General features: G+C 42.7%; 4 protein-coding genes across 9 annotated transcripts; 2 read left to right on the top strand and 2 right to left on the bottom strand.

The window, feature by feature from the left end:
* Nucleotides 1-34,828: 34,828 nt before the first annotated feature.
* Nucleotides 34,829-35,872, top strand: XCR1 (X-C motif chemokine receptor 1; the record flags this gene model as incomplete). Its single annotated transcript, XM_084621892.1, has 1 exon — nt 34,829-35,872. The coding sequence occupies one exon, from the start codon at nt 34,829-34,831 to the stop codon at nt 35,870-35,872; it is 1,044 nt and encodes a 347-aa protein (XP_084478018.1).
* Nucleotides 35,873-42,693: 6,821 nt separating this feature from the next.
* FYCO1 (FYVE and coiled-coil domain autophagy adaptor 1) lies at nt 42,694-128,400 on the top strand. 6 transcript variants are annotated; one of them, XM_084619998.1, is made up of 19 exons: nt 42,694-42,721; nt 50,938-51,092; nt 55,556-55,660; nt 64,570-64,676; nt 67,491-67,616; nt 71,855-71,961; nt 73,383-73,526; nt 74,765-74,858; nt 76,270-78,900; nt 80,885-80,977; nt 81,772-81,890; nt 84,245-84,412; nt 87,603-87,752; nt 88,415-88,620; nt 89,230-89,374; nt 117,932-118,027; nt 119,975-120,185; nt 122,701-122,810; nt 123,965-128,400. In XM_084619998.1, the coding sequence occupies exons 3-19, from the start codon at nt 55,603-55,605 to the stop codon at nt 124,038-124,040; spliced, it is 4,641 nt and encodes a 1,546-aa protein (XP_084476124.1). In that variant the 5' UTR covers nt 42,694-42,721; nt 50,938-51,092; nt 55,556-55,602; the 3' UTR covers nt 124,041-128,400. The 6 variants fall into 6 exon arrangements, with proteins under 6 accessions (XP_084476124.1, XP_084476126.1, XP_084476121.1 ...); XM_084620000.1 differs by having other exon boundaries at nt 55,475-55,660; nt 89,284-89,374; XM_084619995.1 differs by having other exon boundaries at nt 55,475-55,660.
* CXCR6 (C-X-C motif chemokine receptor 6) lies at nt 97,156-98,187 on the bottom strand (the record flags this gene model as incomplete). The annotated part of the gene is made up of 1 exon (XM_084620001.1): nt 97,156-98,187. One exon carries the CDS (start codon nt 98,185-98,187, stop codon nt 97,156-97,158), a length of 1,032 nt encoding a protein of 343 aa, XP_084476127.1.
* A 4,985-nt stretch (nt 128,401-133,385) lies between the features above and the next one.
* On the bottom strand, nt 133,386-139,184 carry LOC311516715 (C-C chemokine receptor type 9-like). Its single transcript, XM_084621064.1, has 3 exons — nt 138,901-139,184; nt 136,209-136,269; nt 133,386-135,503 (listed from the first exon to the last, which is right to left on the bottom strand). Exons 2-3 carry the CDS (start codon nt 136,224-136,226, stop codon nt 134,292-134,294), a joined length of 1,230 nt encoding a protein of 409 aa, XP_084477190.1. The 5' UTR covers nt 136,227-136,269; nt 138,901-139,184; the 3' UTR covers nt 133,386-134,291.
* Between the last annotated feature and the right edge of the window lie 4,995 nt (nt 139,185-144,179).

Here is a 144,179-nt window from a genome sequence, read left to right as displayed (position 1 = left end):
AACTCCGACCGGCAGAAGGGTTACAATATTGTACAAAATAGTGCAATAAAAGAACGTTCAGGTTGCAAAATCCAGAGCTCAAAAATTAGGAAATGCCAGTGTTATGGTTGCTTGTGCAACCTAAATTCAGCCCTGCTGTGCATATGCATTCTTAATTACATGATCGCATATTATTTTTTCCACAGGACTCCTGCCATGTCCAGTGCACAGAGTAGGCATGCTCTGGGAATGAATCAGGGTTGTGTAGTGAAGGAGGGTGTTGTCTGTAGGACCCCACCTCATTTGATGCAGAAGTGGGAAGGCATGCAGTGAATGAAGCAGAGGACTGCAGGAAGAGAAAGGAGAGTCTCATGGTTAAGCTTGTTGAATGCTGCTCTGGAGAACTGGTTTCTATCCCTGTGTCTGTCATAGAGTTGCTATAGGATGCTAAACAACATAACATAAGAATGGCCCTACTGGGTCAGGCCAAAGGTCCATCTAGCCCATTATCCTGTTTTCCGACAGTGGCCAGTGCCAGGTGCCCCAGAGGGAATGGACAGAACAGGTAATCATCATCAAGTGATCCATCCCCTGTCGCCCATTCCCAGCTTCTGGTAAACAAGCCACTTTAACAAAAATTTCACAGATGGCCACTAATTGTGAGTTCTGCCCAGCTTGAGTCTCTGAGGTCCAATTTGCAGAAGTACTGAACAGTCACTGGAACTGAAGTCAGTGGTAGCTTAGTTTAGAATGTACTAAAGTACTCTGGGGAAAAAAATCGGGTCCTCAGTCTCACACATGGGGCATCCACAATAAGTGGGTACTTTTTATCTTAACCTCTGTGTGCCTGGGCTCTACATCCATAAACTGGGGCTAATGCCATCCCCTTACCTCACAAGGGTTTTGTGAAAAGAAATTAATAAATGTTTAGATATGACCATGATGAACACCATAGAAAAGCCCAGGAGGCAATTAATAATTCTGTCTTCAGAGCAGGGTTTAAATAGTTTGCAATGGGGCCAGACACTGAACAACGAGGCGAAAACATGATATTGCATAGCTGCTCATTAAGTAAGCATCATCCATCCTGGGCACCGAATGAGGCACAGGGCCTCAGGAATAAAAATAGTATGTGACCATGTCACTAAAGCAGGGCTTGAGTCAGGCCCGAACACGCCAGAAAACCGATCTGGCACTTTTTTGGGGGAGGTGGGGCAAAAAGTGCTATCACTGAAGTATTTCCAATACTGCCATGTGGGGGATAGCTTCGGAGGTACTGCGAATGCTGGAGTGGATTCCCTTTTAATTTAGGACTGGAGCACTGAATTAAAGATTGTATCGTAATGCATACTCACAAAGGGGGTGAATTAAAGTTGCACAAACAATCTTAATTCTGGTATTTCTTAAACTTTGAGTGCTGGACTTTGCAACCTTAATGTTGTATTAACATGGCTTGTGTGTAATATGTGTGTATGTTGCCCTCGGAGCTGAATGAGAGTTGTTCAATGTGGGTCTTAGGCCCTAGCCTGCTCAGAGCTAAGAATTAATTATGATTTGCCAGTGTTACACAGGGGCCTGTGCTTTTGGACTATGAGGATGAGCGTTCTCTTTCCGCTGTACCATTGTGAGAGGCTCATATATGCAGCATAATATTGACCAGAGATCCTAGTTTTCCAGGATAAAAAACCCCAAAATTCTCAGATAAAAAAACGATAAAAATCTGTGTTTTTTCACAATTAAAATGAAAACTGAATTCCCTAGCAATAGTGTATATATAGGTATCAGTTGAACACAATGTTTTACTGATATACAGTAGTACTCTGTTTATCTGTGCCTCCATTATCTGGCTGTCCATATTAACCAAACCACCAGCTGCCTAGGGCTGAAGTGGTGAGGCTTGGGCTGACAGCCCTGGGTGGCTGGGGTTCAGGCTGTCAGCTCTGGATAGGTTTTCTTAACACTATTGCTACAGCAGATGTACCCAAAACATCTTCAGCTACTAGAGACAAAGTCATGGAAAATTTTGGCAGTGACTGTGTTAAAGTTTTTAATCCCAGTAGCCCCAAGATATTTGAACTTGATAGCTGTCCAGGAGCAGACTGTTTAGAATAAAACTATTAGGGCTGTCAAGCGATTAAAAAAATTAATCGCTGTTAATTGCACTGTTAAGCAATAATAGAATACCATTTATTTAAATATTTTGGATGTTTTCTACATTTTAAAATGTATTGATCTCAATTACAACACCAAACACAAAGTGTACAGTGATCACTTTATATTTATTTTTATCACAAATATTTGTGCTGTAAAAAACAAAAGAAATAGTATTTTTCAATTCAGTCTCTTTATCATGAACGTTGAATGAACAAATGTAGAATTATGTACAAAAAATAACTGCATTCAAAAATAAAACAATGTAAAATTTAGAACCTACAAGTCCATTCAGTACTCTTTCTTGTTCAGCCAATCACTAGACAAACAAGTTTGTTTACATTTGCAGGAGATAAAGCTGCCTGCTTCTTGTTCACAATGTCACCTGAAAATGAGAACAGATGTTTGCATGGCACTATTGTAGCCAGCGTTGCAAGATATTTACGTGCCAGATGTGCTAAAGATTCATATGTCCCTTCCTCTTCAACCACCATGTCAGAGGACATGCATCCATGCTGATGATGGGTTCTGCTCGATAACGATCCAAAGCAGTGTAGACCGACGCATGTTCCCTTTCATCATCTGAGTGAGATGCCACCAGCAAAAGGTCGATTTTATTTTTCTGTAGTTTCCATATTGGAACGTTGCTCTTTTAAGACTTCTGGAAGCATGCTCCACACCTCGTCCCTCTCAGATTTTGGAAGGCACTTCAGATTTTTAAACCTTGGGTCCAGTGCTGTAGCTATCTTTTAAAATTTCCCATTGGCACCTTCTCTGTGTTTTGTCAAATCTGCAGTGAAAGTGTTCTTAAAATGAACATGTGGTGGGTCATCATCTGAGACAGCTATAATATGAAATACATGGCAGAATGCAGGTAAAACAGAGCAGGAGATATACTCTCCAAAGGAGTTCAGTCACAAATTTAATGCATTATTTTTTTTTAAATGAGCGTCATCAGCAAGGACGCATATTCTCTGGAGTGGTGGCCGAAGCATGAAGGGGCATACAAATATTTAGCATATCTGGCATGTAAATACCTTGCAATGCCTGCTACGAAAGTTCCATGTGAACATCTGTTCTCACTTTCAGGTGACATTGTAAATAAGAAGCAGGCAGCATTATATCCCGTAAACATAAACAAATTTGTTTGTCTGAGCAATTGGCTGAATAAGAAGTAGGACGGAGTGGACTTGTGGTCTCTAAAGTTTTACTTCGTTTTGTTTTTGAGTGCAGTTATGTAACAAAACAAAATCTATATTTGTAAGTTGCAGTTTCATGATAAAGAGACTGCATTATGGTACTTGTATGAAGTGAATTGAAAAATAAGATTTCTTTTGTTTACAAATATTTGCTCTGTAAAAATGATAATCAAAAATAATATAAAGTGAGCACTGAACATTTTGTATTCTGTGTTGTAATTTCAATCAACATATTTGAAAATGTAGAAAAACATCCAAAAATATTTAATAAATTTCAATTGGTATTCTATTGTTTAACAGTGTGACTAATATGGTGATTAATTTTTTTTAGTTAATCACTTGAGTTAACTGCGATTAATCAGCAGCCCTAAACAATATTCATACCTCTGGAGCAACCCCATGATATCTTAATGACCGCTTTCCGTGAAGTTCAGACTAAGTGTTTGAGAGAAAAATCACACTGACTAGTCAAAATTCAGAAACTAAGTTCAGAACAGAAACATTTTATAGTAAAACCCAGCCCTTGTCAACCTGAGGGACCATTCCCATGTGATTCTAAGACAAAGAGATGCTTTTCAGCATCTTATTATGAAACCGTGAACGAAGCCATAAGAAGCATGTCGTAGACCAGCGAGGCCGCGGTCGCTGCCTGCTCTGCCTGCTCCACCAGCAGCAGCCCCCACGGGGAGCCGCCGGCGGCCTGCGACAGCAACACGCTCTTCTCCGACAGGCAGCGCATGGCCTCGCCCGCGCCCCCGCCCAGCCACACCCACTTCAGGGCACAGCTGGGCCCGGGGGAGGCGGCGGCGGTGCTGGCGACCTTCATGCTGGGCTGGGAGTGGGAGGGGAATCCGGCGGCGGCAGGACCCTGCGAGGAGCACTGCTACAGACTAGGGACGAAATGGCTCGGCAACAGTTCTGGAGAAAAGGACCTAGGGGTTACAGTGGACGAGAAGCTGGATATGAGTCAGCAGTGTGCCCTTGTTGCCAAGAAGGCCAATGGCATTTTGGAATGTATAGGTAGGGGCATAGCGAGCAGATCGAGGGACGTGATCGTTCCCCTCTATTCGTCACTGGTGAGGCCTCATCTGAAGTACTGTGTCCAGTTTTGAGCCCCACACTACAAGAAGGATGTGGAAAAATTGGAAAGAGGCCAGCTGAGGGCAACAAAAATGATTAGGGGACTGGAACACATGACTTATGAGGAGAGGCTGAGTGAACTGGGATTGTTTAGTCTGCGGAAGAGAAGAATGAGGGGGGATTTGATAGCTGCTTTCGACTACCTGAAAGGGGGTTCCAAAGAGGATGGACCCAGACTGTTCTCAGTGGTAGCTGATGACAGAACAAGGAGTAATGGTCTCAAGTTGCAGTGGGGGAGGTTTTGCTTGGATATTAGGAAAAATGTTTTCACTAGGAGGGTGGTGAAACACTGGAATGTGTTACCTAGGGAGGTGGTGGAATCTCCTTCCTTAGATATTTTTAAGGTCAGGCTTGACAAAGCCTTGGCTAGGATGATTTAGTTGGGGATTGGTCCTGCTTTGAGCAGGGGGTTGGACTAGATGACCTCCTGAGGTCCCTTCCAACCCTGATAGTCTATGATTCTGTGGACCTCATTTTCAGAGGGGCCTGGCACACCCAGCTCCTGCTAACTTCTGTTGGAGTTGTGAAGTTGTCAGCAGCTCTGACAATCAGGGCCTGTGGCTTTGTTGCTCAATATTCTGGGTGAACTCAATATTCATTCCAGCATATTTATGTTTAGGAGCTAGTGTTCTATCAAGTGTGTCCCTCCCCATGAAAAGGAGCAGCTACTCTAGGTGTCACTTGTGGGAAGCTCTTTGGCAGAGCATTAGTAATAGCAATAATAGTTATTCCAGTTCAAGAACTGTCAAGGTATGTTTGTGAAAGATTATAATTTACAGAGGCTCACTCATAAGGGACTGAACGTAGGAATTTTGAGACCTGCCCTGGAGGCAGGGCGATTGAGAACAAAGGATAGCTGTGTAGAACAGTTCACCACGCACACTCTCTAGTTTGTTAATAAAAGTTTTATTCCTTTCTCATTCACTCGTGTGTTGATTAATGAACCCCAAAGTCGTTACATGGTACCAGAAGTGCCAAATGAGAAAGAGACTGCATTCATTTTGAGGTTAACTCCCATGCTTGCAACTGAAAACAGGGCAAAGGGGACCACATGCAGCAGCAAACAAAGATGAAAAAAGGTTTTTATACTTATTTTATGAGCACGATAGTAGTCTGACACGCTTAAGAAAGGAAGAAAGCTTTGGAAAGAAATGGCTGTGTTACAACCCCCATCCAGTCTGCAATTGTCAGGCAATGTTGCAGAGAACTGGAAAAAATCTGAACCTAGATTTGAATTATATTTAATGGTGATACGGGAAGAAAAGAAAAATGATAAAGTGAAATCATCAATGTTTTTGCTTCTTGTGCGGGACGAAACATTGGACATTTATAACAACTTTAAATGTGAAAAAGGTGAAAGCATGAAGATAAGTAAAATACTGATCAAATCTGAGGAACACTGCATGCCAGAAAAGAATGAGACCTCTGAGAGAGACAAATGTTTTGCATGTAAAAATCTGATGACACCATAGAGCAATATGTCACAGAATCAAGACTATTCAGTGAGACCTGTGACTTTGATGAGTTGACAGAGTCTCTGGGCAGAGATAGAATCATTTGTGGCATTAATCCATTGTCTTTAGGTGACAGACTGCTCTGTGAAGCCGATTTAACTTTAGAAAAAGCTCTCCAGATACACAGGACAGCAGAAACTCAGAAAGCACAAGCCAAAGAGCTGAATTCACCAGAAGGGGTTATCCACATACTAAGTACAAAGGTCAGTTCAAAACATGGAATCACCTGCTATCAAATCAACTGCTGGGAGGGCCTGGGCACAGATGGAAAGTGTGGATTGCAGCATGGCCCCAAACAGTGTTTTGCCTTTGGGAAGCTCTGTCATAAACATCAAAAAAATAATAATTTTGCAAAATACTGCTGCTCCCAAATGTGGAAAAGTCAAGTGCATGCAGATGAAGACAACCTGGTTGAGGAGTTTTATGTAGAGATGCTGGAATAAAGCAAGCTGATGAGAGGGACTGGATATTGCCAATGAAAGTGAATGAAACAATAATTCTACTCAAACTGGACACAGGTTAATATTCTATCTGAACAAGATTATGACAGACTGTAAATAAGGCCAAAACGGAGACCAAAACATAAAAGTAACTGGTTATTCTGGAACAAATATACCAGTGAATGGGAGTTGCATTGCTAGTATCAGATATAAAAACACCATCGACAGGCTCCTGTTCATTGTAGGACCAAAGGAGGTGACACCAATTTTAGGTTTGGCCACCTGTGAAAAACTCGATCTGGTAAAATGGGTGCTGTCATAAAAATAAAGAGAAGGGTAACCACCTTCCTGTATACAGTGCTATAAAATCCCTCCTGGCCAGAGGCAGAACCATTTCACCTGTAAAGGGTAAAGAAGCTAAGATAACCACACTGGCACCTGACCAAAATGATCAATGAGGAGACAAGATACTTTCAAAGCTGGAGGGGGCAGGGGAACAAAGGGTCTGTCTGTCTTTTGCCGGGAACAGATCAGGAATGCAGCCTTACAACTGTTAGTTAGTAAGTAATCTAGCTAGAAATGCATTAGATTTCCTTTTGTTTAAGGGCTGGTAAAATAAGCTGTGCTGAATGGAATGCAGATTCCTGTTTTTCTGTCTTTTTGTAACTTAAGATTTTGCCTAGAGGGATTCTCTATGTTTTGAATCTGATTACCCTGTAAGGTATTTACCATCCTGATTTTACAGAGGTGATTCTTTTACCTTTTCTTAAATTAAAATTCTTCTTTTAAGAACCTGATTGATTTTTCCATTGTTCTTAAGATCCAAGGGTTTGGGTCTGTGTTCACCTGTACAAATTGGTGAGGATTTTTATCAAGCCTTCCCCAGGAAAGGGGGTGAAGGGCTTGGGGGGATATAAACTTGAAATTAAAGCAGTGGCTTTCAGGAAACTCCTAGAAAATAAAAATGAATGGTACTAGGATGCAGAATGGAAGGAATCATGAGAAGGTTTGAAACAACAGCTGATGCAAGAGCCAATGCTGAAGTTCTATGCAGCAGGCAGGCCTATTAACGTTTCAGCAGATGCTTCACAGTCCGGGGTCGGTAGAGTGATTTTACAGAAATAGGTGATTTTTGCAATCGGTGGCATAGGCATTGTCAAGTTTCCTTTCCCACTCTGAACTCTAGGGTACAGATGTGGGGACCTACATGAAAGACCCCCTAAGCTTATTTTTACCAGCTTAGGTTAAAAACTTCCCCAAGGTACAAACTTTGCCTTGTCCTTGAACCATATGCTGCCACCACCAAGCGTGTTAAACAAAGAACAGGGAAAGAGCCCACTTGGAGACGTCTTCCCCCAAAATATCCCCCCAAGCCCTACACCCCCTTTCCTGGGGAAGGCTTGATAAAAATCCTCACCAATTTGTACAGGTGAACACAGTCCCAAACCCTTGGATCTTAAGAACAATGGAAAAAATCAATCAGGTTCTTAAAAGAAGAATTTTAATTAAAGAAAAGGTATAAGAATCACCTCTGTAAAATCAGGATGGTAAATACCTTACAAGGGTAATCAGATTCAAAACATAGAGAATCCCTCTAGGCAAAACCTTAAGTTACAAAAAGACGGAAAAACAGGAATCTACATTCCATTCAGCACAGCTTATTTTACCAGCCCTTAAACAAAAGGAAATCTAACACATTTCTAGCTAGATTACTTACTAACTAACAGTTGTAAGGCTGCATTCCTGATCTGTTCCCAGCAAAAGCATCACACAGACAGATAGACCCTTTGTTCCCCCGCCCCCTCCAGCTTTGAAAGTATCTTGTCTCCTCATTGATCATTTTGGTCAGGTGCCAGTGTGGTTATCTTAGCTTCTTAACCCTTTACAGGTGAAAGGGTTTTGCCTCTGGCCAGGAGGGATTTTATAGCACTGTATACAGAAAGGTGGTTACCCTTCCCTTTATTTTTATGACAGGCATCCAAATCACTGACTGATGCAAAAACCAGATATGCACAAACTGAGAAGGAGCTTTTAAAAATATTGTTTTCCTGTGACAGATTCAGCCAATATCTTTATGGCCAGACAGTGGATGTTGAAACAGACTACAAGCTCCAATAGCATTATTTGGCAAACCACTAAATGACTGTATCATCAGGGTTCAAAGAATGGTGATAAAGCTGCAGAAGTATGATTTGGTTGTGACCTATGTGGCTAGTAAATTCATGTTTAGTGTGGATGTACTTTCTAGAGCAGTGACTCCCTCTACAAAACCAGAGAAGACCTCACAAATAGATACGCAAACCTATGCAAATCTGATTGTTAAGTCGATTCCCGTCACTAACAAAAAACTGCAACAAATAAGAAGGGAAATGGAGAAAGACAAATCATTGGGGATCGTTAAAGAAATGATAATTAAAGTGTGGCCTGAAGAAATAAGCAGTTGCTGACCAAACATAAGTCCCACATGACATTCTGATTAATTAAGCTGGAGAAATGCAGGCTTGGTGGAACTACCGTTAAGTGGATATGTGATTCGTTAAACAACCACAAACACAGCTTTCAGAGTGGTAGCTGTGTTAGTCTGTATCAGCAAAAACAACGAGGAGTCCTTGTGGCACCTTAGAGACTAACAAATTTATTAGGGCATAAGCTTTCGTGGGCTAAAACCCACTTCATCGGATGCAAACAAACAAAGAGTAACTATTAATGGAATGATGTCAAATTGGAGGGAGGTCTCAAGTGGGGTTCCACACGGATCTGTTCTGGCTCCAGTTCTGTTCAACATCTTTATTAATGACCTGGATGTTGAAAGAGAGAGCATACTGATCACATTTGCTAATGACACAAAGCTGGGGTGGGGGAGGGAGGTGCGGCGGTTTCCAACACTTTGGAAGATAGAGCTAAAATTCAGAGGGATCTTGATAAATTGGAGAACTCAGCTTTTGACAACAAAATGAAATTCAACAAAGACAAGCATAAGGTGCTACACTTAGGGAAGAAAAAATGCACAAGTACAGAATGGGGGAATAACTGGCTTGGCATCAGCACTGCTGAGAAGGATCTGGGAGTTGTGGTGGATCACAACCTCAACATGAGGTTGCAATTCAAGGCAATTCAATGCTGTTGCAAAAAAAGGCAAATTCAATTTTAGGTTGCATTAACAGAGGCATAGCAGGTAAGTCATGGGAGGTGATAGTATCACTGTACTCAGCGCTGGTTAGGCCTCAGCTGGAGCACTGTGTCCAGTTTTGGTTACCAGCGTGTAGAAAGGATGTAGAGAAACTGGAAAGGATCCAGAGGTGAGCGACAAAGATGATCAAAGGGATGGAATGCAAACCATATGAGAAAAGGGTGAAGAAATTGGGTATGTTTAGTTTGGAAAAGTGGAAGTTAAGGGAGGACATGATAGCAATCTTCAAATACTTGAAAGGCTGCTGTAAAAAAGAAAAATTGTTTTCTCTTGCCACAGAGTGTAGGACAAGGGGCAATGGGTTCAAACTACAGCATAGCAGATTTAGATTAAATCTCAGGAAAAACTTCCTAACTGTAAGAACAGTAGGACAATGGAACAGACTCCCTAGGGAGGTTGTGAAAGCTCCTTCAGTGGAGGCTCTAAAAAGGAGGCTGGATAGCCATCTGTCTACTCTTGGGTGGTTTAGACACAACAAATCCGGCATCTTGGCAGGGGGGTTAGACTAGATAACGCTTGTGGTCCCTTCTAATCCTATGATTCTATGACTCTATGACCTGCTAACATGCCTGGACAAGGGGTATTTGATTGTATCTCTAGGTATATGGATTGTAGTTTATGGAAATGTACTATTTGGGTTGAGAATCTGATATATGTGTTATTAGATATCTGGTAGCTGTTTATAGATGTATATAAGAACTAATTGATATTTTTAGGAGGGAAGATGTAGAGATATGTTTGTGAAAGTTTATAATTTAGAAAGGCTCCTTCATAAGGGACAGTATTATGAATTCTGACAATATTATGAATATAGGGATATGGACATGGCCTAGAAGCAGGTGGGTAGAGAGCAAAGGTTAGCTATGCACAGGAATTCACCAAAGATGCTCTCTAGTTTGTTAGTGTAAGCAGGGTCTGAATGAGCTCTCTCCTGACATCTATTGATGAGCTGGGGGAAAAGACTTCAGGAAGAGACCATGTTTGCATAGACATGCCTACTCTGCCTAGGTATGCGACAGGATGGAGCTGCTTTGCCAAATGATCACTTTTGGCTGGTAGTGTTTTACAAATCACTTTAGCATTGAATGCCAAATTAATGAAATGTTGTTATCTTTATTATATGAGTAAAGGGCAGCAGAACTGTACTTGCCTGCCTGAATGAAGGGGGTCACCCTCAACTGAGCTGCACTCGCTAAGCAGGGGTAGGAATTCCAAATCTCAGTGAAAGAAAAGCGGGTGGGGGTAGATGTTTCTACCTGGTGGTGTAGTGACTGCCTAAAGAGTTCTAGATGCTGTTTAATCTTTTCTCCAAACAGAGATAATTAGACTCAGCTGACAGGCATTGTTTCTGATTAGTGATTACCAGAAATGAATGCTAATAAGCAGGTCTAGGGGCCATGCCTTAGACCTGGCAGAAGGCTAGTGGTGAAAGGAAAGCTAATGTAGAGGCTGTACGGGCAGTGAGGCTCCCTGCTATGCAATGAAATCCCTAAGAGCTGGGTTAAGTGGTGGAATGTCAGAAGGTGTCATCACAGAATTAGCACTAAGTGTCCAACTGCAGCAGCAGAGAAAAGCAGTAGATGCAGCAACAAACAGCCAGTCAAAGAGGCCCACAGTAACCCCAGAGGCATTTCTCAACACACACCCCCCCCATTTCTGGGGTGGGAGGTGAACCCCTGTGAACAATCCTCTGAACTGTGGGTCTTCACTAACCAAGGAGAGCCAACTGTGATGCAGTGGAGGGAGATGGGACTGATGTATTAAAGGTACTTTCATTTGTTGGACTGTCCCATCACAAGGTGGGAAAGTGAGGCAAAGGACACTGCCCAACGCACTGTGGGGTCAGGTTTTGCTTAAGGTTGAGTGCTTTTGAATGTGATTGTGGTGTTTTCCACAAATTAATCCTTGGTTCCCTTTTCCTTGTATTAAAAGGAATTTTATACACAGAATCAGTGCTTGTGAGAGGGGAAGTACTACTTTCCAGATTACTGGCTGGGGACTTGAGCCAGTTCTGTTTTGTGTGGTTAAGAGGAACCCCTAGATATTGAACCCAGCCTTTGTTGTTGCCAATTGCCCCTGCAGAAGGGTGACATTACTAAAAATGTTATTCCTTTCTCATTCACTAGTTTGTTGTTTAACGAACTCCAAGATCATTGCAAGTGTGTATGCCACCTGCTGCTGTTACATGGTGTGCAAACTACCTAGGCTCACTCTGCTGGCTGACTTACATGGAAGGTCTTGGCTTTGCTTAACTAAAGCGCCAGTGTTGGGCCGTGGACAGGTAGCTGAGGGGACAGTCGTTCTCAGTCTTTTTTCATTTGTGGACTCCTTTGGAAATATATTGTCTGTATATGTAGTATATGAATTCTATTAATTCAGTTTTCAGTCTAAGTCTTTCACGGACCCCTTAGACAATGTCTGCAGACCCCTAGGGGTCTGCAGACCACAGGTTGAGAACTACTGTTTTAGAAGACTGACAGAGGAGTTTGTGGGTTATCTCCAAGAACTGGGGCTGCAAAAGCACTCAATTAGATCAGTCTATTCGTGTCTTTCGATGGTGGTGTGGCTTCTGCAGTAAGCTGGTATTACAGTGATATAACATCAGGGGTAGCTGAAGGAATGACATGAGGACACGTTATATAAAAACCCAACACACTTTAGTGCTGCCAGAGCCCTCATCATGCAGCACCTAGAACGGGCACCACCTGTCACAAGAACACTGGGCTTCAACTGCCATTTCCCACAGCCTCTCTCTCCAACCACACCCACCTACACCTTGGATTTCAGCAGCAGGAGGAGAGCAAGCCCGTTACATATGTATTTAGTTACACTGCAGTGTCTCTGTAACCCTTACTTCCCATTTCTCTCCCTCTCCCCTACCCTTGCTGTGATAAGTCTAACTTAGGCCATCATCCTGCAAATACCTATGCCCATGAGTAGTCCCATTGACTTCAATACCTGCCCCAGTCCTCTGCATCTCCCTTCCATGCCCTCCTATCGCCAGCCCTGCCCACTTCTCTGTCCTCTGAGCCTTTCCATGTCCCCTCTATGATCCCAACCTCCTCCCCTTCCATGCTCTCCTGTCTCATGCACCCTTTCAGTGCATCCAACTGATATGCTCCACCCATCCTCTGACCTGTGACTCGCTCCGTTTTCTCCTGTGCCCTTATTCCATGACTCACCAAAGATTCAGCCCCCTCCCACCAGGGGTGTAGCAAGGCCACTGAGAGCCCTGCTGCAAGAATAAGTTAGGGGCCCCCTTTCTGATTCAAACATCTAAAATTTTCCTTACCTTTGCTGCCTTGAAAAATCAGAACATAGTCTGCATCTTGTGTTAGCCATTTTATCCATTAGTATGCAATCTTCACACAGAAAAGTTCTATATACACATTTATAGAATATTTAACTAAAATCTTTGGTTTCTAGACTTTTGGTCATCAAAACAGATCAGTTGTTTTTGATGTGCCAACTCTTCTTGCTTGTTCATTTTCCATTCAAATACTTCTGAGGGTATTCTGTGCCAAAAAATTAAAAAAATTTGCACCAGATATTTTAAAATTTTGCAAATTTTATTTGTCAAATGTGGAGGCTCCAGCATGGCACTGGGGAGCACAGGCCACTGGCTGCACGAAGGTGGGAGATTACTGTGCAGCTTTCCACCCCCCCACCCCCCGGGACACAGATTCAGCGATGAGGTTGCACCCATCCCTGACACAGCACAAGGACAGGGTCTTCCCCAGAAACACCCCAGGGCTCTGTCCCTCTGTACCAGGTGTGGGCAGGCAGGCTTAGGAAGGCAGGATCCAAATGTGGAGGGGCTTAGTGTGGGGAGATCCAGGTGTGGGTTGAGAGGGTTCTGTGTGGGGCAATCTGGGTGTGGGTGGCTTAGTGGGGGATCCAGGTGCAGGGGGGATTTGGGTGCACAGGGGCTTGTGGGGTTCTGGGTGCAACAGTAATAGGACTCTGCAGGGGGTCCAGGTGAATGTGGTTGGGACTCAGTGGTGTGGGGGATGGGGATAGAGCTCAGCAGGGGGATCTGGGTGTGGGGGTTCCAGATGCTGGGGGAGTGGAGCTCAGTGGGGTGGGGATCCATGTACAGCTGGTTGGGGCTCAGTGGGGTGGGAATCTGGGTGCGGGTGGCTTGTTGAGATAGTTCAGGTGCAGGGGGAGTGGGGCTCATGGAGGGGGGGTTCTGAGTGTGGGGGGTGAGGCTTGGCTGGAAGATTTGGGTATGAGGGGGTCTGGATGCACGGGAGTTGGGCAGATGGGGAGCAGCTCCCTGTACAGGGATCCCTCCCCCTGCAGCTGAGGAGTGATGAGTGCAAGAAGTGGGGGAGGGGTTTTCAGAGCTTCCTGCAGCTGGGGCAGAAATCTGGGGATGGGTCTGATCCAACCCTGGATGCCACATAGGGGAAGAGGAAATCCTGTCCTCCCCAGCCAAGCTGGGACTAACAGCTGAGCCCAGCGCAAGGGTAGGAGCCACCAGCCGGGTCTTCCCCAGTCCCACCTCCTGCCCCACTGTGATTTACCTTTCTGACAGCTGCCTTGGGCGCCCGAAAGATACTGCTGGACAGAGTCACTCTTGTGGCTTCCCTTTGCTTCCACATCAGAAAGTCCTATTTCTGTGGGGAAGCAAAGAAATCTGCGGGGGACACAAATTTTGCACATGTACAGTGGTGCAGAATTCCCCCAGGACTAGTCTGGATAACCTTATTACTTGCTTCATTCACAGTTTCATAATAAGATGCTGAAAAATGTCTGTCTTGGAGTCACATGGGTATGGTCCCTTAGGTTGACAAGGGCTGGGTTTTACAATGAAATGTTTCTGATTTGAACTTAGTTTCTGAACTCGGGATTAAAAACATTTCAGCACAGTCACTGCCAAATTTTCCCATGACTTTGTCTCTGGTAGCTGAAGATGTTTTGGGCATATCCTCTGTTGTGATAGCATCAAGAAAACCATCAGTTTTCGGCAGCTTTGCAATTGGCTTGTTAGTCTCCTTTGAGTTTCTTGCACATAGCAGCTCCACTCAGTTGTTTAGACATTTTTAAACAGTACATAAATTTCTAGCAATACAAACAAATATAAATGACCCAGCATTTATATGTCAATCCATAAACTAAGTAGCAAGGCATATCCAACACATACATGTATTTAGTCAGAAAACCAAAGTGCTTGAGTCACCATTGTCTGAATCCAGTTTCAAGTTGATGCAATTCTATTGGAATTCAATGAATGGGGTTAGACTGCTGTAAAAAGAAAGTAATGCAATGGGGAATCGAGCCCCAAATCTTTATATCTGAACCCACAATTTTGCCCATGGAAAAACTTGCAATTTGAGCACAAACAGGATTTGCTTTGGATTCACCAGTCATGTGGTTGGGCACCAAATACAAACAAATGTTGTCACAAATATACAGACAATGTTGCATTGGAGCTAGAGTGCACCAGTGAATCTAGTCTAGTTAGGAGAAACACTTTCTAACAGAGTAAAAAGAGATTAATTCTGATCTGGGACCTCTCCACATCTGCCTCCTGCAAGCCTCCCCTGGCTCCCTCCACCAGGTCCAGGGACCCACTCCCCATCAACCCTCCCTACCCCCTGCATCCTTCCCCGGCCTCCTCTTCCTCCACCCCCTGGGGCTGGGGACCCTCTCAACCCTTTCCCTGGAGCCACTTAGCTCAACCACAACAGGACCTGGGCACTCCCATCAGGCCCCCCCACACTTTGCTCCCTCAACTCATCCCAGCCCACACCCCCTACCTGGCTCCCAGCAACCTCTGCACCTGCCAGTCCACCCCCTTTCTGGATGAGCTACTCGCTATTGAAGCAGCAGCCCCAGTGCGAGTCCAAGGTGGCAGCCGGGACAGGGGCCTGGGGCTGCCTGGGTAGCAGGGCCAATGGGGGTGGGCACCAACATGTAGCCGTGCAGATTGCTGTGCTTGTGACCAAAGCCTGGCAGTGCCACTCGGCGTAGCCCCAAGCCACTCAGTGCCTCAGCAGCAGCTGTGATCTTACCCATGCCAGGGAGGGAGTGCTTACCCTGAAGCCTGGCAGGGGACCACTTTCTGATCCTCTGAGCCCTGGCTGGCTATAGGTAGACTGTGGTGTAACTACAACAGTAGAGCAGCCTCTGCTAGTTGAGCCCCCATAACATCATGGACCTAGAGTTACCACCTGGCCGGTATTTGAACAGGCTGGCTGGTTTTTTTTATGGATTTGCTAGTTGCCAGAAAATTAATTTAATCTGCAGGGGTTTTTTACATGGATCTAAAGCTTGTTGTATAATTACAGTTGTTTTTGCAAACTATTTTGGCTTCATTGGGAAGGACTTCCTCTTTGAAGAGTCTGCTGTAAGGGCTTTACTGAACCACTGTCCACAGAGCATTGCGCGCCTACTTGGTGAGTAAAGCAACAATTCTATCATGAGGTCTGCATTTGTGGGCCTGTATGCTTGGATGGAGCCCAAGTGAAATCATTGGAGCTATATAAAGTCACAGACCTGTACAGGCCTTATTGCTGGATAAAGGCCTAGAGAAATCTGACATTCTGAAATAATGGTTCCAAAATCTTGTTGAACTATGAATGAAAATATCTTATGATCTGTTATAGGAGACTGTGGTTACCAATCACATCATTTTATCAGGAACTTCTGATTGTTGAGGAAGTGGTGGTTGAGGCTGTACAACAAAGAGAGTAAGTGTTCTTGTTCTACAGAAATGGTAGAATGTTCTGATATAAATTACTAGCCAAGTTACTAATGCAAACAAGGCCTTGAATAGTATTGATGTTTAACAGCACTGATTTGGTTTTAACCCCTCAACTTAACTTATAGGCAGTTGAAAAAGAAGTACTTAGTTCTGGAAATGTCCAAGGCAAATCAAACTCTTCAATTCTGCCTTCAATTTAAAATGTAGAATCTTCATGCATTAGTGTATAACTGTATTTCCAGAGTCTCATTTGAAACATCCTCTGGTTATAAAGCAACTAGTTTTGAAGGTGTCAAGGTTCCTCCCCCACTCTGAACTCTAGGGTACAGATGTGGGGACCTGCATGAAAAACCTCCTAAGCTTATCTTTACCAGCTTAGGTCAAAACTTCCCCAAGGTACAAAATATTCCACCCGTTGTCCTTGGACTGGCCGCTACCACCACCAAACTAATACTGGTTACTGGGGAAGAGCTGTTTGGACGCGTCCTTCCCCCCAAAATACTTCCCAAAACCTTGCACCCCACTTCCTGGACAAGGTTTGGTAAAAAGCCTCACCAATTTGCCTAGGTGACTCCAGACCCTTGGATCTTAAGAACAATGAACAATCCTCCCAACACTTGCACCCCCCCTTTCCTGGGGAATGTTGGATAAAAAGCCTCACCAATTTGCATAGGTGACCACAGACCCAAACCCTTGGATCTGAGAACAATGAAAAAGCATTCAGTTTTTTACAAGAAGACTTTTAATAAAAAATAGAAGTAAACGGAAATAAAGAAATCCCCCCTGTAAAATCAGGATGGTAGATATCTTACAGGGTAATTAGATTCAAAAACATAGAGAACCCCTCTAGGCAAAACCTTAAGTTACAAAAAGGATACACAGACAGAAATAGTTATTCTATTCAGCACAATTCTTTTCTCAGCCATTTAAAGAAATCATAATCTAACACATGCCTAGCTAGATTACTTACTAAAAGTTCTAAGACTCCATTCCTGGTCTATCCCTGGTAAAGACCAGCATATAGACAGACACAGACCCTTTGTTTCTCTCCCTCCTCCCAGCTTTTGAAAGTATCTTGTCTCCTCATTGGTCATTTTGGTCAGGTGCCAGCGAGGTTACCTTTAGCTTCTTAACCCTTTACAGGTGAGAGGAGCTTTCCCCTGGCCAGGAGGGATTTCAAAGGGGTTTACCCTTCCCTTTATATTTATGACAGAAGGGTTCCATCCACTTGTTGGACCCTAAAATCAGGTCATTCTGATTCCTGTTCTGCTTCTCTGCCTCCTCTTCAAATCCAAAATTACTTTCAACAGCTGGAGAAGGAAGGCAATACTTTATATAGTCTGAAAGCCATTGGGAATCTTGGCCTCTGGATGGAGTAGGGCATTGGTTTGCGGGTGTCTACCAGACTGGACAGTCTTTTTGTTTGTATTTTTTTTTAATTTGGTTTGCTAGCATGATCTCTTCTGCTATATTTATTGTTAATTGTTGACTATGTGGATCCTCTTGGTGGTCCCAAAAATTAAATGAAAGATGACAGACAGTAAGCTCTCTAGAGCAGCACCTCTAAAGCCCTGTGTGCACAACATGGCACAGCATAAATGGGGACTATGATTTGCAGAGGCCCACCTTAAAAGTCAACAGTTGCCACACACTGGCCTCTGTGATACCATCCTGGCACCAGGAAGGCTGAGCTCATGTTAAGGCACTGGACTGTGACTTGGGAGGTCTCCATTCAATTCAAGACCCATAGAGTTCTCTGTGGCCTTGGGCAAATCACTTAATCTTTCTGCTTCGGTTCCCCGTCTGTAAAATGGGGATAATGTTTCCTTTGCCTTGTCTACTTTGATTGCAAGCTCTTCAGGGCAGTGGCCTTCGTTTAAGTATTTGTATGGCACTCAGTGCAATGGCTCTCTGATCTTGGTAGGGGCCTTAGGCATTAGTATAGTACAAATAATGTAAATCAGGAATAACTCCAGGGAAGCCAATGGAGTTGCAGTGCTATCAAATAGGTGTGAGAATAACTGAAGCTACTGTCCATAAAGTATTACAGAATACAATGTTAAGTAGCTACAATGTAAGGAAAGTGTACAGTCCTGGCTCTCACTCTTTTGAGATACTGTAAACAGAGAAAATGCAAAGGGAAACTAAAATGACACAGGGATTAGAAAGAAACATTTTAAATACATTTTTACTATTTTCCTACATCTTTTCCTTCCTCCCACTAGGTCTACATTCAGCCTTTTATTTTTTGAAGACATGGCACAGCTAAGCTGGTGGATTTCACCTCTTTGTGCTTCCTCCATTTTGAGGTTACAGCCTTCCTAGTTTCCTAGGACAGAGCATCAGCACTTGTTAATAAGGGGAGAGGGCCAAATTCTAATTAGGCATAATTACACTGAGTGCCACTTATTTGAAAAAAGAGGAGAGAAACTGATATAAACCCACACAGATGGCTATGTAGGAGCCGCACTGTTATTGGTTGGGAAAACGTAAATGATCAAAATATGCTATTTTCAGTGATGCAGTTCATAACTGCCCCTTGCAGCATTTGTTCTCTGTCTTCAGGAAGAGCTTTATTTCTGATTTTTTCCTGCCACTGCCTCCCCTTCCTCCCCAAAGACCACCACCTGGGCAGTAATCTGGAGACACTACTCCAATGTGTAACTTCCGACATGCTACTGGGTTTTGTTGCCCTTGACTCACTGGCTGCATCAGCTCATAATTTTCAAGTAGTCTACCCCTCTTGCAAAATAACACATGAAGTAGAAACTGTGGCAATCCTAGTGTAGCCCGGGCTCAGGTGTCTCTACCACCATATCATCTAAACCAGCTCAGAGAGAGTCTATGGGACGCTGTGGTAAAAACCCTGGCAGCTGGTTCACGCTAGCACTTTTGCCATATTGTCTCCTTGGTTCCTCTAGAGGAACCATCACATGGTTTCTCATTGCTTAAATCCATGGGTGTTCATGGAGTTCTGTTGAAATGCACTACCAACAGCATCTTCTTCTTGATGATCTTCTCAAGACCAAAAACTTCTGATGCTTAACAGGTATCTTGTGGTTGTATAATAAGCTTTACTGATAAGCCTGAATTTCATTAAACTTAAAATGGGGGAGAGTTCTGAATTACCTTTCTCTAAAGGTAAAAAAAAATTGTGTCTGGAACATTCTTATTTAATGGCTTTAAGAATGTGTGAAAGTACACAAGAATGAGTTTACCTTACAAATTGACTTATTTAATGGAAGGTTTGTATAACTTCTAGAGGTAGTGATTTTTTTGAATGTGTAAAGTATTTGGTGAGCCCTCTGAGAAAGAGTCCTACCTTGCAATATTTTGTAAGGTATTAAATATTTTGCAATATTTTGCAAGGTACCTATATTTCATTTCTTCTGAAAGTACATTGGCACAATAGTTTATAGGCCTTTGTGTTACTTTTAAAGCACAGAAAACCTGCAGAAGTTGATTTGTTCAGTTCACGTTGCCAAAAAAATAAGTCTATAACTAAAATTGTTTCTTTTATGGTTTAATAGCACAGCATCTTTGAAAACGATGGGCAATTAAGGAGACATATTACTGCTGCCCCTTTGGCCTAATCAGTCAGCTACCACTCAGGGCCTTGCAGGGTTTTTTCCATTATGAAAAAATCAATGAGTCACATTCTTGTTTATTTATAAGAATGTACCTAGTCCTGTTTCCCTGAACCCAGTAGAAACAAACAGGCAGTTTCCTTGCTCAGAAAGCTCACTGGTGACGCAGACGTGGGGATATGCGCTCAAGAAACTCTGTCCTTTTGCTTCTTCTCAGGGTCACACTCACCACCTCTCCTTGCAACTTTTTGCCACTAATGCAGGTGTGCTGCACAGCTACTACCCTAGCACCTGCCTTTACCCTCAGCCCACACAGCTTAGCTCTGAGCTGCCACGTGCCTTATAGCCTTCTGGGGGAATGTCTACACTGCAGCTGGGAACAAGCCTCCCAGCCTGGGTTAGACAGACTTATGCTAGCATTCTAAAAATAACTGTGTGGACATTGCAGCACTGGCAGCAGCTCGGGTTAGCCACCTGAGCTCACACCCAGGGGCTAGCAGGTGCATGGAGCATAGCTCAGTGGTAGCACATTTGACTACAGTTCAAGTGGTCCCTGGTTCAAATTCAGGTACTCCCTTTGGAGCTGTATTAATGAAAATATAGTTTCAGAGGTTAGACTACATGACCCTTGCAGTCCCTATGATTCAAAGCCCTGCTAACACAAATCTCTCCTCCAGGTTGGGAGTCTTGCTTCCAGCTGCAGTGTAGACATAGTCAGTTACAAAAAGAGTCTCAATTGCTCCTTCCATGGAGTCTGAAAGAGTGCTTGCCACACTCCTTGACTTTAATGAGGTCCATGATTGTCTTTGGCGCAAAGACTCATCTGAGGATAGCCATCAACACCTTAAAAATGGAACAGTACCACCTATCATGATCTCATCAAAATGTGCAGTATCCTCTACCAGCCTTAAAAGCTGGCTACAGCATTAGTCAGCATCAGGTAAACAGGTACATTACCATATGCAGTTTACTGCCCAACACAACATGATCTATCAATGGATCCATGATGACACTGCAATTTAGAAGCAAAATGCAACAATGGCTGTGCCCCAAATGGCTTCTTCGGTGCGGGAAGGTCCTTCACCACTCTTCAGGATAGGTTTGTAGAATGCAGGCTCATTCTGTTGATTCCAGAGAAGGAGCCTAGGCAAGATGAGCTGTGTGATGGCAGATCAAGTGTGACATGGGAATGCTTTACAGATGTCACTAGTTCCATGCTGCTTTTTGTACCCTGAAGTAAAGGTGTGTGGAGGAGAACAATAAATAATATACTCACAGAAAAACAAAACTCTAAATTCTGGATTCATTTTTTAAGTCCAGAAAGGGGAAGCTGTTATGAAACAGGACCAAAACACCCTGAAGTGTTTTTCACCTTCAGAAAAGAGAAGCCAGGGGTTGGAAAAAAACACCATACCAAATCTTCTTCCTCATTACAACAAATGTCATCTTATCCCCAATTTTGCCCTTTCAATATCTTTGCTAACAAACCTGTCGTACTGAATGGTTGCTATAGTAACATTGTGCTGACAAGACAGTAGCTAGGACTGCAAAGTTACATTCATTCTAAGATCCTTACCCTCCAAAGACCTAAGAATGTGTCACAGGGTGATACTGGCCTTTTAAGAGGAAGTAGGGCTAGTGCACCTGTGCCTCGTTAGCGGTCTCCAAATTGCTTTAAAGAAGGGCACCTGTGCCTAGAGGTGAGAGAGTCCTGATGAGAGGGAGCTTGGGTGATTTAGACAAGGGGCAGCAGACATGGGGCTTTCTCTGCTTGTCTGGTGACAGAGGGACTTCTTGAGTCAGAGCTCCCAGGGTATGTCTAGATTGTAATTAAAAACCCTTGGGCTTACAGAGCTTGGGCTAAAGGGCATTTAATTGTGGTGTAGATGCCCAGGCTTGGGCTGGAGTCTGGACTTCAGCACCCAGCAATGTGGGAGGGTCCCTGAACTCAGGCTCCAGCCTGAGCCAGAATATCTACACCACAATTAAACAGCCCTTGTGCCTGAGCCCTGGAAGTCTGAGTCAGCTGTCATGAGCCAGATGTGGGTGTTTAACTGCAGTGTAGACATACCTCCTCCAGCTGTCTCTTCTCTGGAGGTATCTAATGAAGGCTGTAAGGAGCATAGAGAGGAGGAATTACCAGGAAGGCAGTGGAGGGGCTGGCCTGCTGACCTTCCTGAGCCAGCAAGCTATGGCAAGAGAGGTCTGAAGGCTGAATGAAGTAGAGGGAGACGCCTGCTTGCTCTCAGAGATGGAGAGCTGAAGCTGGGGGGCCAGAAAGGGCTGAAGGCTTGGAGAAAGATGCGGTGAGGGTCACTGGGGTGGCCCTGGAGAGCTGGACTATGGTGATGTAGTGTTGGGACTATGCTTGTGGGAGTTGGTTGCGTGGGACTTATTGTAATACATTATCTCTGTGAGGGCTATATTTATATTCAGAGACTGTTTGGACTTTTACTGGGGACTCTGGTGAAGGGGAAATCAAGGCAGGCACACCAGTCTTGCTGCAACCTGCTGGCAGAGCCACTCCAGTTGGGGGTGACCTATGACAATGTGATTAACTCTACACACTGGAAGTGTGTGACCCTCTCCTCTTTGATTTTCATGGGACTACTCACAGTGCCTGGTTAAGCACACATGTATGCTGCAGAAGCAGGATCTAGGCCACCATTTCCACTTCTACCTCCCTGCAGCTGAATTGCTACAGGGCTAATGGTAGAGCTGGGCAAAATTTTGTTTACATGAACTTGCATTTTTAGGCCAAGCAAAACATTTTGTGATGATTTCAGCAAACTGTTTTGGTGGGGAGAGAAAGGTTGGAGATGTCAAAATGGTTCACTTTGACATCTTTGAAACAAAACATTTGAATTCTTCAGTCTACATTCACAAAGCAACTTAGGTGCCTACAGCCATTCACAAGAGGTGATGGGGATGCCCCCTTATGGCCTACAGCCCAATGGTTACAGTACTCACCTGGCATATGGGAGACCTAGGAGCAGGGACTTGAGCCAAGGTCACCCACATCCCTGGTGAGTGCTCTCACCACCAGGTTATTGGCTATTCTGGTTGGGGGGTGTCTGTGAATCTCTCCTGTAGAAGCTGTTTTGCTTTGTTTTGGGAATGACACCGATGGTGCCTTGTGAATCTAGCTCTTTTTCCCCAAATGTTTCATTTGATTCGAAGGGCTGGTCTACTTGGAGACTTAGCGCATGGCAAGCCAGGTTGTGAACGAACAGCGCACTAGCCTAGCCACGTGGCCAGCTGCTGCGCAACAGGCAAATGTGCTGTCCATTCACACCCTGGCTTACCACGCAGTTCGTCTCCTTGTAGACATGCCCTACATTTAATTTTTTATCATTTACCAGAAATTTTGAAAAATGTTGGTGACATGAAACAACGTTTGTTTGTTTTTTTTGGCACTGCCAGTGATCTGAAAAATCAGTTACTTGCCCAACACAAGTGGGTAAAAAGCTATAGTGTTGGCAAAGCAACGGAACACAACTAAGCTCCTACATTAAACTGGTGACCTATGGGTGATGTGTTCACAAATGAACCCCATTCAACAGCAGATTTTGCTTTAAGAGGCAGGGTAAGATTCAAGAGCACCTGAGGTTCTTAAACCTGTGAAATGTTGATTAGAGGGAGCTGAAGTCCAACTAACTTCTTGTGTGACTCTGGCTCTTGAATGATGGCCTTTTCTGAAAATGTTACCTACACTCAGATTCTGCTATTATGTACAAAATCTTTTTCATATAAAGAGCTGTTTCAGATCAGCAATGCAGATGACAGCTTGCAGATTTGAAACTGTATTGTCCTCTGTATGCTTTCACATCTTCACTAGTGGTTTTTATCTTTACCCAATTCCTTTAAGAGGCTTTGTACTGACTACTTGCAGTGTTGTAGCTATGTTGGTCCCAGAATATTATTCTATTGTATTTATATGTTGGTCCCAGACAGACAAGGAGGGTGAGGTAATGTCTTTAATTGGACCAACTTCTGTTGGTGAGAGAGACAAGCTTTCTAACTTATACAGAGCTCTTCTTTGGGTCTGCGAAAGGTTCTTAGAGGGTCACAGCTAAACACAAGGTGGAACAGATTGTTTAGTCTAAGGAATTAACATGTTGCAAGAGACCATTCAAGGTTAAGTGGGCAGTTAACAACTCTGTAGTCATAGGACAAAGGAGGGTTAGTGGGTGATAGATCGTTGTAATGCGCCATAAATCCAGTATCTTTATTCAGGCCATGACCTTTAGCGTCTAGCAAAGTTATGGATTTAAGCTTCCCAGGCTCATCTCTTGAAGATGTTGTGCAAATTTCCTTTGAGGACGAGGACTGAGAAGTCAGATACAGAGTGATCATTTTTTTTGAAAAGTGCTCACCCATGAGGCATATGGTGTGTTTCTTATAATTTTTCTATGTAAGTTCATTTGAGAGTGCAATGATTGTTTCATTTCACCCACATTGAGGCATATGGTGCAACTATTTAGTCTTAACATCTTATGCTAAACAATCAGCACCACCTTGTATTTAGCTGTGACAACTCTGAGTATGTTTCCTAGATCTCAAGAAGAGCTCTGTGTAGCTTGAAAGCTTGTCTCTCTCATGACGGAAGTTGGTCCAATAAAACATATTACCTCAGTCTCTTGGTACTGACTGAACTTCAGACTAGTTATAGCTTTTTTTTTTTAATCATGATGTTTTTATTAAATTGATGTGCTTTTCAGATGCTCTTCTGAGCGGAGACTAAACCTTTGTTTGCCTCTAAACTTTGAGTTTTTCACTTCAATAGCCATCCAACAACAACAAAAAAGCAGAACACTTGACAGATATTAAAGTCTGCAGGTATGTCTCTGAAGTAGGTAAGTGTTAACCTTATTTTACACATGGGGGGTGGGAGCGGGGCAGGGATTGAGGCATGGAGAAGTTGTTACACTTCCAAAGGTATTTAGACACCTGAAGATGCAGATAAGGACCTAGGCCCTTTTTTAAAAAAAAAAAAAAAAAAAAATCCACTAGGTGCCTAACTCCCATTTACATCAAACAATTTGGGGTTGGTAAATCTACGTGGGCGGTGGTCATCATGCAGGTGTGCAAGACAAATAAGCATATTCTCCTGCACAGGCTTGTCATGCTGGGCAACGTCCAGGAAATAACAGATGGATTTGGTGACAAGGGCTCCTAATTGTGATGGGGTGATAAATGGGGGACACATCTTGATTCTGGCTGTTCATTCCTCCTGCCTTGTTTCTGAATATGTAAAAAGAAAGGGGTACTTCTTCTTGGTTCTCCATGCATGTATTCAGTGGATAACTTACTGACACTATTGTTGGCCAGCCGGGGAAATTCCATGATGCTTGTATCTGTAGGAATACAGGACTTTTTGGTAAGTTGAAAGTAAGGACATTTTCCTGAGGTGCCCTATTGACATTAATGGGGTTGCAAATAGGGTTGCAATGCCGGTTGTGATTCCCCCCCCCCTTCCCCAGGGACCCAGTCTGCCCTTTGCTTTCTCTGCTAATGAAGCCATATTCCTGGCACCTGGACAGAAGTGAGGAAAGATTTAACTATTGCCTGAGCAGATGCAGGATGGTTGTGGAGCGTGCATTTGGAAGACTGAAGGGTGGGTGGAGATTTCTGATGACAAGCTCGATCTCAGTGATGGAGATATTCCGTGGTTGCATGCTATGTATTGTATATCATCTGACAGGCCAAGGGGAAATGCTACTGGCTGGGTAGCAGGACGAAGTTAGGCAGGCACTGTAGTGCTTCAGTGTAGACACTATCTCTGCCAACAGGAGGGATTCTCCTATCAGCATAGGTAATCCACCTCCCTGAGAGGCTGGATCGATTGAAGAATTCTTCAGTCAACTTAGCGCTGTCTACACAGGGACTTAAGTTGGCTTAAGTATGCTGCTTGGGGGTGGGGAGGGTTGGAATTTTCACACCTCTGTCTAAAACAGTTAAGTCAACCTAATTTTCTACTCTTTCTCTCCTCCGTGCATACACCCCTGCCAGAGCTGTCCCTTTGGTCTGGCTAATTGGGGTGACTGCTCTGGGCCCCATGCTTCAGTGCACATGTGTTGTGCAGGGGACACTAGGCTGGCCCAGGACGGTGAGGGTAGGGTTGCCTGGGGGGCTAGGCCAGCCCAGGGGATGGGGTTAGGGGTTTGAGGGGCCAGGCCGGCGCGGGGAAGGAGGGGCTGACACCAGCAGCGGGGATCAGTTCTGCACTCACTGGCAGGAAATGCGTGTTGTTTCTTTTTCTTGCTCGCCTGCCACTGCACCAGCTGCCAGCATCCTAGCGCCGCTGGAACACGCCAGTGCCAGGCTGACCTCATCCATTGCCCTTCTGCCCCAGGGGCCCCTTACAGGCTGATTTGTCCAAGGCCCTGCACCCTGTTAGGGATGGCCCTGATTCCTGCCATTCCTGAGTCTTGTGGGCTCTGGGCTGAATGGTCTGGACCAGTTTAGAAAACACGTCTTCCCTTGCCAGTTTCCTCCTTATCATGCTGAGTTAGTCAGCCTGTGTAGAAGGGATGTGCCTCCAGGATACCCCAACCAAGGTCAAGGATAGACTGAGTCATTGTTAGGTGTTTGTGTAGGGAATAACTGCTATAATTCTGTTTTCCCATCTTGGTCCTTTCTTTGTTTTAAAGGCTTACAGTGACCATTGTTTCCTGGTACAGCATATATTCACCATGCTGTATGCTTAACCCCTTTAGCCATAAGGGTGGGGGTTGGGAGTGGAGGGCGGGGGTGACTTTCAGGGTGGTATAGTAGAGATTGCTAAATTCTAGGCAGCCATGATCCTTGAGGATATATCCCTTTATGAGTGTCTCAAGGGCCACAGCAGGGTGCTGCTGGAGAGGGTGGGTGGTCAACCAGAGCCCTACACTACCAGATGCTTCACAGGTATGATCCACCAATCAGTTCGTACAAAGTGGCATGGGAAGGTGCCCTACTGTGGTGGGAAAAACAAGGCAGCTCTGCCTAGAAACGTTTGGGCAAAGATTAAATGCTATTTGCTGGAAAAGGCCTATGAAACAGTACCACAAGAGTGCAGAGCTGTGCGTGCTAATGCCTTCTCCACGAGCAGCCAAGGGTTCCTGCATCTGACCATTAGGGATGCGAGCCGAGTCATGAGTTTACCACATACGGCTGCTTCTTTCCTGACTCTAACCCCAGTTTGCAAGTAATGCATTCTTGCTTTTTGGGTCTCAGAAAGCTGCATGAAATCATTCACAACACAAGTGCTGTAGAAGAACGTATTGGGAATGTGGGCTGGAATCCGTGCAAGAGTTTAGCTTCTGTTTCGCAGAACTATGTATTTAGGAATGCTTCTTAGCTGGTTTCTGGCTTTTTGGGGTACTGCCGCTTGATGCTTTTTAAAATAAAGGGGCTAGTCCCTGGAAGCAGTCGACTGCCATTTTGAGAAGTGGGTGATGTTTCAGGGGCCCTAGGGTAAACAAACAAAATGACCTGCATTAATGTGCCAGTCCTACTAAGTGACACCTATCTGAGTCCCCTTCCTTAGTGATGAATTGGCTTTGTGGGTCCAGCTCGGTCTGTCTGGCAGGGTCTGTAGATCTGTCTGGCAGAGGCTGTGGGTCTGTTAGTCAGTCTGGCAGAGTCCATGTCCCTGCTATCAGTCATCTCCTCCTCAGTTGCCATTTCAAGCGGGAGTACCCATTGTTCTTGGCAGGAAGTTATGGGTCCTGTCTCAGTATGACATAGAGCTGTTTATAATGTGGATGGTCCTGGGAGCAGCATCAGCCTTGGGGCTGTTCTCGGTCTTCTGGACACTTTCTACAGCTCCTTCCCCTGTGTCTGGCATTGGCCCATGTCTCTGTACCCCAGAGACAAGGGTAGATTGCTAGGTCAAAGTGCCTTGGTTTGGTTTGCACAAAGACACCAGATTCCGTGTCATTTAATTACATGAAGTTTTATATTTATTCTCTTCCTAACCTGAGATAATACTATCTAATACATATGTATGTTTCTGCTTAGAGGCTAAGTTTCTAATGCATAATCTCAAAATAAAGACTGGAGCACACATTTAAGTACTCAGGTTGACCTCATACCAGCTTTACCACCCAAATAACTCCACTGACCTCAAGGTTGTGACTCCTGATTTACAGTAGTGTAGTTAAGAAGAGAATTAGGTCACAACTTTATTTCTGGAGGAGTTTTGTTTTTTTGTCTTTTTTCCAGAAGATGTTAGTTAAGCATGCACCTGAAGGCTAAGGCATGCAAAACTGCATGTGCACAATTAGAATTATTCTTAGTTCTTTTAGCTAGGTAAAATTACTCTCATGAAAATAATTCTAAGCATTGCATTTGAAGTCTCCCCTATGCACAGCCCTCTCCGCTGAATAAGTGGCTGATGCTAAGGGCTTGTCTGAAGTAAAAAGCTGTACCATTTTAGCTATTCCTGTATAGTGAAAGAAGCACCGCCCCCTTGATGTATAAGCAGCTATACATCTGTAAGGAATCTTTATACCAATATAACTGTGTTCACACCAGTGGGTTGTACTGGTATAATTCTTTCGGGTTTAAAAAAAAAATAACACCCTACCCAATATAGCGGTACTGGCACAAAATCTGTGTGCAGACTTGGCCTAAGTCGTGGAGATCTGAATATGAATTTTCTTAGGCCTTGTCTACATCGGAACTTGCACTGGTGTAACCAAATAATTGAAAAAAAAACCCCAAAAACCCACTTTTAAATGAGTGTAGTTTTATGTGTAGATTATTTACAGGGCATATTGCCTCCAGTCTAGACCATCTGTCTATGGTCAGGTGACATGGATGAGAAGAGATTAAAACATTTATCAAACTGCAAGAGCAGTTACAGGGTGATGAAGATAAACAATCAAATGAAAGGTATGAAACAGCTACCACTAGACTGTACATTGTATGCATCTCTTGTACTAGATAAAGAAAAAGTCTATTGTGTTATTTCATGTGTACATCCAAGCAACTTTTCCTTTCATTACTAATAACTTATTTGGTCACTTATTTTTACTACAAAACAAAACTCCAACATAAAGCAGCGCATATATGTCTGCAGGCAAGAGAGGGGGCCAAGTAGAGAATGGGGAAAGGAGGACAAGCCACAAAACAAAAGCACTTAACACCTTTATGTCAGGGGATCTCAAAAATGCTTTACAAATGAATGTCTACACTTTCAAACTTACAGCAGCACAGCTGTACAATGGTTCATGTAGCCACGTTATGCCAATGGGAGAGAGCTCTCCCATCACCATAATAAAACCAGCCCAACAAGTGGTGGTAGCTATGTTGGCAAGAAAGCATCTCCCACGAACATAGCACCATGCACACAAGCACTTATGCTGGCAAAACTTATGTCGCTCAGGGGTGGGTTTTTTCACGCCTCTGAGTGACACAAATGTTGCCAACATAAGTGCTATTGTAGACTAAGCCTCCCAGAATCTCTGAGGTATTACAGATGGAGAACATGAGGCACAGAAGAGTGATTTACACAAAAGTTGTTTCATACATGCTGTCACTGGTAGAGATGAGAACAGAACCCAGGAGTCCTGATGCTCATCCCTCTGCCTTAAATAGTAGACTGCCTCTCCTATGTATAATACTATTAGACTGGGTGGGATTTTGAGCCTCTTTTCTGAGCACTAGATATGGGTGGAAAGTGGGTTCTTTGCTGAAAATTTTGACTTTTTGACCAAAACTCCTTTCTGGTTTTTGGTCAAAAAAACTGAAAAGTCCTGTCTCCTCCCTCTGACTCCCTAAATGAAAAGTTTAAAAGGAAAGCAGACGCTTTCTGTGAAAACTTTAATGTAATCAAAAACAAAGTTTGGGTTTTGACAGAAACATTTCAGCCAGCCCTACTGAGTACAAGTATCCTCACATAAGTGTTCACTTTCACAATCATTATTTAGGATTGAGTTGCCAAACTAATACGTGTCCCTGCATATACTTGTAACTCCACTGGCTTAAATGAGTTTACAGCAGCTGTTCATTTGCTCCTGAAGGCTTTCAAACAAACAAACACAAAAAACCCACACAGCAGGCAGTCTAAAGGCTGTTTAAAATCTAAAAATGCCTATAATTGTGTCTTGTAAGTGGATGGTGCCTTTTATACAACCACATTATTATTACATATCATTGTGCATTGTACTGCAAATCTTTACATGTAAATTAATCAACATCTTTAACACATAGTTCGTGTAGTTTTGACATTATGAATGAAACCGCTAGAAGAAAATGCAGGGTTTATTTTAAAACATCTTCATATATTAGTGAAAGTCCTATTTCCTCATTTGTGACATAACCAGAAGGTATCTTGAAGGAAAAAAGAAGTTCAGAGCATAACAATATAACCACTGAGAACAGCAAATATAGGAAAAAGCAGAAGTTTTTTTTTAATTAACAGCTGAAGCTAATGTTACCACCTGTGTACAATTAAAACAATATTCCTAAATGTGCAACCATGGTAGGAATTATTCTAACTAGAACAATGTATTTTATTCTCTTCATACGTGCCCTAATGGCAAAAATTAGGGAAATTTCTACCTTTGGATCCAAATTCGGTTTGGTTATATGGGTAAGTAAAATCCTGAGTAATTTCACTGCTAATAGTGGTGTTAGCTGCATTTATCTGGTGACTGAAACATCAGGGCCAAATGCATGTTAATTACCCCCAGCGTTTGCCTGCCCCATATGCATTTTAATTGATACCCCAGGCACAGTAGTGTGTTCTTACGAAGAAAGAGCAAAGTGAAGGAAGACTTGGGGTTTGATCCTGGGAGTCTCGCATTGAATGTAAAGCAAGGAGGACTGAAAATCTGACCCTTGAAGGTATTTAGGTACCTAAGGATGCAATAGGCACCTTGTGGGATTTTCAGAAGTGCCTAGGTGCCTAACTACCATTTTATTAAGTAGCAAGTACCTGTGCCTCTAACCAAAGATTGCCTTTCAGAAGGAAAGTGAGAAGCTGGTTTGTGATGTCTTGGGTTTTCAGTGCTGCTTGCTTGATGTTTGTGAGGATAGAGCAGGAAACAAGTTAGTTTTCATCAAGCACTATTTCTTGTGAATTATTTGGTCACAGGTTTATGATCTGCTGTAAGGCTTTATTTAAATGTTTTTACAATGATATTGTGTCTGTCTTCTCTCTGAAGTCCCCAGGCCCATCCCAGTCATCACCTAGTTTATTTTCCAATTCCTATTTCTGTGTATGCCAGGGGTGCACAAGTTTTTGGGTGTCTCTTAGAGGGAGCCGAGAAGCCTTGTTGATATCCTAATGAGGGTGAAGTAGTTTGCTCCTCCAGAACTGCTAACCAGAATCCAAGGTAGGGAGTTCTGAGGAAGCTTAGGAGCTACTCTGGAGAGCTGATACTTTTTGGGTTTGTATATTTTAGTTTATTGCTTGTAAAACAGCATAGCAGGAGAACGGCTAGAGGCTATTGCCAACCTTGTGTCAATTTGGGTTTCAGGCCCTCCTGAAATGGCTAGTATGTCAGCAGTATGCCCAGAAAGCAGGCCAACAGCAGTTTCAGCAGGCCCAGATAACAGCACAACAGCAGCAAGAGCAGTTCCAGAAGCTATTATTTCAGGGGCACATCACCATGGACTAGGTGGCTACTTCAAGCAACAGTTCCAGCTCCACCCTGTCTAGGTCCAGAGGCCCATCTCATCAAGTTTGAGTGAGTGGCTACCATAGCCCAGTGGGTGTCACGACCAGGTCTTGGGTGGTCAATCAGACCTAGTGGTCTGAGTGGGAGTCGGGCCAATTCGGGTACCAGAAGATCAGAGTCTGAGACAGGTCAGAGGGCAAACCAGGAGTCAGGCATCGGCAGGCAGGCAGGGCCAGGTAGTGGGAAGTCCGAGCCTCAGACAGGCCAGAGGGTAAATCAAGAGTCAGGTTTGGGCAGGGCTGCAGGGTCAGAAGTTGGAGTCTGGGATCTCTCATGCTCAGGGTCTGAAGCAAAGCAGACTGAATTGTTGCTCATACAACTAAGTACTAGTGCCAGCCAATCAGTGGGCTGTGAGGAGCTGCCACTCAAGTCCTGCTGCGTGGTACTTCCTGCTGGTCCCAGCTTCACAAGGTCCTCTGGCAGGATTCTAGCATAACCTTCCTGGGGTGATGTGGAGGGGTCAGTGGTCTAACACCCCCTAGGATTCCCACTTCTAGTCCTGCAGGTTCTTACAGGGGGTCACTGAGCCATGGGCCCCCTGAGTGGTGAGACCAATGCTGCCAACAGGGAATATGCCAATGACTGCTGGTATTATTGTTTAGGGCATACCCTGAGAGTTACTGGTACAAATTCCTCTCAGAACTGTGACCTCCCAACACCAGCAAATAGGTCAGTGTCTGAGGTGTGCATCGGGGCAGAATTTTGCCCTTTAATTTTAGGTCTTAATCAAAATCAGGAGTTGTAAGTTTCAAACATTCATCTTTCATGTATTTATTGACTTCCATTTCATTTGAATGATACCAGTAAAAGATCCCAGTTTCATAACCATTTAAAAAGAAAAATCACCTTGCCCTTCCTATAAATCAGTGTAGCAGAAAAACAAATGGTGGCATCACTCACAGAGGCAAGCAGGAATAAAAGTGGTCATTTATAACAGATGTCTCAATTTTTGGATGCCCCACTTGAAAAGTCATAGACTTGATATTCAGAAATGCCAGTCACCTGCTGTTCCCGTTGACTCAACTAAAGCTCTGGGTATTTAACACTTCTGGAAGAATCAGGCCGTAGGTATCCTAAGTTGGGTTCACCAGAACTGAAGCATACAAAATCAGAGGCCACTTTTGAGAAGTTGGTCTTAAAGCAATAAACTCTGGGCCAATTCCTACAGGTTGCCTTCTGAAGTCAATGGTCATAAGAGCTTCTTTTAAACATCAGCACAGAGGAAGTCATTGGCAGTACACAAGTTTTACTGGTTGTACATGCTCCATGTTCTTGAGCACCATCCACTAGCACTTTGTCTCGTAACTATTTACATATACACAGCCATAGAGCACTCCTGCAACAAATAGAACTACTTGTGTAAATAAGAAAAGCCCATAAATGATCCAGGAGATTTTTTCCTTCAGATTTGCATTATTGTAAAAGTGGCAGATGGTGAGTCAAAGGGAACAACACAAGGAAGGACTCAATGGGGAAAAGATGGTTCTCAGTGGTAGCAGATGACAGAACAAGGAGTAATGGTCTCAAGTTGCAGTGGGGGAGGTTTAGATTGGATATTAGGAAAAACATTTTCACTAGGAGGGTGGTGAAACACTGGAATGCGTTACCTAGGGAGGTGGTGGAATCTCCTTCCTTAGAAGTTTTTAAGGTCAGGCTTGACAAAGCCCTGGCTGGGATGATTTAGTTGGGGATCGGCCCTGCTTTGAGCAGGGGGTTGGACTAGATGACCTCCTGAGGTCCCTTCCAATCCTGATATTCTATGAAAAGTTCAGGAAAGGAAGGTAGAGAAGAGGGAAATAAAGAAACATCATGAGTCTGCTTCTGCTCCTATTGAAATCAGTGACTAAATTTCTGTTAACTTCAATGGGAGCTGGATCAACACCTTTATATATTTTAGAATCACCTTTGTCTGGCTTGTCCTAGTCTGTCCCTCCACAAACACAAGTTGACGCTACACCATTCTGTTTTGTTGTGAGCACGTTCTTTCCATTTCTAGCCAAAGAGTTTTGTCATGGGATCGGCCCAGCGCGTTTTTGGTCTGCCCCGTGGTCGCTTGTGGTCTCTGGGGATCCAGTCACTGATGCAGGTTGTCCACCTATTGTCTTGCCTGCAGACTACATGACCCGCCCAGCTCCGCTTTGCGTCGTACATCACCTGCACTACATCATTCACCTATGTACGCCTTCTGATCTCCTCATTCGGTATGTGATCACAGAGCGATATCTTACACATTTGCCTTTCCATTGCTCTCTGGGTGACAGCAAATTTTTCTTCCTCTGCTTTCGTTGTTGACCAGCTTTCTGCTCTGTATATCATTGCTGGCAGAACAGTGGAGTTAAACAGTGCTTTCCTTTTCTTCATGGGCAGTTCATCATCCGTTAGAGACATCTTTATTTTGTTGAAACTTGCCCACCCTGCCTTTCGCCTCCTACAGCATTCCCCTTTGAATGAGTTGTCTCTGCTCAGCTGCTGACCCAGGTAAATATATTTTTCAACCTCCTCGACTTCTTTCCCGTTTACAGTGATGATTCCTTCTGCACAATGCTCATTCTGCATCCACTTTGTCTTCGTGTTCACTTCCAACCCAATATTATGCGAAAGTGTTTGCAGTTGCTACAGTTTGTTCTCTTTTAGAATACTAATTTGAAAAATCCTCTCATTACTAATGTTAATCTATTTGTATTTTTTATCTATTTCTATACTGGCATTGGAAGTTTGCCTGGTTTTATAAGTTTTCTGCAGAATTGAATCGTGAAACAGGATCACATGTTGGGTAAATATCTTTTCAGAACAGTGTAAAAACTGGATGGGTTCTGAAGTCTTGATAACTGTCCTTAAATATAGATACATCAGTGTGCACACAACTCTAGCTGGAATTATCCCAGGTAAAATATTCAGTTGTTGGCAGCTATAATGTGCAAACTGATTAACTTGCTTTTGAGACTTTTTGAATTTAAACTAATTAAGAAATGCAAAAATTGAAGTCTGTGCCTAATGTTCTATTAATGCAAAATTCCATTTGTGACCATATTCCAGCTCCTCAGGGTAAAGATGTAAAATTTAAATCACGCCCCCACAGTAAAACGGAAGAAATTTCACTACTCCATTTGTGGCATGCACAGAAACTTAAAGGCTTAGATAAGAGAAGACCCTACTGGTCACAGAAAATATCATAAAAAGTCTGGTTCTTTGTGGGGGTTTCTACCAGTTGCTGTGACAGTGCCATTTGGGTTTACACATCCAAATGGGTGAATCTGACTATTACTTAAACTCGTCTTCAGACGACTATGAAGAGTATGGGAACTTCAGTTATTTTAACAACTCTAGTAATGTGTGTGAAATGGATGACCTCCACACATTTGGTGCCCATCTCACCACCATTCTGTACTCGCTGGCTTTTGTTCTTAGCCTGCTAGGAAATAGTTTGGTGTTATGGATCCTAATGAAGTATGAAAACCTTGCGTCTTTAACAAACATCTTCATCATGAACCTTTGCATCTCTGACCTGGTCTTCTCTTGCGTGCTGCCCTTCTGGATCGTGTATCATTTGCATGGATGGATTTTTGGTGATTTCCTCTGCAAGGCTGTGAATACCGTTTTCTCCATCAGCTACTACAGTGGTATTATTTTTTTGACCATAATGACTATTCTCCGGTACTTGGCAGTGGTGAACCCCTTGTCAGCCTTGAGTACTCAGACACGCCAGTGTGGCATTCAGGTGAGCTTGGCCATTTGGGGTGCTAGCATGTTAGTTGTGGTTCCTGAGATGATATTCACCCAAGTGCAAATTGATCTGGATGATTTCAGGACCTGTGATTACACTGACTTACATTGGAAAAGGGTAGACATTTATCAGCGAAATGTCTTCTTTCTCTTTTCCTTTGTTGTTATTGTATTTTGTTACGTCAAGATACTACAAATTCTGCTCAGAACAAGATCTCACAGGAAGCACAGAACTGTGAGACTCATCTTTACCATTGTGGCAGCTTTTTTCCTGAGTTGGGCACCTTATAATATACTCTGTTTCCTGCAAACTTTGCCAGCTCATTACATCTTTCTGAACTGTGAGATCCAAAAGAACATTGCATATGCCTTCTACATCAGCCGCAAAATTGCCTTTTCCCACTGCTGCCTTAACCCTGTGCTCTATGTATTTGTTGGGGTCAAATTCAGAAGACATTTGATGCACCTGTGCAATTACCTCTGCCCATTCAACAATGGGAAAATCTCCAGCCCCAGGATTTATTCTCATGGCAAATTCCACTATGAAGATAATTCCATTTACTGAAGGCTGCTCTGCAGTGCTAAGCATGAGTGAAATATTTAGATTTTAAAGCCATTAACAATAGTTGATTTTTAGAGACATTCATTTGAAAGACTCACATATTTATTCTTTGGAATATTTGAGATGTGGAAAACTAATAGAAAATGTATTTCCATGGGGAGGGGGTAACATCACCTCTAGGCTTTTCTAGATAAGGGGCCAAATTCTGCTCTCACTTACATTCCTGCAATTCCATCATATCCAGTAGCATTGAAGCAGAGTAAATGAGAGCAGAACTCACCCAATGTCTCTATCTGGGATTAAGCCAGGTCTTATTAGTTTGACAGTAGCTACATAACTCAGAATACCTGATGTTTTCAAGGTAAACTTCTCACTGCTGCTGTGTACAAAGCTATTAATGTTATAAGATTAACACAAACCCATTTTCTGATCCTCAGTAGGAAGTTTTGGTGGTTGATGCGTGGTAGAAGGAATTAAGTTAATGAGTGTGTTAATACTTTCTTAATTCTTGTAAAGTCACAGCACAGAGTGAAGAATGAGCCTGCTTCATTTCTTGTTTTGATAGTGATATCTCAATAGATATTGTTTCCTTTATTTGTAAAATAAATGTTTTTTCTTTAGAAAGCTATAACAGTAGGTCTTAATGTAAATGCTTGTTTTGCAGTTCCAGCTGGTATTTAAAATACTTCATCTATGTACAGAAGTGTTTGAATCTCTGAAAAGCAGGCCCAGTCAAAATTAGGCATGCACATATCTTTGAGTATACCAGCTTATGCATACAAATATGAGATGTGCCTGTGCAACTCAGGTAGATGCCTAGCTCGGCTAGACGAAGATGCAATTACCCATTTGTGCAAATAGCTGATTGGTGTGTGAGCTTTTTGGTATTTACATGCAGCATTTAGGCATGTGCAAACCCTTGCATGCACACAGCTTTGACAATCTAGCTCTTAAGGTGTGAGACTCCTCGACTTTAAGGCCAGGAGGCACCATCATGATCATCTAGTCTGACTTCCTGCAACAATCCATTTTAAATGCAATATATTTTAAAATTGTTGTTAGTTCCATTGGCTTATTTCTATTATGTATTTTCAATACAAAACTATATATTATTGCAATGGGATTTATTGAGATGTTGAACACATAAGTCAAGAAGTATTAACTAAAGATTTTCATGAGAACTGACACTCTGCCACATTTTCAACCTGTATTTTTCCTCCAAGCCATGTGTGTTGCATCTGTTGCCTACTCATAACATAACTGCATTACAGATGCTCTGGAAACCAGTGCTTGCAATTTCTTAACCTTGGTGTAGAATCTCAAACATAACATTGCATTTATGTAGCTCTTTGCAATGGACCCTGAATTAGTTCTTGATTCCATTTGGTAACCCCCTTTCCTAAGCAACCACTTTACAGCATTCCTATGTGGTCCTCACTACAATTTAGTCTGATCTGTAGTTAAAGTTGACCTTTAGTAGGCGCAAGTGGTGTTTTTGGGGTGGTTTTAAGAGAAGTTTCACTGTACCTTTTTAGTCTGAGCCTGAATTCAGCTACCAGAACTAAATTCTCAATCAGGTTACTCTGGAGAAATCCATCCATCCCATTAAACATGAGTGAGTTTACCCTTTCAGTACAGCTAACACTTTTGGGATAAGCCTTTTCATTGTCTTTAGCTGAGGTATCTTGGCTTGGGGTGAAGGATTCCAGCCAAAGAGACTCCTCAAAAGACCACTGAAATTAAGAAGATTCTTTCCACTGACTTCAATAGACTTAAAATCAGGGCAAAAATGCCTTCAGCTATGCAGATGAAGACCACCCAAAGGAAAATGGATCTGATTCAGGAATAATTCCATTGACTTCAACAAAGCTACACCTGAGTAAACAAGAGAAAATTAAGGCCCTTGTCTGCATCATTCAAAGGATACTGAAAACTTAACTATGACAGGTGCTATGAGGCACCCTCTATAATTCTTGTTTTGGTTTTATTTCATATTCTGTATGAGGCCAGGCAATATAATAAAGGGATAAGATTAACCATGTGAATTTGTTTTTTGGTTTGGTTTTTTGTTTTTGTTTTTTAACTTTAAACAGTTTAGTTAAATTAGTTTGATTTTTAACTTTGTGTTTTGGTTAGGATATCTGTATTTCTGAAAATGGAGTATGTAAAGAAAATTGAATTTTACTAATGCAGAATAACATGTAACATTTGGTATTTTCTGTTTTCGATTAATTCCTATTAAAACTGTACCTGAAGTATTTGCAATTTGTCATGTGATTGTGAGCTCTCTTGGGAAGGAACTGTCTTCTTTACTTGTCTGTACAGTGCCTACCGCACTGGGGCCCTGATCTGTAACTGGGTTCTTAAGCACTACTGTAATATAAAATATCTAGCTCTTTTATATAACAGTGTTTACACCCACAGATCTCAAAGTGCTTTACGGGGAGGTTAATATCATTACCCCCATTTTACAGATGCGGGGGGGGGGGGGGGATCAAGGTACGGCGAGGAGTAGTGATTTGCCCAAGGTCACCCATGGATTAATGACAGACCCAGGATTAGAACCCAGCTCTCCTGAATCCCAGTCCAGTATTTCATCTACTAGGCTACACTGTCTTTCTATACATACATTTATTATCCAAAACAAGAATGTGGACTATAAACCACTGTACATAGTGTAGCTTCCTAATGCTCTTAATCTTCATTTTGCAAAATATAGTACAGTGCTAAGGTTTGAGGCCCGCTCATTCTCTATTTGCCGTCAGTGGCAGTGTTGCTACTGACTTCAGTGGGAGCAAGATTAGGCCCATTGTATATATTCAGGGGTCAGTTTTCAAACTTGAAATGTGGACAATCCAGGCACCAAATAAAACAGAAGCATTTAGGGATGATGAGTGTGGATGCTGTGCAAGAAACCTTAGATTGTTTCATATCCTGTGTTTTTATATATCTGTCTTTTGTGATGATGTCTAGTATGCTGTTGAGTTACCTTACAGGGACATGATCCAGAAGTTGATTCATGTGTAGAACTTTGGCTGCAGCAGGGTTCCACAGTTGGAGGCCTTGTTCTGTATCTGGCACGGTATCTTTGCCTGAAAAGTAACATAAGTAGAACTGATCAGGAATTTTTCAATGAAGCTTTGCCAGAAAATATTGGTTTGTTAAAACCAAAATCATCTGTGGGAAAGGAAAGGTTGGTGTTGACTAATTTCCCATTTTGAAAAAGCTTTGGAGAAAAGAATTTTGAAAGGTTTGGTTCTGTCATTTACTAAATGAAAAGTTCAGGGGTTTTTTTTGGTTTTGCAGCCATATTTTTGGTTTTTAAAAATGTAAAAAAAAAAAAGTTGAAATTGAAACAAGGTTTTTAAAATGATCAAAATGAAACATTTCAACTGACCTGATGCACTTTTTTTCCCAAATTTTCAGTAAATGAAAATTCTTGAGATTTTGACTTTTCATCCTGATTCAGGAGGGGGATGTTTTGCAAAATTTTTGCAAGATCGGAAAACTGGGACTCCATAATACAGTGCTCAGCTGTTTGAAATCAAAACCAAAATTGTTAAAATCAGGAATAACAATGCACATCACACCCCACCCCCAACCTTGAATTTTTCCTCTCTTCCACTTATTTAAAAATAAGTACTTTCGTTGCCTCATAAGAAATTTTTCTTACATATCGACTGTTGAAGAAATAGAGCCTGGTGTTAAGTGGTCTCAGAACTCCCATTGACCGTTGCTGAATTAGGTTCAAAATATCTGAAAATGAATATATTCTGATAGGTGCCGCCTGAAGGATCACAGCACGTGCAAGAGGCAAAACAGAAGAGCGTACTGTGGTGTATTGAAAACAGTGTTAAAATTATAAGATATCACTTTAAGTGTGTCAGGAGTTTCCTCATGCTTGCAGGCTAGGGGCACTGCAGGCAAACATGCTATCCCAGGCCTTGAGTAATCAGTTTGCAGCCAGCCAGCCTAGAGCAAGGTGGGTTGAGTTGTGGCTCTGTGCTTTTGGGAGCAGCCTGCTTTTGTCTTTCTCTGTTTTGGGGTTCTTGTGTGTTAGGGTTCTGAATTTTAAGAAATAGTGTTGCGTTGCAACATTTCAGAAAGATATAAACATAAAATACTCCATCTCCTCTGTGTGTATGCTGTAAACATAATACACATGAGAAACAGACCCTAGAATACTATATAGATAAGGGGAAGAGCTTTGTATAAGCTCAAAAGCTTGTCTCTCAGCAGCACAAGTTGGTCCAATAAAAGATTTAATTACCACACACTCCTTGTATCTCTAATATAGATTAGCTCTCAGTTAAAGTGAGAACAGCCCATATGAAGTACTAGAGGGGATTTTGTATTACATATAAAGAATAGCTACATATGAAAATAGGAGGAACATGGATGTAGTGATACCTGAGAGTTCTGCCACTGATACTCAAGTAATCTGGAGAGTAGCATAAGGGTAAAAAGGATCTTCATTGGTTCTTTGTGAAAATAGGAGAAAGCAGTTCTTAAGGCAAATGCCATATAAATCTACAGAGGAAAAATGCCCCTTTGAAAATGCTCTCACTCCCATGCTGGGGCCATTGGAAACTTTCCCTATGCCTTTGCTAGCTAGGTGTTTTCATAAAAAAATTTTTTTTTAATTTAAAAATTTTCTGTTTTAAAACCAGAGGGTTGATATATTTTTCTGCAGAAATGTCTACGTCGTCCAAGTGCCATTTTCCACCAAAAAAGTTTCAACAGTAATTTTTCGACCAGCTCTATTCACCCTCTATTCTGACAATGATTCTGAAGTAACAAATTCAGCATCAGTATTGCCTTTGTTGTCGGACCAAATTAGAGGAGTTGTTGAGTTCAGAGGATGAAATTCACTCCTGTGCAGCACAAGACCTATGCATCACTTCCCTCCCCTTAAACCTTCAAAATAGGGCTTACGTAGGACTTAAGTAATATATAGAACTTGTGCTACCCCTCTACACAGAGCTGAATGTCATTGATACAGAACAAATGCAAATAACTTTGGTAATTAGCAAAAAGAAAAGGAGTACTTGTGGCACCTTAGAGACTAACCAATTTATTAGAGCATAAGCTTTCGTGAGCTACAGCTCACTTCAAGTGAGCTGTAGCTCACGAAAGCTTATGCTCTAATAAATTGGTTAGTCTCTAAGGTGCCACAAGTACTCCTTTTCTTTTTGCGAATACAGACTAACACGGCGGTTACTCTGAAACCTTTGGTAATTAGCAAAGTCAAGGCCAAAACTTTTCAGTCCTACTCTGACCAAACTTCCTTTAACTTCAATGGGAGTGGCACCTGATTTAGGAAGTGACATTTTTGGTTATTGATACTGTAAGAGAAATTATGAAAAACCCATTAAAAAGTGGATTTTTAAATTTCTACCTACAGTTCAAAGCACAATGGGGCAATGATCTCAGCTGGGATCTCTATGAGCTCCAGTGATACAAAGAAAAACTAATAATTGCTATTTGAAAGCCCCCTTTCAACCTTTCCAGGCACTTGCTAAGTGTAAGTTTCAGTATAAAGCTGCTGCTTCTTTACATATCTGATTGAATATCAATTCAATCAGATATTTCAGTCACACATGAGTCATTTGGTGAGGAAACCATAATCAAAAATCTTATTTTTCTAAGCAAATATATGCACTTTCTTAATGTGTGAGGCAATTTACTTCAACGCATTTCACTTAACATTCAGTGATGTATGCCACTGTGTAAAAAGCCTGTATTACAAAAATACCTTTTACTTCTCTGTGGTAAGCGAACTCAGCTGCCTCCATTAAGCAACAAGGCAAGTTAAAGGCCTTTCAGAGTCTGTTCTGTCCTCTGGAATGGGAAAAAAAAGGTATGCATTTACTCAATACCATTTTCTTGGGATAAAAATAATCTTCAATCCAGCATGGGGAAGAAGTCTAATACTCAAGACTTATTAAACTATTAACGCATAAGAAATGTCAAACTAGTTCATTTCACTTTTTGATTTTGACTTTTATAGAGTGTCCCTTGATAGATTTTTTTTTTTTTTTTAAGGCCAGAAGGGACTATTCGATCATGTCTATCATGACTGTCATTTTTGCTCACCTTGTTTTATATATTACATCAGTAGCATTTTCTCATCCTCTCTCTGCAGGCACTGCAGCTATGAACTTTGTGGCAGAGACCATCTTCTTGTTGTGTTTGTACCATGCTAAACATAAAGGGGCCCTGGTCCATGACCACGGTTTCTAGGCACCATGGTAATACTACTGATAATAATTAATAATGATATGACATTTAACAGGAATGAGAAGGGACAGAGACATGGAGCCCATAACAGCTGGCTGGAAAGAAGACAATTCTTGACTCTCAGAGGCCCTGTGATCCGGCCAACAGAGCACAGATTGTGGTGTTGGGAGTCCTTGGAGCTAATCCCAACTTTGCCACAGACCTGCTGTGTGAGAAGTCACTTCACCTCTTTGTGCCTGAGATTCCACATCTGTAAAATGGGGGGGAAGGAATGGTGTTCACCCCATTTACAAAGTGCTTCCAGAGCTGCAGATAAAAAGTACTGTATCAGATAAGAGGTAGGGATTATCACTATTGTTAAAAAACAAAACACAACAAGGAGTCCGGTGGCACCTTAAAGACCAACAGATGTATTTGGGCATAAGCGTGTGTGGGTAAAAAAAAAAACCCTGCTTCAGATGCATGGAGTGAAAATTACCATTGTTGTTACTCCGTGCAATTAAAGGGTTAAAGAGGGACAAGGGACTCATGGGAGATGTAGGCCAGAGGAATCATGGGAGTTGTAGTGAAACCTCCTCAGTGTATTCCAATGTAATGGCTGCCCAGGCGGAGGTAATGTACTTTCTCCCCTCTGTGGACTATACTTATTTTCCCCTGTGTAAACAGAGTGCCCCCCCCCCCGCACGCGGGTAGTGGCCTGGCTGGGGGGCGCGAGGCAGGGCCTGGCAGGAGAGGGGCTGGCAGGGCCAGGCAGGCTCAGTTCTGCAGGTTACGTTCTGTGGGACAGGAGCAGTCACTGCATTCTGTTTTGACTTTGTCACTTGGCTGCTGGGGGGCTCTTTCCGACGTGCTGTGTGTGTGTGTGTTGCTGTTGCCTTGTGTAGGCAGACACCCCTCCCCACCCCCTGGAGTGCACATGCCGGAGCCCCTGTGTGTGAAGGGCATGCCTTCAATTCCGCAAAACTTTGCCCCTCTGCCGCCCGCTCTGCAACTTCCCAAACACTCTCTCCCGGCCCTGTCGGTTTCACTGCTCCCTTCAGCGCCCTGCTCTCTCTCTCTCTTCTCCCTCCCCGCTCCTCCCCACTTGTGACTCTCACAAGTTGGCAAGGGTGTGAGACTGTTTCCCAGCAAGTTTCCAGCGTGTGGTGTAACAGGTAGATTCCTCCCTCCGTAGCCAGCCAACAACAAACAGCTGGGGGAGCAGCTGACAGTCGTTTTTCATGCCGGGTTTAAACCTTTTCAGGAAGCAGAATAAACGCCACCCAGGCCATTAGCATGCAATATGCGGGATGCTACGTCAAAGCTCTCAAGCTTTCTTTCCCCTGCCTTCCTCCCGTCATCATTCTTCTGTCACTACCAACTCTCCTTTGCTGCCGCTTCTGTCTCCCTCTCGGTCCCCTTGTTCACACGGAGGTGTCTTGCTCTCTTTCCGTCCCGGTGTGAGGCGTTCTCTGTAGTAGTCCAGTATTGTAACCGATATTTGGATTGGAAGATCTTTACGGCAGGGAAGTGTTTTTACATGCCTGTGAAATGCTATAGACATCAGAAATAATAACAATGTCTCTCTTTCTCCCGAATAGAATTGTGAAAAAGTTCTGTGTTTCTCCAAAGTGTAAACTTGTCTTTGATTGTTCATAATCTTCTCATTAGAGGAGAGTTCTGCAAATTTTCTGGAGGAGCAATGTTGTTTGGACATTTTGTAGAAAATGTGCACACGAATCCTCCCCTCCCCCCCCCCCCGACTTATGAAATGCTGACCTAAATATTCACAGAAGTCCTTGTGTAGGCAAATCTACTGCTGACAGTGAGGATTTTGTCTGCACAAAGCCAGCCTGGTCTCGCTCCAGAATGTCTGAGGATTTAGGTGCAGCACTCCCACTATTGTTTACCCTGTTGCACATACCTGTTAGACAGGTATAAAGCTATCACTTTTGTTTATGAAATTATGATCTGTTTTTATTGGCATGCACTTTGCATTCTTCTTGACTAGAGAGACTCTGTTCTGGCCAGCCGGCATGTGGTGGAGTAATGCTGCATATAAGAAAAGGAGAAAGGGCTGGTGAATCCATTGCACTTTTCTCCTCTCACACTGTTTTAACAGGCTTGTAACTCCATTGACTGTCTTCGAGTTACTCCTTTCAAACTGGTATAAATCTGGAATATCAGGCCCTATGTTTCTTATTCAGGAGCACAAAGAGTGGATACTTGAGTTCTTCAACTCTGATCCCACCCATCAGTTCACCACCACAGATTGTGATTAACTTTCAGTGCACAAAAATTGAATTTATGTTGTCCATATAACATCACAGGTCCTGGTGAATTGTACTGTAGGCGTGTTTTTTAGTTCTGCATGTACATAAATGGAATATGCAGCAGAGAAGATAAACTCTCTTGAAGGGGGCATTTATAGTTTAACAGATTTAAGAACAATGTTTAATTACACAAATGTATTACTGTGTACCAGATGTCCTTCTTGCAGTTTTCCAGAGATCCTTAAAGGGGCACCTTCACTTAAAAAAAATCATAGTTCTGTTATGAAAAAAAATTATTTACTGTTGTTAAATAAGATTCCTATGACTGAAAAAAGATTAGAGAAAAAATATATTTCAAATGTTTCAGTTGGTTTACTTTGTGAAATCAACCATAGACTCAGTGCTGTCAAATGCATATTTTCCTCCAGTCAGTTAGCCATGAAACCTGAATCTTATTTATACAGAAGCCCCTTTATAAACCATTCTGACAGTGTAAAGTGGCCTTAAAGTGGGTGTAATACATCTACATTGCCTGAGAGGTGTATAAAGAGGCCTTAATGTAAATGGGAATCTGGCCCATAGTGTAAAGTCTTACTTGCATACAGAAGTATATTCAGGATCAGGGCCTACCACAGCAACTCAGGAGAGGAGTCTATTAAAAATGCAAGCAAATGTGATGGTAAAACTCCAGGGCAAGGTAGTACCTAAAACTACTTGTAACTTGAGTAATTTTTTTTATTAGATTTTTTAAGCTGACAGTATCTTTTTAAGGGGACATTGTTGGGTAAAATTTTATGACCCTCCTAGCCTTTATCAACTAATACTCCTTAGTTGATTAAAATGGAGAGAATTTTTCAAATCCAGTGTAATTTTCACTATTATTTACTTTTTACATTTCTCCTTTCTTGGACAATGAAAATAGACTAGTTCTCGCAGTTCCACTTTTGTTAGTAGTCAATTTTTATTTTTAGGGTCTCGTGCACTAACTCACCTGTTTTAGGCTGCAAAACCTGCAGATGAATAATTTAAATCACCACATTTTTTTCAAAATATAACAAAAAAAGGAATAGCAAAACTCAGGACAGGGCGGGGGGGGGGGTGTTTGAAGTGGGATGTAGTCCACAAAAGCTTATGCTCTAATAAATTTGTTAATCTCTAAGGTGCCACAAGTACTCCTGTTCTTTTTGTGGATACAGACTAACACGGCTGCTACTCTGAAATCTAAAATTTGGTTGCTAAATGAGGGTCTCTAATATGATTTGTTCAGCTGGAACAGTGTTTGCAAGCTTTTGCTGCACCCACAATCTTATCTTGCGTCTTATAGTCTTTGATTTAATCTTTTCAGCCATTGCTATATGCTGTGGTTGCCATCTGTCTAATCTAAGGTACTTATAGAATGCCAGTCACCGCAGTGTATAAGCACCATGGTAACATCACTTATTGCTGCAAAGTGCAAGGGATATGCAATGCCATGCTGCAGCGGCAGCAACCGAGCCTGCTTAGTTTACCAAAAGCAACTTCCCTTTTGACAGCTGACAAACTGGATCAGTATCACATTGAACAACAGGATCAGGCTGGCTTAATACAGGCTTCTATTATGTATGTGTCTGTCTGTTCAAAAAGGATCGTGCTTGTAGAGATCCCATACCCAAATTGCTTTTTAAAGTTCTTAATTTTGCAACCCAAACAAACAAAATGGAGGGCCAAAACAGGCCCGCTACAGTAAAACAGGGTACTGTAGTAGAACTCAGTCAGTACTTCCTGAGGCATCACCTCAAACCGATGGAGCTGTGGAGAGGTGAAAGAAGAACATGAGGGGTGCTCATCCCCTAGCTCTTGCGATGGCATGGTTCACTCAGTGGGAACAGTTCTGGTTTTCTCTGCATATCTGTCCGTTCTTGATTTAATTCAATTGCCTTCTACCTGCCCCACTCATACTCTGCAGTGGTTTCCACATGCAGGGTCCAAATCTGTGATATTTTCACTATCGTTTGGTACTGATTCCATTGGGAGTTTTGTATAGAGTAAGGGCGAGGGCCCATAATGTCCTGCCCGCTGCCATAATCCTGGTGGTATAGGTGATATAAAGCTGCATGCTGACATTTCTAAGAACTCATCTGCCAATATTTGAAAACTGTAAATAGGGATACGCCCACCCCCTTTTAGTACCACTGAAATTCACTGGATCACAAGAGATTTTCGGTGGACAGCATGTGGACAGAGGATATATTTGGGTAAAAAACATAATAAGGACAGTTCTCCTAAATAGAGGCAATGGTTATTAATATTTATTAGCACTTATGTTGTATTAAAATATCCAAAAGTACGTGAGGTTCCTCACACAAGAGAATAGGCCCAAAATCTCAAAAGTGACTAATGATTTTGGGTGTCTCCATTTTTTTGAAGCCCTACTTTACACACTTAAAAGGGGCCTGATTTTTCAGTAGGTGATGAGGACCCGCCCTCTAGAAATCAGTCCCCTTTAATCATAAAATACCAGGGTTGGAAGGGACCTCAGGAGGTCATCTAGTCCAACCCCCTGCTCAAAGAAGGACCAATCCCCAATTTTTGCCCCAGATCCCTAAATGGCCCCTTCAAGGATTGAACTCACAAACCTGGGTTTAGCAGGCCAATGCTCAAACCGCTGAGCTATCCCTCCCCCAGGTTGTTTCAGGTTGGGCACCCCAAATCACTAGGCACTTTAAAAATGTAGGCTGTATACTTTATCTTTCTAGTTAGTTATCTTTATTGCCTCCATCACTAGAATAGCTCCAGGGACGTGGTTCCTGCATTGGGGTATATCTACACAGCAGCTGGGATGTGTGATTCCCAGCACGGGTAGATAGACACATGCTAGCTCTGCTCAAGCTAGTGTGCTAAAAATAGTTATGTGGCTGCAGTGGTATGGGCAGTGGCTCTGGCTGTCTGCTTGACCCTCTGGATATATACTCAGGTGACTAGCCTGAGCCTCCGTCTGTGTTGCTGTGGCTACACTGCTATTTTTAGGTGCTAGCTCGAGCAGAGCTAGCATGTGCACTTCCACTTGTGCAGGGAATCGCACCTCCTTTGGGAGCTTGCAAGCTGATTTCAGACATGACTCGATGAAGGAGGTATCAGAACACATGCCGGAAGAAAAGGGAGGAAGAGCAGGTTTTCCAGCAATGAGATTACATAGTTACTCAGCAAAGGTTTGCGCACATGGAAGTATAAAGAGAAAATCATTCAATTTTTTGTAGGTAAATGTCTTTGACTTGACATGCAGGTAGAGGTGGGTCTGAAGGAGGGATGAGGAGAAGGAAAGGGCCTTGCGCAGCAGCAGCTCTGGAAGGCTTCTATGCAAAGGGGGTGGTGCAGAAAAAGGTGTAGAGACGGTGGTTAGAGAAGTGGATGAATAAGGTGTTGAGGTTACATCATTGGGAGAGTAACAGGGGTGGCATCTCAGAAGAGACAAGGTCAGATAAGTATGCTAAGAGTGATATCACTGTATTTTCTTTCAGCAAAAGAGCCCTCTTCTCTTTTAACTGACTACTTCCTCAAGTGTGCAATCTCTCTCATAGTGATATCTCCTATGAAACAGTGCTCTCCTTGTGAGATAAGCACATGTCCATCTTTGCCTCCCCGTTTGCGTGAAATGGTCATTACACCTCAGCATTGTTGGTGCGAAGAGCATTACGGGCAAAACACTGCACCCCCAAATCATGGCAGCATCCTTCTAGTGCATCAACTCTGTTCTGTTTGTTTTTTGATGGGAGAGCTTTTAACCTGCATCTTCGTTTGAGTGTCCGGCCTGTTTGTTCCAGTGTTGCTGAGTAAAAATGGGTTCATTTTTTTTTCTATGCTTCACATGCCCTTCCTGCCACTTCACTCCCCCACTGAGTGTTAAAAAATTGTCTTATAACAGACTACATCCCACCTAATTCTTGTTGAATCAGTTGTACTTTACCTTTTGTTTAAAAACAAAAAATCCTCAACTTACGTGGGAAAAAAAACCCCAGTCTTCTGTGCAGGCACGTTAGGTAGTTTACATACATTTTTATATTGGAGCATTTAAAATGGAAAAATGTATACTGTGGATGGATGCATGGTTAGATATTATGCAAAATCTCATTGATCTTGCTGAGACACAGCACTCATGCTGGAGTAGATCCATTCGTGTGGTATCAGGGAGACTGAAGTGTTCTCCTACTGGTTTTTTAATTAGTTATAATTCCTGATGTCAGGTTTATGTCCATTTATTCTTTTGGGTAGAGACTGTCCGGTTTGGCCAATCTCTCTGGTCACTCAATAACGGACTTAAAAGTGGCAATTCTTCAACAGCAAAAATTCACAAACAGACTCCAACGAGAAACTGCAGAATTAATTTGCGAACTGGACACCATCAAATTAGGCCTGAATAAAGACTGGGAGTGGATGGGACATTACAAAAACTAATTTCCTCCTACTGTTACTCACACCTTCTTGTCAACTGTTTAAAATGGGCCGTCCTCATTACCACTACAAAAGTAATTTTTCCTCTCTTGGTATTCTACTGTTAATTGTCTCATTAGCACTGACCCCCCCCACCATGGTCTGGCAACTCCCATCTTTTCATGTACTCTGTATATATACCTTCTACTGTGTTTTCCACTCCAAGCATCTGATGAAGTGGGTTTTAACCCACGAAAGCTTATGCCTAAATACATGTGTTAGTCTCTAAGGTGCCACAAGGACTCCTCATTGTTTATACTATATCATGTAATTGTGTGGTTTTCTTATTCTGCAAAGTGTCTGCTCTCCCTAGAATGCAAGATCCTGGCCAATAGAATAGATGTAAAGTGTTCTAAGGTATTACCTTACTATTCCTCTACCAAGATTTTATATAACAATTATACTTTTGCATACTTCATCTGGTTACCATGTGTTGATATCCTTTGGCAGGGGTGGGCAACCTGAGCCTGAGAAGGAGCCAGAATTTACCAATGTACATTGCCAAAGAGCCACAGTAATATGTCAGCAGCTCCCCCACCCCTGTTCCCAGCGCCTCTCGCCCATCGGCAGCCCCGCCGATCAGTGCCTCCTGCTCCCTCCCAATCAGCTGTTTCGTGGCGTGCAGGGGAGGGGGAGGGGGAGGAGCGAGGGCATAGCAGGCTCACGGGAGGGGGCGGGAAGGGGTGAAGTGGGGGCGGGGCCTGGGGCAGAGCAGGGGGTTGAGCAGTGAGCACCCCCAAGCACACTGGAAAGTTGGCGTCTGTAGCTCCAGCCCCGGAGTCGGTGCCTGTACAAGGAGCCGCATATTAACTTCTGAAGAGCCGTGAGTGGCTCCAGGGTCACAGATTGGCCACCCCTGTGCTATGGTATTTCGCTTGCCATGATTTTTATGTGTTCAATTTTTCTACAAAATCTTTTTTTTTTTCTTTTTAAATAAAATAAGTGATTGCCAAGTTTCCCTCCCCACTCCAAACTCTAGGGTACAGATGTGGGGACCAGCATGAAAGACCCCCTAAGCGTATTCTTACCAGCTTAGGTTAAAACTTCCCCAAGGTACAAACTTTGCCTTGTCCTTGAACACCACCAAGCGTTCTAAACAAAGAACAGGGAAAGAGACCACTTGGAGACTCTTTCCCCAAAATATCCCCCCAAGCCCTACACCCTCTTTCCTGAGGAAGGCTTGATGATAATATCCTCACCAATTGGTACAGGTGAACGCAGACCCAAACCCTTGGATCTTAAGAACTTTGCCTTGTCCTTGAACAGTATGGTGCCACCACCAAGCGTTCTAAACAAAGAACAGGGAAAGAGACCACTGGGAGACATCTTTCCCCAAAATATCCCCCCAAGCCCTACACCCTCTTTCCTGAGGAAGGCTTGATAATAATATCCTCACCAATTGGTACAGGTGAAAGCAGACCCAAACCCTTGGATCTTAAAAACAATGGAAAAATCAATCAGGTTCTTAAAAGAAGAATTTTAATTAAAGAAAAGGTAAAAGAATCACCTCTGTAAAATCAGGATGGTAAATACCTTACAGGGTAATCAGATTCAAAACATAGAGAATCCCTCTAGGCAAAACCTTAAATTGCAAAAAGACACAAAAATAGTAATATACATTCCCTCCAGAGCAGCTTATTTTACAGGCCATTAAACAAAAGAAAATCTAACACATTTTCTAGCTAGATTACTTACTAACTTTACAGGAGTTGTAAGGCTTGCATTCGTGATCTGTTCCCAGCAAAAGCATTGCACAGACAGCCCAAACCCTTTGTTCCCCCCCCTCCAGATTTGAAAGAATCTTGTCCCCTCATTGGCCATTTTGGGTCAGGTGCCAGGAGGTTACCTTAGCTTCTTAACCCTTTACAGGTGAAAGGATTTTGCCTTTGGCCAACGGATTTTATAGCACTGTATACAGAAAGGTGGTTTCCCTTCCCTTTATATTTATGACAGTGATACTACCTGAGCCCTAGAATAAGAGGGCAGGAGGGGGAGGATGTATGCAAAATCCAGAATGGTCTTCAGCTCACCCTCTCATAGCAGGTTTGCCTATGAAATATTAAACCAGCATGAAAAGTACTGAAAACTTATTTTTATAACTGTGATTAGCAGATACAAGTGACTGAAATACAGCGGGAGAAGATTTGTTCAGTAAGAAGGTATATTTCACTTCTCAGAGTGGAACCACACTTTAAGGCTCTGGGAATTCTTCATTGACATTCAGACTTAAGGCTGCCTCTCATTCGGAATGTGTCCTATTGAGGGTAGGTATTTTCTCACATAGGTTTATAACTTTGTTCAAGAAGATGTGATGATAAAGCACAATGGCCTTTTAAATGTTTCTGTGAAAGGGGTTATGTTACTCTCTATATATTACTCAAATTCTTAATCACAGCAAACAGCAGTCATTAGTTTTTGTGAGTATAGCAGCTAAATGAGCCAGTAACGTACCAGTCATGATACTATACAAACTGAGGCAGGATATCAGAAATATACATTGGAACTGTATGCTTCTTGTAGTGTCAGTGTAAATATTTAATACTTTTTTTTAAAAGTTAAAGTCTTTCTGAAGGTTATAGAATGTCAAAAGTTTTTTAATTCTTTAGTATTGCAGTGAGGTTTCTGGTCAGTGACTCTTCTGCATTTCTAGTAGCTCACTCATGCATGCCTGCTGTTAGTGTATTTATGCAACAGTCGCAAGATTTCTTGTGTCACCCTCCAAAAGTGCGCTTTGCAGTTAGCGGTCACTGTCTTCTATTATGGGACAAACCTTGCTCACTTTCTTCAAGGGGGCAGGACCTTTAAAATCAATGGGACTACAGCAGTAAGGGTTGTAGGATTGGGCCCTAGCGTATCTTCACTTACCCATGGTTTTCATACAGGGTGCTATCGTAACCAGGTGTTGAATACTTAAAGGTCATATTATATTGGCAAGGAATGTGTGGCGAGGTACCCCGGCGCCTGTGCTGCTCTATGCCCAAGGCATAGACTATGTAATAACGTTAGCCTAAGACACCTCAGTGGATACCCGAGCAATGAATTTTGTCCAAGGGGTTTAACAGTATTATGTAATGAAAGCGCTCCCTCCTGTATAATTTATGTAGCTAACTATCTATCATGTCATTGATCTTTTGCGGGAGGTATTTGGGGAGAAGGAGAATAAAGGAGCTGTCTTCAGAGCGTGGTTTTCCCATAAAAAATATACTGTGAATTTCCATAGCTACTGTGCAGTTAAACTCTAAGTGACCTATAATCATTGCTTTTCTTTGTTATTTTGTTTAATTCTCCTTTGGGTAAATCTTTCTTCTCTCCAGTGGATGAGTCTGGGCTGATGCCCATCTGTTTCCCCATTTAATCTCACAGCTCTTCTGCTCTACAAAGCAGATTTAATCACCCACACACTCGTATTTCAAAAGGGATGACAAGAAATGTGGCCTCCTCCCAGACTCATTGGACAATGCCACGTGAGTGTATGGAGAGAGCAATGAGTTTCTTTACCTCCCTCTTTGAAAATCACGTGCCAGTTTTTCAGCTGGTATAAATGGGTGTCGTTCCATTGATTTCTATTAACGTCAGTGTCATTAGAGAGGAGCTAGCTCAGAGTTTTGCATAAATGCTGAAGTGACCAAAGCAAGTTGTGTGGGTGTGCTGTATAATTAAGTTATGATCTATTAATATTTCACCGATCCCATTTCATATAATTTTACACTTTTGCAACAAGACAGAGGTGGGGTGGGTTGTATCCTAAACAATAAGATGTGAGACTCTGGATGAAATACTATAGCCTGTGTAATGCAGAAGACCAGTCTAGACGATCATAAAGGTCCTTCTGACCTTTAAATCTCTCATAGATGCTTTGATGGCCCACTGGGTGCTTCACAGTCTTTAGTGTATATATTCTCAGAACATCCCATTGTGGTAGAGAAGTGCTATTTATCCCCATGTTATAGATTGCGGAACGAGGCAGAAGCAATTTAATTACAGTCTTTCCTTGCAAAAGCTGCCAGGGTTGAATCATCCCCACTGCGTCTGTGAGCAGCAGAGACCCAGAACCCAGACATATCTCCACAACATCTTCCTCCAATCCTGCAGAGGCCTCTCTGCACAGATCAGACTCTGAGAGGTGGTGAGCCAGGAGTATGACAGGTACAATGCCTCCCGGAGCTCCACTCAGCGCAACTGAGTGCCACCACGGTGCTACGCTATTACAGATTTCAGTGTATGCTGTCCCCTGCCGGGCTGTTGCACAGTAGAGGGTGCTCGGTCATAATGTAAACCCTCCACTCTGCACCTTTTTTGCAGAGGTTTGTGCTGCTATAGATGATGGTCTCATGTGGCCTTTGTGCTTCCCGAGCTCAGAGATTGTGATTTTGCCTGGTCCCTGCATAGCGGCAGGAGTGGGGACTAGGGTCACCACCTGTCCAGGTTTTCCTAGGATCATCCCTTTTTATTCAGTGGCTGCTCTGGGAAATCAAGAAGGGTGCTCAGTGCCAAGGCTGGATGTAGCCTCCCAATTCAATGGGTGCCCTATACTAACCTGCCAGGGGGGCACTTACCACCCACAGCAGCACCTTCTGCCCCAGCACCATAACTGTAAAGTGGCCTGGTGAAGTGGGGAGGGTGCTGTGTTTGTTATATTATATGGGATAACTTCTCTAATGCAGGATGCTTTATCATCTTGTTGACCATAACCAAACTCAACCAGTGACCAAGAAACATGGAGATGTTATTGTATGCAACCCCTAAGCAGAATTAAGGTAGGAATCATTACACCATGAGGCTAAAGATACAGTATCAAAAGAAAGCAGGGGAGTTGGTTCTGGTCGATCTTGCATTGATTTTTGCTGGTGTTACTCCAGTGAATTCAATGGAGATACTCCTGCTTATGACCAGTGTGACATCAGAATTAGACCTGGTGTTCCAGAATCTCAACAGGTGTCAATTGGTATAGCTCCATCAGTGCAACTGTTCCAATTCACACACGCTGAAGAGTTCACTCTGTTTTTTGATTGTTGGCATTGTATCCAGTGTGTTGCCTTCAGAACAAGGGCTGCTTTTAAATAGCAAAGGTATATGTGTATTCTGAATATTATTATTATTATTATTTATTATTGAATTTTTATATAGCAGCAAGTGCATGCTGGGGACTTCAGAGAAACAAGTGTACTCCGTAGTACAGGGAGATCTAGCCCAGCCTAATAACACGACCAATAGACATCAAAGCATGGCAGTGGAAAACAGCACATTGACTAAATTTGGGTATTAAGAGTCGTGCACTTGAGAGAACAAATTTAGCCTTTTATTTATTTGTCTGTCACTCTCTTTGCTAAGGTTTATTTTAATTACTTTTACTTTGTGTCAAAAAGGCCAAGGATTGGTTGTGACAGGTACACAGCAAAGCAGCACGTGGGCACATAAGTTTTAAAGTGTCACCTCTATGACTCATCTGGTCTCTCCCCAAAACCCACTGGAGTATGTCTGTATAGTTATATAAAGAATGGAAGAGATGTGTGCAGCTATTTAATCTTCTCACACCAGTGCTTGAAAAGACTGTGATTATCGCAGTTACATAAAATAACCCAACAGTTATATTTGTATTAAAACATATACAAGTGGGGCCAGATTTTCAACAGACTCAGCATTTTGAGTGTTGAGCTCTTTTCAAAATCTGGCCAGAAGTGTCACAACAGGAGCTGCTGGGTGCCCAGAGCTTTTGAAAATCTGCCCCTTATTAGGTGCCTCAGTGGGAGATGAGCTCTTTTGAAAATTTGCCCCCAATTCTGAGCATCGAGCACTTGAAAATTTGGCTCTGAATGTTTATCCATCTTTATAAAATATTTTGAAATCTGTGAATGAGAAGTGCTACTCAAAGGTTGTCTATTATTATTATTTATTATGAATTAACTTGCCGTTGTGACTGGAGCTGAAAACTGAATAGGAACCCCCCATAGGCCCTAACTACAGTAGTGTACTAGCTAGGGGTGCTGTAACATACCTTAAAATAATGTGGTACTGGAAACTGTGAGTATTAAGAAGAGGGAGGAGACCAGGCTGTTTTGAAAATAATCTGGAGGTTTATGACTCAAGTAAAACAGTGAATTGACCAAATCAGAATGGGAATATCCGCCGATCCCAGAGGAGACAATTAGACCATACTCATTCTAGGACGCTAAGGTTCGTTCTTGGTACTCTGGCTAGTAAGGTTGCTGCTTTCTGGAGTGAAGGAAATGTGCTTGTAACACTGTTCTGTGTTCCATATAGAAAAGGTACTGCATAGAGCTCCTGTTGGGACGCTCTCGCGTTATCAGAACTTCACTCAGGATCAAAGGATTAACTATATAGAATCCTAGCTTGGACTAGACAGTGAAACTAGCTTGTGTCATAGCTCCAATGGGGGAATGAAAATTTGTCAAAATTGATTTTGCTAAATTTGAAAAGGGGAGACAGGGAAGGTTAAATTAAAAAGAAAATAGTACAATGGGGTTATTAGGAAAAAACCTCACTATGGAAACATTATTAAATGTGATTTAAAAATCCAAAGCACCACAGTTAAGTCAGTGTATGTGTTAGTGTGTGTGTGTGTGTGTACGCGTGTGCACATGTGCTGTTTGTACCAGATTATATATAAATAGATTTTCTTCTTTAGAATTGCAGATGCCACAAAGGAAACTAATCTCCTCCAACTGAATGGTCATCAAGGATGTGAACTCTGCTTTTTTTTGTCTAGCTGGGTGAAGAGTTTAACAGCGTGGGCTTGCACCTCCTTTGGTTTTCATGATGGCAGCAACTAGTGGAGAAAGCCAGCTACAGAGGATTATCAGAGATTTGCAAGGTATGGTGCCTGTTGGCAGATTAAATCTGTAGGCTGGCCTGCATTCCTCATGTTTTAATTGAACAGGGGAAGTGTTTGTCTGATATCTGTGTATGGCATTGTAACAGGAAATTGGACTGTTCTGTATAGATGTGACTCTGGTTTCAAATGTTACATAAAGTTTACTAAGCCTTTTTTGGTAGGATCCTAAATTATGTCTGTTTTACAAAGAAGAAAAAATTCTCTCTGGTTAGGATCTTCTCTCACTCACAAGTCAGGAGTAACACCACTGAAGTCAACAGAGCCAAACGGCTGTAAATAAGTGCAGTGTCAAAGTGAGGACGATCAGCTCTAATTTCTTTTTACTGTTTTTTTTTTTTTTTAATGCACACGATGGGTCATTCATTGTTCACTAAGACAAATACCTGGTTCACAGTACTGTGCTTCAAACAGTGATGAGAGGCCTCCATGAGAGGGGAAGAACAGGAAGGAGGATGAGTGAGGATTTATCCTTGGTAATCAAATAGGGCATGAGGAAGAAGATCCAGGAAGGATGGTCTTACGGTTAGGCACAGATTAGTTAGGAGACTATTGTTCTTTCTCTAGTTTTGCCACAGATTTCCTGTATAGCCTTGAGGAAGGCACATAGGCCAAAATGTTCAAAACTCATCAGTGGTTTTGGATGCCCACCCCTAGGCCTATTTTTCATAAGTACCAAGGACCCACAACAAGCCAAAGTTTGGCTTTCAAAAACTGAAGCACCTTAAATCAGTGGTCAGTATTCCTGCACCTCGGTTTCCTCATCTGAAAAAATGAGGACATTTGTGTACCTCGCAGATGTTGTCAAGCCTTAATTCGTTAATGTTCATCTAACACAGGGGTTCTCAAACTTCATTGCACCGCGACCCCCTTTTGACAACAAAAATTACTACGTGACCCCAGAAGAGGGGACCAGAGCCCACCTGAGCCCCACTGCCCTGTGCTGGGGGGGCCAAAATCCGAGCCCTGCTGCCCTGGCAGGGAAGGCCAAAGCCGAAGCCAGAGCTCCATCGCCCTGGATGGGGGCGGGCACAGCTTTGGCCCCAGGCCCCAGCAAGTCTAATACCTGCCTTGGCAACTCCATTAAAATGGGGTTGCTATCCACTTTGGGGTCCTGACCCACAGTTTGAGAACCCCTGATCTAGCAGATTGGCTCCTAAAACAGAAAGTGCGATATAAGGGCAAAGAACTGTATTTCTTTTTGTCTGTGTGTGACTGTTCAAATGGGCAACAGCTGCAACGGAGGAGAAATTTAATCTTTGTTTTATTTATTTATATCATTAAAATGAGCATCTTCAACCACTGTTGTTTTTGACAACTCAAGGGGAATAGGACATGATATATTAGAGCCATTCCTTACACCTGTCATTGCTTCCTTCTCCAAATAATCCTTTTCCCCTCCCCCTTTATTTTTCAGATTAAAAATATAAATTGGTGAGCGGGGAAAGGCAAAGTCTTTTAACAGATTTAATAAATTACAGGAGGCGATTTAGGTAGGGAAGATGGCATTACGCAGTCTGGACGATAGAGTTCTTGAAATGTATTGGAGACAACTTTTTTGTTCCAGAAAGTGGAGGAAGTAACCCGGGGAACAGCCATTTTAAATTGATTCTGACCTATTGGGAGGAATTTGTAACGAATCTGAAGGTGGAAGGCAATTTGGGTGAAAGTGATCATGAAATGATAGATTTCATGATTCTTAGGAAAAGAAGGCATGAGAGCAGCAGAATAAAGACAATGGAGTTCAAAAAAGCAGATTTTAACAAACTGCGAGAACTGATAGGTGAGGTCCTATGGGAAGAAAACTAAGGGAAAAAGAAGTTCAAATGACCTTGTAATTTCTCAGAGAGACAATATTCAAGAGACAACTGAAAACTATCCTGATGCGAAGGTGTCAGGGTTCCTTCCCCACTCTGAACTCTAGGGTACAGATGTGGGGACTCGCATGTAAGACCCCCTAAGCTTATTTTTACCAGCTTAGGTTAAAAACTTCCCCAAGGTACAAACTTTGCCTTGTCCTTGAACAGTATGCTGCCACCACCAAGCGTTTTAAACAAAGAACAGGGAAAGAGACCACTTGGAGACGTCTTTCCCCAAAATATCCGCCCAAGTCCTACACCCCCTTTCCTGGGGAAGACTTGATAAGAATCCTCACCAATTTGTACAGGTGAACACAGACCCAAACCCTTGGATCTTAAGAACAATGGAAAAATCAATCAGGTTCTTAAAAGAAGAATTTTAATTAAAGAAAAGATAAAAGAATCACCTCTGTAAAATCAGGATGGAAAATACTTCACAGGGTATTCAGATTCAAAACACAGAGGATCCCCCTCTGGGCCAAACTTTAAAGTTACAGAAAACGTGAATAAACCTCCCTCTTAACACAGGGAAAATTCACATAAAACAAAAGATAAACTAATCCACCTTGCCTGATTTACGTATATTGGTTGCAATATTGGAGACTTGGATTAGGAGGGGTTGGAGAAGATGGATTTCTGTCTGGCCTCTCTCAGTCCCAAGAGAAAACAAACACGTAAACAAAAGCCTTCCCCCTCCCCAAGATTTGAAAGTATCTTGTTCCCTTATTGGTCCTTTGGGTCAGGTGCCAGCCAGGTTAGCTGAGCTTCTTAACCCTTTACAGGTAACAGGATGTTGCCTCTGGCCAGGAGGGATTTTATAGCACTGTATACAGAAAGGTGGTTATTTTTCCCTTTATATTTATGACAGAAGGAAAGATAGGAAGAATGGTAAGAGGCCAATATGGCTCCACCAGGAGCTCTTTAATGACCTGAAAATCAAAATGGAATCCTACAAAAAGTGGAAACATGAACCAATTGCTAAGGAGGAGTACAAAAGAATAGCACTCATGTGTAGCAACAAAATCAGAAAGACTAAGGCGCAAAATGATTTACACCTAGCAAGGGACAGAAAAGGCAATAAGATTCTATAAATACATTGGGAGCAAGAGAAAGACAAAAGCAAGTGTAGATCCTCCACTTAGTGTGGAAGGAGAGCCACTAACTGATGACATCAAGAAAGCTGAAATGTTTAAGGCCTTAATTTTCCTTCAGACTCCAGTAGAAAGGTTAATGGTGACCAGATACTACATACAATTAATACTAACAAGGGATAAGGAACGCAAGCCAAAATAGGGGAAGAACAGGTATCAAGGTTCCTTCCCCACTCTGAACTCTAGGGTACAGATGTGGGGACCTGCATGAAAACCCCCTTATGCTTATTTTTACCATCTTAGGTTAAACCTTCCCCAAGGTACAAATTATTTTACCTTTTGCCCTTGGACTTTCGCTGCCACCACCAAACGTCTAACACCTGTTACTGGGAACGAGTCCATTTGGAAATGTCTTTCCCCCCCCAAAATTCTCCCAAATCTTACACCCCCTTTCCTGGGGAAGGTTTGATAAAAATCCTCACCAATTTGCATAGGTGAACACAGACCCAAACCCTTGGATCTTAAGAACAATGAAAAAGCATTCAGTTTCTTAAAAGAAGAATTTTAATAGAAGAAAAAGTAAAAGAATCACCTCTGTAAAATCAGGATGGTAAATACCTTACAGGGTAATTAGATTTAAAATATAGAGAATCCCTCTAGGCAAAACCTTAAGTTACAAAAAGACACAAAAACAGGAATATCCATTCCATTCAGCACAACTTATTTTCTCAGCCATTTAAAGAAATCAGAATCTAACGCGTATCTAGCTAGATTACTTACTAAGTTCTAAGACTCCATTCCTGTTCTGTCCCCAGCAAAAGCATCACACAGACAGAGAGAGAGAGAGAGAGAGGCTTTGTTTCTCCCTCCCCCCAGCTTTTGAAAGTATCTTGTCTCCTCATTGGTCATTTTGGTCAGGTGCCAGCAAGGTTATCCTAGCTTCTTAACCCTTTACAGATGAAAGGGTTTTTCCTCTGACCAGGAGGGATTTTAAAGGTGTTTATACTTCCCTTTATATTTATGACAACAGGTTAAAGAATATTTAAATAAGTTAAATGTATTCAAGTTGGCAGGGCCTGATGACATTCATCCTAGGGTACTTAAGAAACTTGCTGAAGCAATGTTGGAACTGTTAACCATTATCTTCAAGAAATCCTGGAGGACTGGTAAGTTCCTAGAAGACTGGAAAATGGCAACCATAGTATCTATCATTAACAAAGAGGACCCGGGGAATTATAGATCAGTCAGTCTAACTTCAATACCCGGAAAAATACTGGAACAAATTGTTAAACAATCAATTTGTAAGCACTTGGATGATAATAGGGTTATAAGGAATAGCCAGCATTCCAAATCAACCTAATTTCCTTCTTTGCCAGGGTTACTGGCTTAGTGGACAGGGAGGAAGCAGTAGATGTCATATATCAGTAGATGTCATATATCCATATCTAGTTGGCAGCCGGTATCAAGTGGAGTACCCCACGGGTCGGTCCTGGGGCCGGTTTTGTTCAATATCTTCATAAATGATCTGGAGGATGGTGTGGATTGCACTCTCAGCAAATTTGCGGATGATACTAAACTGGGAGGAGTGGTAGATACGCTGGAGGGGAGGGATAGGATACAGAAAGACCTAGACAAATTGGAGGATTGGGCCAAAAGAAATCTGATGAGGTTCAATAAGGATAAGTGCAGGGTCCTGCACTTAGGACGGAAAAACCCAATGCACAGCTACAGACTAGGGACCGAATGGCTAGGCAGCAGTTCTGCGGAAAAGGACCTAGGGGTGACAGTGGACGAGAAGCTGGATATGAGTCAGCAGTGTGCCCTTGTTGCCAAGAAGGCCAATGGCATTTTGGGATGTATAAGTAAGGGCATAGCGAGCAGATCGAGGGACGTGATCGTTCCCCTCTATTCGACATTGGTGAGGCCTCATCTGGAGTACTGTGTCCAGTTTTGGGCCCCACACTTCAAGAAGGATGTGGATAAATTGGAGAGAGTCCAGCGAAGGGCAACAAAAATGATTAGGGGACTGGAACACATGAGTTATGAGGAGAGGCTGAGGGAGCTGGGATTGTTTAGCCTGCAGAAGAGAAGAATGAGGGGGGATTTGATAGTTGCTTTCAACTACCTGAAAGGGGGTTCCAAAGAGGATGGCTCTAGACTGTTCTCAATGGTAGCAGATGACAGAACGAGGAGTAATGGTCTCAAGTTGCAGTGGGGGAGGTTTAGATTGGATATTAGGAAAAACTTTTTCACTAAGAGGGTGGTGAAACACTGGAATGCGTTACCTAGGGAGGTGGTAGAATCTCCTTCCTTTGAGGTTTTTAAGGTCAGGCTTGACAAAGCTCTGGCTGGGATGATTTAACTGGGAATTGGTCCTGCTTTGAGCAGGGGGTTGGACTAGATGACCTTCTGGGGTCCCTTCCAACCCTGATATTCTATGATTCTATGATTCAATGATCTTGATTTTAGTAAGGCTTTTGACACAGTCCCACATGTCATTCTCATAAACAAACTAGGGAAATGTGGTCTAGAGGAAATTACTATATGGTGGGTACACAACTGATTGAAAGACCATACTCAAAGTGTAGTTATCTATGGCTCACTGTCAAACTGGGAGGACGTATCTCGTGGCGTCCTGTAGGAGTCAGTCCTGGGTCCAGTAGTAATTAATATTTTCATTAATGACTTGGTTAATGGAGTGGAGGGTATGCTTATATAATCTGCAGATGAGCACCAAATCTGGAGGGATTGCAAGCACTTTGGAGGACATGGTTAGTATTCAAAACGAGCTTGACAAATTTTGAAGTTCTGAATTCAACATGATGAAATTCAATGAAGATAAGTACAAAGTACTTCACTTAAGAAGGAAAAATCAAATACACAACTACAAAATGAGGAATAACTCGTTCAATGGTAGTTCTGCTGAAAGGGATCTGGAGGTTATAGGGGATCACAAATTGAATAAGAAATGACAATGTGATGCAGCTGCAAAAATGACTAATATCATTCTGGGGTGTATTAACAGGCATGTTATATGTAAGATACAGGAAATAATTGTCCTGTTCTACTTGGCACTAATGAGAGCTCAGCTGGAGTACTGGAGTGTCCAACTCTGGGTGCCACACTTTAGAAAAGAGGTGGACAAATTGGAGAGAGTCCAGAGGAGAGCAACAAAAAATGATAAAAGGTTTAGAAAACCTGCCACATGAGGAAAGATTAAAAAACTGGGCATGTTTAGTCTTGAGAAAAGAAGCTTGAGGGGGGCGTAATACCAGTCTTCAAATACGTTAAAGGCTGTTATAATAAGGATGGTGATCAATTAATTGTTCTCTATGTCCACTGAAGGTAGGACAAGAAGCCATGGGCTTAATCTGCAGCAAGGGAGATTTACATTAGATATTAGGAAAATCTTTCTAACTATAAAGGGAGTTAAGCTCTGGAACAGGCTTCCAAGGGAGGTCGTGGAATCCCCTTCACTGGAGGTTTTTAAGAAGAGGTTGGACAAACACCTGTCGGGGATAGTCTAGATTTACATGGTCCTGTTTCAGTGCAGAGGGTTGGACTTGTTGACTTCTCGGGGTCCCTTCCAGCCCTACATTTCTATGATTAAGACTTTTCCACTTGAGAAAAGTGTGAGGGATCCTTAATGACCACAAATGGTCAAGGCTTTGGGTTCATGCCTTATATGAAAGACAAGGCAAAGCCATGAGCTGGGACTCTGACTCTCTCTGACACAGTATAGAGACCCCACTTGAGTTCCAATAAGAAGGTATTTTGTTCCCTCTGTAGATTTCATGCAGTAATAAATAAAGCTGGGCAAAAAAAAAAATTCAGCGAATAGCAAATTTACCAAAAAATTATTTTTTTCCCCAGGCACTGAAACTATTCACAAACTATGAATTTGGCAAATAGTTTCAGCAGAAAAAAATGGAATATTTTTTCCCCAAAAGAAAATCCATTTTGAAAAGAAACATTTTAACTTTTCATTTTGAAACATTACGTTTTGATATTTAGCTATCTTTATTTTTTAAAAAAATCTAAAAAACAATAAAAAAGGATAAAAACTGCCCAAAACAAAAAATGGAATAAATTTAATTTTGGATCCAAAAACACCCCAAAAACGAAATGAAACCAAACAAAAAAAACTTTGTTTCATTCTAATTTTTCATTTCAGGGAATTGTTATCTAAAACTTTTTTTCCCTTCATTTTACTTTTGGTGAAGAAAATCTCAAAAATATCAGTTTTGGTTCAAAACAAACTGAATTTTTTTATTATTCATTTGGTTTGGCCCCCACACCGACAAATTAAGTATTTGTTTAGCTCTCCTTCATTACTAGAGCTTGAGACCTAAAGCCCAATTAGGCACTGAGAAGGAATTTTACAGAAACCTGTAAAATCAGCAATTTATGGTGCTACTCAGAGGATAGCCCTTTGCGATGGCAGAGTCCACTTGGAGACAGCAGAATTCCATGCCTAATTATTACAGGATTAGCCTATTTATTTTCATTTGTGTATTGTAGCCAGCACACTCTGAAACTTCCAGAATAAAACGTTGAGGAGGTAAATATCCTGAGTGAAGGACAGTTCTTATGTTAGTGAATCTGCTGATCCACTTCAGCAGCTTACACTCTCCATCCTGTTGAATCAGAATTCCCATTGCCCCCGTGCAGGGAGATGTATATACAAACTGAAACAATATTTTTTTCTCTTTTCTCTAATAAAAGCAACAGGGGGGAAATACTGGTGGGGCTCTTCAAGATTTCACAGTTGGTTTGCTCCAGTGCTATGAGTTTCTAGGGAGAAGGGTTTACAGTCTAGTTATTTCCAGCAGGGTAGAAACAAATAAAACAATATAACAAATGGACACAACGTAAACTGTAGATTTTTGTTTTGCACACCCTGGGACTATGAGTCTATCAGCAAGATCCTGCACTGTCATTAAGGCTTGGTCTACTTAACAGAGTTAGGTTGACGTAAGGCAGCTTACCTCGACCTAATTATGTCAGTGTACACACAACAGCCTTGCTCCCGCCGATGTAAGGCTACATCTACGCTACAGCCAGGATTGACATTCTGAGATCGATCCACCAGCAGTCGATTTAGCAGGTCTAGTGAAGATCTGCCAAATCGACAGGTGATCGCTGTCCAGTCGACCCCTGTACTCTACCTCTGATGAGAAGAGTAAGGTAAGTCGACGGGAGAGTTTCTGCTGTCTACCCCCAACAGTGTAGACCCCGCGGTAACTCGACCTAAGGTTATTCACGCAGTGGGAATTGTGTAGAGTAGGTTGACTTACCGCAGTAGCGTAGACATAGCCTTAGTGCCCTACTACACCGACATAATATCTCTACCTCCATGAGAGGCATAGGGCTTATGTTAGTATAGTTATGGCTACGCAATGTCTCTGTAGACACTGTGTTACTTACATCAGCTGTTGGCTCCAAATTGACAAGAAAGCCTGGGGCGGCAGTGGGCTCCAGCTAGAGCCTGGCTGCCCCCCGTCCCAGATCCCTGCTCAGGGAGCTGAGAAGCAGCCCCTTGCTCCTGGCGGAGAGCAGGGAGGTGAGAAGCCCGGGTGGCTACCTCTTGTTCCTGGCGGGGAGGCGTGAAGCCCAGGGGAGCAGGTGGGCTCCTAGCGGGGAGCTGTGCAGAGCTGAGAGCTCTGGCTCTCAGCCCCCCATGCTGCCCCTCTTCAGTCGGTGAGGACACACATCCCCGATCGAAGGTGGGTAGTGTGGACATCAGCCATCGCACGTTGTAAATTGACCTAACATAGGTCGACTTCAGTTTAGACATCTCCTAAAACACTCTGACTGAAAAAGTGAATACATACACACAATGTAAAGAGAGACACCCCATTTATTTATTTCAAAATGTTTGTGTATTCAACCCCAAACATCATTTATCTTTAGTCACCTATTCTGGTGTCTTGTTTTAAAGATGCTGTGACAGAGTTAAGCAAAGAATTTAGAGAAGGAGGGGAACCAATCACCGATGACAGCATCAACTTGCAAAAGTTTTCCTATAAGCTTGAGTACCTTTTACAGGTAAGTGACACAATCATATGTCGGGCCTCACCAAATTCACCATCCATTTTGGTTAAAGTCATGGTCATAGGATTTAAAAAATCATAAATTTCATTATTTCAGATATTTAAATCTAAAATTTCCTGGTGTGGTAACTGTAGGGGTCCTGACCCAAAAGGGGTTGTGGGGGTCATTAGATTATTGTAGGGGGTTGTGGTGTTGCCACCCTTACTTCTGCACTACTGCTGGTGGCGGCGCTGCCTTCAGAGCTGGCTGGCTGGAGAGCGTCAGCTGCTGTCCGGGAGCCCAGCTCTGAAGGCAGAGCCACCGTCAACAGTAGCACAGAAGTAAGGATGGCATGGGATGGTATTGCCACCCTTACTTCTGCGCTGCTGCGGGCGAGGCGCTGCCTTCAGAGCCCGGTGCCCGGAGCCCGGCTCAGCCACCGCTCTCTGGCCACCCAGCTCTAAAGGCAGCGCAGAAGTAATGGTGTCAATACTGCAACCTCCCTATAATAACCTTGCACCCCCGTCACCCCCTACCCCGTGGTCTCCTTTTGGGTCGGGACCTCCAGTTTGAGAAACGCTGGTCTCCCCTGTGAAATCTGTATAGTACAGGGTAAAAAGTACACAAAAGACCAGATTTCCCGGTCTGTGACGTGTTTTTCATGGCCACAAATTTAATAGAGCCCTAATAATATGGGAGAACTGGACTTTCCTTCATCTGTATTGTTCTCTTACCTTTAAGGTTCAGTAATGAATCTAGTTATTAATTAAAAAATCAGAATGTATTCTAACTAAGTACAGTACAGACCTCTTTCCTTTTAGTTGTTGGGTTCCCGTGCATCAATACTTATTGCACCTATTACAATAGAAAGTAAATATGCTTATGTGCAAAAGCAATGTATCATAACTAGTAGGTTGCTTTTGAGAACACAAGGAATTTTGCATTGTATGGGGAGCTTTTATAACTTGACTTAGAAACATGCCATTTTACATTATCACAGAAGCTCTTTGGTAGTAAGAATGATGACATATTTTAAGGGAAAAAATAATTATTTCATAAATATAATTACCTGTATAATATATAGGTTTTTGCAAGCAAAAACATGACGTTGCTATGAAAAATAGTTTTATAACATCGAAAATATAATACAAAGAGTAGGGTTTTTTCAGTTGAAATGTCTGTTTTTTTAATCCTTGATCAAAAACCAAGTAAAAAGGAAAAGTTACTTTGCTGTGAATATCTTCAGTCTGGTTAGAGAGACAAGGTGGGTGAGGTAATATTCCTTATTGGACCAATTTCTGTTGGAGAGAGGGACATGCTGAAGAGCTCTGTGTGGCTTGAAAGCTTGTCTCTCTCACCAACAGAAGTTGGTCCAATAAAAGAGATTACCTCACCCACCTTGTCTCTCTAATATCCTGGGCTCGACACAGCTACCACTATACTCCAGTCTGCTTAGTCATTTTATGAGTCATTGGCTCACAGTTCTCCACTCCATGAGATCTGGATTCATTTCATGATTCTGTAAATGGCTCACTCTGTCTTCGGAAAAGTCACTGAACCAGTCTGTTCCTCAATTGGCCTGTAAAATGGGGATAATACTGCGTATCCACTTTTTGTTAAGCATTTTGTGATCTATGTTGAGTTCATTGTAAGCTGTATGGATTTATGTACCTATTTTTCAGTACCTTATCTTCAATGTATTGACCTACATTTGTGCACTGTATTAATATTGGAAATGCTGTAAATCCCAGTGATCAGTTTATGAGTTCTGAATAGATTTGAATGGCTATTCTTTAATTTAGCTGATTATTTAAATTAGGGCTGTCAATTGCAGTTAACTCAAGCGATTAACTCAAAACAAATTAACTCGATTAAAAAAATTAATTGCGATTAATTGCAGTTTTAATCGCACAGTTAATAATAGAATACCAATAGAAATTTATTATACTTATTTTTTGATGTTTTTCTACATTTTCAAATATATTGATTTCAATTATGGCACAGAATACAAAGTGTATAGTGCTAACTTTATATTATTATTTTTATTGCAAATATTTGCACTGTAAAAAAGAAACAAAAGAAATAGTATTTTTCAATTCACTTCATACAAGTACTGTATGCAATCTCCTTATCATGAAAGTGCGACTTACAAATGTAGATTTTTTTTTGTTACATAACTGCACTCAAAAACAAAACAATGAAAACCTTTAGAGCCTACAAGTCCACTCAGTCCTACTTCTTCTTCAGCCAATTGCTAAGACAAAAAAGTTTGTAGACCTTTACAGGAGGTACTGCTGCCTGCTTCTTATTTACAATCTCACCTGAAAGTGAGAACAGGCATTCACATGGCATTTTTATAGCCAGCATTGCAAGGTATTTATGTGCCAGATATGCTAAACATTCATTTGCCCCTCCATGCTTTGAGCACTGTTCTAGAGAACGGTACACTTTGTATTCTGTGTTGTAATTTAAATCAGTATATTTGAAAATGTAGAGAATATCCAAAAATATTTAAATAAATGGTATTCTATTATTGTTTAACACTGGGATTATAACTGCAATTAATCAGTTATTTTTGTATCTCGTGATTAATTTTTTAGTGGTTTGACAGCCCTAATTTGAATTTGTCTTTTGGACTGTAGAGCAGCATTTAAATTCATCAAATTGTATTGATCTAGAATGATGTCTATTCCCTTTTTTTGATGTGCACACACATCTCCTGTTAATTAAAATTAATAGCTGTGAATGTGAATATCAGTGGGAGAGAAACATAGAATAACTCTGTGTTTCAGTGTCTTAAATTTTTCTAAGTGTTTCTTCCTTTTGAAGTTTGACCAGAGAGAAAAGACCACACTGCTGGGGAACAGAAAAGACTACTGGGATTACTTCTGCGACTGTCTGGCTAAAGTCAAAGGAGCTAATGATGGCATCCGCTTTGTTAAGTCTATTTCAGAGGTAAGTAAAGCAGACTGATTAATCATCACAATAGGCAGTTCATGTTTCTGCATGTCTATTGGGAGAGCTACAGAACTCAAAAGAAAAGTAGGAGAAGGAATGGGACTTTTTTTCTGTCTTTGCAGAATGTAAAACCAAAAGATAAGTGACGCCTATTGTTCATCACATTTCTTAGGGCACAATCCTTATGCATGCTGGTGTACTCTTCCTTGCAGGTGTAGTCCCATTGACCTCAGTTGAGTCCTGAATTATTTTAAATTACATTGAGCAGGAATGGTGACCCTAGCCTTTGTTTGCCAGAAGCTGGGAATGAGCAACAGGGGATGGATCATGTGATGATTACCTGTTCTGTTCATTCCCTCTGGGGCACCTGGCACTGGCCACTGTTGGAAGACAGGATACTGGGCTAGATGGACCTTTGATTTGACCCAGTAGGGCCATTCATAGAATCATAGAATCATAGAATATCAGGGTTGGAAGGGACCCCAGAAGGTCATCTAGTCCAACCCCCTGCTCAAAGCAGGACCAATTCCCAGTTAAATCATCCCAGCCAGGGCTTTGTCAAGCCTGACCTTAAAAACCTCTAAGGAAGGAGATTCTACCACCTCCCTAGGTAACGCATTCCAGTGTTTCACCACCCTCTTAGTGAAAAAGTTTTTCCTAATATCCAATCTAAACCTCCCCCACTGCAACTTGAGACCATTACTCCTCGTTCTGTCATCTGCTACCATTGAGAACAGTCTAGAGCCATCCTCTTTGGAACCCCCTTTCAGGTAGTTGAAAGCAGCTATCAAATCCCCCCTCATTCTTCTCTTCTGCAGGCTAAACAATCCCAGCTCCCTCAGCCTCTCCTCATAACTCATGTGTTCCAGTCCCCTAATCATTTTTGTTGCCCTTCGCTGGACTCTCTCCAATTTATCCACATCCTTCTTGAAGTGTGGGGCCCAAAACTGGACACAGTACTCCAGATGAGGCCTCACCAATGTCGAATAGAGGGGAACGATCACGTCCCTCGATCTGCTCGCTATGCCCCTACTTATACATCCCAAAATGCCATTGGCCTTCTTGGCAACAAGGGCACACTGCTGACTCATATCCAGCTTCTCGTCCACTGTCACCCCTAGGTCCTTTTCCGCAGAACTGCTGCCTAGCCATTCGGTCCCTAGTCTGTAGCTGTGCATTGGGTTCTTCCGTCCTAAGTGCAGGACCCTGCACTTATCCTTATTGAACCTCATCAGATTCCTTTTGGCCCAATCTTCCAATTGGTCTAGGTCCTTCTGTATCCTATCCCTCCCCTCCAGCGTATCTACCACTCCTCCCAGTTTAGTATCATCCGCATTCTTATGTTCCTATGTGTTTTCAGTTACACTATAAAAAAGAAAAAAGAAAACATTTGATGAATGGTGGGCAAGATCTTTGTTTAGGGTTAATGCCTACGATTTAACAATGGGGATACAGCAGAAATGAAATCAAGGGGGCAGTTCCTGCCCTCATGTGCACAGGTTCCCTGAGGGAAGGATTTGATTGAATGCAAGTGGAAAAAGTAGTAAAGTTTTACCATTCTGTAGATCAATAGGGTTGAATGGGAGTCACTGATTAGAGAATTTGGTCTTATGTCTCTACTCACTTAATTCTTGCACGGTGCGTTGGAGATATAAAATACCATGTGACTGTTGAGGATTAAGATTATTGTTATCGCTTGAGGTGAGTTGACATGAAAGGACTCAAAGAGAAATGGTTTGTATTGGGCTAAGCAAAGTACATGTTAGTAAGTAACACAGTAATAAAACCTAAATCCAATATCAACAGAGTAGCAAACCTTTATCTCTAAATCTATTAGTCAATGAGGTAAGCACTGCAAGAAGTTTTTAATATTGATCCTTTGAGTCATTAGAGTAAATTTAAATCACTTGCATAAGGACTTTCCCCATGGGTAAGTGGAGCACTGTTGTTGGTTATGCTGACCGTTGTCCTGATACCTGGTTTTGATGACTCCTAGGGTATTTTATTCCCAGGCTGCACTTGTTGATAAAGAAGTTTTCATCTATTCTGTCAGAACTTCCTAACAGCAGCCTTAACTGCTGTCATCATGCAACTTCTCTGTATGATCAGAGAGCCAGCCATGAGGCTAGCATGGCTGCCCCTAGCGTAGCTAGCCCCTATGTTCCCCATCCCACTTCTTTCTCCTCATACCCTTCCTTCAGGCTTCCATTTGGTTTCAGGGGAACCCCCTCTCCCCACCCAGCTTTCTCTCATAGCTTTGGGGTATGAAACATTTCCCCAACCCCTCTTTCAGCTCCAAATCCATCTTTTTCCCGTTGGTTCTTTCAGTGAAAATTCCAGTGCATTTATATTGTACAGCTAGATAAACGCCAGATCCGCTGCATCTTGTTTGGCTGTACATGGTTGGAGGGGCAGAGACACCAGAAACCTTCCACCTCCATTTGTACAGCCAGGCAAGAGCTTCCTCCAATGAGCTCATCTGATGTATTACTTTTTCCATTCCTATGGTACTTGTACTTGAATTTTGGTTTGACAGCAGAAACATAACTAGTTATAAATTCTGTCTCCTCTCTATCCACCAGATACCAAAATCTTCCTTGTTTGCCTTAAGATTTCTGTCTTTTTTTTTAAAAACTATGTAAGTCGTTGTGATGATCCCCTCTGGTGTTATCTGGACCAGTGATCTGCTAGGTCACTCCAATCCTTAACTCTGGGAGCCAGCCTTACCCTGCTCTGCTGTGAGAACCCCCACTCCTGGGCTGTTCACGCACAGCCTCTGGCATATAAGGTGCTCCCAGCTACTTGCAACCGAATGGCACTAGCTAATATCTCCAGTCCCAGACAAAACCCTAGGAACCTCTGTCTTGCTGTGTCCAGTTATGCCCGCTGGACACTGCAAGCTTATATGAGTTCGTCAGTTTAACAAAGAAATTTATATGTGCCAGGCTTGTTATCCCAAGAGGAGTCTCTGACACACTGCAAACCAAATGCACTTCTTCAGGTAGAATAAACAAACAGATTTATTAACTATAAAGGTAGATTTTAAGTGATTATAAGTCAAAGCATAACAAGTCAAATTTGGTCAAATGAAATAAAAGCAAAATACATTCTAAGCTGATCTTAACACTTTCAGTGTCCTTACAAACTTAGATGCTTCTCACCGCAGGCTGGTTGATTGCTCTTCAGCCAGGCTCTCCCCTTTGATCAGCGCTTCAGTCACTTGGTGGTGGTGTCTGTAGATGTAGGTGGAAGAGAGAGAGCATGGCTAATGTCTCTCCCTTTTATCATGTCCTTTCTACCCTCTTGGCTTTGCCCCCCTCCCTCCCCTTCAGAGTCAGATGAGCATTACCTTATCGCAATTCCAAACTGACCAAAGGAAGTGGGGTGACTCCCTCAAGAGTCCAACAGATTCTTTTGTTGCTGCCTAGGCCAAAGTCCTTTGTTCCTGTGAGGCTGGGCTGGGTTTGTCCCATACCTGCCCTGATGAGGTGTGAACTGCCTCTCTGCTCTTGGAGAGTTTTTGCCTGGACTTATTTTAAACCATGAGGATACATTTTCAGCCTCATAACTATATACATGAAATTATAACCTATAACCTTACTATAACATTACTGTAACAATTACTATAACATCACTATAACAATGATGCTCAGTGCATCATGAGCCTTCCGAAGACACCCAACATGATAAACTTCGCATTGGATGCCACACAATCATTTTATAAAGATGAACATGAGGGTGTATGGTGTTCCCACGAGATACAGAGCATTACAGACGTCCTTAAGTTTCAGCTTTCAAAAATATGTTTTATGTTCTTTAATTTCATAATAAACACAGCTTCATGTAGTTGTTATGGTTTGACTGTGACAGAAATTTCCTGTTTCACTTTCTATGGAGCCACAGAAATTTGTAGGTGGAATGATTGTTTAAAATAATTTTGTTTATTTGCGGTTTATGATTTAAAAAAAAACCAGTCAGCTGTTTCAGGTAATACGTTTGTCAGATTGTGTTCTTGAAATGAAACTGCAGAAGTCAGGGGAGCGAACTCTGCTATTAAGATATTTAGGGAAGGTGTCTCTCAGGGTCACCGCTAATATTGTTTCCTGGAGCCCAATTGCTATACATGTTTTCGGCATATGTTCATAGAAACCTTAATAGCTTGCTTGTCAGTGTGCCATTTATAGATGTTTATAATTGGTGCTTAAAGTTATCTTCCTGTGGCTTGTTTTTCCCAGCTGAGAACATCTCTTGGTAAAGGAAGAGCATTTATACGTTACTCCTTAGTACACCAAAGGCTGGCAGACACCTTGCAACAATGTTTTATGCATACCAAAGTAACAAGGTAAATGCAAAGGTACTGTAGTGATGCATGAGAGATATCTGGAGACGAACAAACAGTGAAACATGGGACTGATTCAGCGCCGCATGAAATAAATGGAAAACCTTCCATGTGGTTGGCTCAGAGGACTGATAATAGGGTATAAAGCCAGTGTAATCTAGGTCACTGTTTCACACCCATCTTAGGTCAGTAAATATTGACATTTGTTCAGTGGCCTATATGAAATGTGTTACTGGTCCAAGACCAGTTCCTCTTAGACCAGAGTCAATATTGCAAACTGCCATTACAACTGGTCCTAGTCTGCACCTTTGTTAGTACTCTCAGTAGAGGGGTCAAGGAGCAAATGGGCATTGAAACTAAACTATCCTTTCATCTTTTATAGGAGCAAGGCAAAATAGCAGGGTAGTGTGGGGAAGCTTGCTTTATTGCTGTCCCTTCTTATAATTTCAGAAGGTAGAGTATTGTAGCCTTCAGGGCTGTAAATATGGCACCTTTATAAAAGGCGGAAAGTCATTGAAATTTAAAATACAACCACCTGCACTAGGACTTGTTTTTCTGTCCAAGTTTTCTGCTTTTCCATACTTCTTGGCCAGAGCAAAGTAATGATAAACATTAGAGTTTAGCATCTATAATTGGGGGACCCTACAAAGGCATTTTTGAACCTCTAGTTCATTATAAAGCAGAGTGCTTTGTGCCTGGAACATTTAAAAACTATATGGTGTTTTGTGCATGGTACTTACACACCTTACATTTTTTTAATCTTTACAAGTGCTGGACATCTGGGTTCAGATGTAGCTAAAATCATATCTGGAAATGAATTTGGAGGTAGTGGACAGAGCCCCAAATGATAATTCTGTACATCACTAAGTATCACACAGTGAGGTACAATGTAACATGTTGTAGTCTTTCTGGTCAAGAAAAACCAAAGACTGGAATAGCAAGAGTTTAGCAAGTCAGGATGGATATTCGTAGAGCTTTCACGGACAAGCTTTCAGTTTTTATCTTCCTTTTCAATGTATCTAATTCTGATTGCTGCTACCAATCACTTGTTGTCATGAACATTCAATTTACTCACATTCAAAACACAAATGTCAGTTTGCAGAGTACCATGTGATTATCCATTATATGGCAAATCCATCACCCTCTCCAGTTGCCTGCCAAAGCCCAGAGTAAAAATGTTTTATGCAGGGTTTCTCCATAGGAGGAATCCATAAGCTTCATTAGCTCCTACTGCCACCAGGAGCTGCCCTCACTCCCAACAAAGAGGTTGTGTGGGGGGCAGGGAATCTGACTGATGTCGATTGCATTTGCAGTGGATCTTGGTAACTTTTCTGGGAAGTAACAAATAATGTTTCATTTTCTTGAGAATGTTGCAGGCGCTCCCCTTTTATTTATTACTCCATGCCATTTGGTTCTTCTTTTAGTGACTGGTACTATGCAAGAAGTCCATTTCTGAAGTCTAAAATGAGTTCTGACATTGTGGGTCAACTCTATGAGTTAACTGAGGTTCAGTTTGACTTGGCATCAAGAGGGCATGACTTAGATGCTGCTTGGCCAACATTTGCCAGGTAATGTAGTAAAACTTTACTGTTTTCGATACAGTTAGAGCCATAACACACATTCTGTGACTTGCAGGGGTGAAAGTAAGTTAAAGGACTTACCGGTACGCCGGAATCCTGAGCAGGGGGCGTGGCCTCAACCAGAAGAGGCAGGGCCTTAAATCCCTGGGCCCTTTAAATCACCCCCTAGCTACCAGCTGCCGAGGCGGCTGGGAGCCCCAGGGCTCGGGGGGCAATTTAAAGGGCCCAGGGCTCTAGCTGCCGCTACCGCAGAGGAACCCAGGGCCCTTTAAATCACTGAGAAGCCCTGGGGGCTCCGGGCTGCCACCGCTACCCCGAGGCTCTGGGCTCTGGCAGAGCTTAAAGGGCCTGGAGCTCCGCTGTGGTAGCGGCTGCTGGAGCCCCAAGCCCTTTAAATCCCCGCCTGAGCCCTGCTGCCCGAGCCCTGGGGTAGCAGCGGCCAGGCTCTGTCGGGGATTTAAAGGGCCCCAGGGCTCCAGCCGCTGCTACCGCCCCAGCCCCCTTTAAATCCCCTCCGGAGCCCCGCCATCGCTACCCCAGGGCTTTAAATTGCCATCTGGGAAAGCCGGTCCCGGTACGGCGCATCGGCTCTTGCTGGTACACCGTACCGGGGCATACCAGCTTACTTTCACCTCTGGTGACTTGCAAAAACTTTTGCAACTTTTCTATTTAAGCGTAAAAAGAAGGCATAAGCCTTCACCTTGTAACATCTCTGCAGCCAACCTGGACTTCATGGTCATTACTAGGCTGAACTCCAGGGGCCAATCTGATGCTCATTCAAGTCTGAGAGTCCTTCCACTGACTTCAGTGGGCATCAGCTCAGACCCCCCAGGGTCTGCTCACATTTTCACAGTGACGATGAGAAGTTAACTTGGGTCCCTCTTTTCCAAAAGCTGTGTCATACCCGCTGAACTAAGCATGAATCTCTTTCATTTGAGCAATAAGAGAACTCATGACGCATACCTGTTTCAGCAGGCCTGCTTCTGCTTGAAAGAGGGTAATCCTGCATGTAGGGGTTGATCCAGTTCCACTGAGGTCTGTAGGAGTCTTCCCATTGATTTCAATGAATGTTGGATCAGGCCCCATGCATGCTAGCCAATAGTACATTGCCATATCCAGTGATTATAACTAAAAGAATCCATAAAGTCAGAGCAGACAATTATGTGTGTGCGCACGCTTAGCCATTATTAAAAGATTTCTTTTTTGTTTTTTCTTGCGGTCTACAGGAGGACATTGTCCTCACATGGCTCTTCAGCATATTTGTGGAAACCTCCAAGTCGCAGTTCAAGCATAAGTAGTTTAGTGAGCAACTATTTGCAGGTAATTGAATGACAAAGAAGTGCATGCAATGTAGGCCACATTTCCTTAACACCAAAGATCTTTAGGCCTGGGAGCTGTATAACACCTTGTGACTTTAGTGGGAAACTACAAAAAACCAACAATAAATATAAAGGAGAATTGTCCCATAGCTGTGTGATGGGATGGACAGACCACACACTGATGAGGAAGGTGCCAGAGAGGCCCTGTGTACCCACCCCTCTGTTCCTGTCAGTCAAGGGTGGTAGGAAGGAAGCCTTTAGAAAGGAGGAAACTGCAGGCCACTGGCAGGAGAGATCCCTCTGAGCAGGAAATTGCTGGAGCGACTCCTGACACCACAAGGGGAGCTTCTATCCAGGAGATCTCCACCCACGATCCTGTGGGGAGTGCACTGAACTTCCAGTATAGGTCTGACAGAGTGAGCCTGATTCAATAGGCCAGGCAGCGGGTCTCCACGAAAACTGCTACACAGACAGCACTGAAGCAAGTTTGCCTTTTTCCCTTTCAGTTGGATCAAGGAAGACGTTATTCTTGGGGTGCTGATACATTTAATTTTCCTTTTATGTCCTCCATCAGAAGAGATTTAAGAAGGCCTGCAAAGGGTGGGGTCCCCTCTTTGCAAGGACTAAGAAACTGGGGCCTGTGTTTAAGCCACTGAGTGTGCCCAGGGTCTCCCATCATCTGGGAGAAAAACCTAAGAGGACTCTTTTTACAATTTGATTAAACCTAATGTTTAAGTCTTCTTTTAAAAAACAAACCAACAAAAAAAAAAAACACCAAAGCTTACAAAATCTCATGAATAGAAAGGTTTTCATTATTATCAATGAAAATAGCCTTCTTTCTTTTAAGTTTCCCTTCACAGTTTTGTGCTTCCAACCACAACAGCACAGTGCTAGCATCTGGGAACCAGAAAGTGAAATTATCCAAGACCCCCAACACAGCAAAGCACTTTAACTATATATTAAAGTCAATGGGATGTAAGCATGTGCTTAAATGCATTGCTGAGAACACCACAATACAAACTGGTGTAACATCACTGGCTAAGGTGCATAACATACAAAGAGTAAATAAATAATTAATAGAACTTTATTTTTGTTCTAAGACTTCAGATGCTGGAGTGTTGAGCCCTATAGAAATGCTTATAAATTAATAAAAGTAATTAATAATCAAGGGGACTAAGAGTAGCATGGATTAGGATTTTTTTAATAATGATTTTTATTTGACAGCATCCCTTAAATATTCATTTTATTGTTACCACCACCACCACCACCACCACCACCACCACCACCACCAGGTATTAATCAACAAAAACAGTTAAGCTATCACTGAGTCCTGGAACATTCATAATCTTTCATGTATAAAAATACACTGTTTCCAATTTAACTTTTCTATTCTTCCCTTCCTGCCCTCTTAGACACAAGAGTTTCCAGGTAGCCCTGATGCAAATAACTCACTAAATGCTGAACACCTGGAGGGCTTTGAAGAGATGCGTGTGGAACTTGACCAGGGAGAGCTGAGACAGAGGGTGCTGCAGGACCGGATTAATCAGCTAGAGAAGGAAAACCAGGAGCTGCAGGGAGCCGTCAGCCTTCAGAAAGAACAAGTGCAAGTGGAAAAGGAAAAGAGCAGCAACTTCAGCGAGGAGAACTCCAGGCTGACAAAGATGATAGCGGAGTTACAGAAACAGTGTGAGGTTTCCCACTCCACTCAGAGCACTGTTCATGACCTACAAAAATGCGTGCAGGCATTAGAAGTGAATGCAGCCGAGCAGCAAAAGGAATACCACACAAGGCTTGAGCAAATGGAGTCAAGTAAGAAGGACTATGCCTCAGAACTGCAGCTCTTGAATCAGGAGCTGGAAACCACCAGGGCTTCGGTCAGCATGAAGGATCTCTGCATCAGTGAGCTCCAGACCAAGATAAATTCAACAGAGCAGAAGAATCTAGAGCTCATTGCAAAAGTCGATGCCATCTTGGATGAAAAAGGACAACAAACCTCCACCCAGTATGAGTCTACCCTAAAGATCCAAGAATTGCTGGAGAAACTTCACCAGGCAGAAAAGGAAAAGGCTGACATCCAGAAACTAAATAATGAACTTCTGTCTCAGGTAAAGACAGCGAGAGAGGAACTGCAGCTGAAAGAGAGTGCACAGAAAGAACTGGAATCTAAATTTAGTTGCCTCACCACGGACTCCAAAAAAGAGAATGAAAAACTGCTCATGAGCCTGGAAATGATGGCAAAAGAAATGGATACAGTTCAGGATGCACTGACTGTGAAAGGAAAGGAGGTGGCTGAACTCCAGATCCAGCTGAAGGGCTCACTGGCTCATGTGGGATCGCTAGAAAAAAATCTTGAAGAGACCAGAAGAGCAAAAGAGAACCTTCAGGAAGAGAGCAGCTGCAGAGAAGGTGTGCTGAAGCAGGAAGCCAGAACCTTGGCAGAGCAACTTGAGCTGCTGAAGGATCATTTATCAAAGCTGAGTCAGAATGTGCACAGCCTAGAGGAGCAAAACCAAAAGCTCCTCTCAAGCAATGGTCATCTCCTCCAGAAGGTAAAGGACATGGAGGAGCTCGCAGGACAGCAAAGCGTGGCACTGAACGAAATTGGTGAAGAAAGCAAGAAACTGAAATCCGAGAATGCAAATCTGCACCAAACCAAGGAGAAGATGAAAGAGAAGCAGAAAAACTTGGAGGTATCTAAAGCCTCTTTGGAAGCTGAGATGGCCAGGCTGAGGGCATCGGAGAAACAGCTCCAGAGTCAGATTGACGATGCCATGGTGTCGGTGGATGAAAAAGAGAAAAAGCTCCGGGAGCAGAACAAACAGTTGCACGAAGACTTGCAGAATGTCACAAGGGAAAATCAAATCCTGGAAGAGAGACTACAGTCTCTGTATTCTGAATACCAGGAACTGAGGCAAAGAGAAGATGCCATCAAGGAGTCTTTAGCTGTATTACAAACAGAGCACAAGAGTGCCAAACAGCATGGTTTACAGATGGAAAAGATTCTGTTTTCCTTGAAGGAGTGTGAAGAGTCTCTTAGGTCACAGGTTACAGAGAAAGATGTGACACTGCAAGGCATAGAGAGCCAATGTAAGCAGCTACAGGCAGAGATTGAGATGTACCGAAAAAAAGCGGAGTCTCTTGAGGTGGAAAAGCTAAGTATGGAAAAAACATGCCTTCATCAAATAAAATTGATTGAATCCCTTACTGGAGAGAAGGATTCAGTGGAGAAGGCCCAGCTGGAGCAGGCAGCATGTCAGGAGAAAGAGTCACAAGAGTTGGCTTCCAGGCTAGCCGTGTCTGAAAAGCAGCTGCACATCAACCAGAGTGAAGTGTCCAGGTTGCAGGCAGAAGTGATTGACCTTCGAGCCAAGCTTCAGCAGACAGCTGATGAGAGAGAGAGGATGCAAGGCAAGCTGGATGCAACAGAGGCGGTTCTGGGGGAACAAAAGACACTGGTCCAGCAGCTGAAAGAGCAGAGTGAGTCACTCAACAGAAACCATGTGCAAGAGCTGGTACAGTGTAGAGAAAGAGAGGAAACGCTGAAAAAAGAGCGGGAAAGGGAAGCCCATCGAAAGGCCGAGCTGGAGAAAAACGTGCTGAGTCTCAGGGAAGAGCTGTCCAAGGTTAAGCAGTATTTGGAGACTGTTAAAATGGAAAATGTAGAAACCAATGACCTGCTCCACAGAACCAACACTGATATGGCTGAACTTGGTATTCAGATTTGTACCTTGACGTCTGAGAAGGGGGATGCAGAAGAGAAGCTGGCGCAGGTCACTGAGAAGCTGAGGGAATTGGGTGAGCAAGCAGCAAAGGAGCAGGAGGGGCTGCAACTTGACATCTCCATGCTCAGGCAGGAGAACCAAGGCCTGACAGAGAAACTAAAGGAGTCTCAAGTATGTGCTGCAGCTGTTCCCAGCCTGCAAACGCAGCTGGAGGTGGCAGAGAAACAGGCCCAAAGCTTCCAAGAGACCAGCAAAGAAGAGCTGTCTGCAATAAAATTTCAAATGAGCACAGAGATTATAAATTATCAGACAAAATTCAAGGTAAATTAATATAATATATTCTACTTTCTATTCTACATGCTTCACAGTGTTCACTGACATGGTAAGGAGGAATCATTCCCTCCTCTGCAGGAATAGCGGGGTGAAATGGCCTGTGTTATGCAGGTCGGATAATCGCAACACTACTTTCTGGCTTTAATCTATGCACCTATGAATTTAGGGGGGCTTAGTCCCCAACACCCACTGAGCCTTGCTCTGAAATGTGCTAAGCAATCTTGACTCCCCTTGATGTCTAACAATGAACCAGTTATATCCTCTTTACACTGGGTCAGCAGAACAAGGCTATGGATGTGTGAACTTCTTTTCTCCGCAGAATGGTGGGTTTTCAGACCCAATGGCTGCTCAACTTTCATGAATATTATTCATCAAATAAATATGAATATTTCAGCTTATGATTTGCCATTATTTAAAAGTACCTGTAATACAATGGGCCCAATACTTTAAGGTGCTGCATACCTCCTGCATACGGCTGAGTGCCCTCAGTTCCCATTGATTCCCTGATAACAGTAACACCCGTACTGGTGCTCTCCTAAAATCCAGTTACAACCCAACATCCGCCCACTCGTGGAACCTAAATAAGATGCTCACAGTAGATTGTGCAGCTCTGATCACATGAACCCTTCCTTCTCTATCCTTGTATGAATGATCAGCAGTGAAATAGTTAATATTTGTAACATTTACATTGTCATTAGGCTTTAGTGTCAACTTCTGTTGATATGAATAAGGGCAACTCACCCCTCTGTTAGAGGCACTGTTTCAGGCAGTCTGCAGACTCTGACATATAGCGCAGCACAGGTTACACTGAGTTCACACCTGGAAGTTTATCTGTTTGAACATACGGGCTAGAGGCCGATGGTGGGATGCTCAGAAGTCTGAGTGTGGGCCTGGCTCCGCTCCTTTTGCAATCAATGTTGATTTCAGTGAGAGCAAAGTTAGAAATCCCAGCCTGAGTGGTATTTTTACTGTTCAAGATACAGCCACCGAGATAAATATCTAGTTTCAAGAAGCAGTCACGAGCCACCCCGATTCAACTCTGGATCATGTGGAGAGAAATTTCTGAAGGATAAAGAACTGATAAAGATCTGAGTTACTACAGAAAATTCTTTCCTGGGTATCTGGCTGCTGACTCTTGCCCATATGCTCAGGGTTCAGCTGATCACCATATTTGGGGTCGGGAAGGAATTTTCCTCCCGGGCAGATTAGAAGAGGCCCTGGGGATTTTTCACCTTCCTCTGTAGCGTGGGGCACGGGTCACTTGCTGGAGGATTCTCTGCTCCTTGAAGTCTTTAAACCACGATTTGAGGACTTCAATAGCTCAGACATAGGTGAGAGTATTTTTGCCGGAGTGGGTGGGTGAGATTCTGTGGCCTGCATTGTGCAGGAGGTCAGACTAGATTATCATAATGGTCCTTTCTGACCTTAGTGTCTATGAATCTATGAACTGTGTGTCTGTTACTGCAGCTGTGAGGCAAAGGCTACCAGTTGATCAGACGTACACACTTCCGTATATGCTGAGATTCTTCTAACGTCGAAAAGTTGTGTGCCCTTACTTTCTACTTTCTTTGCCCGCAGAGCATCTAGTCAATGAGTTTTAAAGTAGTGTCAGGCACTAATTCCCAGCATGACTTGTGCTCCCTTTGTACTTTCACCACAACATTTACATGTTTAGCAAGTTGGGCCATTTTTGTTATGGCACATAATAATTGCCAGAAAAACATCATCTGACTACCACAGTGGGGGACTTTTCCCATGAATTAGGCCCCAGTTTCCTGGGATACCCATTTGAATTGGTCTGCCATCAGCCACACTGAAGGCCAAATTTATCCCTGTTGTAACTCCACTATAATTAATGGATTAATTTGGCCCAGTACATTTTCATTGTCCATGCTGCATCAGCAGGAAACTTTTTAAAACTGGGTGATGACTTTTATGTGAACGCTAACAAGGGCTTTATTGACTCCACTAGGCTGTCAGTGAAGAATGCGAGAAAGTAAAAAAGAAGCTTGAGGAACAGAAACGACAACTGTGTGCTGCAGAGGAAGAGATTGCAGAGCTTCACGTAGGTGCTTCATCTGATTACAATAAGGAAATGTGCTAAAGTATTTGCACCAATAGTCACTTGTGTTAGAATTTACAAGGCAGGGGACTTGTCTGGCGGCTGTCTGGGAGCCCGAGAATGCACTTGAACAAATAATAGACATGCAGGCCAAAATTCTCAAACTAGGAGGAGATTTTCAAGGCACAAATAGCAGTTAAACACCAAGGTTCTTACCCCCTGAACCAGCCGACTTTTACTTAGGTGCCTAAATACAGATATAGAGGTGTACCCAAGTCTGAAAATGGTACCTCTAAAGTTTACATTTAAAGGGTGCTTTTTCACTTCCTTTCATATTTAACTTTGTTTTAATGAAGAAGCCATAAACTTGACATTTTCCCCCTCATGATAAGTTAGTTTCTTTTAAACTTTTTGTTTGCCTATTGAAGCACTTATTTCAGACTGAAATAGTTTTAAATACTGATGTGGTTTATTCTTTCATCATTGTGTTTGGAACTTTATTCTTTGATAATGAGACAAAAGCCATTTAAAGCTCTTCTGCTGTGGCTAATAAGAATTACTGGCATGGTTTAATGCTGTCTTACTTTACAATTGATCCCTTATTCAATGTGACATAAGTAATCAATCCCCAGTACATAACTAATTAGTGTCTGATTATTCAATAATAATGTTTTAATTAATGGTTGGACTTCTTAAACTCCCCTATCAAAGCATTGTTTGGGTGACATAGTAACTAAGTTACAGTTGATACAGTGATGGTTTTGTATGTTAAATAGAAATATTTTATTATTGTCTAGGCTGTAAACACGGATCTGTCTAGCAAACTGGAGCGTGCAACAGAGCAATTGACTGAATATGAATCCACCAGGTTAAAAAAGGAGGAGGAGGTGATGTCGCTGAAAAAACACTTGGAGAGGTTAGCACTTTGGGTATTTCACTTGTACTGTTTGTAAGAAGCCAAGCAGAAGATAAGTCACCATAGTGTGTACACCTTATTATTGTGTACATTATCTGAAGCAGAGGAGAGAATACATACATACTGAGTAGGAAGCTTTGACTGGCCTTTCAGATGAAAAATGTGGACGTTACACAGAATACAGCTTCCCTTTGTTCACGTAGCTGATGTTCTATAGTCATCACATTTCTTGTTTCCTTTGTGAAACTAGTCTACGTGGCGCTAGGCTTTGTATCATGGGTTAGATGCAGCATTCAAAGCACAGAAATGTTGACTGCTGTTTAAAAGAGGACTGGAACATTTGCACTGCATTTTACATGGAGGGTGTGTTTTATTTTTGCCCCTCTGTGGTGTCTCAAGAGTAAAGTAAGAATTGCTGTTGAAGGGAACACACTCGGCAGCTCTTGCTCAGGCAGGTCTCCTATGGAGCTCAGTGGGCATTTTGCCTGAGTAAGGACTTGGTGACAAATACTAGCACTAAATGATTTTGCAGCACAGAGCTGGCAGGACCAAGCTAGCCTGGCCTGACTCCAGGGCTGTGGATCTCTGCTTGGATCAAGAATGAGGGGAATCCTTTCAGGGATGGCTGCATAACAACTACATGGCCACCAAACTCTGCCCCGTGCCTTGAGGCAGGAGTCTGTGACTCTGTCTCATTGGGTTCCGTGACTGCAGCTCTGGGAGGGCAGGTCCCCCTGGTTATCAATCAGCTAAATGAGTCCAGAGGATAGTCAGTTACGTAATGGAACTGTCAGCTGGAGAGAGCGCAGTGTCCATGAGGGCAGGTCTCTCCATGGAAACTACAGGTAGGAAACTACCGAACTGCCCAGGATGCTTCACACCCCAACAAAAGTACAGATATTGGACAGATATGCTCAGCTGGTATCAATCAGTGTTGCAATAGAAACAGCAAGTCTCAGAGCCGGGATCTGCAGACTTGGGCTCGCTTTACGGTGCTAGAAATAGCCATGTAGATGTTTGGGGTTGGATTGGAGCTTGAGCTCTGAAGCCTGGGGAGCAGGGTGGGTTTCAGAGCCCAAGCTCCAGCCCAAGCCAAAATGTCTACATGGCTATTTTGAGCACTGTAGTATGAGCCCCACAAGCCAGAGTCTGTAGACCTGGGCTCTGAGACATGCTGCCGTGGGTTTCTGCTTGCTCTGTAGATGTGCCCTCAGAGACCTCATTTACATGGAGAATCTGCCCCTCAGCAACTTTATGAGCTCTGGTCATGGAGCAGATCTGACTGGGCCTGACCTTGCACAGAAGTGTTACCTGGAAGTAAGGAGCTAATGCTTATTTTGCTCCCATGTAAAAGAGAGTTGGGATATGGGCCTGAATGAGGACTTCAGAATCAGGGCCTTAATTCCTTTTTCAGATTTCTGTTTGTATCCCCTCTAGTTTCTTACAACTAAGTGTGCACTAGTTTATTTTTTGTGTTTAGCTTTAGCCCAAAGACTATGCCCTTTTGGCAGGGGGGGGGATGTCCTTGGTGATCCACTTTGTCAACACTGCAGGCCAGGTGCTCATCTGGTGTCAACTGAAGTGTCCACTGATTTCAAAACTGTGTCTGATCCGGTGAGTTCATCCTTTGTGCCAACTGGAAGTCTATTGATTAAGTTAAGTAGACTGTGAAGTTTTCCATTGAGACTCTGAGTAATTCTCTAGTTTTAAGTTGCTCTATTAACTGAAATTAATACACCAGAAATCAGATCAAACCTCTAAGTCTTTCACTCTGTCCATTTGAAATCTGAGGGAAATTTGTCTGAATGAGACTCAGGTGAAGTCATATTAGCAGAGCTTGTCAATATTTCTTGTTCTCAGTGGTAAAAGGGTTTTTAGCTCCTTTGTAAATGTTTTTTGTTTTGTGGTACTGCAAATTAATATAATACTTAGTAGACCTTTTGTGAACATGTAAACCACTGATATGTTTGTGCTGTGGATTGTCCTCTGTGGCCAGTCTGCAGGGGATATGGGCCTTTACAGACCTACCCAGAGAGCCTTGGCTCTTGGCTTAAGCTGTAGCGTTCATGCTACCTGGTTCAATCCCTGGTGTGCAGCCAAGAGGGCAGCCATCACAAACACAACTATGAAAAGGGAGCAGGAAATAGGACCCTCATCCCCAGAAGTTACTGATTGCCAAAGGTGCCCACAGGTAATGTATCTATGCACAGCTTCAAAAGTGTCAAAAGACTAAAGCACATTGTTATATACAATATTATGTTCACACTGAGAGAGACTTCACTAAAACTACAGATTTCATCAAGATAAATGGCAGAAGGGACTTCTTTAAGAACAATTAATTTGCATTTAAACAGGACCCAAAAGGAAGTTGACAAAGCGAATGAGCAAGTCAAAGAGTATGGTGACAAACTCAAAAAGGCGACAGCAGACAGAGACAGCAATGATCAGAAGTTGTTGGCCGAGCTAGACGATCTAACTAGAACAAAGCAATTCCTTGAAGAACGTTTGATAGAACTTCTCAGGTTGGTATTAAAAAAAACTAATGTGTAGGTTCTATTATAGAGGATTTTAAATGGTGCTGTGTGGAGGGATTAATTTTTTATTCCTGAACAGAAAATAAATGTAATGGCCAAATTCTGTGAGACAACATTGGCAGTGAGGTTCAGTGGTTAGGGCACATTATGAAAAGTAAAATAGACAAAATGTGATCTAGCTCTTTCTCCGCTTGTATCTGCTTTGCAAAGTGCATGTCATTCTATATATGGCATATGTTCTTCCCCCTCCCCTGCCAAAAATGTTTCAATATTTTTTCCTAGCAAATATTTATCTCCAGTATCCATCACTTATAGAGAGCACCTTGAAGGCTGCCCTGGATAAAGGGCTGGGCTGGGACCAAAGTGTTATTCAGAGAACGATGCTGACCGGTGCATTGTGGGGAAATGGAGGGTGAAAAATATGTGTAAGGCTCCACCCATTGCTCACCCATGCCCCATTCACTCTCATGGCTGCTGGAGTAATGTCTCAGCAGCAACTGCTGTCCCACCTACATTCTCATCCATAATGTGGGTGTCCCACGCAGGGAAGCAAGGAGTCATCTCCCCCCACCCCTTAATTTCCTGTCCTGGCCCATAGTCTGGCCCACGATTGAGCCCAGTGTGATCAGCCTCTGAATAGCAAACTCAACAGGCAAATGCTCAGCTGGTTTAAATTGGTGCAGATTCATTGCAGTTAATGAGTGCTGACAGGTGTCACAATGGGAGCTGCTGGATGCATCCCTTTTGGAAATCTAGCCCTTATTTAACTATTAAAGGAAAGCTTAGCAGCTTTGAAAATCTGGCCCAAAGTGATTTGCCCAAGGTCACACATGTGGTCTGGTGCAGAGCTGTAAACTGAACCCAACTCTCCTGAGTCCCAGTCCTGTGTCTTAACTACGGACAGGGGCAGCTCTACCGATTTTCCCGCCCCAAGCAGTTGCCGCCAAATTTGCTGCCGCACCCGGAAGAGCGGCTGAGCTGCCGCTGCATTGCCACCACTGGACACGGACTGCCGCCCCATTCGGAATGCCGCCCCAAGCACCTGTTTGGAAAGCTGGTGCCTGGAGCTGGCCCTGACAACGGGACGTCCTTCCTCTTGAAGGAAGACTCCTGTAGGCTGTCAGTGTCTATCATAACTATTCTGGAGTGAACAAGACCAACCCAGACTGTGACTTATGTTAAAAAAATGGAGGGTTTTGTCTTTCAGCAAGCCGAGTGTTGCAGACATAACTTGCAGACGTGCAGTTCGGTTAATGGTGTTGAATTATGTTGCCATTACAAAACACAAACAATTTGATAAATAGCAACCAATTGTGGTTTCTCACTTCTGGTCTGTGTATTCTTGTCTTCACGCAAAAGCTTGTGCGTGCTGCAGAAACCTCTCCACCTTTACTAGGTGAAGAGTGAAAACCCAGTGCAGCTTTAGACATTAACTGTTCATCAGATGATCCTTCTACAAAGAAGTTCCTTTAACTGTGTCATTCCTTTCCTGAGCCACTCTATCTATCTGAATCTGGTTAAGGAGTAGGAGCTAATACTGGAGTTCTTGCCTCCTTTTAATCAGAGAAACCTATAACAGATATTTCTCTTCAAAATATTGTCAAAACTTTCAAAAGTTGATCAGCTCATAGTACACAGCCAGGGCATTAGCACATTCTTCTGATCAGTATGCATAGAAGCTTTTGGTATTGTTCAGTCAGACAAGAGAATGTGGGTTTTCTTATTAATGTCTGTTTTCTTGGCCTTTCCAAGGAGTTATGATCTCAGTAGACATCTATTTTTAAAGTGCAAGAAGACAAACCTGTGAAGTCACTGAAAAAAATGAAGTCCTTTCTTTATTACCTTTCCTACATCTGATGGTGTTGGTGACTAACAATACAGTAGGGTCAAGATAGGTAGCATTCCTTTCTGACTTCTTGATTCTTTCCAGAGGTCAGATTCACAAGTGATGCATAAATGAAGACTCCCTTATGCTAATTTAGAATCCCTTCGATCTTGTTACAGTTATTTACAGGTGTGTAAGAGAGTTTAACTTGGTGTAACTTATATGCTGAGGAGCCGGAAGAAGATGTAATCGAGAGCAAAGTTTGGCTCACATACTTAGCCCTTGATATCACTTAACATTTTCAAAGAGTGTCTAACCATTAACTAATCAATCCTCATACATCCTGTGAGGTACTTAAATATTGCCATATTTATTTTACAGATTGGTAAACTGAGAAACAGAGATTAAATCACATGACCAAGACCTCAGAGCAAGTTAGTGCCAGAGCTGAGACTATAACTCCTAACTCCTAGTCCTTCCCTTTGTCAAATACACAGTGCAACCTCTCTTGTAACTAGGGTGTAAGATTCTGCTCCTATGCCTAGCTGCAAAAAGTTGAGCTACAATGTCAGGTAGTGATGGTGTCGTGAGATGGTTAGCTCTGTGTTGTTAGCCTTTGTGGTTTAAGGTCTCACTTGACAGTTTACCTCAAGTGCTGCAAACCTGTTTTTGCTGTTGATGCACTTCCACTTCAGAAAGCCTAAATTCCACCCTCTTGTACCCTGACCTTTGAAGGTGTACTAGTGCAAGAGGGAGTCTCCACCACATCCTTTCAAAGGATGACAGAACACTTTCAGTAACATGCACCCCACCCCACCCCCCGCAACCTGATCCCCAGGTGGAATTCTGGGTGGGTCAGCTGTAATGCAGCTCTCCTCACTCTCCTGCAGAGCAAACCATGACTTACAGCTACAATCTGATCCAAATGTGCTCCTGGGATATCTTTGATAGAACTCGCTGCAGTAAGAAGAATATTGTGCCTTCAACTGAATCCTTTTAGGCATTGCTCATTGGTTCCAACTTCAAATTAAGTGCACACTTAAGTGCTTTCCTAACTAGGGATGCTTTCCTGAACTGGGGCCATAGTACTGATCCAGTATGGCAATTCTTTGATTCTGAGGTTCTATCTACAAAGGCCAATCACACCTGATGGTGGTGTATATACATTTGTCAATCCCGGTGTAACTGTGTTAAAAGTGCAGGGAGTGGGCTATTTCAGATTTGTGAACTTCAGAGTTAAATAACAGCACTTTACGTTAGAGAGTTTTCTTCCGGGGGCAGAGTTGAGATGAGTTAAAAACAAACAGTGATGTTTCTAAAATGGATTGCTCTTCTTTACACATGTCTCCATAGGGATAAGGATGCCCTCTGGCAGAAATCAGATGCTCTGGAATTTCAGCAGAAGCTCTGTGAGGAGCAAAGATGGCTCGGTGACACAGAAGTAAATCATTGCCTGGGCTGTCAGCGAGAGTTTACTTGGATGATGCGCCGACACCACTGCAGGTCAGTTTCTTGACCTCTGACACGTTATTAAAAACATGGAAATAAATATCATAGGTACCATGGAAAATATCCAGTGTTTTAACATTTTACACTGTTCCCAGGCATTCGTTGTTATAATATGTATATTATACGCTGTCTGCACTTGGTATACATGCTTTAAAAATTGTCCAGTACGATGGTACTATTATTATTTTATTACAGTACTGACGCAATCAGGGTTGATGCCCCATTGAATTAGGTTCTGTACACACATAACATTTACTACTAAAAGATATGTTGAGAAACAATTATTCTGAATAGCAAGATTTGATTTTGATATGGCCTGTTCAAAAACATCTGACAGTTGATTGAATTATTTGCTTCTAATTTTGACCCTTTTCTGTTCATGAATTAATAGTTACATGTTCGTGATTTCTCCAGATATATTCACAAAGTTTGGATGAACAAATTTCAGGCAGTAGGGTGGCATGTGACTGTTCACACTTTATTCATGATGTGCAATTAGTCATATAATCAATGATATTTTAAAGTAGGGAATACCGGGTGGTGATTAGTTAATAGCTAATAACCACTTCCAGTATGATTTTTCAGATGAAGAATGATTTCCACTAATATTTGTGAAACTTTCTCATACCTTTGCATTTGTTCTTTTTAATTTCTAGACTGTGTGGTCGAATTTTCTGCTATTACTGCTGTAACAACTACTTGATGACCAAACACAGCGGCAAGAAGGAGCGGTGCTGTAGAGCTTGCTTCAATAAACCTAGGGTGACTGTGGATTATACGGATGACTCTGGATCCCGTGCCAGCCAAGAAGAACCAGCAGCTCTGCTAAATTCACCAGTGTCTCCGACCCTGGAAGTTACAGGTTAGTCCTTTTCATGTGCAAATGTGAGATAAATGAGATTATTGGGCTTCTTGCCAGGGCTCATGTGGTTAAATCCTGCTCGATTTACACTCTGTGCAACCCCAGTGATGTTAATGGGGTGTAAGTCAAGGCGGAACTTGTCCCAGAGTAATTGTGGAGCTTGTTAGTATATGTTAATATTGATAGGTTGATACAAATACCCATTTATATTTTAATGCAAGTGAGTCACCCTGGAGAGTCCCTCTAGCACAGTGGTTCTCAAACTTTTGTGCTGGTGACCCCTTTCACATAGCAAGCCTCTGAGTGCGACCCCCCTAATAAATTAAAAAAACTTTTTAATATATTTAACCCCATTATAAATGCTGGAGACAAAGCGGGGTTTGGGGTGGAGGCTGACCGCTCGCAACCCCCCATGTAATAACCTCACAACCCCCTGGGGGGTCCCGACCCCCAGTTTGAGAACCCCTGCTCTAGCACTTGCTGTATGCGAAAACTACTGTGTAGGCAGAATAATGGCCCACGTACATAAGCTCTGTTTAAAAAACAAAACCACTGTTGCTGCCTGTTATGTTATGACTGCGTTTCTTTTGATGTACTTTTATGGCACAGTTACGAATGAAACCTCCAAACCACCAGATGATGTAGTGTTTGATATAATCACAGATGAGGAACTGTGCCAAGTGCAGGAATCTGATTCTATCCATAATGAAAGTCAAGCTGAAGTAGAGTCTCTGGACCAGAGTGACACAGATCTGTGAGTAAAACACTGTTTAATTTAAAACTGGAGCTCCGTGTTACATTTTTCCTCTCCATAAAGAGAAAACAGACACTGTCAGGGCTTGTCTACACTGGCAAGTTTTGTCGCCAAAAACTGCCTTTTGGCGACAAAACAGCAAGAGCATACACGCTACTACAATGGGACTTTGTCACAAAAAACGCCCAGTTTTGGCGACAGAAAACTTCCACCCCGTTAGAGACTTTTGTCTTTTCTCCCACTTCTATTGTCAACAAAGAGCCAGTGTAGACACCGCTGATTGTTTTGTAGACATAACTGGCTTCCGCCAGTATCCCACAATGCCTGCCCTGATTGCTCTGCTCAGTGTTGTGCTCTCTGCTGCCCTGCAGGCATGCGCCCCTCCCCTTTCAAAGCTCCGGGAAGTATCTGTGTGCTGCTCCGTTTGGGGAACAAACAAACCAAGAGCAAATCATTGGCATGCTCCTGTTCTGCCCTGCACTAGGAACACAGCAGCAGGCAGACTGCTACTGCAGCAGGAGGGGGACAGACTGCTGTGCTGCCTTGCCATTCCTCAACATGGAGAGCTCACAGGGCTACTCATGATGCTGCTCTCGGCAGCTGAGGGGGCTGTGGGAGAACTTGGAGAGAATCGCAAGATGCTCAGCGATCAGCTCTTCCTTCTCACAACACTGCACTATGGGATACATACCCACGGTGCATTGCTCACCCTGTCAATGATGGTGTCCCCAATGTGGACGTGATTTGTCGACAGAGGGAGCAAGTGTGAACATGCTTTGGTGATTTTTGTTTTGCCGACTTTTGGGTGTCGACATCCGTTTTCTCAACAAAACTTGGTAGTGTAGACAAGCCCCCAGTCATATTGAACTTCATTTTAGATTAAGAAAACAATACAGGGGAAAACCCAAAGCAAAGTCCAGTGTTTCTCTTATGACAAGCTTTATTGAACTGAACATAAAGTGGCTGCCAGTCTCTGCAGACAGCAGAGTCTGTAGAGTTATAAAGATTCAATACCCAGAAAACAAAGGAACAACAGTTATATAGCTAAATCCACCACACCTTTTTTCATAGTATAGATTTCAGTCACTTGTTCCATCTACTCCCGCATAAATGAGCAGTAGGGAGGAATTGATAGATTCTCTGTTTTAATTTGCAAGCTTAATGTTGCATTAATATATTTTATGCCTATTTCTGTATTAATTAAAAGTTTCATTTTGCATTGTGTTTCAATCATTTGAATATTAAGAACAATATCCAAAGTAAAATATATTTTACCCCCAAAATAAATGTATACAATGATACAGGCTGTCTGTTCACTAATATTTCTTCCTGACAAAATTTTGAAGTCTAATTTTTATTTTTATATCTTTCAAAAGAAAAACAAAAGTAAGTTACTGTAACCCTTTACCCACATGTTGTTCCTTAGTACCAAGGAAGAAAAATTGTAGTGACAAATGTTCTCAATGCCAGGTTAAAAGCAGCCCCAAAGTAACAAGTCTGTGGTTCAAAAAACAGAGCTAGATTGTTTTGCCCCCCGTTGTGTGACTAGTTCCTGTATAAACCACACTTCCTTGTTACTTGTGTCTAAGGTAGACTATAGATGCTTACTTATCTGGAACAAAATATGTTTCAATTCTGGCTTTTGCTTCTCAGCTAATATACTATGTTATTTTGCTAATATACTATGCTATTTAATTACCTACCATCATAGCATCTATGTGCCTGCAATGTCTCAATGTCTCAAAGGACCCTGAAGATTTACAGATATGCATGAATTAAGCCTTGCAACTCACCTGTGCATTGGCATTGTCATCATTTTACAGATGGGAAAAGTGAGGTGATGCAAGTTTTCCCAAAGTCATATGATGACCTTCATCATGATTCAGCAAAATAGGATTGTAAGGCATCTTGAATTAGGAACCCAGGAGCTGTCACTCCTGTTGGCCAAGGGAGGTGAACGATGCAAAATGTGAGCCCTTGGGAACACAACATTGAGAGAGAGCATGTGAGCTGTGAGGTTAGGACAGGGCTCTCTGGTCATCTTGCTGTCAGTCTCTTGCTGAGGAAGCCACCAAAACTGTAAGACCATTATTGAAGGCATCTGGATGTATCATTAGAATTCTGCATTACCCTGTAGCAGTGTTGTTGTTCTATCCCCATTGTTCACAGTCTATAGAGAAGAAAACTGAAAAATAGTCTTCTACTTTATCGCTTTCCATAGGCTAGTCAGAACCATTTCATATGCATTGCCCTGGATTCTTTAGTATCATGATCTTAAAGGGCCTTTGGGCTCAGGACTATTTCAGTCTCTCTTCTCTCTGTTTACTCTAGCCCCTTACCTCTGCTTAGTCACCCCTTATGAGGTCAACAGACAAGGATGGTAGATCTCCCCTCCTACGTATAACTGGGATAGAGAGGAAGACAGAGATCTCCCCTTTGTCCCCTTTCTTCATGTGGATATTGAGAGAGAGCCTGGCTGATGGGCCTTCTTCCGGTGTAAACCAGCAGAAAACATGCGGAACTTCAACCTGCTTTTAGCACAGATCAGCACACTGAGGTGTTTATAGGCCACATGGTCCCATGCGAAATTTGAGGTTCTCCTACAAACTGGAGGTCCTTCTTGTCTGTGGGTTCTGTAGGTACCCAGGACTAGCTCTAATTATATATATAAGATCTGCTGATCAGCCCTACCTATGTATTGCCTGCAGTGACGGGTACTCAATGTTAGTCAGACATAATGCATTTTGCCACCTGTGGGTCATATGTGAATTTTTTAATTATTCTGTGGTTTTATGCTCGGGAAAAAATATTAGACCATGAACAAGCAGCACTGCCTTTTACAGCCCTAGAGATTTCAGAGCTACCTCTGTGGTGAGTGAGATGCGTGCAGAAATGTAGGTGTCACAGTCAGGCTTTTGCAGCACAGCTCAGCAAACATAAACCCACAGAGCAAATAAATACGGGGTTTTTGAGGCAGGAGAGGCCAAATCTTTAGCTGGTGTAAATCTGTACCACTTCATTGACTTTAATAGAGCTGTGTTGATTTATACCAGCTGGGAATCTGGCCCAAGCTGTTTATCAGCAGACTATCAGATAGGAAAGAGCAGAAATAATATACCAAAGATTTTCATTTTTAACCACGAACAAATTTTATATCACTGGGGTAACCATAAAAAAGAACAGTGACAAGAAGGTCAAACATTAGTGACATTTCAAAATGGATTGAAACTGTAGGTAGTGAAATACTGTCCCATACAGTGTCTTGGAAAGGTATATATATTTCAAACACTGTCTCATTATGCTGAGATTCTGTTGCAATCCCCTAAAATAATTAGTTCTGATATCATCTATATATTATTTTATCATTATTTAAAAACTCTGTTCCTCAAATGCATAAAGGTGAACAATCCCCATTATTTTTTATTTATTATTTGTTTAACAGCAACATTTGTTATTTGTTTCACACTGTGTTGTACAGTACAAAGAATAAAGACAGTTCTTGCTCAGCACAGTTTATAATCTTAGGCCCTGCCCCAACTGCATTCAGGGGGACTACTCACATGTATAAAGTTAAGTATTCATGTAGGGGTGTGTCTGCGCTAGAATATTTTAGCTTGAGTTAATTGCCAGTTAACGAAGGTAGCTTCTAAAAGCAGGTGTGGATACTCCTCAAATATTTGATCCAGAACTGAGCTCAGCCTAAAGTGGACCACAAAATCTTATGTCCTGGTACAAGCATTTCTTTGTGGATGGTCCTCACTGGCCTTTACCAATGTGTTAGCTCCCTAGACTTTATTGGCAATCAATTATCTTGAGATTAAAAACCCTAGTGTAGGCAAACCCTAAGTGTTTGCAGGGTCCTAAAAGATGAACACACTATTTGACCCACAGAAAACAAAGGCCAAATTCATCCCTAGTGAAACTCCATTGAAATCAATGGAGTTAGCACCAATCCATCTCAGGGCTGGATTCACTTCTAAGGTATTTAGTTTAAAATAGAAAGACAAATAAGCCTGATTCTCCATTTCATTACACAGTGTTACACCGGTGTAACTTCACTTTCCTCTGGGGAATCATACTGATATAAAACCAGTGTAACAGTGGAAAATCAGATCCTCAATATTTTACTGGCCTGATGGGTTATATGCCTCTTCTGTAGTGCTGTGTGGGACCTAATAGAGTTGGGCAGCGTTGCAAGTAGCTTTAGAAATGAATTTTCACACTGGAAATACCAAAGCATATAGATGAGAAATAATTTGCTCAACCGGTAACTTTATGTATTTCCTTTGCTATTATGCAAGATGTCTGTACTTGAGTGACAGCTTTCTCCTGTACAATGAATGGATAACTGAAAATCTGCCTTGTCATGTGAAAGACAGCTATTCAGGCCTCAATCCTAACTGCAGACAGACCCTTGCAAAGTCAGGGGAGTTCTGCAGAGGGCAGGGGTCCACTCACATGCATCTAGTTGCAGGATCAGGCCCTTAGATTGTAATCATTCTTGGGCAGGGCCTGTCTTTTAATGATCTGTAGGGTCTTGATCTCTGAATGGGGTCTTTAGGTGCCACTGCAAAACAAATACGTTATTATCATGATGATGATGATGAATTATGTGGTAAGTATCACTAGAATTCATCCTGCAGCAAAGGAAATCCCCACAAGGACAGGCAGAATGTTAAGGCTCCAGGACTGTGTTTTTATTTGTCTTTATGTTTGGGTTTTTGGTCCAATAGTCACATCCAAATACATACGATATTGGGCCAGAATCATGCCCTTGGTTTCTGCTGGAAACAATTCACACCATCCGTCACCTCTGTTCTGCCAGTGACCTGGAACTAGCCAGTGCAGAAGGCGGGGGGAGGGGGAGCTGACCCAGCCAAAGGCTGAACCAGGCTGGCTGTGAGAGATGCTGATTCAGCATTTTTCCTAGGCAGCCTCTGCCAACAACACTGTGTACAAATCAGGCTAGATTTTAAAGCTGCCTTACTCCAGCAGAGCACCCTAGGGTGGCGGGAGGTGGTGATACTACCACAGCCTTACTCTAGGTGTGAATCTTTCCCCTCCTACCTCCCCCACCCCAGTGTAACTGTCCTGCTCGGTGCTGGACATGCAAGCTGTGCCCAGAGAGGCGAATCTAACCTGTTGCCTCTTGCAGCAGTATAGAGCAAGAAATGTGGCTTACTTGTTTTCGTCTGCCCCTCTTTATTTTCTCTGCCTATCTGCCTTCTATCTATTTGTTTTCCACTCTCCCTCATAGTCACATTGATCCTGCCTCTGCAGCTCTCTCCTTAAAATGATTGTCAGTGTCATTTCATAATACTGAGAGTCCTCCTTTCTCACTGTGCCTGTTGATTCTGGTCACGTTCAGCACCTAATACGAATGGTGCTTGGTAATGATTTCCAGAACTTTTTCAAAGGATAAACCACCTGTTGTGCCATCACAACCTGATGCAAACAGGATTCAACTCCTTAGTTGTAATTAGGAATGAGGACCACTCTCTTGGTGTCTCATTCTGCTCTCATTGTGAATCTGGAGTAGTAACTCCATTGAAATCTTAAGTGAGAAATCATCATAAGTTTAATATTCTGTCTGCACCTAGCCAGCTGAGGTTTTGTTCATTTGTGTTTTATTTTTATTTATTTGTTTTTCTTTGTTTTCTTTTCTAACTTTTTAAATTTTTGATATGTGGCAATTTGTAGAGTGTGTCTACAGTGAAGGCTGGGCTGGAGTTCAGCAGTATATCTGAGTCAACTGGGTACACATCTTGTGTTAATTTTGATTAACCCTTTCGTATATGGTAGGTATCATGTATATGGAATAGGTAGAGTACTGCAGTGATAGGATCAGGTAGGGTTAGGTGATGTAGTGGTTAAAAACGTTTTGTCATCATCTCATGTCATTAGTAGCATCTGGGAAACTACACCACTGCAAAAAATTGCTTATGAATTTTCATAGTGTAATCAAAGCCATGTAGGCATTTTTGTTTTTTCCCCACCAATATTACCTTCAGCAAATGTCTGTTTGTAATTCAATTTGAAAGGACGGCAGACTTCATTGCTGACAGAACTGTAGTCATGCTTTTGAAAGGCCTGATTTTGTTCTTAGTGTAAATCAGGAATTAAATCAATGTAAAGCTGGGATAAGTGGGAACAGAGTAAGGCCCTGTATCTTTAGGTATTGTTTTGTCTCAGAAAACATTATAGGGTGTTAATAATAAGATAAGCTGTTGATTGTTCTGTTTAGGGAGTGTGTAGCCAAGTAAAAGTTAGTCAGGGATTATATTTTTTTAAGCACTCCAGGCATATGTTATAATTTAACAATTTGTTGTGCATCTTTATTCATGGTTTTATTTTTCTACTTTAAACATTTTCTTTTCTTTATAGAAAAGTTGTTGGTAGGGCTGAAGAAGTAAATAACAAACATCCTGTAAAAGCAGCTGAGAAACAGACTATGAAACATAGAAACCTATTTGTTTGTTGACACCTTCTTGACACTGGCATTTGTGGTTAAGACAGAGATCATTGGAAGGTCATGTCTACCCTACCATTATAACTTCTTTTTAACGAATTCATGACAATTTTTCCTCACCTGATTACAACAGCCATAACTGACTTGTGCCCACACAGCTGCTTTATTCAAAACACAACTATATATCTGCACCCACCACGCTCCCTAGCTTAGTTTGTATCACTGTTTTCTCACTGCATTCTGGGAAAATCTGAGCAGCTGTCTCACAGGGAACAGAGCACCTTAGGTACATGCACAAAGGTGGGCATCAGTAGCATAGTAGGGAAGTGCATTCTGGGATGCACAGACAGTTAGGAGGAAGGACCGGATGTTTATATGAATCGCGAGACTGTCTAGAGTTACAACAGTTAATGCTAAAAGAGTACTGGAAGGACTCATGTTTCAGGGTGTATATTAGGAGACCTTCGTGGGGACAGATTATCCCACATCTGCCTACTATAGGGTTTATTGGGCTGTCCTCTGGAACCCTGTTGCTGAGGGGTCTGATCCAGTCTGTGGAGTCCAATATTTCTATGTAGGAAGTGGGACCAGCCAAACTGGCTACACCGGCACTGTTATGGCATGATATGTACTGTTGTGTGTGACAGAATCAGGTGTTTTATGCTTTGGGTTTTTTTGTTAGAGAGACTTGATATTTGTTTGAAGACAGATTAATATTCTGCGGTGATCACAGAAATCTCACTCTGCTTTTGAAGGCAAACAGGGACTCAGAGGGAGGAAGGAAAGGGAAAACAGACAAAAACAAAAAAAGAATCACAGGAAACCACAATGGGAAGATTGAGCATTTAAACAAATTAAATTTTAATATAAAAAGTCAGGCTAAAAGTCACAACAAACTACAACTATTCACTTAGCATCTTTAAAACAAAGCTCTTAAATGTCTTTTCTGCTTACAAACATCCCTCCTGGGAGGTTAACTTGCCCAGAGGGCTGATACACTAGCTTTCTATCGCTGCAACCCTAAGTTCAAACCCAGCCTTAGATCACACATGAAAGAGTTGGATGATCTCATCCTCAAACCTTTATGTATACCTATCATAAAACTAGTGCAGAGTTTCACCCAGTTACCAGTCTTTGCTCAGGAATAACAGGAGTGCTACAATGTCAGGACTGAGATGCATTGGATGTGTTGAGAAGCTTACACGGAGCCTGCTTCTACTATATCAGTCTCATGTGGCTGTTACATAAGCCCTGTCATAATGTGAGTACATTTTTAAAAAATTAACAAAGCTGAGACCCTCTATGCAGTTTTTTATAATGGATACATGCTTGTTGCTTCTACATTGGGTGAGGCAGTACAAGTTTTTGAGCCCTCATCTTCAGTGGTTTGCCATTGCTTCACGATACCTTGGCGCTTAACACATCTGATGTTCTTGATGATTTTCTGGAAGTTCTTCCTGAACTTCACCCCAATAAAGAAATATAGAACAGGGTTGAGACAGCCATGGAGATAAGCAATTGCTTCTGTTATAACCACCGCAGAGTCGAAATTGTAGTCCAGGTTGAATTCCACATGTATATTGCGTATGAGTATCAACAAATTGTAGGGTAACTGAGTAAGAATGAACATCACTACTATAGAAAATATTATTTTTAAGGATTTGTGTTTTTGGAAACTCCTGGCATGAAGTAAAGTTTTGATAATTATTGAGTAGCAGATAATCATGGTTAGCATGGGGATAAAGAATCCAAGGGTCATTTGAAGTACTTTAAAAACCAATTCTGTGAGATCTGAAGGATACACTGCATGACAGACTGACTTATCATAGTTTGATTGTGTACTGTATTTAAATTGTGGCGTTGCAAATGCTAGTGAAATCACCCAAACTAAAATGCAGATCACTTTCCCCCAAACCATTCTTTTGGCTTGACACATGTGGGCTTTCGTGGCTTGGGCAATAGCAATAAATCTGTCAATAGTTATACAAGTGAGCGTTAACATTGAAGTGTACAGATTCAAAGTGTACAGGCCCCGTATAATTTTACACATCAAGGAGCCAAAAATCCACTCGCGAGCAGCAGAATATGCCCAGAATGGCAAGGTGGAAAGGAAAAGCAAGTCTGCTGTAGCCAAACTCACTAAAAATACATCTGTCAATGTCTTCAGTTTCTCACAGAAAATGTATATGATAAGGACTAAAAAATTTCCTATCAGCCCGAAGGCAAAAGCAAATGCATACATACAGGGCAGAAAGATTTTGCTGGCCCTGAGAAAATGTTCATTCTCATTGTAATCGTTGCACGTAAGGTTAAGGTCTGGGTAATAACAATCTGGAAGCTCCATGTAGTCTTCTTTTTAAAGGCTACCTGTAATCACACACATCTGAAATTATTTTCTCAACAAGTAAAACAATTATTATAACATATCCAACGGACAAGCACAAATGTTACTAAGCTGTTATCTAAAAGCGAAGAGGTCACTGATGTGGTGAAAATAAACATATATTTATTTGTCTGATAGAAACCACATTATCTTTGTGGTATGGTGTAATCTGAACACTGTTTGCTCCAGACAGAGCAGCTATTGAACCTGTATGTCCTGAAAGCAGATACAGCATTTTTAGCACAGATTTACACTGACTGGGACTGAGAGGTTTAATATTTCAAATGCCTCAAATTTCATATTCGTTTGGATCAGGCCTTTGGTGTAGGCCCTTCTCTAAAATTAGGGTTTGAGTCCTAATGAGTTTGATGATGACATACCTCAGCACAAGAATGTCAACCCCTGTCAGAAAGTGTCACTCAGATCCCCCTTCCTCTCCAACACTGATTGTGACAATGGACTGTACCTTCTTGAATTCAGGAAAAGAAAACCCCTCTCATCTACCATTTGAGCTTTGATGCGGGACATCTCTTCCTTATCCTGATTTTAATGTAAAGTTTTCAACCATATCCACTGTTTTCACATAAATGGCCACTTGTCCATCAAATCCCAGTCACACTTAGTCCATGCTATAGGTATCACTAGAGACCTGCAAATCCATGGATATTTGCTTTATATCCGCGAGTATCTCTATCCGCAGATGCCGATATCCGCAGATGATTTTTGCGGATGGTGGGTCAGATGTGGATACACTATTGTATCTGCACAGGGCTCTAGTTATCACTTCTTCCAGAGCTGGTTAGATTGTGAGCTCTACAAGGCAGGCGGCCTGTCTTGCTATGTGTGTGGACATGGCATGCTGTGGCCACAACCAAGACACAAATAATAACAACAAATAAACACCAACAGATTCCCAAATAAACTCTGCTGCTATTTTTCATGGGATCACATTATTAATTTGTGAATATTCAGATGTGTGCAAATTCTGACAGCTTAAGAGGTTTTAACATGAATATTTTTTCACCCCAGAAATGCGTTATTCGCCATTTGTTTTTTCCCTGATGAAAAGTTTTAGGCGTCCATTTAGAAAGCAGAAACAATAGCATCTAGTTTTGGTGACCCATCACACACCACGAACAGTAGAACTATTTACGAAGTGAGATCCTACTCTACATGATTAAGAATAGAAGAATCTGGCCCTCACTGAGAGTAATATTCAGTGTGAATTTAGCTCTCTTCTCTGTTCATGAAACATTTGTGATTGATTTTCTGCAAATGTATTCATTATTCACCAGTGCACCTAGAAAGTTTTGACCAAACAATTTGCAGCCTATGGTGTTTGTAAACAGTTCAGGTCAATTATTCCTGCCATGCGATTGGTCACTTGACATTGTTTCTTCTTCCTGAGTGGATGACTAAAACTTTTTCAAGTCAATTGTAAAGCTATTGTCAGATGTCCCTCTTGAAACTCAAATGGCAGATTTCAGTGAGAATACTCATGCAGCAAAGTATTTCTAAATATAAATTAACATAAGATTAGCAGAATTCAACCCTGAATGATTTGATCTCGTGGATTGGTTCAAAGGCATCTATTATTTAAATAATAACATACAAAGAATATGGTTAACTGGTGCTACTCATAAGTCTTGGCTGTGTGTTGAGGCCAGAAAGCAAAGTCATAAAGGCCTTCAGCCATCAGAGAAGTGTGGGGAATCCTTGTGTGACTTCTTGAAGAGTTATTGGCTTTTTATACAATGGTTTCTGTTATCCTTTCAAATTATATTTTTTTAAACTTAATAATAATCCCCCTCATAAAAGAGTTGTTACATATCCAGATATACTGGGATAGGGGGAGGGGGACGATAATCAGCAAAATAAAATCATGGCCAACAAAAACCATGGCAACATATATTGAAACAAACTGATAAGCTTTATTTTACATACTGTTCCAGGCACAACTGATGTTCCAGTTGATGTTTCAATACCCTCTCAGGGAAGAGAGTTTTTTTTCCTGTGAGTTGAAGCAAAATAATTTATACATATTCAGTGTATAATGTGACAACATAACAATATTACAGTGCCCTAATGTAGCTAAGGAAAGTGTCTCATTTGAAAGGTATTTTTCAACTGAACTGTCTCTGCTTTTGAAGGCTCAGAAGCATTATTTTTAAGTTAAATAATATCTTCCTATATGTGCCATAAGATAGTACGTTGATCCTCTTTATAGCCCACAAATATTTAATGTCTAAAACCTCTTTTCTGCAACTAAGCTGTACTTTTTAAATTTCTGATGACTTTGTGTTCTTTGGATAGGATAGTTCAAAGGGCTCAGCACTGGCCCAGTCGTGCTACCCTCTAAGTCAGTGGGAGTTCTACTAGTGATTTCAGAGGAAGAAGAGTTACACCAAATTTTGAAACACACACACATATATGAGTGTGTTTCAAATCTGGTTTTAATAATGTAATAAAAATATGAATTAGGGCATAATTTCTCATATACACTTGGCAGAACTTGGCTCAAATTATTCTTGCATCATCAATCAGATAAGAAAGGATTAACTGAGGTCATCAACGATGACCTTTAAATAATTTTTTTAAAATTTGGTGATTTTGACTTTTGTAATGTCGAAAGAAGACCCAAAAGTTGGGTTTTGGTTTTTTTTTCACCCTTCTGGTTCTTGTTCTCTTTTTTTTTTAAAAAAGACTCTTTTCTTTCTGCTTGTTTTTACCCAGAGAGAACCCCCACTTAAGGCAACCACAAACAAGAGCCACATGCATGAGAATATCCTGATCTGACAAAACCAAACATTCACCTTAGGGCTGAGATCAAGCATGGAAAATTTCAGGCCCAAATCACTTTTTGCGAGGAACTTATGAGCTACTGAAAAGGGAGGTGAAAAAAAGAAACGCACTTCTTAATCTTAACTAATGTTTTTCCCACCTGCTGGTGATGTAATATGAAATTATTAAAGGTGGGTGTTTTAAAAGTTAATACTTCATCATCACTACAGAAAGGAACAATTCCTGAAATATTTCAAAATATTTCCAACCTATGCTATTGAAAAAGTGATGGAAATATATATAAACCATGAAGACTAGCTGTTATTGAAATGAAAAATACTGGGCCAGATCCTCAACTGGTATAAAGTGGTGTAGCTCCTCTGAAGTCAGCCAAGCTATCATGTTTAATACCAACTGAGGATCTGGCCCATTCAACCAACTAAAATTCAGACAAGTCAGTAGTTCTTTCTTTTCCCATGTGGTGGCAACTTGTAAAAGGAAAAAGGATAAGTTACTTAATTATTGAAAAGAAAGTTATGATTTATTCTTGATATATTTTCACTAATATATTTGATATTTTAATCAATAGGTCTTATGTTGCATATTTTTTGAAATAGTACTTTTTACTCAAGTAAGCTGTTATCCACAATGCACGTAGTCTCAAACATTGGAATTGCTACCTCTGATCAGACCATTGATCCACCTGTACCAATTTTCCAAAAAAAAGAAAGAATTGTGATCCTGGCAGTAACCTTCCTGGCAAGTATAACATCTGTTCTTGGTGAGATAATGAAAGACATATTAAGGGGGCAGTGGGGAGTTATTGAACATCTTGAGGAAAATGGAACTGTCCAGGAGCACTGTAGGTTTATAAATGAATGTGATTGTTTTTTGGGACAGATTTACAAAAGTACTGCATGAAGCAGATGTGATATATTTGGATTTTAAAAGACTGGAAACTTACTTAAAACTTGAATTCAAATTGGCTTGGATAAAAACAAACGATATGGATTGAAAATGAATGAAATACTGTAAACTTTAAGTAGTGATGAATGGTCATGTAGTCCTCAAGGAGCAATGGAGGTATCTGGTACATATTAATGAACTGGAAAAGGGAGAAAAAAATGCAGGGCCAGATCACATCACTCTCTTCTGTGCATTGAATAGACCTTCTGTGCATGGATCTCACTTCTCCTATCAAGAAAACAGGGTAAGTCATCTCCATTACCTCCACTTCTCACCACCATCTGGGACCCCGTGAAGATCCATGAATGAGGAAGTCTGATAGGTCTTTTTGATCTCTAACTTCTATTTTTCTAGTCCGCTATCCTGCCTCAGCAAAAGAAGTGGGGTGAAGGGAACAAATAATACACCTGGCCAGTTGCTCAGTTCCTCCCTAACAGGGATCTGGGAACAATAACACCATCCAGCTATTTAAATAGTTCTTACCCTGAAACAGAAAATGCTCAGTGATTTTCTGGTCAGGAATACTCTGCACTCAGTTGACCCTTTGGCATATAGGGGTGTAATTTTCATCCACTGATACCAGTGATGGATTAGCTGTATCCTTAAAGTATATACCCCCTGTCGTCTGACCCCATTCCTGTGATTCCAGGGCAGGGCAGCTTTAAACTGAGGGGTGAATCACTGAATCAGCATATTTTCTGGGTGCCTTGGCCACACAGTCTGGTTGGTCATTCTCATCCACTTCCTGGGATGTGCTGATCACTACAGGTTTCCCAGGAGAGTGAGACTAAATTGTGCATCATTCAGCATGAAAAAACCCCCAACAAAACAAAAACAAAAAACCCCACCACCTGTTATGTGATAGATTTAAATACATATTTCTAGTAAACATGATTATTTGCCCCCATTATAAAGACCAAAATGACTCAACAGTGCTTTTTCTAGTACCCTGTGATTTCTGTGGCTTTAAAATCTGTGTCTCGAGCATAGTCTTTACTACCAGGGGCTTTTGAGATCTGAGCTATTAGTCTGGTCATTATGATCAGATGAAGGTGAAATTATTTTACATCCTTCTTTTGTTTCTAAGCAAGCCCTAGCTGAAAAAGATAGATTGTTTAGAAAGATGTTACTAAAAACTCCTCCATCAAACATCTGTATCCAAAATATTTGTTTAATTCAAAGTGTTGTTTAAAAAAACAACATTAGAATATATTTAAAGGGATAACAAAGTTGAAATATTTTACACAGGTTTGAAAGAACCTACCTCTTCTGATAGAATTCCCATTTTAGAGATAGGGGATGCCTCCAGAAGTAATAGAAACTTTCAGACCAGTGGATTTTTAAGAGATGTAAGATGGTCTATATTTTGTTCTACCCTCCATATATGTTCCTCTTCCAATCTGAAGTAAGAGAAAATAGTCACTTACTGGAAGACGGTGTATGGTGGTGGAGAGTGTTGACGCTTACGTTTCAAAGGAAGTCTGAAGACGGCAGTGACTCTATATATTTATCGTTTTATCCGCCTATGATGTTTCCTGTTGATGTTCTGGGGTTTTTTGTGTTTTGTTTTTTGTTTTTTACACCAAAAATAGTAGTTTATGATACTCTTGTTGAAATTACATCTTTGTCTCTAAGTCTATCTTTCTAAGGTACATGATATGGCCTAAAGGAGACTATTCAGTACACCTAAAAAGACTTGCTGAAAATATCTGACCTCCAGGCCACAAATGCAAGTTCCACTAAAGATCAGGGATTCTTACATATTGATTTTTTTTTTAAATCATTTGCAGGACAGTTTCTTCCATTTCTACCAGTTACCAGTTTCCACCATCTGTACATAGTTCATGGCAGTTAATCATGAGTACGCAATATTCCAAATTTCATGTGTGTTGGTTAGTTTTGATTGGACATGCAGATCGCATGGGAGTGTTCTTGTTCTTTAGTTGGAACATTGAGATACCATGTTGATGTACGCTACAACTAGTTTAAAAAATGTGTTCCTATTTTTCATCAAAATTCAGCTGGGGAAGGTGATAATTTCATCCCATGTTTTGACCATTTCTAATGGGCACTATAGATAAGGCTACAGCCTATAGATAAGGCTATCAACTTATGCAGGAAGTTGCTAATGACAGCAAGTGAGTCTGATCCTGAAACAGTCACAGACCTTGTTAGTCAATGGGTACGCCAAGCCCTCTTTCAGGGCCACTGGAAGGAACCCGTTAAGCCTCCTTTATGTAATAAAGACAGCTGAAAACAATGGAAGAGCTGCCCAAGGCACACGGCAGGACAGCAATAAGCCATGTGGGCTAAGGAGTTTCCCTAATTGTAAAGACAGGAACTAGAAGTTTGAGTTTGCAGTCTTCCTTTGAGAAGGCTGAGAGAAGCAGGTAGGAGAAGGACTCTGAGAGGAAGCAGATCAATGGAGCCTCTTGGGGCACATTGCTCACTGGAGTAGCACACCAGGGATTTTTGAGCAAGAAAACTGCCTGCTGCTGTTTGTTTCTGCTGTGTTCAGGGAAGCAGGACTTCGTGTACATTTTTAATAAATAAACAAAAGGTTACACCACGAGTCTACCTGACTTGCCTCACAGTTCAGTGTGAGCCATACCTTTGACCTCCCCCTCCACCCCTGGGTGCAATTTCAAGTGATAGTCCCAGCAACTGCACTTCTTTCAGGGTGGAATCCCATGATTCAACCCACTCTCAGCAGCCTCGTTGGCCTGTTATGTTTCCTTAGCAGGATTAGCTGGGTTTGGTACCTGTTTGAGACCTCCCTTCAGGAGATGAGATCAGTATGAAAATATAGTGTGACTCAGAGCAGTTTCCTCAAAACAAAGTGTTATTTATTTATCCATAGGAACATAGCAACCAGAGAAAAGGGGTTAAAACAGCAAAAGCCTACATGCATATTGTCTTCTTCTTTGAGTAGTGTCGGTCACGGAGTCACCAGGCGATGCTCTGGAACTACTCCACACGAAGCCAGTCAGGACTCTGGGGGAGCCTCCTCTCTGTGAGCAGACTGTCTCCAGGGCAAGAAGCTTACACAGCTTTGACCTTCCTGGGTCCGACGTTGGAGCATTCGGCATCCCCTTCTCACACCGTGCGCTTCTCACAGCGAGGCCACACAGGCGGGATTCCTGGGGAAGCCGGTGGGCCCTGCACCCCAATTCCGCAGTCAGATGTGACTCTCAGCCAGCCAGTAAAACAGAAGGTTTATTAGACAACAGGAACACAGTCTAAAACAGAGCTTGTAGGTACAGAAACGGGACCCCTAAGTCAGGTCCATCTTGGGGCCAGGGAGGCCAGACCCCTGGTCTGGGCCTCCCTCTCTTTCCCCAGCCAGCTCCGAACTGAAACTCTCCAGCCCCTCCTCTGGCCTTTGTCTCTTTCCCGAGCCAGGAGGTCACCTGATCTCTTTGTTCTCTTCGCACCTTTGCAGAGAAGGGGCCCAGGCCATCAGTTGCCAGAAGACAGGGTGTCGGCCATTCTCTGTGAAGACACCATCACACTGGCCCTCTAGGGCTCTGCAACGATCACACACCCTTATCCCACCACCTAGATACTTAAGAAGGGCATCGGGGAAAACTGAAGCACCCACACAGTATTCGGAGAAAACATTAAGAACATTCCCACTTCGTCACAGTGTCCCTATAGGTGCTTCACTGTAAGCATTGTTACGGGTGCTGTAAGGGTGTGTGTGTCCCCATACTGTCAGCCAGAGAATTTCAATAACAATCCATCCCGCCTGCACCTGCATGGCTCCTCTCCAGCCATGAGACCAGCCAGTGCATGTGGGCATTCCCCCCTTAGTTCCTTGTCAACCACCCTAGGCTAGAGATGGAGCTAAGAGCTGGCCAATCACAGATCATTAACTCCTTTAGTTTTGTCGATTTTTGCTTCTCTTGAAGCCTCTTTTCTTTTATTACTTATTTGTTTTAAGCTAGCCGTGCCCCCCCCCCCAAAAAAAAAGGAAGGAGAAAAAGAAAAAATTAGAAAAGGTTTGCTTCCTGCAAACCTGGTGCAGGGACCCCACCTAGACAAGGGTATGTCTGGCTCCCCAGGCTTCAAAAACTGTCTTAGCTGCAAAGATTCCATCCCAGTAAGAGATGGACATTCACAGTATTCGCTGCCTCAGGGAGAAGCACAATCCACAAAAGTGTGATTGATGCCAGCAGCTAATACCAAAGTCCAGGAAGGACAGAGAGTTAAGGCTAAAACTCCTGCTCATGGAGTCAGCCCTGCAACCCCTGGAGTCCCAGTGAGAATTGTCACTGCAACCTTCCAAGTTGAAAGCAGGTGATCCCAAAGAGATGAGCCACTCACTAAAGACCTCTAAGAAAAGTCTGTGAGTCCCTCTAGTGAGCCCAGATTGAGCTGGACACAATCTCTGGCTCTCCAGTATCTTTGGTACTGATGGTGCCAAAGCTGCCTAGAGTCAGTACCCAGTGCACGCATGCTATCAAGGCGACAAAGCCAGTCAACTGCCCAAAGACCCGATGCTCACGTGCAAGGAGTTCTGGTACACTGGGGGCGTGAGACATAGATGTTCCACCCCAGGGAAGGCTACATTGACTAGGTCGTTGGCACCAGCACTGACCTCAGTGCACCTGGCACCAATGGACCTCTCAGCACTGACAGCCATTGGCACCGGTGCTGGTACCACCTGCACCGACAGACTAGAGGTGCACATCAGACCTCTCGGTCTGTGATGCATCGGACTTGCCCCTTCTCATTACTGGGGCTCCAGTACCAAGCTCACCGGGAATAGTGGACACAATGGCATCCCCATGCCATGCACCGCCTCTCTCCTCTTCAGACTCAGTAAGCGAGAGGACTTGGGTTCTCACTGCTCGTTCCACCCACCGTACAGGTCACAATCTCACCATGGGCACCAAGCATACCAGCCCAGCCCTCAACCTCTATGGTTTGGGCAGCCATAGTTCCAGCTGCCAGCACCCTACCCACAGTGGCCATACTGGGACCCCTGGAAAACCCAGAGGCAACAAGCCTTACAGCCCTAGCGAGGTATATTGGCAGGCAAGGAGGCACCCTCCTTCACTAGCACCTTCAAAGGTGTCGGACCCTCCTGAGCTATTGGGGGAAGGAACAGAAGCAGAAAAGGGAGATGTTCCTCCAGCTCATCACCTGTCGAGGCGGTGATTGCCCCCCACCCCCGCCATCCTTGGTGGATGACTTTAAATCATTCCAGGACCTAGCCCAAAGAGTGGCTGAAGCCCAGCAAGTGCAGCTACATGAAGTAACTGAACCCCATTGTAAACTGGTGGGTATTCTCCACTTTTTCACCTCTACCAAATTGGCTCTCCCAGTTAACAAGGTGCTTCTAGACCCTGCTAGGGTCATATGGCAGACCCCTGCGTCCATCCCACCAACATGCAAACGGGTGGACTGTGTGCCAGTAAAGGGCACAGAATTTTTGTTTTCCCACTGTCTCCAAATTCCATCATCATGGATTCGGTTAATTCTAGGGGTTGCCAGTACCAACTTAAATCCATGCCCTATGACCGCAATGGGAAGTGCTTGGACCTGTTTGGCAGGAAATCCTATTCTTCAGCCACCCTTCAGTTTCAGGTAGCAAATTACCAGGCCTTGTTGGCCAAGTGTGACTATCAGAACTATGCAAAGTTAATTCCTTTATTGACCAACTCCCAGATGCTTACAAGGACCAGTTCATGGCCATTATTAATGCAGGCCGGCTGGTGGCAAAAAAATCTCTCCGATGCACACTGGATATGGCAGCACACCCAGTTTCCATGGCTGTGGTTATAGGAGGGCCTCTTGGCTCCATTTGTCCAGCTTCCCTAAGGAGGTCCAAACTATAGTAGAGGACCTCTCCTTTTGAGGGAATGAAGTTGTTCACCAAGAAGACAGACGCGCCTCTTCACACGTTAAACGATTCTTGGGTGACTCTTCGGTCCCTGGGGATATACACACCAGCCTACAAGAGGAAATATAGCCCTCAGCCACAGTTCAAGCCCCGGTCATCACAGTACACATCTCAGTACCCATTGCAGAGATCGTACGAGACGTAGAGAAATATAAATTCTCTAAGCATAAACAATCGGAGCCACAACAGTCTTTGTCTCAACTCTCAACTTTGAAGCGATAGTTTTAATGGGTTGGTTGAGGCACCAGTAGAACACTCTTCTCGTCAGCATATTCTGGAAAAGCCCACTCCTCCTTTCGGAGACTTCCTTACTCCATTCCGCAGTACCTGGAAACAGATAACCTCCAACAAGTGGGTGCTGGAAATCATCCGGAGTTGATATGCCATCCACTTCTCCTCCCTTCCACCTCCCAAACACCCTTCCCCATCCCTCTTCAGGAACCCTTCTCACGAAAGTCTACTACGTTACACTGAGGAGATGGTTCACCTCTTAAGAGCTACAGAGCCTGTGCCCATACATTTCAGGGGCAAAGGCTTTTACTCTTGTTACTTCCTGATACCAAAGAAAAAGGGAGGCTGGAGACCCATACTGGACCTCAGAAAGCTCAACAGATATGTGAAAACACAGAAATTAAGGTTGGTCACCCTATCAACCATCATCCCGACTTTAGAAAAAGAAGGTTGATTCTCGGCCCTCAACCTGCAAGATGCTTTCACATCTCCATTATCCCGAGGCACAGGTGTTACCTCAGATTCACATTGGGCCAGGACCACTACCAGTAAAGAATACTCCCTTTTGGTGTCTCATTGGCCCCCAGGGTATTCTCTAAAGTCCTTTTGGTAGTGGCGGCCCACTTACACTCTCAAGATATCATGATTTTTCCTTACCTGGATGATTGCCTTCTCAGGGCATGATCCTTCATGGAGGCCCAACAGACACTCAAGCCATACATCACCTGTTTTTGAGTCTGAACCTACAGGTCAGTGAACAAAAGTCAACCTCAACACCGGATCAAAGGCTAGAGTTCATTTCAGGCGAGGGCACTCCTGCCACATTACAGATTTCTCAGTCTCTAATTGTTGATAGAGACCGTACAATGCAGCCCTCAGATCTTGGCCAGTCATTGCCTTCAACTTCTGGGGCACATGGCCATGAGCACTTCGGTCATTGCTTATGGAAGGTTATGCATGAGATGCCTCCAAGCATGGTTTGGTTCAGTGTACAGACCAAACAGATAATATAAGGAAGCTCCTATCAGTGCCCTCTAGAGTCAAACAATCCTTAGACTGGTGGAAGGCCCAGTGAATGTTTGCACAGGGATCCCATTTGCTTAGTCTTCCCCATCCCTTCTCCTGACCACCGATGCATCCCTCATGGGTGGGGAGCTCATCTCAATGGTCGCACAGTGCAGGGAAAAATGGTCCCAACCAGAGACGTGCCTGCACATCAACCTGCTTGAGTGCAGAGCTGTATGAAATGCGTGCGCTCACTTCCTCCTGCTGATCAAGGACACACATAGGAAGGTCATGATGGACAACATGGCCTGCATGTACTATATAAACTGGCAGGGAGGCGCTAGGTCTCATTCCCTGTGCAAAGAAGCAAGGAAATTATGGAACTGGTGCATCTCCCACAACATCCTAATATCAGCGGCCTACTTACCAGGAGTACACAACACCATGGCCGACAGTCTTAGCCACAAGTTCCCATTCGACCACGAATGGGAAATAGAGCCAACGACTCTACATGGCATATTCCGGCAATGGAGGACGCTGTTAATAGACTTATTTGCTTCTTACCAGAAAAAGAAACATCTGCAGTGCTGCTCCAGAGCAAGGATCATATGTCATTCCAAGTGAGACATTCTCCTCCTTCCTTGGGACAGGGGCTTTCTTTACTCCATTCCCTGTTCCCTCTAAAGGTCCTGCTGAAGAGAAAAAGAGAAAAAGCAAGCACCATTCTGATTGCCCCCACCTGGCCCAGACAGACATTGTACCCAGTCACAGATGGCTTTATGGCCACTGATGGCCCTGCCAATCATGTCATACCTCTTGTAACAGAATGAGGGTCACGCCTCCACCCAAGTCTCTAGGTTCTGCATCTCAAAGCCTGGCTCCTTCGTGGGTTCCAGCACATAGCAGCATCTTGTTCTGAGGAGGTAAAGAAGTACTATTGCGTAGTAGAAAGGTCATCCTCCGTACGCTAGATGTGAGAAGAGCCTTTTATTTGGACAGGACAGAGTTCTTTAGAAAATCTCCAAGACTCTTCCTCTCCATTGTGGATAGATGGAAGGGTGCAGCGATCAGCTCAGTGACTCTCCCAGTGGGTCTCTGGCTGTATTAAACTCTGCTAGTAATTGGGGGGGTAACACCCCATCCTCAAGACACATGCACTCCACAAGGTCAGTTTCCTTGTCAATTGCCTTTTTTAAGCTATGTGGGCATCTGCACATGACTTTGCAGATCACTATGCCATACTGGGGGATTCGGCTTTGGACGCCCAATTCACGGCCTCAGTACTGTCATCTATATCAGACTCGACTCTGAAGTCCCAGCCTCCAGCAGTGGGTGCTGCTCGGGAGTCACCTGCAGTGAAGCACTCACAGGGACACTACTCGAAGAAGAAGTTACTCACCCTGTGCAGTAATGATGGTCCTTCAAGATGTGTGTCCCTATGGATGCTCCACAACCCACCCACCTGCCCTCTGTTTCAGAGTTCCCCTACTGACTCTGCTGTAGAGAAGGAACCGAGGAGGGAATGCCTGCGCACAGCGGCTGGGCTAGTGGCTGGAGGGGAGCCGTGCATGTGTAGGTGGGACAGACTACTATTGAAATTCTCTGAGTGACAGCACGGAGGCGCACACACATCTACAGTGGAGCACCTATAAGGATACTTACAGTGGAGCACCCGTCGGGACAGATATCTGAAAGAACCATCATTACTGCACTAGGTGAGTAACTTCTTCTTCCCCAAAGCTTAGCATTTCCCTCGAGGTAGGTAGCTCCCACTTATCCCACATACCCCTCTTGCTTCAGGTTTCCATCTGCTTATGTGCAGACTCTGCCCCTCTTTCTCTGCTTCTGGGGATGCTCTTTTAACAGTTCTCAAGTTCTTTAAGATTTTCTTCCCCTCTTCCAAACTGAGAGATTGCTATGTTCTTCTAGAGACCAGACTTCAAAGGCTTTGACCGCTGTACTGTCAGTTGAGTACCAGTGATCAGGCTATCTAATGGCCACTTGACTTTGATTCTGCAAATAGGGAAAAACCACTTAAGACTGTTTGAACCCCTCATTAACCTTTGGCAAGCAACACCCTAACCATCAAACAGAGTCACATAATATTCTTTAAAAAATACAAGTGTCTCTCACCTTCTTCACAAGTTGTTTCATCGATTTCTCCTCCTAATGGAAACAAGGCCCCAAATATTGACTAACACTCAGACAAAAAGAGGCAACAATAGATTGATGAATACACATAAATCTTGGAGTTAGATTTCTGGTACAAATAGTTGCATTTTGAAGCTCAAATACTCTTTTCATTAATACCAAGTGTAACAGTCAGATCTAGTTAGGATTAGATAAAACAAATGGTGTATATATTTGAAGGTACAGCAAACAAAGCAGAAAACAAAAATTTTTAAACAATAACTGCTTAATGGGACATCCGCGGAAAGATCGTTCAAGCTAATTTATCAATTTAGCTACATGAGTAGGCCAATTAACCCAATTCAAACCATGTCTGAAACCTGCTTGCTATCTAACTCTCCCTCAGATCACGTGTGTGGGGGTGTCCTTCCCCTTGGAGGAAATATTTCCCCATACTGCTATTGGCCCTATTTCATGTGTGGGCACCATGCCTCTGGGATTCCTCAGGGAGCCCATTCCTGTGTGACTTGTGATAAATCCTTTTACAAGTGGAAAACACACTGTTAACAATATCAGAACATCTACTGTTCTATCAAGAACAAAGGGAAATTCACCACTCTGCATAGTTTCAGTAACTCTCTATCTAAATCATGATTCTAATCTGTTTCCTCCTTTGACTCATGAACCACATTTCCATAAATCACCTTTGATCTTCTACTCTAAGCAGCATCTCAGCATAAAAAGCTTGGGAATTGCTGACTGCTCGATGTTACCTGCTATGTTATATTAACGGCCCTCTGTATGGTTTGTCTGTATGGTACTGAAGTGTGACTGAATGGCTGCTGAACTTCAGGATCTCCACTGAAAATAAGATATGTGTCCATGAAGCTGTCCCAGTAAGAAAAAAATTAATATTAAATGAATTGTTACAATAGCATTGATCAATTCAAAGGGTGTTTAGTCTTGCAGTCATTAATAGCTTCACGCTAGGAATTGTACTCTTTGTTCAATGAATGAACTAACAGCTTAATGAAGAATTGTGGCTTTAAGCCACTGTCCTCGTCGGCAGTGTTGAGCGACAGTTGTGCACTGGCAGCTGCTCCCTCCTGCAAGTTCTTGACTCTGCAATGATTCATGACCTCTGGGTGAAAGTTTTAATGCTGCTAGAAGCTGACAGCTCTAATCATTCTCTAATGGACCCAATCAACCACAAGGGTCCTCGTTGTCCTCATTGCTCACTGCATAGACAACGATTGTAATAAACAAATGTCCTGAACCATCATCAAGGCCACTTGTCTTAGGAGCCTACATTTTGTACCACTGTCTTTTACCCCACAAAATTCACTTTCCATTGCAGCCCATCATCAGAATAATGAAACATGCTTTGCATTTATAGAACACTTCATGGGCCAGATCCCGTATAAGTTTCACCTCCCTGTGCCAGGCTAGCCCCATGTGCTGGAACTGACTTCAGACCGTGTTGCTACTCTCTGCCCTCTATCAAGGGTTCAGGGTTAGAGGACAGCTTTGAAATCTGCCAGCATCTCCACAGGAAACCCACGCACAACAGCTGTTGAGGAGATGTACTGTACCTGTGTATTCCCCAACTGTCCTGGCCTCAAACATTCTCTGGCCAGTGACAAATGCTTTTTAGGCTGTGCTGTCCCCCTGAAGTGGGAAGTTTATCATCATCACAATCTGCCCTCCCACAGCAGACGTTCTGTCTCAGAGGCTTTATTCATGGGAACAAACTGACTTCTGGCCTAGGCAGGATTTAACCCTGCACCGTCAAATCATGGTTCAGAGTCTGAGTTCAGACTAGAACTCAAAATTTGCTTATTTGAAACTCTTCACTGCTGAACCTCCAGTACACAGTATTTGGCTGGAAACGGAGCTTGAACAGGCTTTGTTCCGCCTTCAAATCCCTCCTTAAAACTTTCCTTTGCCATGGTGCAAGGTACAAAAAACTTGGCAATGTTTACGCAGATTATATGCTGACACTACTGCAGATCATTCTGACTAGTATTGTATCTTTGTTTCTTTGTGCTTCCCCATTTGTCTGTATCCAGTTGTTGTCTCTTGTCTTATACTTTGATTGTAAACTCTTTGGGGAAGGAACCATTTTTTTGTTCTGTGTCTGTACAGCACCTAGCACAATGGTGTCCTGGTCCAAGTCTTGAGCTCCTAGGCACTGCCGCATATAAATAATAACTAATAATTGAGGCCCTACTTCATTTGTGATATTGCAGAAATTGTGGCTCCTGCAATATTAGGCTTCCACTGAAATTTTAATTTTAATTAGCTTACTTTGCACAGTCCACAATTTTGTATATATTTTGAGTATGCAATTAGTACTGCACTAACAATCAAAACGTATAAAATGTAAAAAGCTAAAGTGACTGGACTCGATTTCTACAGCAGTTGTGTTAAGACTTTTCGTCTTCTGAATTTGATATTGTACCAGTCAGGTTTTTTTTTTTTAATGAATGTAATATAGTTGCAGCAAAATGTCTGGTTATCAAAAAAAAATTTACGTAATACTTGAGTGTTTATATCATTCCAGCCAGGGATACCAGAATGGGGTGGGGAGGAGGCATGGCCCTGCCACTCCCCAGGCAGGTGGAGGGTCTGCGGCTTCCCGGCCTGGCTCCGGCTTCTGGCTTGGCCGGGGGTGGGACCTCAAGGGGAAGAGAAGAGGCAAGGGAGGGGCCACGGAAGGGGCAGGGGGCCCTGCCCCTCCCCACTTTTGGGATGGCTCTGCCGCCCTTGCCAGCAAATTTTTCTTAAACAAATAGGTCTACTCTGGCTTTTCCAAATTACCACTATGAATAAAGGTGCATTATTACTTTTCCGTGATTTTCCATGTCTTGTTCACAACTCAGCCACAATTATTTGAAGATCATACCACAATTCAAGTAGGGTCTAACTAATAATAATCATGTAAGGTAAATTCTCTTTGGACAAGAAATTAAACAAGAAATTCTGTGAGGAGTTTGACTGGCAGTATTTCATAATTTCTTCTTCCAGATGGAAGCTCAGAAGCTTGTGAAAATGGAAAATGATGGTGGGAAAGTTAAACAAGCAAGTTTTATTCAAGGTTGACTTCTGAAATTAGCAAAAGCTCAGTTGTTTCCTATTTTGTTCAACTGGGGCACTAATCCTCACTCAAAATGCTATCATAATATTTCTAGTTTAATTTTGGGGGGGGGAGGGTTGTGAAAAATATTTTCCATTCTTTAGTTCTTTATTCTTTATTCAGTCATGCCATTTGATCCATTCTACTTTTAAAAGAAAGAAAAGCAAAACAATCTGAACACTCTTATGTGGCCGAGAAAGAGTTATGTACATGATGCAAACTGTAGGAACAACCTTGCTCAATGAGTGATGGACTGCCACCTAGTGAGGCTAGATAAATATACAGAATTATATTCTGTAAATTAATGGAACACCACTGACCTCTATAGGCCACAGTCTTCACTGGTGTAACTCTGGTGTTCTCAATGGAGTGATACCAGGGATGAATTTGGACCATTGACTTCAGTGGAGTAAAAAGAACGAGGAATACTTGTGGCACCTTAGAGACTAGCAAATGTATTTGGGCATAAGTTTTCGTGGGCTAAAGCCCACTTCATCAGATGCAAAATACAGTAGGAAGATAGATAGATATACACACATACATGTAGAGAACATGAAAAAACGGGTGTTGCCATATCACCGAAACTAATCAATTAAGGTGGGCTATTATCAGCAGGAGGAAAAAAAACATTTGTAGTGATAATCAGGATGGCTCATTTCAAACAGTTGACAAGAAGGTATAAGTAACAGTAGGGGAAAAATTAGCATGGGGAAATAGTTTTTACTTTGTGTAATGACCCATCCACTCCCAGTCTTTATCCAAGCCTAATTTAATGGTGTCCAGTTTGCAAATTAATTCCAGTTCTGCAGTTTCTTGTTGGAGTCTGTTTTTGAAGGTTTTTTTGTTGAAGAATCGTGACTTTTAGGTCTGTAATTGAATGACCAGGGAGGTTGAAGTGTTCTCCGACTTTTTTTGAATGTTATAATTCTTGATGTCTGATTTGTGTCCATTTATTCTTTTGCATAGAGATTGTCCGGTTTGGCCAATGTACATGGCAGAGGGGCACTGCTGGCACATGATGGCATATATCACATTGATAGATGTGCAGGTGAATGAGCCTCTGATGGTGTGGCTGATGTAATTAGGTCCAATGGTGTCCCTTGAATAGATATGTGGACAGGCTTTCTACCAAGGATAGGTTCCTGGGTTAGTGTTTTTGTTGTGTGGTGTGTGGTTGCTGGTGAGTATTTGCTTCAGGTTGGGGGGCTGTCTGTAAGCAAGGAGTAGCATCACGTAACTGAGGTGAGAAGATGGCCAATGAGTCAACTTGTGCTGTGACAAATATAGTGGAAAAGGCGTCAAGTCAGGTGTAAGCTGTCAGAAAATGAGTAAACATGGCATAGTGTACCTGGCACTTAATTGATGCTCAATGGGTGGGCAGAATTAGTTGCACTTACCAGTTAAATTGCAAAGCAAGTTGAGGAGAGGGCCAAGTGAGACAATGTACAAGGCCAGTAGCCACAAATAGCAAGGACCTCAACGGAATAGTAAAAAGTGTGTGTTTGGTCAGGGGATGGAACATGCCTTCACATGTTGCCCCCGTCGTTTAATGTATAGTCCAAGGAGCCAGTAAAGAGTGTGGGATTAATGGATTAATTAGGGAACTTTAATATCATGGCACAAATGCTGACAGCAGAGTCTTAGCCACTTATAGCAAAGACAGAAGAATGATTTTTGCTGTGGCAAATTGTTTAAGGATGTCTATGCTGCAAAACTAGAAGTCACGGGAGGAGACTGAGCAAAGGAAAACTCTAGGCTGAGTATAATGGAAAATAGCCCACAAGGAGGTGGTGGAAGCCGCATTCCTTGATCTCATTAAAACTCGACTGGGCAAAGTACTATAGAATATACTGGAGGGAGAAGTGTTACATTGGCTGAGAGCTGGACTAGCCAGCCTAATAGATCTTTTCCTTCTCTAATTTACTTAGGCACAGCTTTGGAGGGGGCAGCAGTAGGCCAAAGAACTACAGGAAAACATGAATCATAATTCTACACCTGACAAGACATTTTGAGTTTATGTAACTTGCTTGTATAATTCATGTTGTTTGTAACACACTGGGGTGCAGATGGTATGACCTAGTGGTCGGAACAGGAGTCTGGCCTAGTTATTGGAGCAGAATCAGAAAGCAGAACCAGAGGTGTGGACAGGGGACAAGGCAGTGATCAGATCCAGGAATCAGGAGTTCTGAGGAAGCAGGGACTAGGGCAGGAGCAGGGACAGGCACTGGTTAGAGCAAGGGGTCCAGGTCCTGGGGGCGGTGCCGTAGAGGGGCAACACTGTCAGGAACTCGGCTCCTTGCATGGTCGCCTAGCAACCCAATGAGCTTGGCTGGGCCCAATGAACTCTCAGTGAGTGACTGTGCTCCCTGATTGGACAGAAGAGCCACCAGATCCCTATTTAAGCCTGGTAGCAACAGCAGCACAGTGTTTGCTCAGTGCATTCCATGCCTGCAGCTGTGTAAGACCTGCTTCTTGTACCAGCCCTTGCAGTTGGGTGACAGTAGAATCCAAGCCTCGGTCCAGGTTCTAGGCTGGGGGGGGGCGGGGACAGGAGGTTCTGCACAGTGCTCTCGCCCACAGGCACCGCCCCCCCAGCTCCCATTGGCCAGGAACCAGCCAATGGGAGTGTGGAGCTGGTGCTTGGGGCAGGAGCAGCTCACAGAGCCCCACATCCCCCCCTCCGCCCCCAGCAGCCGGACCTGCTGCCCGCTTCTGGGGCACAGTGCAGTGCCAGGACAGGTAGAGACTAGCCTGCCTGAGACCCGCAGCACCGCCGACTGAACTTTTAACAGCCAGGTTAGCAGTGCTGACCGGAGTCAGCAGGGTCCTTTTCAACCAGGTGTTCTGGGCAAAAACTGGACACCTGGTCACCCTAATGTCTATACTGATAAATGCTGTGTCTTCCACTAAATATCTAAGTATCTTGGAGACCTTGTCCGCTTTGTTGTTGTGCTCAGTTTTGTTTAGGGGTATGCAGACAATGGACTGGATTCTACTGTCACCCAGCTGAAACTTGATTGATTTCAGTAAGATCATATCTTGGTTCATATTACCATAAGTGAGAGAAGAATCTTGCCTATTCAATATAGTTCATCACTTTACCCCTCACTGTGGATTTTCTCACTCTTACTGTGGGGAAGCAGGCCTTGGAAGTAAGGGATAGTTTTGGGACAAGGTTTGAGCTTGATTCCTGGCCTGTCCAGACTTCCTGGCAAGTCACTTCAATCTGTCAGTGCCTCTGTTTCCCATCCTTAAAAATGGAGCTAGGCAAAGGGTAGGAGAAAGGAATCATTGCTATCTTCTCTATTTAGTCTTTGGGGCAGGAACTATCCTTTACTGATGTATGTACACTGGGGCTGCAGTCTTGATCAAGGCCTCTAGATGGTGCTGTGTTAAAGTAGTAAAGATAATCAATTTTGGCCCACAGTAAATGAAAAGAGCCTACTGCAGGAGGCAAGGGTGGAAGGAGTACTACGGTAATTACTTGTCTCCGTGTTGTGCTGTTTCAGAGAATATTTTAATAACAGGTTTTTTCCGTCTTGCCACAGAAACAGCACGTATAATTCTTCGACCTTGGATGACTCAGAAGAATTGCAAGTGGCCCAAGACTCTGAGATATGTTTGCTGAAGTCAGGAGAACTGATGTAAGCAGAACAGCTTCATTACCGCCCGGTTTAAAGAAAAACTGCCAAATCGGCATCTTGGATATCATCTTGGTCGACTCTCACTGACCTCAGTGGGAGCAGACCGTATGCATGTGAGGGCAGGACTTGGCCCTAAGAACAGCATCATGGGGATATACCTTGGTTAAATAGTGGGTATGAGGGTGATAAGGAGAGAATCAGCTTGCCCTCCTGCCTGCCCATCCGATTGGGCCAGAAAAATCTTCCCTCCCACTATTGCTAGAGTTCAGGGGGGACTGAGACCCTGTAAACAGAAATTGGAGAGAGGCTTTTAGCACTTCAATACCTGGAGGAAGATATTGCTCAATGCTCAATTAATCGTCCGTGTTTGGTGGGCCTTTGCGGGAGGAGCTTATTTCCCATCAGCTACCTCTACCCAAAATGATTCTGGCATAGCTACTGCTGTCCATGGCTTCTGTCCTGGTGGGTATGTATATGCCACAATAGGAGTAAATCTTCAAAAAAGCCCCAACCCAGCCAGCACTTGTGTGCCCACAACCCCCTGCACACACACAACTCGAGTGCTAACATTTACATGCAGGGGCGATAGAGTGTGTCACTTGCACAGCAGCTATTAAAATTGATATGCACAAAACCCATCGTTCTTATCCCCACCCGTAGATGCCCCTTTTTGAAAATTTGGCTCAGCTGTGAGAAAGGTTTATACTTTGACTACAATAAGGTGATTTGGTCTGTGCTGGGATTTTGTTGTGGTCTTTCTGAGAGCCCAAGCAATAGCAGCTGTAACAAAATACACACCCAAACAACAGATTGAGGGGTGGGGGTAAGAAATGTTACCAGCTACTTAAAATTGAGGGTCGTCTGAGTTTAGTACTGTAGTTGTTTCACCTTAGGTAAGAACTAACATGAATAAAGCTAAACATTTCTCATTGGCCTAGGAACAGCAGTTATCATTAAAACTCAGCATTTGCCAACGGATGGCTGAGATACCACAGTGATCCCCATACTTAGAGTTGGAAATAACTATGGGAATTGTGTGATAGCTGCTGGCAAGTGCTGATTTTTGATGGCGGACAATGAATTTATTACAGTGTATCATAATACCAGAGATCACAGTTAGTTCTTTGCTTAGATGATTTCTCTTGATTCTAAATAATGATATATCAGACCAACTCCAATGGAGATACTGGGGACTTGATCCTCCTCAGCCAGTTAATTGGTGAAGCTTCATTGAAGACCATGAGCTGAGGATCTAATTACATAGATGTGAAATATATCACTATAGAGAGGCAGTCTGACAAAATGTTAAAGGGCTGAACTTCCCAAGGTCCTAAAGAGAATTCAGTTTTAATCTTAGGTTCCAAAAGTTGATACTTATGTAGTTTGCTTGTCCACTGACAATGTGAGCGTCAGGGTTAATTATCCCAAAAGCCCCAGGACAGAGCACACTCTGACATTTAGTAGAACAGCTGCTCATGTTCACTTGCTCTGTAAATCTCCCTAAACATCCATTTCTCAGTATGAGTGATGTTAGTATGGTAAGTGACATTGGCTTACATATAAAGGAGACAGCAGAGGGCAGCAGTCTTTTTCATGACATCTCCATTACAAACATGAAGTCATATACTCACTGATCAAGAGAAACGACAGTGTTAAGTGACACTGAAGTTAAGTATCTGTATCACACTCAATATTACTTCTTTTTAACTACACTGAAATAAATGAATGAGTGAAGTCGCTGAATGCCAGCAGCAATAGAAAGCACTAGACTGTGATAATCTGGTCCTTGCTTTCATCCATAGCTGCATCTTCTAGACATTCCCCCAAAGTCACTGCGGAGTCTGCAGGAAGTAGGTCTGGCAAAGGAAAATAAAATATCTGCGTCCACTGTTCAGATGTCTTCACAATCTAACTTGATCCTCTCCAATGGTTATGTTTGTCTTTCAGGATAAAATTACCCCTTACAGTTGAAGAGATTTTAAATTTTGGGGAAGACAACAGGGAGCTGTTCGTTAAGTCCAGCACCTACAGCACCATCCCTATCACTGTGACAGAGACTGGCCTTACAATCAGCTGGGTGTTTTCATCAGACCCAAAGAGCATAGCATTCAGCGTTGTCTACCAAGAGTCAGAAGAAGCAACACTGGATCAGTGCAAAGTAAGGCAGTTATTTCAGGATGGGATTTTTTTCCTCACTGAGCTACCTCAGGAATTGCATTTCACCACATGAGGTGAATGAGTTTGTCTGGAGGAACCAGCAAGCTTACTTACCATGGCCTCAACAAATGTCACTGGAAGTTGCATCGCTGTAGTAACAAATATGAAACTGTCAAAATGTCTCGTCAGGAGACATGTTCCTTGTCCAAAGTCCATTGCACTGTTCCGGTGGGAAGAAGTACACCTTTAATTATTTAACGTTGCCTGGGGAAATAGGGTGACATTGCACTGACTGGCACTTTAGCTTTTGGTGTTTGTATTTAAAGTTAAATCACTGTCACTAAGCTAAACAATCAGCTCCTTCAGCTCCAACCTGCAAAATCTGTGTAGTGTTTAGTTTTTTTCCTTACATCTAATGCAAAAGATAAATATTATTTGTAAATAGCATAAGGCTCAATCCGGCAGGGCTCTTAAACACAGGCCATCCGTTGAAAGATGAAGTAGTCAATGGGGCTACTCACAGATTTAAAATTAAGCGCGTGCTTCAGTGCTTTGCTGGATACGACCCAAAGTGCTCAACCTTTTGCAGGATCAGTGCAGAAAGCCCCACACTACATTCCTGATTCACACTGCGTGTGTCTTTTATAGGAAAAAAGTGTTAACCCTTGTTAAGCTAACTTATGTTAACTAACCTGTGTTAAAATTGTAGTGAAAACAAAGCAGTTGTAGTTTTAACCCTTGTTACTGGGGAGACCTAAGGTTTCCCATGACCAGCTAACACTGATTAAGACCATGTCTTTACATACAGCACTGCAGCAGCAGTGTATTACCGTTCTCTGAGCCAGCCAGTGAAGCTTGTTTTTCTCTTAAGTTTATTTGGATCATTCTTCTTGTTTAATACATAGCTGGGGATAAGGATACGTCAGCAGTGGAAAAAATGTAGGCCCCGTTCAGCTTAATACTGAAGCACATGCTTAATGTCATCGAAGGTCCACTGAAGTTAAACGTGTCCTTAAGTGCGTTTCTGAATGGGCCCATAAAGCTTGTTACCGGATGTTAATCCCACCAACTGTGAATTAAGAAATCTACAGGTTGAAACAATCCATTTTGCTTGTACGTGAAATGCTCTCTCACCAAGTTACCAGAATTTTTTCAAATCAGTTATCGGTACAAGTCCATTTTCCATTACACGGTGAGAGGGATAAATGGAATATCTCAGCAGTTTCCTGCTTGGAAAGTTAAAGTTCTCCTGATGATTGATTGAAGCACGACAGTACAGTTTGAGATATTAGGCTTCCCATAGTATCACCTACAGAAATGTTCTCCCTTTTCAATAGCATGGCAACTGCCAGCAAAAGACTCAGAAACGCAAACTTTTCTTAGGAAAACCTTCCATTTCAAATATATTTTGATTGGGGATTTTTGGCTTTGTTTTTTTAATGCAGTATGTTTCACTGAGCAAAAACAATGGGCATTTTTTGGATAAAATACGAATAAAACATTCAGTTGGTGCTGCATTAAACGTGCAGTAATTTAAAAGGCCAAATTAAACTATTCACCATTGGAACTAATTTAGTACCCCCTCCCCCCCGCAGTGTTGGTTTCACAAGTCCACACATGAGAGCTTTGAACTGAGTAGAGGGAGGTCAGTTCAGGTCAGATCAGGCATAGCTGTGGCTTTGTTCGTGGGAACAAATGTCTCACCCCTTTCCACAGATGTCATGGGCCTGTTTCTCCTCTCTGACCAGTGCAGATTGGGAGTGTGGAAGTCAAGGGACTATACTGGTGTAAACCTGTTGTATGGGAGAGAAGAATCAGGCCACAGCTGTTTATGTGGCTTGACTGTTCTTTTTATAAGTTTTGTTTTTAATTATAGAAATATTAATGAGTAGCACTTATGTATCTTTGAAGTGTTTTTATACATATTAAATATTCAATGAAAGCTTATAACCAAGGGTATGTCTACACTGCGCACTCTTTACAGCGGTGTGTAGAGTGCATACACTGCATGCCCCCTAGCCCAGGTATAAATAGTAGTATAGATTTTGATGAACTACTTAGGTGAGTAGAGTACGGACATGACAGAACGTTAGGGTGTATACCCTACCCGGCTCTCTACCCTCCCCTGTCTACATGGCTATTTTTAGCAGTGAAATGTCCCGCTGCCTCCCCAGCTGCCAGATCCTTTCACGGCTGTATGTACACTTCAGCATGGACACAGCCTGCTTTTCACCACAGTGTGTAGCTACACGTTCCTTACACACCACCACCATCACTGGTGTGCATTGTAGATCTACTCCACATGTAGATGTCAGAAGAAGGTTGTCACAGGGAGACAGTTTAAATATGACCTGACATTCACTCGCAAGAATAGATAATGCAAACCAAGAGAAATACATACACACAAGGAGGCCCTCTTGTTGCCCCCAGGAAGGTATAAGTCTAAATATCTCTTCTAAACCTAGAGTAAAGGTAGAGCTTTGAAACAAAGTTCTGTTTTGATTTTTCAATTCCAGGTACTTATTCCTATGACCCGCTGCAACTCTCATAAGGAAACTATCAGAGGGCAGGTGAAAGCGAGAAACTGTGGTATCTACATACTGATATTTGACAACACCTTCTCTAGGTAGGTAGAGTCTGAGTGTAGAGATTGAAATAAGCAGTGTTTCATCATGAATCCCATGCACTGCTACAAACTAGGGACCAAATGGCTAGGCAGCAGTTCTGCAGAAAAGGATCTAGGGGTTACAGTGGATGAGAAGCTGGATATGAGTCAACAATGTGCCCTTGTTGCCAAGAAGGCTAACGGCATTTTGGGCTGTATAAGTAGGGGCATTGCCAGCAGATCGAGGGATGTGATCGTTCCCCTCTATTCGACATTGGTGAGGCCTCATCTGGAGTACTGTGTCCAGTTTTGGGCCCGAAACTACAAGAAGGATGTAGAAAAATTGGAAAGGGCAACAAAAATGATTAGGGGACTGGAACACATGACTTATGAGGAGAGGCTGAGGGAACTGGGATTGTTTAGTCTGCAGAAGAGAAGAATAAGGGGAGATTTCATAGCTGCTTTCAACTATCTGAAAGGGGGTTCCAAAGACGATGGATCTAGACTGTTCTCAGTGGTAGCTGATGACAGAACAAGGAGTAATGGTCTCAAGTTGCAGTGGGGGAGGTTTAGGTTGGATATTAGGAAAAACATTTTCACTGGGAGGGTGGTGAAGCACTGGTATGGGTTACCTAGGGAGGTGATGGAATCTCCTTCCTTTGAGGTTTTTAAGGTCAGGCTTGACAAAGCCGTGGTTGGGATGATTTAGTTGGGGATTGGTCCTGCTTTGAGCAGGGGGTTGGACTAGATGACCTCCTGAGGTCCCTTCCAACCCTGATATTCTATTCTATTTTCTACTTGTAGACTTTAATAGACTGGCTAGTAAAAAAAAAAAAGGTTAAAAATTGGTTCAGTGGCCTGAGTTTCAGATTTTATTAAAGATAGTTTCCTGTGATTCTGTAACATTGTTCCATCCTTTGATGCTCTTGATCTCTGAGACAGTAAACAACAGAAACTTACTACATGATTATTTACAACCAGTTCAGAGTCAGGATTGTCTTCTTGTAGTTAATCCTCCTACTGCATCCAATCCTGCATCCAATCCTAACTCACACAAAACTTCTTGAAGTCCAATAGATGTTTTGCCTGAGTAGGGACTGCAGGGTTTGACCACCTATTATGATCTTAGTTTTACTTGAGTTAGACTAACATGATCTTCTGTTTGTTTTGTACAGGTTTATCTCAAAAAAAGTATTTTATCACTTCACTGTTGAACACCCTGTGATCTACGATGGAAGTGATTTTCCATAGCCTTGAATATATGGTGTCCTTTTTAAATTATATTTTTAAGAAACACTATTATTTATATGTATGTAAGCACTAAAAATATCATTGTTTTTACACCTCCTTAAGCTATGCAGTAGTCACAAAACAAAGCACTTACAATGTGTTTACACAAAAGAAAGAAACCCTTCACAGGAACACTAATGGTTCAGTACTGTGTAGAGATTGCTCAAAAGCCATGTTGTTAGGTAGAATTGGTCAAAAAAAAATTCTTCAACATTTTTTTCAACGAAAATTTAGTTTTTGACATTTTTGTAAAGAAAAATTAGTTGGTTGAAAACTGGAAAATATTATTTTGTTGAAAAGCTTATATTTTTTTCTTGGAAATTTTTGATAAAAATAAAAATAAAAAATTGAAATTTTCAGTTGGGGAAAAAACATTTTCTGACCAGCTCAAAATGATAAAAAACTATAAAAAATGCAACTATGCAATACGCTAGACGTTACAGATAGGTATCATTAAAGGGTTGTTCTTACCTTTTTTCAGACTTGTAAGCAACAAATAATACTTTTTAGATATTCAGTTTTGGTTTAAAATGTCTAACAGGGTTTTAAAAAACACTCTGACATTTAATGTCCATTACAAAAAAAGAAAAAAAAAGCTGCAACAGTTGTAAAATGAAGGATTATTTCTTCCTCACTTGACCGCCCTTCTCTGTAAGTAGACCCACTGAAATCAATGGGAGCTCTTGCAGAGTTAGGTTTCTCTCAAAGCAACTTACCATGTCACAATCTGGTGTATAACTGGCAGAAAAATCCAGCAGTTCTAATGTGTGACACTAAAGAAAGGGAAAGGGCCATGTTCCTTTTTTCTGAGTTGGCTCTTTTAAACCACAGCGATCACACAAAAATAAAAACTCGAAGGATACAAATGACAAGAATGATTCCTTTCTATAGACTGAGTGGAAGGTCGCGTCATTAGGTTTGATCCAGTCTGGATAAGTCCACCCAAAACTGGATGCATATCCAAACCTACTGAGGTCCTCGTCCTTCTCCCCTATGCTCCTATCCTTCTCTCTCCTGGTACCAACGCAGTCAGGTCACTTTCCTTTGCCCTTCCTTTCTCTGCTGGGCCCAAGGTGGCTCCTTTATTAAAATCTTATGCACTTGTGGGCCAGGCTGGTTAAAAGTTTTCAGTCAAAATTGGTTTTGGTGGAAAATTGGGTTTTTTTATTTTAAATAAAAAGCTGCATAGATTTAAAATTTAAGGGGTTATTTGTGGTTTTGAGTTTGTTTGATTTTTTTACAAAAATTGGAAAAACAAAAGATTTTGGTGTGTCAATTGAAAAGTTCTTAGGTTATAAACAGAAAGTTGAATTTATTTGTGGGGGTGGACATTTTCCAACCAGATCTCCTCATGAGTGAGACAAATCTCAGAATGGACTGGATATCCCTCACCCAAATAGCCTGGGAGTGTGAGACCATGACAGATTTCAATGCAGCAATTGATGGAAGCCCAGCAGAGCCTGCCAGGAATTTGACAGCTCCCTGATGGGAATAGCAGCTGATGTAGGGGGCCCTGTGAGGAGTTAAAAGAGAGAAAAGAAACCTGGGGGTGGGAACAGAAAACAGTGGGAATCCAGGGCCCAAGGTACAGCTGAAGGCCGCCAATCCCTATTGCTGAGGTCATTATTGCTATTGTAAACGGCAATGAAAGGGGATGGATGTTGTTTACGGGTGATGCGCTTTTTAATTGGTCTATACAGGGTATTTCTAGACCATAAATGCCCTCGCTATGGCCCCAATCCAAAGCCCACTGAAATAAATTTTAATTTTAATTGATTTCAACAGGCTTTGGATTGGGCCCTATGTTAACCTGCCAGGACCCTGACTCCTCTCAAGACATGCCATTTAGTTGACAATCCAGTTAGTCTTTCTTATTATATTAGTACTACTTGTAAAGTGTCGTGGGAAGATGCAGGGTCCTTTTCTTGTTAGGAACAGAGAGGTCAGAGATCCTCACAACTGAGCTCTATACTGCTGAAAATACGATTAAATTAAAAAGATTCTAATCAACATGGAATTGAGATTAAAGTGAGTAGCACATAAGCAATAAACAAATTATGCACTGGCAGTTTCATTATTTACCAGCATATTATTTTAGTGCTTTGGTTATGTTTTATTCTTATTTAGGCAATGAGAGTTTATTTAATGTTTAAAAGTGGAATACTATGTACCATACACTATGCAATATAATGGATATTTAACTGAAGTCCACTGCAATTTTCCTTAAACTTTTAGGTGTGATTTTAAAAGCATCTTGCTACTGTTTAGCTAGAATACTAATTTCACTAAGATATTTTTCTTAAAATGCCAAACATAAGTTAAAGGGACACTGTCAAGTGTTAGGCCAAACTGTGATTTATAATATGTTCTGAATAATCTGAGAGAGGGTGGCCTCTGGATTTATTTTTTCTCTGTCTCTTTTTTAAAAATCTATCACTCTGTTGCAAAGATTTTTTTTTAAAAAAATACGCTGTTCATGTAGGACCCAGAGTAGCTTTGCTTCTGCAAAAAACAGTAGTGCAACCTCAAATATTCAAAAACATGAATTTGCCCCGCCACCCCAAAATGTAGAGATTTATAAGCCGATTGTGAGATTTTTTAAATAATAAATGTTGGGCTTTTTATTTTACCTTTTTTGCTTTTGAGTCTTTAGGGTGCATTTGCATCACATTTTCACACTTTTCTCTGCAAGCATCAGGGTAGAAAGTTACTTATTGAAAAAAGAACACTGAGATTCTCCTGCAACCCCATGACTCCAGCAGCTGGGGCTTAGTGAAAAACACTAAAAACTGTAAGTGCTGGCAACACTGAAGAACAGCATCCAGCATCAAAAGCACACGTTTATTATCAGAGCTGTGCTGAGGTTGGTGAGTTATGTTATCAATAAAGCTGAGACATAAACGAGGTAAGACATGTAGCAGTTGTACGACATCAGAAATGCAGGGGGGGAGGGGTTGCTTTTTTTTTTTAAAGTGTTTTCCAGTTGAAAAAAATTGAAAAAAGGCAATATCCCAGAACTTCACCCTAGTGGGCTGTTATGCTGACTGGGGAGCAGCTGAGTATGCCCTGTGCTCTGGCCACACCCCGCACATCAAATGGAGATGTGGCTAAGAGGGGATGGCAGCTACACAACAGCCACCTGGGCAATCCCCAGCTGCTCCAGTTGGCTGGCTTTGTAGCCCCTTTGATCTCTGGAGCGTTTCAGAGGCAAAAAAAAAAAGGCTATTTTTAAGCGAATGAGAGGGATTTACAAATAATGTATTTAGAAACAGGAGATTTATACTGTTAATGTTGGATGAAATATTCTTAATTAATGATTATGGTGTGGTTTAAACTGAACAGGAATCCATCCATGCAATCCAATAGACTGGAGTGTTTCTACATATCAAGCCAAGGTGCTGTGTGACAACCTGTTAACCTACCTGGTTTTCCATTTGAACATTAATAAATGGAGGCAAAGCAGCCCCGAATGGACAATACAGCAAACAAATAGTCCAGAAGGATGTTACAAGAACAGCCATCATTCAAGTGTCATAAGCCGCAATTCAACTTACGGACATGCTTAACTTTCAAGTTATTGGGATGGCTCGTGAACTTAAACTGAAGCACACGCTCATGTAGGGCCCACAGTAGCTTAAGAACTGACCGTCAGCAGCAATGGAAATAAGACAAAAGACACATTTTAATCTGTAATGAAATTAAATTAAAAGTGAGTGGTACTTTTGTTACACAGAGGGTACACATTATAGCACAGCAGAAGCCAGTTACCCAACAACACAACGCCCATTACTGGGCTCAAGGATTTACACATATTTAGGTAGCGGTAACAGTGATGTGCAGTCAGGTGTGTTTGCTGGGAGTCAGAGGATGTGGCTAATGATTCTCTCCCATCAGAGTTTACCCTGCGTAGGGTAGAATTTAATTGTTTTTTGTCTTTTTGTTTTTTTCATTGCTTGACAGTGTTCCTTTACACTTCTATAAGTGTTACTGAAAATTGGTTCATGAAAACTTACTGACATGTATTGCATAAAAAGAGTTTACAGCTTTGTAAAATGATGAAGTTGTAAAGCTGCAATACATGACTTGACTTGGTTTTGTTTTAAAATTGAACTTGCACTATAGTTTTAATAATGCTCAATTAAATTTACTATAATTTCTTCAGAAATATCTTTTGGGCATAACTGCCAAAGAATTGCACAATGGATTTGCACCAAGTTCAACTTAACTTTCACAGAGGAATAAAGCTTTTTTGAATGTCTGTACATTTATGGGGATGTAGACGGCTTTGTACTGGAATATTTCTTGATGCTTTTTATTTTTACTCAGGAATTGAATAAATAAAATTCTGTATCATTTAGAGTGAGCATCCTTGGTTTTTTCTTGAAAATGAGAAATTGAAATACTGCACAATCAGGTTTTAAGCAAGAAAAAAATTAAGAGAAATCTTGAGGCTTGCCTTGTATCATGCCAATAAAGTAATCGGGTGAAATTCACACCTCTGCAAATGCTTACATGATGCATAGACTTTGTTCTGGTTCTTTGCACAGAGGTGAATTTAACCCATAATGAGTTGCATTGAATTCAGATTATATACAGTAAGGACCCAGAAGTCAAATTTCTAGTGAGCAAATTGTTATTGGGAGGAGGAGGGGGGAATGTCTGTTCTTTGCTAGATCAATGAGAAGACTTAATGCCCCATGGGCCATAATCAGCATTCATCGACACCTGGACAAACTGAGTCAATGGAAAACACATAGATGTAATCAAGGTCAGAATTTGGCCCATTGGGCCAAGTTCCTCTCTGGTATTTCTCCATTGATTTAAGTATTCTAACCCAATTTTTTTAATTTATCTTTTGTGTTTGACGGTCAGAAGTAAGAGAAAATTGATATTGGCCAAAATTTTGAAACATGGGTGCCTAAAGTTAGCCTCTTAGGGTAAGTCTGTGGAAAGGAGTCTCCGAGCCCGGGTTGACAGACTTGGGCTTACAAGGCTTATGCCACCCTGCTAATAATAGCTATGTAAACATGGCAGTTTGGTCTGAAGCTCGATTCTGAAGGCCACAACTTCAAAGTGCTGCTACACAGCTATTTGTAGGGTGAGCCCAAGACTGTCGACCCAGGCTTAGAGGCTCACTGCTGGTGGCTGTGTAGCTGTACCCTGAAATGCATGTTTAAGCACTGATATTAAGTGACTTGATTTTCAAAATCGCTGAGCACCCAGGAGCTTCCACAGATGCTTTTGAAAATCAGGCCACACGTGTAGGTGCCCATATATGGAAGTAGGAACCTAACTTTAGGCACCCACATTTGAAAATTTTGGCTTTATCCCACAATGAAATAATGGAGGGGATCACTATGGAACATGGGGGTGGGGGGTGAGTGCGTGAGAAGGAACAACATCACCACAGATAGCAATGCATCACTGAAGAATCATACATGGGATGAAACACAACTGGGGCGCTCCTCAGAGATTTTCCCACTTCCTCAAAGGAGTCTTGTCAGACTGGTGTAACAGGTGAGTGAGCCAGCAAACCTGGCTGTGACAGGTGAGTCTGTGCCAAATTAGGTCACGTATTTGTTTAATTTTTGTCTGTGCTGTGTAAGACCTTGTGAATTGAGCACGTGCTAAAACTACACAGGATGGGGGTGCAGGGTGAAGCCCGTGGGAGAAGCAAACAGTCATGATGCAGAGAGCTGAAACTACACCACCAAGCGTATACGATATTGGCCAAATTCTGCCTTCATGTGCACTCAACTCATTGGGCCCCCTGTAAATGGTGCTGCATTTGGCCCATCAGTGGAAATGTTTCTTTCTGTAACACCAATTTTTAAGTAGCTCAGAGCCTACAGGTTTTTTAAATTATTCTCTCTCTTTCCTATTGTCTCCTCAAAATTCTGTGCACAAAAGCCTACTCAGAGTTATGTCCTGCTCTGTTACACTAGTGCAAATCCAGCAAAGTTACATCAGCTTTCTTTTGCTGTAACAGAGCAAAAACTAGCTCATAGTTCTTACCAGTCTTTATTCAGGCAAAAGTCCCAGTGAAATCAATTAAGAATTTGGGCTGACTAAGACCTGGAGATACGGCACAGTTATTATACAATGTGCTGGACAGGTTCCAAATGGGGCAGTTTTTCTAAGCCTTTCTGTCCAAATTATGCCAAGGTCCCATAGCCTGCAATCTAATTGTTCTATTTCTGTATAACACATTAGACTGTCGTTGCTTTAAAAACCTTCCGATGACAATACAAGGAGATCCAAGAAATGACTCATAGGCAAAGTAGCATGACCAGGTCGCAACCTTTCTGTATGAGAAAATACAGATTAGGTTTCAGAACACTCAAAAGCTTCATGTGTCAATTAACCCCCAGGCACATGGTTCACCAGATACCACACAGAAAAGAAGCCATTATTTCTATAAAGGAGACTAGAGACTTCAAAGGGCTGATGAAAAAGTAATACTGAAAGTGACATGCAACCAGGTGGGGGTATTTTGAAGTGCAGTCTTTCACTTTTTCCCCACACTGGGGGATATGTGAAGAACAGTGGTGAAGAATTAATCAGTGCCTCATGGGTAATTATCTACATAGTTTGCTCTGCTGGTGTAGATTTTTCGATTGGCAGATGCTAATGTGGTTTTCTTGCTGTTGGAGAAGCGGGTGCACTGTCTATCATACGTGAAGATTCCACTGCTTTAGCCAAAGCCTGAACTCACTGTGGTTCTCACAGCTGCGCTAAAAAGACAGTGAAAGCAGCACTGTGCTCACAAGGTGAGTCCTAGGAGCTGCTGGCTGGAGCTGGAACTCGTGTCAGAGAAGGCCATTTGTCCTGGACATCAAGTCAGTGCCTAAGGTTTGCTCATTTACTGTTCAGGGCTAAGGATTAAGAAGGCAGCTTGCAGGGGAAGTAAAACTTTAACTAGAATTTAATTAGCAGAAAAACAATGCTATGTTTATGGCTCATTTCCGTCCCTGCCTTGAGATAAGTGAGGCTCCAAAGGGGCTCTAAGTAACACCTGTTCTAAATGTTTGTGCGTGTTTAAAATACTCTAATTATCTAGGGTTTTTTTTACCAGGATAATTATATTGTATAGAACAACTTTAATATACAAAGCCTCACAAAGAGCTGTGGGGTTCATAAATGTGTCCATTGGTTTTATTCTATGCCCCAGTGCAGCGAGCATCTCTCAAACAGACACGAACTCAGGATTTATTTTCCATAACATGCTTTGCTCTCTCGTGTACTAAAAGTAATCAGTCTATCATGTTCTTTTCATGCTGTTTCGCGTTGTGTTGAAGCGCCATCCTGCAAAGCGCTGAGCACTCCTGCATGGTGCTGAGCACAATCAACTGTAGCCTGTGATAGCTGAGGGCACTCAGAATGTCCTAGGAATGCTCCACGCCTTGTAAGGCCAAACTCTCAATAGGTTAATAAATCCTACATCATTTCAATAAACAGCAGTTTTGTTGCTTCTACTTGCAATTTGGGGCTTTGTCACCAAAGTCTTCTTTGCATAAGCCCTATCTTAGCTCTTTCTTTGGGACTTTTCCTTACCATTTACTTTAAAGAGTTATCTTTCCTTTTTTGTACCATGTTTTCCTCAGCATTCTTGAAACTTGCAATCTCAAAACTGCCTGTGTATGTCCGTTTGCCCACACGTGTGCCAGTCAGGTCATTGTGTGTCTAGCTGCCTTCTTTGTGCACAACGATTTAGGCTTTGTACGTGCCGATGGGTCAGTGTGAAAATTGTGCTCAGAATGGAGGCTAGCTGGGAACATGGTCCTTAATTCCAATGCCCTGTGTGCCTGTTGCACTCGTCCTGGAGCCATGATAACACTGAAAGAGCTCCTTCCATGAGTGCTTACCGAAATGAAAATGGCCACCAAGAGACGTACAGTCCAGTGCATGTTAGGGAGCAGAAGAGAGCAGACAGCAAAGCTGTGCACCACTTATGCCCAGATCTTGTCAGCCAGAAGGATGGTGTTTATGGCACCAAAAAGCGAGACAGGAGACCCTGAGCTGGATTCCGTTTCTGTCTCTGCCACAGTCTCCCTGTGCACTTGGAATATTGAGAGGCTAAATTCATTCATGCCTGTGAGATGCTTTTGACACCCCTGAGCAGCAGATGCTATAGATGCGCAGGACATTATAATTGCATAACGTGTGTGACTGGCCCATCTCCAGTCTCTCTAAACTGTTCCCGCACCTTAGGTTCCACTCCTTCCCTCTCTCTGCCTTACAGGCCTCAGGCTGGATACACTTTCTGAACCAGTTTATTATGCTCACCGTGGTTCATTCAGGCATCCGTTTGTTCGTTACGTCCAGTTTTACCAGATGGTAAAAGGCAAATCCCATATTGCTAGAAAATTACAAATATGAGCCTCTAAAAATTGTGCTGTACGATACAATGTTTATTTATGTGTATATATAGTGCAAGTGTCTAACATCAAAGCATTATGGTACAAACAGTGCACATAGTTTCACCCTAAAATCAAAGACCTACCAAAAAAGAATCTAAATCAACTCAGTTCCACCAGCAAGAAACCATCATATGTCCACTATTCTAGCAATGTAGCAGCTTTGGAAGCAGAACAGAATTAAATCTGCCTTCACTGAGGTTACACTTACAAATCAGAGACTGAATAAAAAAGCATCAGGGGAGTCAAATTCAGTTCTCATTCACACTGGTGTAAATCTGGAGTAACTCTAGTGAAGGAGCCAGAGTTGCTCTGAATTTAAAATGATGTCACTGAGTGCAGAAATTTACCCTAGGTGATTCTGGGGCTGATCCTGAGAAATGTTGCAACTCTCACTAAAAACAGCTTTCACCTCAGGTTGCCAGGTGTCCAGTTTTTGCCCGGAACACCCAGTCAAAAAGGGGCCCTGGCGGCTCCAGTCAGCACCGCTGATCAGGCCATTATATGTCCAGTCAGTGGTGCAGCAGGGCTAAGGCTGGTTCCTGGCCTGCTGTGGCTCCCTGCAGCACCTGGAAGCAGCGGCACGTCCCCCATGAAGCACGTAGGCATAGGGCCAGCCAGGGGGCTCTACACACTGCCCCGTCCCAAGCGCCGGCTCCGCAGCTCCCATTGGCTGGGAACCGCAGCCAATGGGAGCTGCAGGGGTGGTGCCTGCAGATAGGGCTGTGTGCAGAGCTACCTGGCCACGCCTCCATTTAGGAGCCGGAGTGGGGACATGCTGCTGCTTCCAGGAATCATCTAAAGTAAGCCCCGCCCGGTGCCGGCACTCCTGACCCCCTCCCATGACCATGCCCCAGCCCTGATCCCCCTCCCATCCTCCAAACCCTTCAGCCGCAGCCCGGAGCCCCATCCTACACCCTAAACTCCTCACCACCCAGCCCACCATAGAGTCTGTACTCCCAGACAGAGCCCTCACAACCGCCCCTGAGCCAGCCCGGTAAAAATGAGTGAGTGAGGGTGGGGAGAGCAAGCGACAGAGGGAGGGGAAGGGGATGGAGTGAGCGGTGGGCAGGGCCTCAGAGAAGGGGCGGGGCAGGGAGCAGGGCAAGGTTGTTTGGTTTTGTGCAAGTAGAAACTTGGCAACCCTACTTTCACCTGTTACAGAAAAGGGACTTTGAAAAGCTGTCAGTGACATGACCGTAACAATCTGTAGCATTTTTCATTTATGAAGCATTATACAAACATCAACCAATTAAGGCCTGATCCTGACAGGTACTGAGCACCTGCAACTCCCATTGAAAACAGTACTGGCCTGACTCCTCCCCTGGCTTTAGTCAGTTGGCATGGATCGGAATGGGGCAGTGTGAAGCAGCCACCAAGTCTTAGCTATGTCCATGGCTACAGTAACTGAGCTCCATGACCACAGGTGATCATTCCCTTAAATCCCTTGCTGCTTCAGATTGTTCATTGCCACAGCTGGGTTGCATATTTACAGTTGTAACAAGATTTGTTTTTAAAATCCCCTATCCTTTGACAGTTCTGCTTCCAGATAGCATTATACTATTTCTCTGGCTCTTTTTAATGGTTTCACTTTCAGCCAGAAGTGTAGGGCTCGATCTTTGAAGGTGTTCAGCACTCCAGGGGAAGGTGCGGAGCACCCTCATCTCCTGCTGACTTCAGCAGAAGTTGAGACTGCTCAATACTTTGAAGGATCATTGGATCAAGCCCCTGATGAAGATCCTAATTCACTTTGTTGAGCAGGATCTTTCTTTTTCTTTCACAGGGTAAGGATCACTTACAGAGCACTGAATTCAGTACTTCTTCCTCTAGCCAGACTCCCATTAACTTCGAAAGTAGCTTGGCAAAAGTTGGGTGTGAGTGAGGAATATTGGTGCATACTCAAAATGAGAGAGCTCCTGATTTTTGATGGCCCCAGCAATCCAGACCATTTTGAGCTCCCTTCTTGGCTATCATATATGAAAGAGCTCTGTTCTCGGCTCTTACCAGTGCGGTGAATTGCATCTTCCAGAATTTTAAAGAGGACTTTACGGAATCTCTCCCCAGCAAACACATAGAGGAAGGGGTTCAGGCAGCTGTGAAGGAAGGCGATGCTCTGAGTTATCTGGAATCCAAGGTCAATGTTGTCAGAGGTTTTGCAGTCATATATGACCATGGTGTAGGTGTCAATGGTTTTGACCAGCAAAATGCTGTTGTAGGGCAACTGGGAGAGGAGGAAAGCTATGATAATCATGATGATGATCTTTAATGATTTGTGCTTTGGGGATCTTTTCGCTTGAAGAAGGGTATGAATTATAAAAGCATAACAAGTAACCATGACAAAGAGAGGAAGGAGGAATCCTATTGTGATTTTCAAAGCTAGGATAGTAACTTTGATGGTTCGGGTAACTGTGGTAGGGTATACCATCTTGCAAGTAGTTGTATCACTAACTTGCTTAGATTCACTGTATACTATTTCTGGGATGCATAAGCTTATTGCAGTCAGCCAAACACCAAAGCAAACTAGTTTACTGCGCAGAAGCCTTTTTCGCTTAGAGTTCTTAGCTTTCATGGCCTGCACAATTGTAATGTACCTGTCAAAACTAATGCATGTCAGAAACAACATACAGCTGTAGAAGTTGATCTTGTACGTGCTATTGACAATTTTACACATGAAATTCTTAAAGATCCAGCCATCTGAAGCTGCTTTTGCCCAGAAAGGGAGAGTGAGAAGGAGGAGCAGATCAGCAATGGCCAGGTGCAGCAGGTATCTGTCAGTGATGCTCTTTCTGTGTCTGTATTTCCAGTAGACGAGGATGACTAAGGCATTACCCATGGTGCCAATGGAGAAGACAATCCAGAAAAATGCTGGCAGGAAAGTTTGAGCAAACTGCTGGGCATGACCTTTTTCACAAATGACGTCTGTGTGATTAAATGGGTTGTTGTATTGCGGCAACACAGAACTAGAACCCGTAAAATAATCCAGGTTAGCCAAGTAGTTCTCGGTGGTCTGCAGGGGAACATCAGATTAATTACATGCTGACAAAATCATTGAATAAGAAACAATGAAGGTGGAATTTTGAATTATTTTTGCAATAACCTGGGCAAATTTTCCACCACCAGAAATTGGAAATTTCAAACCCTCCGTTGACTGTCGATCAGCGTAATGCCCAATAACCCAAATACATTTGAGTGCAGATAGTGCACAGGTACAATCTATGCTCTTCTTGTGTGAATTTAGGCAAATCAATAAAGTTCTCTGCTTTTCATTCCCTAGGCGAGAACCACACAGCGGGAGGAAATTAACATAGCTGCCCATTTACATCAGCTGAGGATCTGGCTCCCCAGCTATAAACTACAGACAATAATACTTAGCTCGCAAAGGTGATTCAGGGTAAAGTGCTTTAAGATCCTCAGCTGGAAGATCCAACAGGGGAGCAAAGTACAGTTATATCCTCAGCTGAGCAGGCAAATTCATGTCCAGCATCTTTTGGCTGAACCATACTATAAGTTTGCATGAGCCAAGTTGTTTGGTAGGACAGGAGCATCCATGACTGAACAGATGTTCATTGCTAGCTTGGAGAGGACAACACAGTTCTAGAATATATTCGGGGAATGTGTTGCAGTGCCTTAGGGAATGATGGTATAGCCTCGGTCACAAACTGAAAGGGGGGAAGAGAGAGAGATTATTCGGCAGTAGTAGATTTATACTCACCATGCTCGTAAATGCCATCTGCAGTCAGATCTTTATTCAGTCTTGAAAACAACACTATGAACTTGAGAGGGAATAAGGTGGGTAAGTGACATGTAAAATACAGACCTTGAGACAGGACTGAGATGAGTGTAAAACCGAGGCATATTCACAGAAAGCCTTCTCAAATGAGCCTGCAGGCCAGATCCTACTCTCCTTCCTCACATGAGTTGTCCCTTTGAAATCCAGGGGTCTCGGTGGGTGAGTAAGATGAGCAGGATTTGACCCTGCAGTTTTCAGTTATATTTGCAGCTTCATTTTCATAACGCAAGTTTTCCAAAAACAAACCTCTCTAAATATGCTACGTCATTTACATTTGCTTTTAACAGCATACTGGCTGCAGCTTTTCAAGTGCTCTGTTCAGGTTAAACATTTTTAATGGCTAGGATTACTTCTGTTTCATTTTTAAGAAGCTGTACAGTCCCTGGGTTCACACTTTTTTCTTTAAAAACTGTTAAATAAAACTAACATAACTTTCCAAAAGCTCCTGAGAGTGAAAAACAATTGTCTCAAATTAAGTGTCACAACTAGCAAGGAAATCCACCTGTCTTCCTTAACAGCCTCTAGTTTAAAAACACCTCCATTTTCTGTAATGACTGATTATCTAACCCTTTTCGTTCCTTCTTGGAAATGTCTTTTTCTATAGGCCATGATCTCTGCTTGGGATTAGTTTCAATTTTAGTCATTGATGGCCAGGAACCATGTAAACCATGTAAAATCCAAGGGTGGACAGGAATGGGCTCAAGGAAACCTGTGATTTGCACCAATTAACTATCCTACATTCAAGCAGGAATAAACTAAGGTAGTGCAAATCATGGCTTTCCTTGTCTACAGTTGACAATTGCACCAGTGCAGCTATGCGTCAATGAGTGAATCCCAAACACTGAGAAGACCTAGGGTTTTCCCCTTAAATACTATTAGCCAACTCAGATGGTGACCATACACTCACTGGATCTCTACAACTAAATGTCTGGAGTTCAGTGAAAATCACTCAGGACATTCAGAGTGTCACTTGTTCCCGCATCTTTGAAAATAGGTCACACTACAAACAGGTTTCAATGTGTAGCCGGAACTAACTCGTAAAACCGATGACCACAACAACAAAGTTACATTAAATAGTGCTTTTTCCAGGGGGAAGTGACCAACGTTCAAGTTCTAGTTTCCCATGAAACTAAAGAAAAAATTCTCTGTTTCTCATCTGTGCTGACTCATAAAATCTCTCCTGATCTTATTACTGGTGGGTGTTAATCTATCATCCAATCCCGCACTGTATTATCACTAGCTATGCTATTAATTTTTATTGAGATGACAATCTCATTCAGTGTGTGTGTGTTATCCTTAGGTCTAAAATCTTTTACTCTTGCCCTCAGCCCAAAAGTGAAGGTTTGAAGAAAATCTTCTAGGCCTTTTTGTTACTAGCCAAGGGTCAAAAAACAACACTTCTTTCATGCATTATTTGGATACTTTTTTTCACACAACTCAAAATAATTTTGTTATAAAAGTACTAACTTTGGAACTGATCTGGCCACCTTTTGTCATCCTGGGAGGCTACTTATGTGAATATTTGTAACTTCCAAGTAAGGTTTGCAAAATGGAGTCTTTGCATGTATATCACTACAGGATATGAGCTTTGACAAGATTAGGTGAAAAAATAGATTAAAAAATAACAACATTTAAAGTAATGAAAATATATGCTGTAGTAATTTTAATCATATAGAGCAACAGAGGCATGCAGAATTATGTAGCTCCCTGGAGTTCTATGCATTGAAATACCTTCAGTAGATTACTTTTTATGATTCTATCTATGCTGTGGTGCATTTAGTTGAATTTGTGACCCCATGCTTAGTTGAGGCTCACATCCGTAGAGTCAGATTTCCTCTTTTTAAAAAAACAAAGAAGGAAATTAAATACCTAAAACTATATTAATGTCACAATGAAGATGGGAATTTTACAGTAGTAAGAGGAGGCAGATTGAAAGTCCCCATCTCCACAGAAATCATAAATTAGTCATACTAGACTGAAATGCTAAGGCATACATATTAACGCCAGAGAGTGTCATATAAAAATAGTACATGTGAATGGGGTGCTATTTTACAGTTCTGAGATTCATCAGTTAATTGTAAATTCAGATAATTCCACCAGAGCAGATGGAGTTATCTGGATTTATGCTGGCGTAACTGAGGAGGAAAAAAGGTGTGCCAAAAAAATCCTTCCTTTGGTGTATGTAACATGTTAGCCACAGCGTTGCTCTCAAATGGGGTGGGGGGAAAGTTATTGTTATTTAACGTAGCTTAATTTTAAATGTTCAGAGATATTTTAGATGTTGAAGATACTGACTCATTTTCCTACAGCAAACCCTGAGACGGCTCTTAGTATCGATTTCCAAAATGTTACTGTAAATGCTTTTGGGATGCACAGGGGTAGCTTGGCTGGCCTGACTGCAGCAGCCTTGGGCACCCCAGCAATTGCTTTTAACAGTAAATATTTTCAAGCAAAAAGTCGTTACAAAAGGGTGAGTTAAAAATTGAATGTACTGCTTGCCAAGAGAGGTGGTATGTGACAGAGACTCATCTCCACTGCAGCAGCATGTGGAAAATAATCAGAAAAATCTTAACCCTCATGCCAGGGAGAGGATGGGAGAGAACTGGGCACTTACCAGTGGCTGTAGCTCCTTATTCAGTCAGTCTGTCAGTCACTGCACTGGTGACCAGAGGTGACCGTGTGCTCCTAGGACTTTAGCAACTCCTGGAAAGTGTTTGTCATTCAGTGCAGGTCTAGGAGGGCGTATGGCTCCAGGACTCTGGGTTGGGTGAATCTGCGGCTGCCTTTTTTTATCTGTGGCTTCAGTCGGTTGCAGCCGCATAAATGAGGCAAACCAACCCCTCTCCTCACCTGGAGTTTCAGTAAGCCACTCCCTGATGTTTTCTTCATGCTGCACAAAGGCTGTTCTTAGTCTTTCCCCTCCCCGCTCTTTGGGGTAAGTAGTTGGATCCCTGATGCCTGAATGTTTTTCTGCCTGTTAGCATCTGTCTGCTCATACAGCAGCTAATGCAGGGCAAACCAGAAACGCCCAGTGCCATGGCTGCCCCCTCCACAGGCAATGGTGAGAATAACAGAGCCTGAGGGAAGGGTGAGAACAAATGAGTTGCAGCCATAGTCCTGACCTCTCTACACTGGCCAGTTCATCTGGCTTGGAGTGCATGGGAGCACATCCTGCACCCGCTGTGGGAGGACCTGTTTTGTCCTTCCACAGGGGCTCTGCTGTACAGAGTAAAGGCCAGGCAGGGAGGCTAGTCCAAGCTGTTACAATGTCTGCTTTCTTCCAGCCCACGTGACATGTGTGCTAGGGGTTGCCAAATTCTGGTGGATAGGCAGCAGTGTGATTTGCTGAGGGGAGGAGTGGAGCACAGACCCAACCCTCGCCCCCTTACTGGGGCTTGGCTCAGGCGTTTCCTGACGCGGAGGTGGGCTGGTCTTTGGCTGCAATGGGCCTGGGCCACCCCTCAGTACCAACACAGCCCCAATGCCCAACCACGATTCTTCTCATCGGCAGAGAGGTGGGGCTAGGCAGGTCGACTGCATTGGTTCAGCATCTGGCAGGACAACTGGGGCCCCAGGAGACAGAACAATTCTTCCCTGTGGGTGTCATTTTTCTTGGCCTCGCTTTGTTAGCTAATCATCAGTCCTAATACAGAGACCAATTAAGGCTCCCAGCTAAGCGGAGGTTCCACCGGTGCTAATTCATCTTTGATAGAGTTGTTGAGGCCCTGCCTGAAGTGGTGTTCCTGGGCAGCCCCATTCCAGTGGGGATCTGCAGCCAGACATCAACATCCCACTGCATATTTGGCGACAGAACCGGGCTCCTGCCAGAGGGCATGGAGAGCAGCTTCTGCAGTACGTTCTCAATTAGGGCTATCAAAGACACCTGCCATTGCCTGTACAAAGCAGTCCAAGTGTTCAAAGTGAGGCCTGGACCCTTCCAGGAGTGGGATGCCCACATCAGAGCCTCTGTGGTGAGCAGATTAGTACTAGTCCTACTCAGGACTGATCCGTGGGGTACAAATGTGGCTGTAACATGAACTGGAGATGACATTGGTTAAGGAACCTATGAAACTTGGCATAATAGATGTTGAACTTTGTCCAGTAGAAGCAGCTTAGTCATGCAGAAAGTGGATGTGAGAATTGCAGGGACAGAAGACAATGCCTGGTCTTCTACTGGGCCTGGAGGGCTGCATTCTGCTCACTGAATTCTGCAACCTGAGCCCGCAGTTCCCCAACAATGTCCAAAAAGGTGGATCGGGCTCCTGCTGTTGCCCTTCTGTAGGGGAGCTCCATGCTATGGGGCGAAGGCCACTCCTGCCTTTTGCTGGGCTGCTCAAACTGTTACACACCGAGGTGCAGGCATTGCAAGATAGTGGTCAGAACAGGAGTCTTGCCTAGTGGTCAGAGCAGAATCAGAGCGCAGAACCTGCGGTGTGGTCAAAAGACAAGCCAATGGTCAGAGACAGGAGTCGGGATCCAGAATAGAACCAAAGGGCAGATCGGGTGTCATAGTCAAGAGACTAGCCAGTGCTTGGAGCCAGGAATCAGGAGTTCTGAGGAAGGCAGGGACTAGGGCAGGAGCAGAGACCGGCACTGGTACAGGAAGCAGGTCTTACACGGCTGCAGGCATGGAACGCACTGAGCAGACACTGTGCTGCTGTTGCTACCAGACTTTAATAGAGATCTGTTGGCTCTTCTGTCCAATCAGGGAGCACAGTCACTCAGTGAGGGTTCATTGGGCCCAGCCAAGTTCATTGGGTTGCTAGGCGACCGTGCAAGGAGCCACCTGAGTTCCTGACAATGTTGCCCCTCTAGTGTTTAATCCATCGTGAAGATAAAAGCCTACTACCGCTTCCCGCTAATGGGGTTGCTTCTTTAAAGTGGTGGATGTCTGTGCACTGGTGAAGGTGACACATTCAAACCCTGCTGATGACCTGAGGTGGGGTTTGTTGCACTTAGCTGCTCCCTCTGCACTGCTGCAAGCCTTAACCCCCCCATCCCCCTTATCGTAAAGTTCTATAGAAGTTCATAGAAAATGAACTTTTCTCTAGCTGTTTGGAACTGCTCTAAGGAATGTGTTAGAGAATGAAATCCTTGCTGTACAGTTCTGTAGGATGGTTCAGAAAACCATAAAGAGAGATCATGCTCTATTACATTTTTTTAGGTTTTTTCAGGAATTTCTATCGAACCCTGTTTGTTTCTTACATATTAAAATCTACAGGACTTTTCCATACAAATGGCAGCATAACTGGCTCATTTGGCACGTTACTGTTGGCTCCTGTAACACCTCTGATGCAGGCAATGGAGTATGTAGGCAAAGTAAATACAGCTTAGAATAGCATTAACTTACATGGGAGCTGTCCATGTGTGTTCCATGACTTTAAGTGGGGAACATGGTGCAGACAGGCTGCTTTCAGACTCCTTTTCCTCTGCCTCTCTACAGCCCCCAACCCGGTATTTCACAGCTACTCTGATATGTGATTGATGCAGAGGCTATACTTCCCTTGTATGCACCACTTTTTGCACAAACTCTGAGGTCTTCCACTCCACTCACAGTAGTGTGTAATGGAGAGAAGCATATGGGCGTGGGAGGGTTGAGTCTATGATAATTTGATGTTCAATACATTCTGGTTCCTGGTTCACTCACTATTTCCAATAGGTGCAGAAGATTTGCTGTTTTATCATGAAGATACTTCTTGTAAAAATATTCTGTCATGGACCAGCATTTTGAGTGATATTGTCAGAATAATGACACATTTATAGAACACTTTGCAGTCCAGATCCAGTATCAATTTCAGTTCCCTCTATCAGGTAGGAGGGCCGCTTTGAAATCTGCCCACAGCTCCACAGGAAACCCACACACAAAGGCAGCTGAGGAGATGTACTGAATCTGTGTATTCCCCAACTGCCCTGGTCTCACCAACTCTCTGGTCAGTTTTGGCAACCACTTCTGAGGCTGTGCTGGCCCCCTGAAGTGGGGAGGTTGTTGTCACCAAATCTTCTCCCTCCCTCCCCCCACTACCACCCCACCCCCACAGAGCAGACTTTCTATCTCAGAGTCTTTAGTCATGGGGAAAAGCTGACTTCTTGCTCACACAGGTTTTTATCCTACATCTTCAAAGCACAGTAAAAACATTCGCTAAGTAACTGGACATTAGAATGTTTTCATGACCATGTGCGTAGTAGGGAGATGAGAGCTGTGGTGCAGGAACATCAAGACAAGTGAAGCTGGTATCAGTATAGATTTACCTGTCTGCTGGCAAATGCCATGTCTTCCACTAAATATCTAAATATCTTGGAGACCTTGTCCGCTTTGTTGTTGTGCTCAGTCTTGGTTCTCCTGTCATCCAACTGTAACTTGATTGATTTTGATAGACTCATCTCTTGGTTCACATTACCATCATTCAGAGAGGAATCTGACCAGTACAATACAGTTCATTATTCTACTCTCACTGTGAATTTCCTCACTCTTACTCAGGGAAAGCAGGTCTTGGAAGTAAGGCATTGGATTTGGGACAAGGTTTGAGCTTGATTCCTGGATCTATCCAGACTTCCTGACAAGTTAAATCGCTCTATGCCTCAGTTTCCCATCTGCCAAAATAGAGCTAGCAATGATTTCTTTCCCCTACCTTTGCCTATCTTCTCTATTTGCACTGCAAGGTCTTTGGGGTAGGAACTGTCCCTTACTGTATGTATGTACAGTGACTTGCACACTGGTGCTGCAATCTTGGTCTGGGCCTCTGGGTGGTGCTGTATTCCAAAGAGTAAAGATGATCAGATTTGTCCCTCAGTAACAGAAAAGAATCTACTGTGGGAGACAAGTGTGCAAATAGTACTGCGGTGGTTACTTGTCTGTGTTGTGCTGTTTCCAAGTATATTTAATAACAGTTTTCTTCCCTTTTGCCATAGGAACAGCACATGTAATCTGTTGACCTTTGATGACTCAGAAGAATTGCAAGTGGCCCAAGATGCTGAGATATGTTTGCTGAAGTCAGGAGAACTAATGTAAGCAGAATAGGTTCATTACTGCCTGGTTTAAAGAATAAACATCAAATTTGCATCATGGATATGTGAGCACAACTCTCATTGACCTCAGTGGGAGAATAATGGGACTATACCTGGGTTACATGGTGGGTGTAAGAGATGATAAGGAGTCAGAGCTGTCCAGAGCAGAGCTCCAGTAAATATTTTAAAACCTGCGGGGAGCCCCAGCTACTCTCGGGGGGCAGAAGCCACGAGCCCCGGCACGCCCCACAGGACAGAAGCTCCGAGCCCTGGCGCCCCCTGTGGTGCTGGAACCCTGAGCCACCATGCCCCCACTCCGTGGGGCTAAAACCCTGAGCCCCTGCATCCCTCCCCCCTCCATGAGGCTTAAACTCCAAGCTCTGGCACCCCCGCTCCCGCAGGGCTAAAACCCCGAGATCCCCTTCCCTCCAGCGGAAGCCTGGAGCCCTGCTGACCAACCGCAGGGCAGAAGCCCCAAGCTCCCCACCTCCACCAGCCCAATGGCTGAAGCCCTGAGACCCCCCATGGGCTCTCGAGTTTTTATAGCATGTTAGAGGGGAGACCATGGGGGGCTCAGGAAATAATCTATGAGAATTTAAGCCGTGATAAGGAGAGAATCAGCTTGCCCTCCTGGCTGCCTGTCCATTTGGGGCCAGGAAACCTTCCCTCCCACTATTGCTACAATGCAGGGAGGCTGAGACCCTTTGAACAGAAATTCTGGAGAGAGGCCTTTAGTGCTTCAGTACCTGGAGGAAGATATTGCATTAGAGGCAGGGGGGCAACGCTCAATTCATCACCGGTGTTTGGTGAGCCTTTGGGGGATGGGCTTATTTCCCATCAGCTACCTCTACCCAAAATGATTCTGGCATAGCTACTGCTGTCTGTGGC

The sequence above is a fragment of the Lepidochelys olivacea genome, assembly GCF_965140295.1.
Source record: "Lepidochelys olivacea isolate rLepOli2 genome assembly, chromosome: 2".
In the NCBI taxonomy this organism is placed as follows: domain Eukaryota; kingdom Metazoa; phylum Chordata; order Testudines; family Cheloniidae; genus Lepidochelys; species Lepidochelys olivacea.
Note: the sequence above shows the minus strand (reverse complement) of the source record. Positions and strands in the feature narration are given on the sequence as shown.

Excerpts from the sequence above, each read along its gene's own strand:
- FYCO1 (XM_084619998.1), top strand. The coding sequence starts at position 55,603 with ATGATGGCAGCAACTAGTGGAGAAAGCCAGCTACAGAGGATTATCAGA. Across the intron at positions 81,891-84,244 it reads CTGAAAAAACACTTGGAGAG|GACCCAAAAGGAAGTTGACA; the intron begins GTTAGCACTTTG and ends GCATTTAAACAG. Across the intron at positions 89,375-117,931 it reads GACCAGAGTGACACAGATCT|AAACAGCACGTATAATTCTT; the intron begins GTGAGTAAAACA and ends GTCTTGCCACAG.